This window comes from Lottia gigantea, assembly GCF_000327385.1.
Source record: "Lottia gigantea unplaced genomic scaffold LOTGIsca_11, whole genome shotgun sequence".
Classification (NCBI taxonomy): domain Eukaryota; kingdom Metazoa; phylum Mollusca; class Gastropoda; family Lottiidae; genus Lottia; species Lottia gigantea.
This window is the reverse complement of record NW_008707001.1, coordinates 1,890,265-2,015,412: the sequence shown is the minus strand read 5'-3', so window position 1 is coordinate 2,015,412 and position 125,148 is coordinate 1,890,265. Positions and strand designations below refer to the sequence as shown.

The following is a 125,148-nucleotide window of genomic DNA, read 5'->3' as shown; positions in this document are numbered from 1 at the left end:
CTGGTTCGCTACCCTGAGGGTCCAGTGATCAAATCTTTTGAGAATTTTCTTTTGCTTGGGGATGGCAGCGGCTCAATAAGTGAGACACTTGCTCGCTATCCGAAGAGTCCAGAGTCCAGGGTTTAATTCCAGCATTAGATATGTTTCTTCAGGTTATTCAACCCAGTTTCCTCCTGTCAGTGATGCATGTAGGAAGGGTTAACATGGAAACAAACGTCTTTTAGTTCAGATTGGACAATAAACTGAGGCTCTGTGTGCTACAGACTGTACATATTATTTTAAAGATTCCGTGCACAGTTGAAAATTGAAAGATGAATTGTATTCATAAATTTATATATTAATTTGACATTAATCAAATATTCTCACAGTTAAAATAGTGCTCATTACATCAATTGTAGAGTAATATAAAAATACCACTGTTAAAATAGTGCTCGATACATCAATTGTAGAGTGATATAAAAATACCACTGTTAAAATAGTGCTCGATACATCAATTGTAGAGTGATATATAAATACCATTGTTAAAATAGTGTTCAATACATCAATTGTAGAGTGATATAGAAATATCACTGTTAAAATAGTACTCAATACATCAATTGTAGAGTGATATAAAAATACCACTGTTAAAATAGTGCTCGATACATCAATTGTAGAGTGATATATAAATACCATTGTTAAAATAGTGTTCAATACATCAATTGTAGAGCGATATAGAAATACCACTGTTAAAATAGTGCTCAATACATCAATTGTAGAGTGATATAGAAATACCACTGTTAAAATAGTACTCAATACATCAATTGTAGAGTGATATAGAAATACTACTGTTAAAATAGTGTTCAATACATCAATTGTAGAGTGATATAGAAATACCACTGTTAAAATAGTGTTCAATACATCAATTGTAGAGCGATATAGAAATACCACTGTTAAAATAGTACTCAATACATCAATTGTAGAGTGATATAGAAATACCACTGTTAAAATAGTGCTCATTACATCAATTGTAGAACGATATAGAAATACCACTGTTAAAATAGTACTCAATACATCAATTGTAGAGTGATATAGAAATACCACTGTTAAAATAGTACTCAGTATATCAATTATAGAGTGATATAGAAATACCACTGTTAAAATAGTGTTCAATACATCAATTGTAGAACGATATAGAAATACCATTGTTAAAATAGTGTTCAATACATCAATTGTAGAGCTATATAGAAATACCATTGTTAAAATAGTGTTCAATACATCAATTGTAGAGCTATATAGAAATACCACTGTTAAAATAGTGTTCAATACATCAATTTTAGAGAGATATAGAAATATCACTGTTAAAATAGTGCTCAATACATCAGTTGTAGAATGATATAGAAATACCACTGTTAAAATAGTACTCAATACATCAATTGTAGAGTGATATAGAAATACCACTGTTAAAATAGTACTCAATATATCAATTATAGAGTGATATAGAAATACCACTGTTAAAATAGTGTTCAATACATCAATTTTAGAGAGATATAGAAATATCACTGTTAAAATAGTGCTCAATACATCAGTTGTAGAATGATATAGAAATACCATTGTTAAAATAGTGTTCAATACATCAATTGTAGAACGATATATGCGATCTTCAGACAACTGATCTATATAAGTCAGTCTGTGTCCCTACTGAAGTTAGACAAGTAGAACTTATTCCCATGTTACATCCTCCTTACTCTCATTCACACTTCGAGACAAGTTCGGAATGCCTGTTTAAATTTTGATAATTTTTATTTAAAGGTGTCTGGGACCAAGTCAACATTTAAAAGATAAATTTGGAAGTGGTTACCTATTAGAAGTTAAAATACATTCACAAGTAAACGACATAGAAAGCAAGATGGAGGAATTCGAAGCTCATATCAAAACTTGTTTTCCGAACGCTGAATCTGCTGAAAAGTTTGGTGATCGTGGAGTGTTTAAAGTACCGAAGGCTGACGTGAAATCTCTCGCTGAAGCATTTTCATTTCTTGAAAAAGGTAACGTTTTTTTTCATTAACTAGGAAAAATGAAAAATATATTAAATGACAAGTATTAATGCCCCCGTTCCCAACCTGGGATGTTTTCACTCCCTGGGGGTGTGGGACTACGGTGTCAGGGGTGTGGCCAGCTGGTGTAGGAGAGGAATTTATTTTGAATTGAGAGAACACCTCACATCATCACATGCTGAAAATGTGGATGAAACAAACTTTTGGGGGTGTGAAAGCTGATTGCTCAAGGGGTGTGAAGGCTGAAATAGATTGGGTTTTATGTGTATCAGGGACACTGCTGGCATCAATTTGCACCATTCCAATTTTCAGTCAGATGTCAGTGGTTCCTGCAATTCCACTTAAACTAAGTGTTTGATGACATCAATAATTGAAAAATATGCTTTATCACATAAGGCCCTTTGCTTGGATTGTGCCATGGCTTTGATCAAGTTTTACGTTAATTTTCAGCCAAACAAACACGAGATGTAGAAGAGTATAGTTTTAGCCAGTCATCTCTAGAACAAGTATTTTTAGAATTCGCTAAGAAACAAAAAGACGAGGAAGAAGAAAAGAAAGACAAAAAGAAATTAGAACGACAGAAGAGTGGAAAATTAAGCGTGCATTTGTAAAACTTATTGCCTTATAGCACCCAGTGATTGATTTTGTCAACTCAGCATTCCTTTTGAAGAGCTTACACAGTTAATATTGAATTGAAAGGCATAATAGTAGAATATTACAGGCCTTTTCAACTAAGAATTCTTTTTGGAGTTGAAATAGTTCATAATGAAACGATAGATCGAAGAGTTTGTTTTTTGTTGTAGATTTGTAAAAAAAAAAATCCCTTTTGCCTTATTGCCCTTTCCTCTCATACCTCATCAAACCTCTCCCCATCATTCTTGTGTTCTTTTGCTCCAGTCTCTTCCGATTTATTTTGTATTTATTTGACTTTGATGACTCTGGATCTCCTTTGAAGAGTCCAAATAGCTTATAACGAAAGAAGAGGTAGGAAAGCAATACTTTATAGTTGGCCATGTAAAAATGGTCCTATTTTATGTTCTTTTGCCCAATTTTCTTGCACCTGATGCCACTCTGATTTTTATCCTTTTTAGAAAGCCTAGTGACTGGGTCCACATAGCCAATAGTGATATTTTTGTTCTTACCAACCTAAATGCATTTATTTAGAACAAAGCTATGTTGTATTTCAATTGTTTTATAAGATGTGTCGCTTTCTTATCTTTTCCTTTCAATACCATGATGTTAATCCACCTAAAGAACTAGGGGGCCACTCAATTGGTGAGTTATGCACGTTTGGTCTTCATGAAATAACCAGACATTCGATAAAACAAGTTGGAACAGGGTTCCAGAAAAATAGTAGGTGCAGAAAGAACTTTAAATAGTGGAGAAAGATATAGATAGGACAATTTTAAATGGTGACTTATCCACTTCTGTACCGTTCGATTGAGGCTAGAATTGGAAGAGATGGAACATGTTCAAAACTCTTCAATAGAGCGCCACCTAGGTTTTACAGTTTTTTTATTTCTTTTATATTAGTTATTGATATATTCATTGTTATATTTTCTACCAAACTAACCTGTGTTCTATTACTTTCACGTGTCATTATGTATTTCGTTATGTTTTTGTTTTCTGATGTTAAATATGGGTTGCCATTGTTTATCAATTGTATATTTTGGTGAATCACTGTCTCATTCAACCCAGCTGTAGGGAATGATCAATGCCAACCCTACAGATATTGGCAAGCTGGTAGAAATGATCCTCGTGAACCTGAGTTGTTATATCCTCAGTAGAATTGAATGTATGACTTGTATCATGTTCTTGTATAATAAAAGATGTAAGAAGACACTTTTTAAGAGTGATTTCCCCTGATGAAGTCGTTTGAACTACGACAAAAGCTTGTAGAATAAAATAGTCACTATTAAAGATGGGTTTCCTTATTTGTTAGTGTCAAATTAAGCAAACTATTTGATTAATTGGCGTTTCTAATGAATTATCATGTATTCTTAATCATATCATTATGTTCTTATTGCATATAATAAAGAGTTTTAACCAATCATAAATGTCCATGTATGTACAGTCTGGATAAACAAAACAACTTTTTGACCTATGCTTCATCTGTCACTCATTGGAATTCTGATGGTAATTCACGTCTAATTTAGCTAATTATGAATTAATTAAGGACATGTAAGACAAACTGGTATTTTTCCAAGTCATAAGAACACCTCTACTTTCTATTCATATAAGTATTAGCATTTTCATAAGTGAAAAAAAAATAAGGGAACCAATCTTTAAAAGGTGTCTTCTTACTTCTTATATCTTACTTCTTATATTACTTGTTATATCCTTGTAAAATATAATCCTTTCTTTCTTTCTTTTTATTCTTTAAGTCATGAATTGCATTTTGTTATTGTTTGTATAAAGGGCATTATCTAATCCTGTTTTAGCCTCCACGGTACCTGCTGAATCTTAAAGTATCAGGGGAATGTTTGGTTAGTAGATGTTACAATATAATACACAAGGACCTATATTTGTCTCTCGTTTTAACATTCCAATTTTTTTTTTTAATTTTATTATATCAATTGTGTATACATGTAATCAATCTAAGATATTTTATTCACATCTAGCCATGACTTATTCAAAACATAAACACAAGAAATTTACTTAATATTTTAGATAGCTTCAAGAGACAGGTTTGCCATTCGCAGTGGTTGATTCGGGTCTTGAATATATGTAAAAAGTTTTCAGAAGTACTAGAAATGTCTATGAAAGTACACAATTCCTTCAAAAATATCTCAAACTGGGAATTTCTATTTCTATTTCTGCATATTACTTAGTCCCCAGAAAAGACGAGTCAAAGGCAGATAATTCTGGACACACATGGATTTGAAGGCTCAAATTTCGAGAGTGAGCTGTAAACACTATTACTGATTAGCTCAGCTAAGAAATTAAATTTTTGAGACTAAAGTACAATTGGTCAAAAGAATGGCGCGCCTGTCTGTTTAAGTATAAATGAACACAATATAAATCTTGCCTGTATAACTTTGATTTCTATTTATTCTACCTCAAAATACAATTTTTTCTATTCTACTGTTAATTATTGAATTATTAAATGAACATATTAAGACTAGATCAATTTATTTTCTTGTTTTACCGATCCTACTTTAATTTTCCCGTAATCAGAAAAAATCAAAATCAGATTTTTCAAGAAAAAGAATATCAAGTCAGAATATAAATTGATCTGGTCTAAGCACTTTTTATATACCTATATATTTTAAGATTTTTACATAGTTTTTAAAACCATGACAAATTTCATACATATGTTTATATTTACAAAACAAATCATGAGACTTTTTATGTTAATTTGCTAATTTAAAAGTTATTTAAATGATGAATATTTATAACCGTAGTCCCTTATACAAGGTTTACTTGCTACAGTGAAACATGGTAGAAATATGTAATATTCTCAGAGGTGTTGAATAGACTATGCAGGAGTTGTACCATCTTCGCATTGTCAAGCTATTACGAACTGCTCTGATTGGCTGTATTTGCTGGCATATTTACATCAATAATTGAATATTTTTAAATTTTTGCTATTTTAATATGGATTTTATATGTTAGTCTTCGTTGATTTATCTATTGTACAGCGCCCCTGAACACTGTCATGGTGAAAGGAGCACTTTATAAATGTTGTTAATAATAATAATAATAATAATATCCAATCATATCTCTACATTCTATTATACAAGAATAATGACTATTGCAGTCAAGGTATATATATAGTATGTAATAGCTTGTCATTGTGAAGATGTAGTTTGTAATATCTTGATATTGTGAAGATGAAGTTCTAATTGGAGTTGTTACTGTAATAACCAGATATATCTCATCAGTCTCCTGGGTTTTATTTTTATATTTTATATCACATACTATCGCATTATTATTCTATTATTATTATGGATAAAGCCATTGTCTGTGACAGTTGGTTTCTGTTCTATTTCCTTCTGTTGACATTTTAACTACCAGAGAATTCTGATTGGTTAAAAAATCAATTAAAAAATTAAAATCAGTTTTAACTTGACCAATCAAATTATAGAAATGTTCATTATTTATGTACAGATTATTACTTAAGAGGCCCTCATACCATAGCGAGTGACCAACTACTAACTTCTACGACTTACCTAGTTTGCGCTGTCAGCATCCGCTGGAAGCGAATATTAACTTGTCATCTACCAACCAACCATAGCGAGTGACTAATAGTTGAGAGCGGTTGTGAATGAAAATAGCAGTCATAAGTTTCAAATGCAAATCTCATGTAACTGAGTTGTTAGTTGCATTCAGAACTCGTGTCCACTTTCATTATTCACAACCAACTGGTAATCACCATGGTGTGAGGGCATCTTTAATCCCTATTTATCACATGATTGTCCTCGTTGATTTTAATTTTATTTATGAATGATATTTTTAATAAACCAAATTAAAACTGATATTATAACTCTAAGCAAAGTATTGTCTTTTAGTCTCTTTTAATTCATGTCCGATGGGACAATAAACCAAGGCCTTGTGTGTTTCGTTAAAGATCCCTGGACAGTTGGAAATCATAAAATAGTAGGCTTATGCTGCTGTCCTGGCAAAATGTCCCTCATTGCACACTGCATGGTGTTTGCCGTCCTCATTAGCCCAAACAGGTGCAGAAAAAAAGATATTTCATTTCTTTTAATTCCTTACAAGGAAAATGGTGACTCAGCTGGTATTAGGGGGTGAGAGCCGACACCGGACTGACTCTCGAAAGCACTGACACAGGCATCAGAATTTTCGTTACCAAGCTGGTAAAATACTTGTTCTTAAAGTATTCTCTCTAGTATCTAAAAACCTTCCAGTCAGTCGTATGGAACAATAAACCCGTGGGAAACATATTGAGTAGATCTACTCTCTAATAGATAAAAATAAAAGTAAAAAGCAAAATGTCTTGCGTGGTAAGAGTAATTGAACTTGTGTTTGGTGGTCTATTGACTGGACTCTATTATTTACTGTATATAGTTGGGTAATTTCATGATTATTTTTTAGACCTTTAATTGATGCCTGAAAGAGGCTATTTTCAATCGGAAATTTTAATCCGACAAATAGATATTTCCCGCAAATCAAGAGCCCTGATATGTAGCCATGGTATCCTGAGTGAAGATGAAAGGGGCAGGTTCGTCATCTGTTTGTTTGAGGTATTTTTGAAGGAAATATGGGACATTTCTAGTTCTTCTGAAGACTAATTACATATATTCAAGACCCATATCAACCATTGAAAATGTTGAACCATGGTCTTTAGTAAATGGGCGTAACACTCCATGAAATAAACTATCAAAAAAAAATAATTAAAATTAATTTAATAACAATTAAAAACATTAGTACATGATAAACAACTTTACACCTTTTACAATATTTTACCCTCTGTTAGTCAAATTTCAACAAAACAAAACTAGACTAGAGATTAATATCATTATTATGTTGTTAATTAGATTTTAGGGTTAATAATTTGATATATTAGCCCCAGTGGCATTTCTAGAGGCGGGGCTGGCCAGGTGGGGGGACATGATTCATGTTAGTTGATAAAGCTTATTAGTATATTTATAATATCACTTTCACAATATCTACAATTATCATTTCATAATATCATCTTCAAACAGGTCCGTAGCTAAAGGGAGGAGGGGGGCGGAGGGAGGCACAGGGCAAAACTTTGACTGATGACATAAAAAATACTTCCTGTTAATCCAGTTATATAATAAGCTCATATTTTTCTTTAATTTTTGAAAGCAGACATTTTTAATGTCTTTTTCTTTCTTTGATCTTAGAAATACAAAAGAAGATTGGATGTCTGGATGGATGTCTGGATTAAACTGTTGAGTTCAGCCTGCACCCCTATGAAATATTTCAGAAGCCCTCTCCTGAAACCTTGGCTAGCTTAAGACCTATCTTCTTAATATCAGTAATAAAACACTTTGACTGTGTTAACCCTTTGATCCTTGAGTGTAAATGAAATATAACGTCATATAGCCTTACTCCAAAAGCATATGATGTTAACATTGTATCACGTCACTTAGTAACAGTGCTCACTTAGTAACAGTGCTCGGGTATATATTGCGTTAGTATGTGGCCGGTAAACACGCTGCTAGGGTTAAATAAAAGATAAATCACAGGTCTGTAAGGTATTAATAACAACATGAGGGTAGGCCTGTAGACCTTTACAGACCAAAGTGATGATTAAGTGGCCAAAAAATCATATTCAAATTTACTTATATACTGAAATTTTTGGAAATAATTCAGAATTTTTTGGCCAACTTGATGGAAATTTCAGGGTTATTGCACCGATATGTTTATCAACCTGAAATTCCTGCAGCTTCAATATGATATGCCATACAGTCTAATTTAAATTAGACCTTACTTTCTTTCCCTTTTCATTATTATCTTTCATTTTTAATATGGCCGTGGATATTCGCCCTTTTAATATAGCCACTTCAGTTAGGGTCTAACAACAGCCCTCTTGAACATTAAAGTAACCTTTTGACCTAACCTGATAAAGACCACTCAAAAAATACCAGCGCTGGAGAGGGTACAAATATGTAGACGTCATCGAGTTAAGTCAAAGGTTAATTAGACTAACTTTCAAGAGGGCTGTCATTAGACCCTAACTGAAGTTGCTATATCAAAAATAAAAGCCAATACAAAATGAAATGGTACACAAGTTTGGTCTAATTTCAATAATAACTGATACACCATGATATAAAATGCCATTTGATAACCAATAATCAAAATAAATAATTTAAAATAATTAACATGAATTAAAACCATTCATTAATTCTTTTGATTTAAAAATTTAAAATTCTTTAAAAAATTCAAAATAACGACTAAAAATTAAGAACAACAAACAATCTGTAAACTTTCAATAGAGTCAAAAACTTGGCGCTTTCTCCCACTTTAAAATGTTTTATTTAATTCACTTTAACACTACTATCACAGCCATACAAGGGTGGCACTCGATCTGAGAGTTCTGAACACGTTCTCTCTGTTCCAATTCTGGCTTTGATAGAACGTTACGAAAATGGATATGTCACATGCAAAATTTACCCTTTCTCTGCCGTTCTGAATTCTGTCTACTGGTACAGGCGGAACGCATTCTGAACTTATACCGAACTTTTAATTGATTCCATGAATCCTGAATCGAGCACCCCCCATTATATATATTAATACATGTTTATTACCGAAGACATTATTGTTACGATGTCCAATTTGTTTGATTCCATGAAACCCAAACGTGCAGAACTCACTAATCGAGCACCTACCCATTATATATATTAACAAAATTTAAATATTCCTAATAATCACGGTTGTGATGAGGTAGATCCTGATCGTGAATCACCTTGAGATCCAAGTCGTGATGTTGATCGTGATCCAGCTAAAACTCTCTTGTTCGTTTCTTCGTGCATACTCTTTTCATACCTTCGTACATCTTCTTCAGACATTTCTGTTTAAAATCAAATTTGTCATCACTATAGACCTTATTCATGTCTCGTTTTGAGACACTGAAAGCGAGGTTCATAACACAAATTAATTACGTCATCCAATGATAAGATGGCGATGAATGAATAGCCTATTTGACGTCATAAGACACTCTCTCAACAGCAAGATATACTATAAACTGGCCTTTCTCGGAAATGTTTGAAGGTAAAATTCATGTACAAGTATCATTAAATAGCTTAATCAATTTAAATTTAATAATGTAAAATATGATAAGTTTCAAGTTAGTTGGACTGGAGAAGGAGGCTTTAAAGACATCAACGTGGCGATTACATTCAGTGACATAACGTTACCTTTTCATAGTTTGCGTTATGAGCCTTGTTCTGGATTCAATATGGCCGATGCGTGAATAAGGTCTATGGTGTGCATAAGATAACATCAATATCACTAATAAATACCCTAGATTTCCTTACATGCAGTATGAAAGTCTAAACAGGGCATTTGATTGGATGAATATTAAATGACCCAGAACAGGACATAAATCACAAGTCCTTCAGATCATGTATGGCAAGTGGAGTCACTTCAACGTTCATCAAAATTAGTAAAATAACAATCGTACTCACCAATCCATTCATCTATCCAGGCGAACGCTTGTTTATGTCCTAATAATAATATATCTCGTATAGACTGTAAAATAAATAGCATTGATAGAAATATATAAACGTTTGTTGGCAAATCTCTTTGAGGTTGCACATGGATTCAAATTCAGTTAGAGAAATTCGAAAGAGAAAGGCCAGGTAAATTATTCGCAGGCGTTGCCTATGGACATTCCACTGTCTGCCTTACTCTTTCTCAGGCTTGCTTAAAACATGTTCTTGGTCATTATTATTTTATACATAAACAAAGACTCAAATCATATAATTTTGAATTTCATATTCACTGAAGCAAATCCTTAGTCAAACTCTAGGGCATTTTCATTAATTGTTTCTAGCATTATGTTATACAAGTTTACAGTTCCAGCTACACAAAGATAAAATGGATGAAAAAATCACTTTTAATGGTACCGGTACTTACTTTGTGAGTAAAACCTTCAACTTTAGTTTGTAAACCCCAAACTTCAAATTTCACTTTTACCAGTTTATACGAGCACATTATAGGATTAGATGTTTTCTACAAAAAAAATAACAACAATAAATAAAAGTTAAAAGAGGTCCTTATTGGGCATGCTCCTAATGAAAGTAAGCCCCGTCATACAGTTAGCAATGTGGAGAATTTTGTCAGGGCAGCAGCATGGCCATGTTTCCATGACTACTCATTTTACTTATCTTGATGGTAAAGAGGCTTTCTAAAAATTTAATGTGTATCAGGGACACTGATAGCATCGATTCGAATTTTCAACCAGACATCCCTACAATCCAATCAAATTGCTGCATTCCGTGATGTCAATAAACATGCAGAGAAAGATGGTCACTATTTTCTGTTACCAATAAAAACGCAGTACACTTAAACATCAACTCAGTTATACCGTCTACTAGATAGATCAAGATGGTGAGAAAATGGTTTCAGCGAGATGAATGTGTAAAGCAATCATACTTACATCCCAACCATTTTGTAGAGGTCCTCTGTTGGTTTTCCTCGATCCAAACTTACTCAGATCCTGTTAACAACAAAATAAAATAAGGATTAGTCAGGTTTGGCCAGTGTTAATATATGTCTGCCTGCTTTAAAGCATCCCCCTGTCAAAGTTTTTTAAAAATGTTGAAAAAATTAAATTGAAAATGGCACACCTGTTCCTTTAATATCAAAATATCAGAATTAAAGGCACATTCCATTTCTTTTGTATAATTTACGACATTGTTGATAATGAAAATTTTGCATACTGCCCTTTTAAGTATAGGTAGGATGAGAGTCTGGGGGTGGGGGTCCAGCAATGCTCAGTCAGTCCCTGGGAGATGTGTTTAAAAATATTAAACTAAACTCAGCTTACCTCCTCCTCTTTATAATACTTATCAGGTACTTGATCATGTAAAATATCTATAAAATCTACCGTGCGTAAACTTAACTGATCAGCTCCTATACCTAAACACTGCAATAATCATGAGAAGGGTTATTCAATATTCAATAGAAACATGGGCAATAACTCTACTCTTAATCATCAGGAGGTGCTAAATTTCAAACTTAATTTTCATTTTGAGATTAAATAAAAAAGAATTCCCTATTCCAAAACTAGCTGTCCTTATATGAATTGTGTATCTACAAGATATGTCGGTAGGTTGAGATGAGCTCTGTGCAAAATCGGAACACAATTTTATAGGAAACTACTTATGAGGTGAGGTGAAATGAAGAAATATTGGTAGTGAAAGTGAGCTATACATACATTGTTAGATGAGCCATTATTGTTTTCATATCTAGTTTCTATATATACATTAAACTTGGGAATAAACGAACACTGAAAACAGATCATAGGAAAATATCTTGACATTTAGCAGATCATTATACATTAAAATATGGGCTACATCATGAAGTGTGCAATGGGGACAATTTTCCAGGACAGCAGCATCAGCTGCATCACAAGTGTTTAACTCGTTGAGCCACCCAGATTCCTTTTAACATTTTCATATATCATGCAATAATCACTGTTATATTGCTATATATCATGCCAGCAGTACTTAAACTTAAATATATTCTCCAATACTGTCATACCAATAACAAGTAATCTTACAGTATATAGATAGTTTGGGTCATTTGATTACAGACAGTTCTACTTAAAATATAGAATTACCTGATAGTGGCATGCCAAGGGATCTTAAAGAAGCAAATTAGATTTTTCTCTGATAATCTCATACCAATAATCAATTAATTAATTCTTACTGTATATTCTGTTATTGTATAGGGATAATAATTCCATGCTTTCTCTGTCACGTAAAATATTCTAGGAATAAACGACTGCAACCAGGCTGGCAATCGACTGAAATGAAGGGGAAATTCGTACATTTTTTGCAGTTACCAAATTTGCAGCAAAAGGCTAGACCTTTTTTTTAATTTTTTAGCTTGCAAGATTTTTTTCGAAGGAGGGAAAATATATATCAAGCTCTAAGTACAAGTTAAAACATATTAAAAGCATTTTCAGGGATTGATTGAGGACTCAAATTTTGAAAGTGAGCTGTGAACACTGTAACTGATTAGCTAGCTTAGCTAAAATAATACCGGTACCCATTTCTGAGACTAAACTACAATTAGCGCAAAAGCGAACCCATCTCTTTAAATAAAATTTTAGTGGTTAAGAAGTTAAGGGGAATGCTTGTGTTAAGTTTCAAATAACATCAGGAAGTGCATAAATGTCTTTACACGATATATTATATTATATTATATATTATATTGATGTAATCTTAATTAACAAGGTGTGGTCATATCTAATATAATGAGTTAACAACGTCAATAATCATTACAGATTAATTATCATTCTTCTCTCATGACAGACATTAAAGGCAGACTACATTGTTTTAAGCTAATGAAGACAGACAATCACATGCAAAGTGCCATATCATGAGAATCCTGCAAATATAGGCACTAAAATGCCATTTCTTGTATATAAGACAGACATACCTTGATAAATAAACCCGTTTCTCTGTGAATTGACCCTCACCATATTCAGGATGGGAACACGACTCATTTTTAACGACCTCTACTCCTTCCCCTTTCTCGCTCTGTTCACTGGAATGTTTGGCTACCATATACAACTGACCTATTTTATACTGAAATATAATCAAGCAGAAGAGATGAAAGTCTTGTGGTGTATAGACCCCTATTCAAGCATTGGCCACAAACAAACAAAGGTAACATTGTGTCACTGCAGTCAAATCGTTTCCTTCTCCAGTCCTAGTGACTCAAAACTATTCATATTTTACATCATTATTTCATGATACTTTCAAATGAAGTTTACCATCACACATTTCTGAGAATGGACCGTTTTAAACCTATTTTCTTGCTGTTGATCAGGTGTTGGCTATTTATTCATATTACGTCACCTTCTTTACAATGGATGACATAATTTGTGTTATGAAACTAGCTTCAGTTTCAGCGCCAAAAACAAGGCATGAATAAGATCTATTGAGATGAGTTTTAATTTGTGTTCTGGGAATATGAGGAAGGATAAGAGAAGAAACAAACAAACAATTATTTTCAGTAAGATAACACCTTCAAATATCGGGGATCCTTTCTACCAGCAGGTCCTTCACCATACCTCACGAAATTGATCTTTTGTGTCCTCTACCCTCATCCGCCAACATATCGTGGGTGACCAATTGAAACCTCATATATGCCATATTTGGTCATTTTGACGCTTGGGTACCCTTCGAAAGCTCGTAAAAGCGCGGATCTTGTAATCAAAACCTCGTATTCTAAGCTTTATTGTAAATAACAAAAAAAGCACTAAGAACAATTTGATGGTGTGAAATGTCATTTATCTTGTATTTACACAAGAATATGAGAAATATAAAAGTATTGGTGTAAACTTACACTACATAAAACAACTCAAATATCTAATAATGCTCATATTCCTGTTGGGAAGACGTGAAAGTTTCCCCTTAACTAGTGAATGTCATGTAAATCAATGGAAAATTATCAGGTTTTTATAATAATTAGCCAATTAGGAATATCTAGAAATATTAAACAGTAATAACAATTACACATTATATAAAATTAGAGGGTAATTTATGTTGCTAGTAAAACTAGGTGTGTCAATACTAAAAGACCTTCAGGCTAATTATCATTAATTACTGATAACTAATCAATCATTCTGATCAATAACACAATAAAATATATACATCTGTCAATCAATATTATACTTCTTAAAAGGGTTAATTAAAAATAGACAGTACTAATTGTTAATAAAGCAGTTTGATGTTTGGCTGGAAAGCAGTTCTATATTATTAGTTGAAACATTTAGAATACATAGGAGACCTATTTCTCTACAATTTATTTTACTTAAATCCATACAGTAGTAATCTAACAGCTAACAAAAAACATAGCAAACTTAAAAACGTTATGTAACTTACATAATTTATCAAATAGTTTTGGTGTTACAAAAAATAACTAGTTTTAACATTAGATTTTGGTGTACTATTCCTGGTCCCCCTGTTAACTTTTGTTAACAATTGTTTTTTAAGAAAAGAATTCATTTGATCAAACAAAATATTATAATGGTGCACAATCCCTTTAATATTTCAAAAGGTCTAATAGGTCAAAGACTTTGACATGGTCGAAATATTATCAAGATAACATAAATATTGACTTGAAAATATTTTGATATGGGTTGATATGGAAAACTGAATATTTGAAATTGGTGAAATAGATGGGTTACCAGCTTAATTGTATTTAGTTAGCTTAGACATAGACAAGGACTGCTGATTGCCAGACATGACCGGTAGGGCAGCTCAAATGACCAACAGTCAATATCTTCTGCCAGACTTCTGGCATAGGTTTGTGATGTTCCAAAAAAATAGAAATGAAATCATACAGTAAAAAAGTCCAATTTGTTATGTTCTCTATTTTTTTTTTTAAATATTTCAATTGCTAGGAACGTTGTTTTTCACTATTTTTTGCTTTCATTTTTTTCACTTTTCCAATCAAAAACTTGTCTCATAATGTAGACATGAGAATAAGTTCTACTTGTCCAACTTCAGTAGGAATGCAGGCTGAAATAGGTCAGTTGTCTGAAGATCACATAGCGTGAAACTCTGAGTAACAACATTTTTTGAAGGCTGTTTTAATATTTGTAAGTATAAATTACATATTAGATTCTTAGTTCAAATCAATCAAGTTCACACGACTATGTTTGTAACAGTTTGTATATTATATATATTATTGATTATTCCCCCTGAATAATTAACTGATTTATCTCGTATAAAAACTCTTAATGACCTCCAAGATCAATAATAACACACTTCACTTTACTCACTCTTATATATCGTAAAGAAATTGGAAACCTATACTCTTAACTCTTATATCAAGTGCATTAAAAAATTTATTGTATTATTGATCATTTCCACTTATACTCTGAGCAAAGTAAAATGTTTTTTGAATTTTTCCCATCATATTTATGAGAATTAGAATAGCAGCCTCAAAATAGTACTGTTAGTCTTAGAATGTCTTTGCGTTGATAAAAATTTAAGCAAAAGCACACATTAAGTACCGGTATTCAAAATTTGTTTTTACAGAAGACAATAAGTTGATAATCCATATTCCTAGTATAAGTTATACATGACAAAGTAAAATATAAGAACACAAGTTATATGGATATATACTACTTCTAGTTTTATTACATACTATGTATGTTATTTCACTTGATAACGTTACCTGTATGTGTTTGGAAACGTAGTATGTAATAAAACTAGAAGTAGTATATCCATATAATCTGTGTATTTATATAACTATGAATATGGTATTATCTAACCAATGTTATGTAATGTCATAGATTATGATACAAGCTGTGATGATAAGGCTCTGTGTAATGAATTTCCCTAGAGACCAACTACTGCCTATACAAGATAATTTGCATTTTTGTAAAAAATAAATGGTAAAGATTTAAATTGCATCTGCAAATATTCTTTTTTGATAAATCATATTTCATTCCACTAATGACATTTGCATCTTTGCAAAAACATAAAGAAGGAATGAAGATTTCGAGTCAATAAATTTAGCGAAATGATCAATGCAATAAAACTGTCAAAACTCTACTTTCAATTTGTTTACAAAAAATACTGCACCTCTTCAACTGACAGCGGCATACATATTCGGTATTCTTTCATAAGCATACTAAGATATTAAAAATCCACACTATCACAATGACCACGCTGTAAGCAAGTCGTTTAATCCTTCAAGTAAACATGAAATGTCGAGGATTGAGTAAGGTCTTCAATCATTTCATTAATCAGAAAATAATTGATCTTTCGATCATTGTGTCACAAGGTGGCGCTACGGACTGAATTTTCATTATGCCAAATCGGACACAACAATTAAAAATGAAATTATACTGATAGACTATCTAGACAAATTAGATTATGATTCTATCAGATGGTCAACATTCCAAAATACAAATTTCATTTTCGCAAAATCGTCACTTATTTGTCCACTTTTGTATTTGAGGATTGTGTCCGATTTGACAATTAGGTATTCACGTCTCGTCCATAACGAGAAAGATTGAGACTAAAAAAGCAACATGTCGGACGGCGGAGATGGAAAGCTTCAAAAAATGGATGTGGACTATAGTTCCACTGTGGATGAGAAGTTACCAAAATGTGAAAAGCTGGCCAAGGTACCTTATTTATATTCCAATTGAATTCTGTCGAGTTTTATTGACCGGGTCAATTATAAAGTCGAAATTAATTGGATATGATCATTCAAATAAGCATTGTCATGTTTTTACAGTTAAACCTGTCTTTACTGGACATCCAGTAATTATTTATATTTAATAAAATTCACGGTCTTCTTTGTGTCTATCCTTTGACTTCTTATGGCCAAATGCTCCTTTTTGTACTTGTGGCTTGATAATGGTCTCCTTTTTTATTGCCTCTCAATCCCATTATATGATTATGAACATCGTTATCTTAGAAAAGCCGAAACCTCTCCACAACTTTAAATGAGTAGAGAATTTCAGATTGTCCTATTAACTTTAATATGAAATTGTGATTTTTCTTTTTAGCAAGGAAAACTATCAGAAGCTTTAGATACCTTATTATCACTTGAAAAACAGGCCAGAACAGTGAGTAGATATTTATATTCAATTCTTCCTTTACAGCAATCTCACATAGGCTACATAGTATTAAATCATAGTATAGTCTAAGTTGAAAGCAATTATGTTCAGAAAAAGTAACTCATTAAGCAGATGTGCACAACCTCTATTATTGTTTTTATTTTAATGATTGCAGGAGCCATGGTGGTTTACTGAGTTAAGACACTTGGTCTCTATCCTGAACATCAAGGGTCAATCCCTGCATGAGTTGAGATGATACCTTCAGAATTTTCAACCAGGTTTAGAATGAAAACTAAATAGAAATTGAAATAACTATGATTCTATGTTTTAGGCATCCGACACCCACTCAACTGGCAGAATCTTAGTTGCAGCCATCAAATTATGTTTCGAGGCGAAGAACTGGGATGCCTTGAATGAGAATATTGTTATATTGACCAAGAAAAGAGGCCAAATCAAACAGGTAGGAGTTGGTTTGTAAGCTTATAGATATGGTCTTTAAGTGTATATTTACCTGATTTGCCTTATCTTCGATCTGTAATAGTAGGTGTGACTTTGGCCAAATTTGCCAATCGTTTTGATTTTGAAATAGTTTTTATCAGGGGGAATTATGCTAATCATGTTTGCCATTCAAGTCTAATCAAAACTCTATTAATATCATGTTTTCATCAGGAAAATTTGATCTAATTAATTTTTGAAAACTTACCTAATGCACGCTGAAGTGGGGGTATCTTTATCTCCTTGTAAACACTCTACAATTTATCTTTGGTTTTTATTTGAGTTCACGAGCAACAAATAAACATTAAGCAAGAAATTTCTTGTTATACAAACTATATTTGGAAGTGACTTACTATTGTTGAAATATTCACTAAAAGAAAATTTGAATAGCTATTCTGATCTCAGGAAAATAATCCGTCCAAAGGATTAGTGAAGGTTTAGAAATTATTCAAGAAGATGACCGTTTTAAAGTATGATTTCAATTTTCTTCTCTTCTCTTTAGGCGGTGACAAAAATGATCCAAGAGGCTTGTACATATGTCGAAAAAACTCCCAATCTAGATGTTAAACTGAAATTAATAGATACTTTACGTACAGTTACAGACGGCAAGGTAGGATTTGAATTTTCTTTTTCCAAACTTATAAGTCAGAAAAATGGCATCTCTACAATGTCAAGCTATTACGGCAGGCTTCGGCTTATATCTCGACTCCAATAGCTGCCTTGCTTGTATCATGGAATGTCTCAATTTGATTGGATTGTATGAGCAGCGAATACAGCCAATCAAAGCCCTCAACAGAAAGACTGTTAACATTAGGGCTAAAAGTTTACAGACTTTTTGTCCAGGCCACAGCTTGGCTGTATTTGCTAACGTACAATTCAAACACTGTTTCATATGTACAAGCCATTGACTATTGTTAATTATGATTTAGATCTATGTTGAAATTGAAAGAGCAAGACTTACAAGGACTCTAGCCAAGATTAGAGAAGATGCAGGAAAGATTGCTGAGGCTGCTAATGTTCTACAGGAACTCCAGGTAAATATCACAAATTCTTCAAGTGTTTATTTTATGATTTGAATTAAATAAGAGAATAGAATACTATATTACATGCTTCCAATGTTTCGCGTTTTGTTTTGCGGATCGTTGGTACTTGGTTTATTTATGTTATACCTCTCCAAGGCTTTATTGTACACAACTTTTACCCCAAAAATAGCGTTCCATTATTTAATGTCATCTCTACGATGTGTTAATTTACACTAGATATGCAAACAAATATTCTTCGTAAGAAAACTTAAGACACATGTGCAAATAATTTCTGAATATTTGCAAGAAAAGGTATAGAATCAAAAGGTACATGTTCAAAAGGCAGATGAGATATTTTGCAAGAAAGAGAACAGAGTCTTTGAGCTTATCAATTTCACAAACTTGCTTCCTAGTTTTTGAAATAATATTTCAACAATAATTTAGGTTGAAACATTTGGTTCAATGGAGAAGAAGGAAAAAGTAGACTTTATTCTCGAGCAGATGAGATTATGTTTGGCCAAGAAAGATTTTATACGTACTCAGATTATTAGTAAGAAGATCAATACCAAATATTTCGAAGACAAAGATAGCACAGTGAGTAGTTATTTTTTGCTTTTGTTCGGTGATTTCTGTTAATTTGTTTTAAAGACAGTTTGATTTGTTGATAGCAGAACAAACTATTCCCTCCGGTGGCATGCCTTCAGACCTGTTGGTTATAAATTAGGGCATACTATGCTAAGGTTGTTGCCTGTTGTGTGAGTGTCTTCTGCTGGGAAATTAGGTGCTGTGCATTTGAATCCTCCACAAAGTGAGAAAATGTCTTATGCCATAATCAATATCAAGCCAAATGTCCTGATTTATGTTGGAAACATTCGCTTATGTACTTGAAACCAATCTGAAGTCCATCTCTAAGTTAGCCTCAATACATATTTTGTATACTAGCTGAGCTCAGTTTCCCCCCTGTCAGTGATGCAAGGACATGGACATGGAAAAAGCATCTAGTCGTTTGGATGAGACAAAAAACCGAGGCCCTTGTGCTACAGGCTGTGCACGTTAAAGATCCCTCAACAATTGGAAATCGAAAAAGAGCAGGTTAATGCGGCTGTCCTGGTAAAATTTTTCCTCATCGCACCCTGCATGGCGTTGCCTGTCTTCATTAGACCACATGGTGCAGAAAAGTAAGATGTAAAATTCCATTCATTTCCTTTCATTTTTGTTCCTATGAGAATTTTGTAACATGTGTTGGCAGCTCTTCTCAGAATTCTCTCGAGAATATTATTTATGAAACAATTCTAATGAAGTCTTGTCTGATGGATCTATGTAGAGTCGTAGTTTGAAACGAAGTATTTTATCTTGACAATATATTTGTAGGATTTGAAATTGAAGTTTTATAAATTAATGATTGAGTTAGATGAACACGAAGGCTCGTATCTGTCTATATCTAAACATTATAGAGCTATTTATGATACTACAGAGGTGAAAGAAAACAAAGATAAACTTAAAGAGGTAAATATATTTAGTATTGTTTTAATAGTTACTTTGCCGTTACAGTTTGTGCCGTAAATGAAATTTAATCCCCATTTGTACAACTGACTTTGAACATACAGGCAACAATTATTGAAAATCTTTGTTAAGTTTTGAACAAGATGTTTGTGAAAAAAGATGACACCTGCGTTCAGTTTTGTGCTTTTTCAGAACGGTTTTCATGAAACATTTGGTGACGCCAAAGGTTGCTTATTGAGGTTGTGAAGCTGTTTTGAAACATTACATGAAGGCAATTTGTTCAAAAACCATTATAATGTTCTGTAACATTTCCGTAACTGGATGCATGGCTGTTTTCTACTGTCAGATATGTCTATCTTTATTAGTCAAATTAAGAGAAGGATGTAAAAATTTCATTTTTAAAGTGTACGTGTATTATTTTTCTAGGCATTAAAATGTGTAGTGTTATATTTGATATTATCACCCTATGATAATGAACAATCAGATTTAATGCATAGAATTAAAGAAGATAAGAATTTAGAAGAAATATCCAAATATAGGTATGTCACATTCCCTTCCGGATCACCATAGCAATTACCAGTTGCGTATTGTTACAAATAATGAAAGTGATCACAACTCAGTTGCAGCCAGACGCAACTGGTGATCGTTTAGGAAAATTTGCAGACAGTCTCTGAGTTAGTGAAAAAACTTTTCAATATTTGATCTATTGAATTGTTTTACAACAACAGAAATAATCCAGCTATTCAGCTTTGATATCATAACTTTTAATTGACAATATTCAACAAAGAGAAAATTGGGTCTTATTTTTCCCCTTTCCTCTAAGTTAGTAACTTCTATTTCAGTGATCTATTAAAATGTTTTACAACACCAGAAATTATCCAATGGAAACAGTTGTGTAGTATTTATGAAAATGATTTAAAACTGGGTTCCACCATGTCTCCTGCTACCCACGTATTTAATCCTAAAACAGAGGGTGGTGTCAAACGCTGGGAAGATCTGAAAATCAGAGTGGTGGAACATGTGAGTATTTTTATTTCGCTATGTGAGCAAAATTGCAAAATTAGGATAGCCTTGAAGGATGACGTCATTCAATACTTGCCTTACCAGCTTAGTCTCTATCCTTATGAAAAAATTTGTCAAGATGTTGAAGTTGATTTGAGTCCTTTCAGTAGTGAATGATCCAGGGTGGCTATCAGATATATTTCATGCCTATTTCACTGATTTTGTCAGCTTGTGAGATTGTGAGCTTATGGCTTGTAATTTGGATAGCTGTATGATAGCTTCATTCTTCTGACATTCTTGATTTCTCGATTTCTATTAGTGTATCTACATGTGAGTTTTCTCTTTGTGATTTTGCCATTATTGATATTTACCTGTCAGTTTCCTTCTGTTCTAAATATAATTGTCAAATGGTTTATTTTTATATATTGTAGAATATAAGAGTGATGTCTAATTATTATACTAGAGTTAGAATGAGTAGAATGGCTGAACTCTTAGATCAAACTGAGGCTGTAAGTAGCTTGCTCTTCTCAATATTACACTCATATAACTGTCTACTCAGATTGAGCTGTGTGTGTCACTTTTTAAAATGGCAAATTAAAGTTACAGTAGATCTACAATTAATGCAAATATCACTGATGTTTGTTTAAATTTATCTGAAGACTCCTTTTACGAAATATTTTTGTACCAATTAAGGGAACAGCTGTCTGTATCACTTTTAAGAATTAAAATCCAGGAGTGAGTTTGTCTGCAATTCTCCCATGTAGATCTCACTGATGTGATGGAATCGGTAATTAAAGATCTGGTTCTTATTTTTCATTTTTTTGTTATTTTCAATGTGGACAGAGATATATTAGATAATTTTCTCAATTTAGGAAACAGAAGAATTTCTGTCTAGTTTAGTAGTTAAGAAGACAGTACAAGCCAAGATAGATAGATTAGAGGGAATAGTACGTTTCTCTCAACACAAAGATCCAAATGAAGTTCTGAATGACTGGGCTCATAATTTGAACCAGTTGATGTTACTGGTAAACAAGACAGATCATCTGATCAACAAGGAAGAGATGGTTCATAGAATATTATAATTTATTCTTCTCATATCATTGTATTGTATTGTTTCTCGAACATTTTCATGTACATAAAATATTTCAATTACGTTTTGTTTACTGAGATATGCAAAGACAGAAAATTCACTTTTAATTTCCAACTGTCAAGGGATTTTTTAGCACGCAGGGTTTTCGTGTCTGTGAAAATTGACTTTTCCCAGGACATTTCCTCTGACCTGCAGTGTCTAAAGAGGGAAATTGCCTGGACAATGGCATTAGCCTGCTTTTTCAACACCATCTGCACAGCCAGTATCACAGTGGCTCGATGTTATTTCATGCGAGACCAAAAGTTAAATGTTACTCACAACTGCGCAAATAACAGTCTGTGGCATTTGGAATCTTAAACCAGACAGATGTCAGTCATTCCCTTATTGGTACCTCCAGTGAGTCAAAAAATAAACATAGGGTTTCAGTGTATTGTCTTCCCTACACAATAGCAGTCTGTGGCATTTAGAATCTCATAGAGACAGATGTCAGTCATTCCCCTATATATACCTCGAGTTCCAGGAGGCTGATGCTGCCGCTAACTGTTTGTGTCAAAGAATAAACATCAGATGATAAAGTGAGTGATTTATTTCCCCATGTTAATTTGTTACCACAATTAATACACAAACACAATTATTACATTTTACACCAATTAAAAACAAAAATATATAATTTAATAATAAAATATATTATAGTATTCAATAATCTTTATATTAGTTATAATATGACGTGGGCGGATGGTTTCAGGATTCGGAATCGTACATATATATATTCATTATAGGGAAACAACGTTAATTCTCTATTTTTACAGCTGTCAGGATTTGTTTTAAGCTTTCAAAAAGTATAAAATTTTCTTACAAGGTGATATTAGTTTGATTTTGTTAATATATTTAACTCTTTTAAATCTAGCTGCCTCTCTTCTGGTAATATAATTACGCGATTTAGGCTAACTGAACGGCTGGTGAAGCTACCATTATAAAGTGATGTCATACTCTTAAAGTTATATTACTTAAAGTTCAGGGTATATGATGGATTATTTCATTTACACTCAGTGTTCAAAGGGTGAAGAATTTCAAAACACACCCAAGTTTTTGTTGGCTCTTTTGGAAAGTATAAAACAATCCCCATCAACTATAATGATATAGAACTAACAATAGAATTCCCTTAATTTAACAAATCAAAATAGTATAGAATCAAAAAAAAAAATCACTTCAAAAATCATTTGCATAATGATTGCAAGGTTTTATATAGGCACAAAGTGTCAAATTTTATATTCACAACAAAGTTATTTTACAATTTCTATCTTTGATGCTAATTTTCAATGTGAAAAAAATTACTCATGCTAAGTTAAATTAAATATCAAAATAAGTTGGACATTTTAAGGCTGAAGCTGGACATCTATGGCAAATTTAGTAGAATCGACAATCCTGACTCATAGTAAATGATATTGATATGTTATACAAAGACTCAAATAAAATATTTGAAGTAAATAAGCAACCTTGTGCACCAAATAAGAGTTCTTAAAAAAACATTGACATTTTGAGCTCAGACTTGAGAAAATTCACATGGTTTTGTGAAGAATGGTCACAAAACAATAAAAAAAAACGAATCATTTGAGCCCATTCTTATTTGGTGCCCAAAGGTCAAATTGCTTAAAATTAAAAGTGAAGCTAAAATATTTTGGCAAGGTTCAAAATTAATGAACACATCTACTGAATAACTTTGAACTTATAAAATTAGCAAATGAAAGGTATGCAGTCACCAGAATGTCTACTGAATTAAACTAAAATCACATACAAAGCAAATTAAAAGATGATAATGAAGATAGAACAATGGTGATAATAATTCATTAGGACATGAATTCTCAAGAGTTTTATTAATATGGAATGTTTTAACAATCAAAATTTTTATTCTTCATCAAATTTAGGTTCGTTATAGAGTTTTCTGTAACCACTAATCATTTTAACACATTTCAATATCAAAACAAATATTATAAAATCAATATTACTGGAGGGGTTTGAGATTTATAATAACAAAATATTAAAATTGAGTTACCAAAATTTCAGAAATAACAATAGTTAGAGAAACAACTGCTTAAAATTGGGATCATGCAAGGCACAATAATCTGACTTATAATCCCTGAAACTGCTAAAGCAACCCTAACTATATTCATGCATTAAAACTCGGATTCTAAATTAAAATTTTTACTCTCTTTAAGGCAGGATGACTAAATCCACTCAAGATTTTCAGGCGGCTGCGGAGGCCAGCAAAAATTTGGAGGCACACTTCAATGAACTGTCAACGACTGCAAACGGTGATTGTCAGGAATTATAAACAGAAAAAATTGGCTAGATATTTTATATCTTAGGGTTCTTACACCTAGGCCACGATAAATACATTGACTGCCTCTCATTGAGATCTTTAATCATTGAGAATCATAGTTTAAAATGGAGTGAATTTAAAATTTATGAGCAAAACATGTAATTATGCTGCTTTTTAACAGAATAACAATAGACATATTCATCAACCATCAACCTTACAATATATATTGCATATGTCTTGTTGAAAGGTGTTTGAGATTTTCCAGGCTGCGTGTGTGTATTGGAGACACTTACCGCTCCAATTTGCATCATTCTGATTTTTCTCTTACATCTGACAGTGAAAGGGGATTATCAAAGGTGTGCTTGACCTAATACGTCCATGGGAAACTTTTAGCTTATATTTAAAATCCAACATGATTATGGTGTTTCTATTCTAATATTCTAAAATTCCAGCTTTATGAAACCTATTGTATCACGAATATTGGTTTTGACATGGTCTTATTAACCTGTATTAAACTAAGCCCGTTTTGTGGACGTGTAAATGAGATTTGTGCTGTTTGAATCACAATCAGATCAGTAGACTGACACATCGTCATAACAAATGATTTGTTTTGATTGGCTGAAATTTTCTACCAATACAGTAGGGCTGATTTTGATTGAACAATATTAATGTATGAATACGTAATTTCTCTCACATGTATTACCACTGCCTCGAGGAAGTATGACGAATAAGGGCGTGGTTTGGACACGATGTATAAAACCATACATGTCTTCAATACACACAGATAACAAGTAAGAAAACCTCTTTTCATAACTCTTTCTAAAATAATGTCCACCAAAGAAAAGAAATGTGCCATATAATGGGGTGAAAGTTGATGAATACGCCTATTGTGGCTGGAATGACCATATAAGGCAAAGTGTAGGACATCTTCAAATAATCCAAAATATTAATAATCTAAACAATAAACAAATTACACAATTCAATATATATATATATATTTATAATATAAGGGATACAGTCGTCTAATCATTCAGTTTTTTTAGCTGATAGAGCCTAATTGACCAAATTGTAAATTGGTACAGATAGTCCGTGAAAAATCAATGCCAAAAGGATGCTCAATGGCCAGCTGGCAGACAGGATCCTCTTAGGTCTTTAGAACAACTTAATTTCACATGGACCCTGTCTACCAGCTGGTCTTCAGCCAAACCAATTGACATTGATCTTTCCTAGATTTCTCATACCCATTTACAGCTGGGTTGACTGGAATAATGAGCAAAGCTGACTTATTGAGTACCAAATCACAGCTAGGTTGACTGGAATAATGAGGAAAGATGACTCAACCAGATTTACTCACTAAAGCCAGCCCTCAAAAGCAAAAGAAAAGTTGTAATGAAAATGTAATGTAATGACTGGATCCCTTTACTGAACACAATCAATATGATAGATAAAATGTAAGTATGTAAATAAATACAGAAGAAAAAGAACAAGAGACAGACTGAAGGCTAATACTTGAAAGAGGATGGAATAGATTTTAAAAGAATTCATAAAAAATATTGAACATTTGCAAAGAAAGTAATAGTGCATTTCCGTGGGGTGGTATGGTATGGGTGACCCGCTGAGTATTCCTTAGCTCCACCCCAACAGTTGTAAATTGTCAAAAATATCAATACAAAATCAAAAATCAAAAACTCTTGTTTTAAGTAAACTTGTTGCTAGTCTAATGAATATAAGATAAAAAGGGTGATTTTGAAAGGCCTAAAGTAATATTGCAATAAAAATAATATCAACTGACTAAACATTGTTCAAATATTGCTGATAAGACAAATCTCTAATAAAGGCAAGTTAATTTGAAGGACATTTTTTATTTTTTTTTAATATCAGACTCTAGTATCAATCTTATTAAAGGGATGATTTGGGTCTGTATGTAAATAGCCTTCAGAAGTAATAAAAATTTACAAAAATCACATAATTCCTTCAAAAAATACTTCAGTGTAGGAACAGATTAGCTTAGCTAAAAAAAATCAGGTTAGTGAGGCTAAAGTACAATTGTTCAAACAGATGGTGAATCTTCTAAAGATGAAAATAATGAAATTAAAATAATATTTACAAAGTTAATTAATTTACAATATGCATAATAATTTACATCTCTTAATTAAAATATATCTTAATGAATTTATTAATTACATCTATTATGATGGAATTCAGTTGATACTTAAAGAGAGGCAGTCGTCTAAATAATTTAGAATACTGCATCCCTTTAAACTGAATTCCGAAAGATATCGGGTGATTACAGGTCATGATAAATCAAATCAAAGGCTTTAAGCTAATCATAACATAACATTACTCAGAACTCTGATTGGTTGATGTTATAACAATGATATTATTTATTGACCAATCAGACTTTTAGCATGAAATCTGATTGGTTGATGATATTACAGGGAGAATATTGACCAATCAGATTTCTAGCGTATTGAATTGACAGAAATATAGTTACTTTAAGATAATTGTAAACCTTCAAAATGAACACTGATTGATTGATGTGATGTACATACATGAACACAATAAAAATGAAAGAAGGTTAGAACTAGAATGTATATTTATTAAAACTATTCTAGACCTATATTGTGTTGATTATTACTTTAACTACCTGTTCCTTCAAATAATATGGAGTACTTGTTGTTGTGTCCATTTCATCATTTTAATCCAAAGATTATTTTTAGTTTTTAAGTTAAAATTGTTATAGGAAGACCAAGTTTAAAATACTGTCTAACAACAAACACATTTATAGAAGCTCCTATTCAAAATAACTGATCGCAATCAGCCAACTTCTGACGTAAGCTCACATAATTCTGCATTCGACATTTTTGCAAGAAAACGTGAAAGTTTGTGAATAGGAAATTAACCATGGCATGTTTTATAATTTACAAATTGGAATGTTTGATAATTATTAACATATACAAGTAGTTAAGTAGGTCACAGATGATTATGCACATGCAGGGACAAATCAAAACATAAACAGGACAGTCCACTTTATTTTGAGGTAGTGTAAGTAGTAATGAACACAATATAAGTCTACAGTAAACATTACTACTTATTCTACCCCCATAAAAAATAGACTGCTCTTGTTTATGTATAAAAATGTTTCTCTGGATGTGCACTAATGTCTTTGACCTACTTTTCAATCCATTTTGCACATGCATTTTAATTAATAAATGAGTCTATAATATTGCACGATCTTACACCATTACTGTATACAATATAATATTCACATATCACCTTTACCCTTTTAGAAAAATTTGAACAAATTCTGATCATTGTTTTTTAGAATTCTTAAATTTCTTATTTTTAACTTTTGTTTGAAAAGTCTTTTTGATTTCTAGGCAAATCTTTTAAAATTCTTTCATATAAACATGGTGAATATTATAAGATAATATCAAAGTGATAAAGATACTGGAATGATTTTCTCCCAAATAAAACATAAAAATTGGTTAATTTAAATTCGAATTTTTTTAAATCTTTTTTTAATTTGGCTGGCAAATCAAAAAGTCACATTAGTAAAGATAATATGATATAATACATCAGTTTCATTAATCAGTAAATTATGATGATTATAAGAGATGATTCGTAGGATTTCCGATTGGTTGAATTAATAACGAGTAGGAATTCCCCCTCCGTGTCTATGACCATGGTCTGCTGAAAGAAAACAAAACAATTCTTACAATATACAATCATATTTCACCTCACTGGTAAGTCTCGATTAATTTCTAAAATTGATACTTAATTTTTCAATAACTGGACACAAGAATATGGATAATAACAGAAGACGTTTCGTTGATGGTTCTCTTGTCTTTATTGAGCTTTGGTTATCCTGAGAGTTAGACGTCACATGATAAGCTGTCGTGTACTCTGGTTATACTCAAGTTAACTCAAGTACACCTACAGAACATTCATGCATTTTGAATTCAAGCTATATACACTCTCAGTAAGTCGATGGACCGTTGGTATCAAGCCCCATGAAAGACTAGGAACATTGTGTAAGCATTGGATATTATTTATTGAAGTAATTGTTATCCATATAATGCCATCCAGTTTAACAACTAAATAACACTTCAAATAGAAACATTTCTTTATGATTTTACTTCAATTTAACCAATCATTTCCTTCATTTTTGAGCAAAAATTTGTAAAAAACATTATTTAAAAATATAGAATTAATAATGAATGAATGAATACAGGAAATATGATAAAATATGGATGATGAAAATACGAAGATAAAAATATAAAATGTGAAGATGGTTGTTAGGGCGTGTGAAAATGGTTGTTAGGGCGTGTGAAGATGGTTGTTAGGGCGTGTGCTGATGAAACTACAATAATTAATGTAATTAGATAAAATTGTTTATACTATAAAAATACAACTCTAGATTTTGTTTCATTTCTTTTCTGTGGGGTACTTCAAATATTCTAGATCTGATAACAGTCTTCTCAATAAGAACGATCAGAGAAGCCATAATTTGTTTAAAATTGAACGCATGCATGGCTTGATGTTAGCTTTTATCATCCAGTCAAACTTAGTCTGCGCACAGCAATGAAAAAAGGAGAAGTCTGGGTATCGGAAACTAATTTGATTAGTTGAATCGATGAGTATCATTGATGAAAAGAGATTTAGAATCAGTGAAGTGACCCAAAGAAAATAATGAAACAAAATATCTAGAGCAATAATTTAGCTAGAAGGTATTAAGACATAATCAAAGGTGAAATCTACAGATCAGAAAAATGCATCTTGAAAAAGGCAGACAGAAACACTATGCAAGAATTATATAGATGCTTAGACGTCTGGTTAGACTAAAGTGTTTTAACTACAATACACACTCTCACGCTGTATGTTTGTGTGTGTGTGTCTTTTCAACTAAAATCATACTAATGACTAACTAATTTTCACATAATCAATAGACTTATCTATTGTTCTGTTACCTAGGCCAGTGCTTTTATTCAGACTGGTCTCAATACACCCTAACACTCAAAATTATTTTAGAAATTTTTCAGGACTGGTTTCAATGATCATACAACATTTTTGAGTGTGTTCGTTTCTTTTTAACTTGCTAAAACTTTGTTTCCAAATGATCAATCATCTATTGCTCTGTAAACTTGGCCAGTGCTTTCATTGAATCTCGTTTCAATACAGCCCTATACTAAAAATTCAGAGATTTATTCAATTGCACTTAGCAAATCCATTGACAGCTTATTTGGAATATTATTATTATTATTATTATTAAGTTCATCTATCAGATTTGGAATTGAATTTAATGTTCTGTTCTTAACTTCAACAAGAATTACGAAAAAAAAATTTGTTCAGATTTCTTTTCTCGACAACGGCTTTTAATCACTTCTTTATGATTATTATCATTTTTTTTTTTGCAAATACTCTTATTTTAAAAAAACTTCTGTTACCATGGTTTCATTAAAACTTACCAATCCTGTTTAGCTGTCTTAAAAAAAAAAGTAAAAATTTTCAAAATATCTAAAATATTCCTATGTTTGACATCAAATTGAAGTCACAATTAAAGAAAAAAACCTCATCTAATGAAAGATAAACAAAATTTTTAAAAAATCGAGAAGATTAAGTTTAGAAAATATTCTGAAAGAGGCTCTAAGCAAAAAATCTTTTAAGGGATTGTAAAAAGGTTTTCTAAATTTCTTATTTGTATCTGGCATCAGTTTGGACCATTCCAATGTTTAATCAGACGTCTGTGGTTCCTACAATTCCATTAACACTAAGTGTTTGATGGCTTTATCACATCAGGACCTTCGCAATTAGTGATGTCATTTAATACTTCGTTTCAGTGGAATTGCAGAAATCACAGACATCTGATTGAAAATCGGAATGAACCAAATTGATGCTATAAGTGTCTCTGATACACGTATAAATTTAGAAATCCTCTTTTCAATCCCTTTAATTGGTTTGTGAACTCTTCTAAATATGATGAACTGATTAAAATGTTCTACTAGAATTCTTTTTTAAAAAAGGCTACCTTAATCTTCAGGAATTAATAATGAGGTTTCCTCTCTAAAATGACATTCAATAAAGAAATTAAAATAATATTGAGGTACTAGACGAGGTACGAGGTACGATATGTGGTGCTGTGAACAGTGTAGGATTATGGATACAGCAGAAACAAGGAGAAGTGAATACGAGAGGAACTAGTATGGATCTGGACACAGCGATTCACTTCTACTATTTCTACTGTATTGATAATTCCACACCAGACGCCGTACCTAGTCTATTCATGGCTTCAGCCTACAAACATTTCATACTAGCTTACTTACACAGATATTAGATTTTTTTTTATTTCCTGACTACTAGCCATTAGGTAAGAAAAATCAATGGTTTTTGAGTCAAAAATTTTGACTGTATCTGAATAAACTTGACACCTGACAGAGGCTTTTTGATGTCCAAACATTTGAACTGCCTTGTCAGACATGTCTGGTAAATAGAACCATTAGTCTTATTAGCTAGTATATAACAACATGCAGTGGGTAAGTAAATATAAAGCATTGTATAGCAAGCATTAGTTAAAATCATTAGAACTTGACAGTCCAAATCATCTCCCTTTTTGTGGATTATTTAGAGACTCAATCTAACATATTGCCTGTTTTCTGTTTTCAAACATATTTAAGCCTGTTTTCAACTTTCCATGTCGAATGATCCAAATCAAGTTTTGGGGAAATCAATACAAAATTATCAAAAAAAGGAAAAACATAATATATTTCATTTTCTTACAATAAATCATGACTTGAAGACAATTTCATTGATTTTATGAAACAGAAACTTCATCATAATATGTTAATTACACAAAAAACAAAGAATATTTGAACTGTCAATGTCAGTATTAATAAGTAATTAACTTGATGTGACCATATTCCTTGTTATTTGAACCGCGTTCTCCAAGCTTTGTATGCCTTTATTATCTTCACAATGTCAAGCTATTACGAATTGTGTCTTATACCTTGACATCATTAGGCATTTTTCTTGTATCATGGAATATAGCAATGTTATTGGATTGTACGTTATCGGATACAGCCAATCAGAGCCCTCGACACACAGGCTGTAAACATTATGGGTGATTGTTCACAGACTTTCTGTTGAGGACATTGATTGGCTGTATTAGTTAGCATACAATCCAATCAACTCGCTGCATTTACAAATTTCTCTGATTCAAGAAAAGTGGTAATTGCAGTCAAGGTATTAGACATAGTTCGTAATAGTTTGACATTGTGAAGAGGGTCTTAATCATTCGAACCTATTTGTATTTGCAATCGTTATCAAAATATGGTCATGTTTTTTGGAACAACGTGAACCATATTTTTGTTTAATCTTCTTACTGGGTTTCAGATTCAGCTAATCTCAATAATCTCTGGTATTCTCTATTGGAAACATTCAAGTCATTCCACCAATGAACAAAGCCCATATAACTACAATGTATATAATAAATATCTACACGTTCAGCCGATAATCTGGCTTCAAAACAGTTTCATATTTCAATGAAAGCAACCTCATTAAAATTAGACCAAACTTTCGTTCTGTTTTTTTTATTAGCTTTTGTTTTAATATAGCCACTTCAATTAGGGTCTAAAGATGGCTCTCTTGAATGTTTGTCTGTTTGATGACACCAACAGTCAATCAAATTCCTGCCTTCTCTAACGCTGGGATTTTGTGACGAACAAAAGGTGTATTTTGAGAAGCCTTAGACACTGAATACACATTTTGTTCGTATCAAAAAATACAAGCTTTGGAGAGAGCAGTGATGTGATTGGTTGGCGGTATCATCAAACAGATGAATATTCAAGAAGGCTTAGACTCTAACCGAAGTGGCTATATTAAAATTAAAAGCTTATTAAGAATGGAACGAATGTTTAATTTTAATTGGGCTGCAATTTACGAAACTTTTAATGAAAGCCAGATATACCTCGTCCTTCCTTTTTACAAAATGAAAGCCAGATATACCTCGTCCTTCCTTTTTACAAAATGAAAGCCAGATATACCTCGTCCTTCCTTTTTACAAAATGAAAGCCAGATATACCTCGTCCTTCCTTTTTACAAAATGAAAGCCAGATATACCTCGTCCTTCCTTTTTACAAAATGAAAGCCAGATATACCTCGTCCTTCCTTTTTACAAAATGAAAGCCAGATATACCTCGTCCTTCCTTTTTACAAAATGAAAGCCAGATATACCTCGTCCTTCCTTTTTACAAAATGAAAGCCAGATATACCTCGTCCTTCCTTTTTACAAAATGAAAGCCAGATATACCTCGTCCTTCCTTTTTACAAAATGAAAGCCAGATGTGTTAAAAATGAGAGAATATGGTCACATGAAGTTAGTTAACTACTGAGATGTTACTTACAGCTGTATGGGTTAGAATTTTTGAGGACTATAAGCCGGCAGTGGGGTTTCGTTAGGGGGTGGATAGTAATAATAAGGGACCCCATCACCTATACTAGTGTCATTCGCCTCCAAACGGGGCGCTGGTCTACCTCTATAGCCGTCATTGTAGCCGGGAGGGCCTTCAGCATGCGTTGGATATCCATTAGATTTTCCCCTATAGCCATCGTCACGGTAACCAGTATTATGAGCTCCATAACCGTTACCATGCTGCGGACCTGTACTGCTTTAAAGCAAATATGAAAGCCATATTAATATTATTTCAGACAATATTGGATTAGTCTAGGGTGTAGATTGGTTGGGATTTTCCCTGTTTTTTTATGAAGCCAAATTTGAAGAGGGGTGGTTATTGTCCAATTTTTTTTTCAAACACTAAACACCTCCTAGCCCAAATTTTAGTAATGCAACAATTCAAGTTTGAACTAGTTTTGTACCTTCCCCCCTGATTTCAAGCTTACAAACTTATAACACCTCTAATATGGTCCAAACCCACCAAATCCCCATACTACACCCCCTTGACTTCAAATATGAATATTGTAAGATCCCCCTTCAAAACTTGAGTCTTTGGAACAACCCCCCAAACCCCTCTCCCCAAATCCTGAGTCTGCCCCCTTGTAAATCAGTGTGGAACGAGTTAGTTTTATAAACCCAATGTAGCAATCTAATTCAACAGGGAAAAAAACATTAGTGAGTGAAAATCAACAAGGGAATATCCAAATTTACCATGATGCAAGACATGTATCAGCTGTTAAAAGGATTGTAGAGCGATTTTCTTAACCTTTTTAGTGTATCAGGGACACTGTTAGCATCAATTTGCACCCTTCCAAATTTTAGTCTGTGGTTCTCATGATTCCACAAAGCTAAGTGTCTGATGATGTTGCAATAGTCCTAGCAGTTTTTTCGATAGTGATGTCATAAAATGTTACTTTTAGTAGAATTGTAGGAACCACAGACATCTGATTGAAAATTGGAATGAGGCAATCAGAAGCCTCAAATGACCCGATACACATAAAAAGTTAAAGAAACCTGTTTAAATAGTGATTATCATAATGCAAGGGGTCAACCATCGTGATCATTAAAGGATGTGTGAATCATTCAACACCTAGCCCTCGATACAGTATCAGGATTTTTCTGTCAATGTAGATCTTGTCTTTAATAAAGCAACATTTGCCTTAGACACAGTAAAGTTACTTCCAACCACTTAACTGATTGGTTAAGGCTTTAGCTGTATCAAGGGCTGGACAATGACTGACTCATACCGCCTTACTGAATCAAGATGGAGGCCTTATGAAAACAGAAAATGAAAATATTAGACAATTAAAAACAGTTTGTAACCAATTATTTCATTTTTATATAAAATATTCAGAAAATTCTCACCAGAAACATTTTTTTTTATAAATCTCTTCATTATTAGGTATATATGAGTTCAATTTTTGTGCATTTTTCCTGTTCGGTCAATTAACAAAATTTGAGAGCCATATCATTCGTTGGAAATCAATTTTTGCGGATTTTATGGGTGGATCAATCCACAAATTACCAGAAAATATATGTTAAGCAAGGTGAAATAAATATACACCATAAACAGTTAACAGCTATGCATACTAGCAATATTTTAATCTTCCTTCTTTTTATCAAAGGATAAGATTGTGTTGGACTCTTGTATCTTTGAAAGTAGTGAAGAGAATTATAGAACGTTTCTGACAACAACCCCCTGACAATTCAAAAAGACAGATATACAATGACAGAAAAATAATTATAAATCAAAATTAGATATCTACTCTAATCTACTAAGATCCAGAAAGGGTCCAGAAAGTTTTAGAAATGAAGTTATAAAGGTCTAGAGATTATAAAGGTCTAGAAACTAAATTCTAAAGGTCTAGAGATTATATTATACAGGTCTAGAAACTAAATTCTAAAGGTCTAGAGATTATATTATACAGGTCTAGAAACTAAATTCTAAAGGTCTAGAGATTATATCATACAGGTCTAGAAAGTAAATTCTAAAGGTTTAGAAATGAAGTTATAATGGTCTAGAGATTTTAAAGGTCTAGAAACTAGATTATAAAGGTCTAGAGATGAAATTATAAAGGTCTAGAAATGTCTAGATATTCCCTTATAAAGGTTTACAAATCCAGTTGTTAAGGTTTAGAAATGAATCTATAAAGGTCTAGAAAGGCTTAGAAATGGTCTAGAATGAAATTCTACAGAGACAAGATTTAACTGAGAAAAACTACTCAAAGTTTAACGGATAAGTTTAATAGGCAAAGGCCCCCGAATAGAACCCTCCCTTCCTAAGCACTCCCACCACCCCTCAAATTCCCATCATAAATTGAAGTAATGGAGCCTAGAGTCTAGAGATAACTGACAAAACCTCTTAGAGTTTAATCGTTTAGAATCATAAACATAAGGAGAGCCCTAAACCCCTAACTGCCTCTCTTACCCACCCCTTATGATGTAATAACTGGAAATAACCAAGCAAAGAGTCGAGAGACAACCTCTAAGTTAAAGAGTTGAGAATCATAGACATAGGTATCTGGGGCAAAATATGATAATCGAAAGTAGGATTAAACCCTCCCTCCGTGGCCTTACCCATTATGCCCCTTAGAATTGACAGTACACAGTTTTAACTAATGAGATAGGGGATGAACAGAACCAGATATCATGCATAGAATAACCCAACAGAATTATCAACCTAATACAATACATGTAGTGAACGGTAACCATCAAGGTCAAGAATAGTGTGTCAGGCTTTAAAAGTAGGTCAAAGACAGGTATGCACATCCAGGCAGTTTCTTATCATAAATAAGGCCAGTCCATTGTTTCTGGGTAGAATATAAGAGAAGTCCATTAACTTTGGGATTGAATAATTAGTGTTTAAAACTGAACAAGTCAGATCTATATTGTGCCCATTGTCATTTAATCAACCAAAAAAAAAACTTAAAGCGTTTACGACTGAAAACGACCTAGATGTGCATGTATGACTTTGATCAATCATACTTGTAACCCCTTGGATTATTAATGAACTCTTCTACACAATCATTATTATACAGTGTTATGCATGTTCAAAAGAGTTCAATAACAAAATAAAGGGGGTTTAGGTGCCTGACAAACTATTTCCAGCCTTGAAAAACAATTACTGATACAACAGTAAGAATGAATGAGAAATCAGGGATGATTTAGACCACAGTTTGATACCCATATGGCCAGTTGTCTGAAATATCATAACCTTCAATGATCATAATTTTCACAAATTTGATCGGTCAATATAATAATTATGCGAGTATTAGCCAATCAAATTTCCTTAAATCTAACTGAGTCTTACGAAACCTGATTGGTTAATGATATCAGCTAATCGGATTTTTAAAACTTAAATGAAATTTCAAGGAATCTGATTGGTTAATAATAATGATAGCATTTATATATCCACCAATCAAGTTCTATATTTTGAAGAATATCGTAAAGTTATGATTCTTCTGACAACAGGTCCATATCCATTTCTTTATACTATGCACAGGTCAATGATATGTCCTTGATAACCCCCACTAATATACTAATAAGGAAATATGTCTTATTTAGGGACAAAGTTCAATGAAATTGCCCACAACGGCAAGGAGTAGAACCCATAACGGCAATGAATCATGACTAAAGATATTGTGCACATCCTGAGACAATGCACAACAAAAATATGAACAGTGTATATTCTTTCGATGCAGATCTCAAATAGGTCTAATATAAACTTTACAAAGCAGATCTTTATTTTACTCATTGCTATTTAAACAAGATGGCTTGATGTGTATATATGTTTTGATTGGACCCCTGCCCTTCATTCAGTTCTATTCTTTTATAAACAGTTTTCAAAACAATGGTTTCTCTTGGTTTCAGTCATCTCATGATATGAAACAATTTGTTGGGTAGAAAAATACGAATGGCTTTGATAATTTGAAAACATGGCCGACAAGTACCAATATCTTTGATGGACTAAGTTTAAATTTCGTGTGTTATAGTATAAAGAAATGGATGTAATTAACCCTGAAGACAACACGACAACACGATAGTTAGTAAAAGTCTGATCATTACCTGGTGAGGGGAATCGTGTCTGGATTAGGACCAGCATACATTGAAAAATTTCTGTAAAGAAAGTTACGCCACCAATAAATTTTAAAATAGGGAACTGTCCAGATATGCCACTGATACATTTTAATAAAGGGACTTGTAAAGATACGCCCTTCAGTATGCAATTGGTAAATAATAATAATCCGTACAAGCAAAAAGATTCCGTTAATCAAAATCTCGTCCAAAATATTTCAAAATCAAGAGTAAAAAAACAAGAACTTTTCATAAATTGTTTGAATATAAAACCAGTATAAAATTTTCAACAAAGCTAATTTCGATAACTATATTTTTTTACACCTTATTCCAAGTTCTCACAAAATCATTCGAAAACTTAAAAATGTAGTAATTTCATTATTTGGGAACAAGGGCAATAACTCTGTTTCTAAGTATCAGAAAGCGCTCAAATTCTAATTACATTTTCATTTTAAGAATATAAATATAGTTTCATCAAAATAAGTAGATTTTACAGGAAGTGTGTCGGACCTACAGACAAACGAGAGGCTGATAGACCCATTGGTGCTGACAATATACGTTGTCATAGAGAGATGTGGGTGTTAAAAATTTTAACATTCGGACAAAAGGTAGTAGGTTATTAACCCAAAAAAACCCCTTATCTAGTAAAATGGAAGAAAATTTAAAGAAAATCCTAATATAAATCCCAGTTTATAGAAAAAAAATTAACTAATTAAAATACAACATTTAAACCAAATTTTCAAAGAGAAAACACCAAATTGTGAAAGAAAAAATATTTTGCTCAAGTTAAGAGGCTGAAAAATCATTCTACACTCTAGAAGCATCAAAATGTTATTGTGCAAATCAAAAGCCAATACCAAATCTTAAAAAAAAATCAAAAGGTCAAAATCCCAAAACTTACGGATCATCGAAGCCCTTCTCTTCTACGTATTCTTCTTCCCTATGGTACAACGTACTCAATTTAACGGCAAATATTATACTTGGGATGAAGAAAAATAAACACCAACCCATACTGAACCAAAAACCATTCTATAAGATATAAAGATAATTTGTTATTCATTATCCATGCTTATAAGGAGCAGTTCATGTTATTTATGGGTAGAGTAAGTAATCTGATGTTACTACCTATACTACCTCAAAACAAAGTGGATTGCTCTGGTTTATATTTTGAAATTCAGTAATTTTAAAACGAGAATGACTGTAGAAACATCAAGAGATGTAGCATCAAAACTTACTTCAATGATTAATTCTTTTTCATAAAGCTGTATCAAGACACTACAGTTTACAATTCAATCCAAGAAGATATCATCAATATAACAGCATGATCAAAATTACAGTCAACATATTGTCAGTGAACCCCAAGTCTGATTTTAATTATAAAAAGTGATAAGGGTAGGAATTATGTTGTTTCAGCTGTACATCTTGATTCACATTATCACATAAGAGCTTATTCCATAATATTGTCTAGTGTTTGTGATAAATGTTGTTCCAATCTTACATGTTTTCTATACATTCTTTACAAACTTAATTTGAAAAACGATGGGAACTGGTCTCTAAGTGAAGACAGGATAACAAGTACAAATACTTTTCAAACTTCAGTAGTGACACGGTGTAACAGTTAAAAATATTTTATTATTGACCCGACATAATCAATTTCTTACCATTGGATATAAGACGACAACACAAAATGCGTCAGTCATTAAATAAATAGAGTCGTAAACAGGACGGCATTTACCAGCGTCTTTCTTGATCTGAAAAAAAAAAAACGTAAGTGAATAGCAACGTGAAGCAACGATTTACCCAAATTTGAAACTGGACATTATCTGTACCCATTTCCAGTTGGGTCCACAAGAAAAAACATCTTGAGCACGATCAAACTACCTCTTAGAATGAACATAAAATTTAAATGTTCAAACCAGACCTATATAAGAGTATATATTCATCAGTCGGACTTACTAGGTGTCATAATTATACAAACAGAATCCTATATAGGACAATAAATTAATAAAACTAGGTAATTATTGAAAAATACTTAAAATTCTAAAATCATATTAAATATTCTTACCATGGTTTTAATATCTGTTGTTTTGTTGCCTAAAGTATTTTTGATGTTGTTGACCACTTCACTCAGCATCTACAAAATAAAAAATGTCTTTCAAAATTTAACATTTTTGTGGTCATTGATAATCATCCATCATCAAAATTCAAACTAAATAATTTCGGCCAAATATATATTAACAGGACAGCTGCGTCATTTTTTTTTACCAATCATACTTCAGTCTCAGAAACAGGAATTTTTTAGTTTTAACTAAGCCTGGCCAATCATTAATAGTGTTCACATCTCATCGTCGAAATTTGAGTTTTCAAATCTAAGTGTGTCCAGATTTATTATCTGCCTTTGAATGCTAAAATGACAACTGGTCATTTTAAGATACTCTGTGATATATAGAAATAGCTAGTAACCCCACCACTTAAACAGAACACCCAACCCCTACCCATCTCCTGTTTCCTGTCCCTGGATTCTCTTTGCCCCTCATGAAAACATGCCATTAAATACTCACAGTGTTGACTTCTGTTACACCCTCAGAATTAAATTTCTTCTCTGCTGATTCTAAACCTTTGACAAGAGCTTCAGTTTCTGGCTGCAAATGAAATAAAATGTAATCATGTCACCATAAACAACTCTTGTTTTATCAAAATGTCACCACAGTGACACTTTACCTTTGTTTGTTTGTGTTATGAGCCTCATTCTGGATTCAATATGGCCGCCCCGTGAATGTGAGAAGAGTCAACTCAGACTAGATTCCATGAATTGTTGCTCACTAATAAAAGATTCTGCATGTAACTTCTCAGGATCACAGCCACTTTAATATTATAAAACTTGCCAACTGGCAAAAGAAAAGGCCAAGTTCTTACCTTGACGTTTGAATTCTCCTTCAAATGTGTTAAATTACCCTTCAAGTTGGTCTGAAAAACATGAAAAAGAGTTTTATATTCTACTATTCTGTATCTTATTGGTCTAAGGAAATGAAATGAAGTTTTATATCCTAATCTTCTGTACCTTCTTTGACTAATGAAATGAAATGAAGTTTTATATCCTACTGTTCTGTACCTTATTGGACTAAGGAAATGAAATGGAGTTTTATATCCTACTGTTCTGAACCTTATTCGACTAATGAAATGAAATGAAGTTTTATATCCTACTGTTTTGTACCTTATTGGGCTAATGATATGAAATGAAGTTTTATATCCTACTGTTCTGTACCTTATTGGACTAAGGAAATGAAATGAAGTTTTATATCCTACTGTTCTGAACCTTATTAGACTAATGAAATGAAATGAAGTTTTATATCCTACTCTTCTGTACCTTCTTGGGCTAATGAAATGAAATAGAGTTTTATATCCTACTGTTCTGTACCTTATTTGACTAATGAAATGAAATGAAGTTTTAAATCCTACTGTTCTGTATCTTATTGGACTAATGAAATGAAATAGAGTTTTATATCCTACTGTTCTGTACCTTATTTGACTAATGAAATGAAATGAAGTTTTAAATCCTACGGTTCTGTACCTTATTGGGCTAATGAAATGAAATGAAGTTTTATATCCTACGGTTCTGTACCTTATTTGACTAATGAAATGAAATGAAGTTTTATATCCTACTGTTCTGTACCTTATTGGACTAATGAAATGAAATAGAGTTTTATATCCTACTGTTCTGAACCTTATTTGACTAATGAAATAAAATGAAGTTTTATATCCTACGGTTCTGTACCTTATTGGACTAATGAAATGAAATGAAGTTTTATATACTACTGTTCTGTACCTTATTGGACTAATGAAATGAAATGAAGTTTTATATACTACTGTTCTGTATCTTATTGTACTAACGAAATGAAATGAAGTTTTATATCCTACTGTTCTGAACCTTATTGGGCTAATGAAATGAAATGAAGTTTTATATCCTACTGTTCTGAACCTTATTAGACTAATGAAATGAAATGAAGTTTTATATCCTACTGTTCCCTACCTTATTAGACTAATGAAATGAAATGAAGTTTTATATCCTACTGTTCCCTACCTTATTGGACTAATGAAATGAAATAGAGTTAACAGTATACTATAACAAAAAAATTTGTGATCTAGAATTATTGTGAGTTGACTTGTGGAGAATTATTATGTATTTAAAATAATACAAGCTCAAGAAGCAATATATCCTAGTGAAATACTTGTCACTTTCCATCAAGTGGGTCTATTATGATCTGGATTCAAATTCCAAAATGTATAATTACACATAACCTACCACATCCTTTTTCATGGGAGTAACAAGTTCCTTGTCCATTCTACGTAACTTAGCAGCAAATTCTTCTAACTGTTGTTTAAATTGCTGCAACGAAGAATAATCCAAATAAAATTAAATTTCTTTGTCCCGTATTTTCAATCCTTTTGCTCAACAACAGATTTTGCCAGAACAGCGGCATTAGCCTGAGTTAACTAATTTCAGAATGCTATGCCGTCTATTCCACATCCCTTTCAGATCTTACATTTCATAGTCAATTATGGCAATCATCAGGAAACCATAAAATGTATGAAAGGCAAAACTTCCTGTCAATATCAGTATATATATATAATAATGACCTTCTCCCAAATCGAAATTAAGATCAGATATGAAAAAAAAATGTCTGGTTGCCATCAAAATAAATAAACAGCCCTGGTTCACATAGCTTATAATGTTTATTTGGTACCGCTTGTCAACTCGGCATCCATTTCAGAGAGTCCACATAGCTTATAATGTTCATTTGGTACCGCTTGTCAACTCGGCATCCATTTCAGAGAGTCCACATAGCTTATAATGTTCATTTGGTATGAAACAAACACTGTGATAAAAATATAAAAAACATGATTTGCTTACACCAGTCTCACTAGCTGCTTTATTTTCTAACTTTTTTGCTAATTCTATTAGATCTATGGCTGTTAAATTTTTATTGATCTACAAGAAAAACACAGAAAAAGTTAAAAATTTCAACAATGTGAGACATTTGGATATTAGGTAGATTGTCGTTTTAGCAATAAGTAAGTAATGCCATTTGGCGTCTGCAAGGCAAATAATATAAACATGGGAATAAACAAGGCCTGGAGCAGTGTAGGATAGAGTAGAAAATAGAAGTGAATCAAATTTGGACCCACACTTTGTGTATTTGCTTCTTCCAGTTTCTCCTGTATCAATAATTCTGATTGCAATGTACCTTAACTATTCTCATCCTAACTGATTGATTAGCGAGTTTTTGGCATAGCTTGTGCGTTGTGTTGGCTGTCAAACCTCCCCCTCCTTTTTGAACCTAATCTCTGTATGTGACTTAGTGCCCCATTTACCAAAACTTAAAAAGATTCTCTTCATTTGATTGGACGATTACTTAATTTTATTCTAAATTTATTTTTATAAACCAATCAGAGTACTGTATTTCTTAAAATCTATTTTTAAACTACCTAAAAAATAACATGGACGGATGAAGTTTATATATTTTGAACCTCGCCCGCACAAGCATATTTAATTGAAAGGTATTGTAAAGAGGTTTTTTGTGCATCTGGAACACTGATAGTTCCTGCAATTCCACAAAAAATATGTGTCACCAATGGCAAAATATGCTTTATCACATAAAGCCCTTCGCGATTAGTGACATCATCAAACACCTAGTTTTAAGCGGAATTGCAGGAACCACAGACATCTGATTGAAATTGAAGTGGTACAAATTAATGTTATCAGTGTCCTGATACACATACAAATTTTAGAAAACCTCTTTATAATCCCTTTCAATAATTATAATAGCAAGATTTCTGCTAACATTTCACTTTCAACCACCATGCATTACTATATTTAAGCTATCCCTTTCCCAAAATCTTCCTTGCTCCATGGCGCTCACTAGTCTATGATTCGAAGCCGTCAATTCCTGTTACCTTTACAGAGGCAAAGTCAAACTTAAATTATCTGGCCGCATATTCTCAAAATGATCTAAGCGCTAGGATATTCTACAAACAGCGATATAAGTTAAGATACTAGGACATCCTAGCGCTAAGATTGTTTCGAGAATACGCATCCTAATGATGAGCTGCTGATCATATTAAAACCCAGACTAGATATTTGGTTTCATTTATTTTCTATGGGTCAATTCACTTTTCTAGATCTATTGACTCTAGATCTAACAATGTTTATAAGAAAGGTGAGTTCAATTATTCATATAATTTCAGATCTAGAAAGACTGAAATAACCCACAGAAAATATAAGAAATATAGTATCTGGAGCTGTATTTATCAAAATGTTTTCCCCGTATATATCGTGGGTGACCACTTGAAACCGTATATGCCATATTTGGTCATTTTGACTTTTCACTTGTAAAAGCGCGGATCTTGTGATCAAAACGTCGTATTCTTAGCTTGATTGTCAATAAACCAAAAACCGCTTCATGTCTTAAAATTCAAAATAGCACATAACATCATTTACACTAATATTCAAATATAGGTCATAGTCATGCAAGGTGGGTGAATTTAAAGAGATTTAGGGCTTAATAGCATGCTCTACAGAGACAGGCTGGGATGGCTAAATTTTATCTGCAAATAGATAATTACAGCCCTAATAGCCTATCAATGAATCATGAGGTGAGGGGTCAAGTTGGGGTCACAGAATTGTTAAGATGGGCTCACCGGCAATACTCATGTACATTGATAAAAAAAATTTCCTAGCGGGTGAGGGGAGGGTAAAGGGGGCATGCCCCCTCTTGGTCTCCCCGTGGCAACGCCCTTTAAATGTTAGAATTTCTGAGGAAACTAAAACAATGCAAAGTATTTAATAATGTGTTACTGTCAGATATTCTTTGAATCATGCATTTTAAATTTCAATAAATTATTGTTTGTACTCAATAACAAGACTATTTCAGATAGTACAAACATATTTTCAAAATACTCTCAACCAATCAAACTTCAAGACACATTTATAATTACGGTTATAAAAAAAGGGGGAAAGTGGAATTTTGCATTCAGAGGGGAAAAATCCTGTAAAGCTCAAAATACTACATACTCTTAAATTCACAGGCATAAGAGAAATGATCAAACTTATTTTTAAAAAAGAGGCAGGTTGGTCAAAAATATAGACAATGAATGAATGAATGAATGAATAAAAAATGGATGGAAGAATGAATGAATAAAAGAATGAAGAAAAGATGAATGAATGAATGAATGAATATTTTTTCAATAGAACAAACAATCAGTCAAAAGGGTCAGAATTAATTCCATTCCACATGATACAATAACATCATAGGCATTGGCTCTAGATTTATAAAGATATTTCTAATAGCGCAGGCTGCAACTATTTTACAATCATTTTAACCTAGACATACAATAAGAACATGCTTTAACTAATATAATACCCACTCTTTTCATCTAAAATACAAAGTTCATTAAACATTAGAAACACAGAATGGACACGACAAATTTCGTGATTCAGAATTTGTGTTATCGGCAAGTATAGCAGTACAGGGCCAGTCTCCTGAGACTGGGGGTACAATTAAGGGAGAGACTAACTTAGTAAGAGGACAACTTACTGTCAAGGTTAAATTCCAAATGTAATGAAAACTTTCGAAAAATGAAATTGATTTGGTGAAGTACGACACAAATATTCATACATATTTAACCTACTGATGTTGTCGGGTTTCTAACGCTTCTGCATGTTGTATGATATTTTTGGGCGAAAACGGATAACACAAATCAATATTTTTTTTATTTGTTGGAAATGAAGTGGGGTTTCAATTGAGGGTACAAAATATTTTTCTAGGGGGGTAAATGCTGCCACTGAGTAGAGACCTTCAGACAACATCTTGAGATTCAGTTGACAGTTTTCTACTGATTTAGCCAATAAAGTAGAGATCTTCAGACAACTGGACTATTTTGAAAACCAGGGGTCTTATTATGTAAAATTTAACTTTAATGATTTTAAAATTTGTTTTATTATCCAATCAGATGACTATATTTCTTAAAATCTGGATTAAATCTTATTTAAGTTTTCCAGAATAAAGCCTAGGCTACATATATCTGTATATTCATACAATAAGGACAGTAGGACAGACAGACAGATATGGGGTTTTATATGTGGACAAAAATTTACAAAAATTAAATAGGCCAATATCAAATAAGTATGTGATACCAATGAAGGACATTTTTCAAAAAAATTAAACTAACAATCATTGTATTAAAGAAACACATTTTAGGTCCAAAGGATTTTACTGATCCTTGGCCTTTTTGGCAATGACCTTTCCCAGATTCTCTATACTCATTCACCTCTCGTAAACTTGAGGACCGAACAAAGATGATTTTAAAATCACCATACTTTCTAATCACTCCTAATAACAATTTTGTTCACTCAACACAGAAAATGATGTCATGACTTTAAACACTAGATTTGATTCAGCTACAACCCTTCCCCCTTTATATAAATTATCTTACCTCAGCTTCAAAAGAATCATAATCAATTTTGTCCAGGCCAGCATTGCCGAATTCCTCTATTTGTTGTCTAAGTTCAGGTATTAGGATGGTAATGTTATTAAAGTCAACGTTAGATTTAGCTATATTATCAATCTGTTTATATAGTGACTAAAAAATAGAATATAGAATATAGAAATATAGAAAACTTTAAGGGATTGTAAGGTAATATTCTAAACTTTTTATGTGTATCAAGGACATTCTGAGATATTGAGATAATGAGATAAGTTTGTTTTTTTCATTTTAAAAAGTAGTGCAAAAAGGCTTAACATATCCAATAAACTTTGCACATGAAATCTAAATTATACGCATAAATTAAAAGAATAGAACACATACTGAGATATTTAGATAATGAGATATGTTTGTTTTTTTTTCATTTTAAAAAGGAGTGCAAAAAGGCTTAACATAATCTAAATTATGCGCATAAATTAAAAGAATAGAATACATACTGAGATATTGAGATAGTTGTTTATGTTTAAGAAACTATCTAACTGTAGAGCTGTATATATAGCTTGATTTTCTTCACAATTCCTGGGAGAAAAAATATGGTTCATTCTATTAAAGGAATACTGTTGTATAATTATATATCATATACCTTGTTAATTAAGATCTCATTATCACTTTTAAAATGAGATTCGTCACCCAATTGATCACAATTAAATGAAAATATTGGTTGACATGATGACAGTTTCGCCCAGCTTTAGGTACTAGTACCCCCTGGTAACATCAACAAACACCACCAGAGTAACTGAGAGGCTCTTGTACAAGTTTAACAAGATTCAGACCTCTGTGAATAATTAACGAGTTTTGGTACCTTTCAGTTCACTTATAGCGCATATTTATGTAGTTAAGGGGTAAGAGGAGTCCAAAAGGTTGAGAACCCTGGGTTGAATGAGTGAATGATATGAAATGTATGACAAATGAACAAATGAATAAATGAATTAAATAAACAAATGAATGAATGAAATAAACAAATGAATATAAAATGAACAGATGAATGAATGAATCAACCAATGACTTACTTTAATGTTTGAACTATACTAAATTTAGCGTTAGAATCGTTGAATAAGTTCTTGGTGAAGTCCAGGTTTTGAAATACCAGATTTTCAAATGGCTGAAAAAACAAAAGGATCCTCTATAATGCATAAGTAAATTCAATCAATATAATCATGGATCTCAGAGGCACACAGAAAATATATGCAAATTATTGGAGGAAGAAGACTGTTTATCTTGGCCTACACCATCTTAACAATGTCAAGCTATTACAAAATTCTTATACCTAGACTGCAATAGCCACATTTCTTGTATCATGGAATGCAGCAATTTGATTGGTTTGTACATGAGAATGTAGCCAATCAGAGCCCTAGACAGAAAGACTGTAAACATTATGGCTTACTGATTAACTGTATTCACTAACATACAATCCAACCAAATTGTAGTCAATTAGCAAGGGTTTACCACAGGGTTCTCTTTCGCAAAAAAATCTTTACATCCATATGACCATATGTATGGTATTTCACCATAAAATTCCAGGCTGATAACAAATTATTATCATAGGATATTTCGTGAAACTGGGACAAGGTGCCTATTGTAGTTTCTGTTTTAAAAAAAGGCAAGTATATTCACCTGTAAATCAGCTGGTTCATGTGTGACAAAATATCGGCAAGCCTCCGTATAAGCAAAACCTCCAGCCAGAAACAATATTAAACATATAATCATCAGAATCCAGGAAAACACGAACGAGAAGGCTACACCACTGAAATATACCAAAAGTAGATACATTTTAAGTTTCATTAAGAATCCCTGTATAACCTGATAAATCAATTTAAACAGTGGATTATTGAAAAACACTTTATCTTAATATGTTTATTTTAGTTTATGGACAGTTATAGAGTTTTATCGATTAACAGTAATTCATTGTGTTGTATAATTATGACCCAGGTAAGTTCACTGATGAACAAAGACTCATTTTAACCAAGTTTAAACCTAAGTACATTACGCTGTTTTATGGAGTATACTGTATACTGCTGTTGTATAATTATGACACCAGGTAAGTCCACTGATGAATATATACTCTTTTAGCCAAATTTGATAATGTAAATTTTATGTTCATTCTAAGAGGTAGTATCCTTTAAACTTAACAGGTAAAAGAAAGGTAATTGGAATAAACTTACGCCATTAAGAAGTTTCCTCCTACACCTGTATTACAGCAGGCAGCGCCGCGACCTGGCCTTTCTCCACACATACCAAACAGTACGCCCAGATAGTAGAATAAAACTATTAATAGTAACAAACAGCTTATACCCAGACCTGCATACCATCTACAAAAATAACAACAGTTCTTAATAAAGAAGAAATGAAATGAATGGAGTTTTACATCCTACTTCTCTGCACCATGTGGGCTAATGAAGAAGGGCATTGTCATGCAGGGTGGAATGAGGGAAATTTTGCCAGGACAGCGGCATTAGCCTTCTCTTTTTCGATTTCCAACTGTCAAGGGATCTTCAACTCGGTTTATAGTCCCATCCAAACAACTAGATGCTCTTTCGATGTCAGTCCCTCTTACCTACATCACTGACAGGGGGAAACCGGGTTGAAAAATCTGAAGGTATTATCTCGACCTATGCTTGGATTCGGCACTGAACCTTCAGGTTTGCGGGCCTCTAACTCACTGAGCCACCGGGGCTCCCAGTACTTATTTAAGGGGTAAAATATCTACGTGTCTTTTGCAATAGTGACACATATAAAATGCCTAATTTGAAAACTCATCTGATTTAAAATTGAAATGGTGAAAATCCATGCTATCAGTGTCTGCGATACACATAAAAAGTTTATGAAGCTTCTTAACAATTTCATTAAAAGGCAAATTCATTCAGAGCTTCAAATTAGCCCCCTATGACAGAACAGAAAAGAAACCAGGTGGAGATGAAAATGATTTCTGTCAACTCCAAAATTAGTAAATGAAATTTTATGAAAGTTGAACACATCCACAATCTCCACAGTATACATAAGCATAACAAAATGCATCAATATACAATCAAAGCTGAAGCTTTGTTTATAGGACGAAACGTTGAAATTTGATGAATCGTCAAAATCTTGAACTTACACATAATTTCCATATTTGGAGATTTCACTTTGTTCACTTTCTAGAGAACCTTGGAAATCAAAAACTGGTTTTGTCTGAAAAAAAAAGGTGGAAAAAATTGGGATGGAAATTGACACAAATACATGTACGTTTCAATATAACCAGAAAAAAAAACCTGACATATACCCATACATGAGTAATCTACCGATGATGTCAGGTTTCTACCCCTTTTGCATGCTGTCCACCGCTCTACCGATGGGATACCCAATATGATATACCATCCAAATTTCTGTCATTTTAGTCAAAAGTTAAATAGCCGACAAAATGAAGGAGATATTGCCTTCTGTCCTCAAATTTGAAATATCAACTTCACTATCAACCGAAAGGTTAACTGTAACTACCAGTGTCAAGAGGGGTAAGGGTGAGACATCAAAATGTGTACTATAACAGTGTCAAGAGGGGTAAGGGTGAGACATCAAAATGTGTACTATAACAGTGTCAAGAGGGGTAAGGGTGAGACATCAAAATGTCTACTATACCAGTGTCAAGAGTGTGCACTATCTATTGATGGGAACTATAGTCAGAAATATATATTTATTTATATCCAACTTACTGCGTCCTGTATTTTTCCCTTACACAAATCAATACCATTTGTAACATCCTTTCTTACATCTCTCATGGTGTTTGTAGCCTCTAAAATAACAGATTAATATTCAATTAGTTAAAACAAGGTCACATATTCTTGTAACCATCTTACTTCAATTAGTTAAAACAAGGCCATGTAACTTCGTTTGTCAATGAAGCCAATCAGAGGCCTCAACAGAAAGTAAGTAAACCATAAGCCATAATGTTTAAAGTCTTTATATCGAGTGCTCTCATTGGCTGTATCTGCTAGTGTACATTCCAATCAAATTGCTTCATTCCATGATACAAGAATAGTGGGTATTGAAGTAAAGTTACTTTGTTTCTAATCTGCCATCGAAGAATCTTTCCTTAAAATTTTGGCATTTTAAATAATTCAAATGTTAAAAACTTACTGATTATACTGTCACTTATCTTATCAGTAACATTTGACTTCACTTGGTCTATTTTACCCTCCACCTAAAATATACAATAAATATGGGGGTAAAGACATATTTTGAAATGGCCCAAAAAATTCCACACTGCTTATGACAAATTCTTATTATATTTTGAAAAAGAAGGCAATGCGCCAGTTTAATTTAAGCATATTTTATTGAAATCATTGGATAGGATTGGATACAAGTTTCAACAACTTAGGAAAAATCCTCTCCTGGTACCAGTCTGGAGCACAATACCATTGAAGCACAAATACTGGTGAAGATTGGTTTTAATAAACAGTTCATTAAAACAAAAATCACAATTACATAAAACGATTAAGTGAACAGGGAGTTGCTACTCGCTTACTTCCCCTTGATGGACCTAGACCACTAATATTGCAGTAATACACATCTGGACCTTTCACACCCCCAAAGATTTGTTTCATCTACATTTCCAGCATGTGATGATGTGAGGTGCTCTCTCAATTCAAAATAAATTCTTCTCCTACACCAGTTGGTCATAACCCAAACACCCCAAGTTGGAAACTGGGGTCCTGGAATGTTTACGAGCAATTGTGGAAGGACGGAATGATGGACGGATATGAGTGACGCTAATATTTGTCTTACCTGATTAATATACTGAGTTATATTCAAACTATCCTTCACATTATCAATTTCTGTGGACAATTCACTCAACTGAAATATACAATGAGAGGTTGACAGCCCAATTTTCAGATTTTGTTCACTCTATATTTATACATTTTGCACCCATAAATTGTTTTACATTGTTTGTAAAAGGACTAATTGTAAACAGCCCTGGTCTAATTTAGGCCCCTAAAAAGATCATTATTATTATTATTATTATTAACTCAGGTAATTTTCATGTTTAATCATGTTTATAAAACCAATCTATGTAGAACCATGTTGATTGGCCAGTTTTAAAGTCACATGATATTTATCATCTTGGTGCTCAAAGAAGACCTGCTAAAGTAAAACAGGGTAGAAATGTGTAATATAACAGAAGATTTAATGACTAGTCAATGTAATTGTGAAAAGCACTAAAAGTGTAAAACTTGTTTTTAGAAACTGAACATGGACCTAGACCACAAATATTGCAATATCTGTTATGTTATTTATGACACCAGTCCACTGAATAATATAAAATCTTTTTGGCCAAGTTTAAAAATTTGTGTTTATCCAAAGAGATAGTGCCCGGTACTCCTTTTATAACAATACCCACTTTCTTACCTTGCTAAAATCTGCCTCTGTTTTATACTTATCCGTATCCAAACCTGTACACTTCCCATTATTTGGTGGCTGACAAAATTGGTCTATTTCATTTTTAAGTTGTGTTAGATTGGTAGACAGGGTATCTCCATTTGTTTTTAATTCTTTTAATGTATCTCTGATATTCACTAAATCATCAAGCACAATGTCGGTTTCTGAAATTATAAATTAATGATATGAAACAGACAGATGTGCCATTTTCGGGGGTTGATTTGGGTCTTGAATATTTGTAAATAGTCTTTAGGAGTACTAGAAATACTCAAACTTCTTATCATTCCTTTAAATATACCTCAAACTAGGAATTTCACTTTCTATTTCTATATATGTCTTCTCTATATATCACAAGAATCTCAAGAAAACACGAGTTATCATTTTAACACTCAAAACAAACATTCTGGACACATAAAAATTATGAAGGCTAAATTGCGACGATTGGCTGTGAACACTATTACTAATTAGCTTAGCTACAAAATTTCTGTTTCTGAGACTATGGTATGATTGGTCACAGGGAGGGAAATACTGCCCCTTTAAAGTGATTACTTTACATTTAATATTTGTTTTATCAAATGCTAGAGCACAATCTCAACTATGTGGATCACTTTTCAGAATCAAATCTAACACTGTGTTCTTCTACGATTCAAAAATATAAAGAAGACGGTAAAGCAAATGCTTTTTACCAGATTGTCCCTTTTAAGTGATGTGATCGCCTAATATTTGTTTTATCAAATGCTAGAGCACAATCTCAACTATGTGGATCACTTTTCAGAATCAAATCTGACAGTGTTCTTCTACGATTCAAAAATATATAGAAGATTTTCCCTTTAATATGAAATTTAAAATTTGATTAAAGTCACAAATGAAAATCGGCGTCGCGGCTGATCATGAAATAAACTCAGTGTACCTGAAACAGGATGAAATGAAACGGGCCTCTATCATCCAGTCCCTCTTTGTCTACATACAGCTTAAATGGAGCTGTATTGTACGTCATAAAGCCATGCAGTGTGCAAAGAGGGAGATTTTGCCACGACCAATTATTATGAAATGTAGGAAAAAAACGGGGTACATACTTTTAGCAAGATCTTTAGTTTGATCAATAAACACACTAGCATTCACTATATCTAGTACCTTCTTTACTGCAGTAATGGCTGACTCTACAAAATACAATTATACTTGTAGCCAGGGGCCTGTTTTACAAAATGATAAGAATCTGTTCAAGAGTGGAATTTTACATTGAGCAATGCAATACTTATGACAAAACAAAATTATTTTTTTGAAAAAGATAGCAGGGAATACTTAATAGAAAATCACGAAATAGTAAGGATTATTAGGTGGGAGGGGGGTAATGCTGCAATCTATCAAATATCAAGGATCGTGCAGGGTAATATAAGGAAAAAGATTAAAAACCCCTGCTATAGTCAGACTGAGAATATCATCCAATAGCTGGTATACTTCTAATCATGGAACGATACGATATAAAGACCACATGTCGATACATATCATACAATCAACAGGGGTGTTTCCACTTTCAAATCATTTTACATAGTGAGAGAACGGCATGTGGCTCCCCTGGAAAATTGTGTCATCCCTACTCAGCCCCCAGTGGCAGAGCCAGGTTTGCATCCGAGGAGGGGTGAAATATCTGAGATTGCTCAAATTTCTAACCTAGTTATGAGATTTTTGCCGAAAAAACTTGCTTTCGGGGCCGCGAGGGGGGAGTCCCCTCTGCCCCCCCTTTGGCTCCATCACTGTCAGTCCCCTCACCTAATGTTTCCTACAAACGCCACTGACAGGGCTACGATACGATACAGTTATAGTCAAGAAATATGAATTTTAAGATGATTATTGTTATTTTGAATCTTACCATTAATAGAAATTGTGATCTCTTCTGTAGCAGCCTCATATGTTTTTAATATATTCTTTTCTAAAAACTAAAAAAACAGAAAAAACCATACAAAAATATCATTTACAGGTAACTGGACTCTCTGAAAGCAGTCTAATTTAAATAAGATCTTTTTAATAAAATTTCAGTCTCTAATATCAGTAAGTTTTTAGCTAGATTGACAACCTGAAACCAATTTAACAAAAAATACTACTTTAATATAATTTCTATCTTCATTGTAATCTATCAAGTTTTCTACCACAGTACTGTCCTAATGACATTATATTTAACCAATCAAAGTGTGTCATATACAACCTGTTATCAGTGACCACAGTAAAATCCAAATAATCTGACATATTCTCTACTATGGGTTTCGCTATTCCATGATTTGTCATGGTTATCAGGAGAGGTCCTACATTGGTTCATATTCTGAATGACTAGTCACTTGAAAATGCCTGATGTTCTTGAGTCCTGGATTATTGCCCCCTGAAACATACCCCCAAGCCTCAAACTTACCTTGACCGTATTATTAACATAATTATCTAACGAGGCCACGGCTTTATCAACGTTTCCCAGAGGCCCCATTTTATCCTTGTTATCCAGTTTCTGGTGTAAAATATCATTGGTTACGAAGGCACATATTACACCAGCTCTAGAAAATACAAGACATATACATTTACTATACAAACAATATTATCTATGTGGACTCTCTGAAAGAGATGTCTTAACCATTATTAACTCTATAAAATACCAAATTAATACATTTACCATACAAACAATATTATGTATGTGGACTCTCTGAAAGAGGTGTTGTGAACATAATTATATTAATAAAATACCAAATTAAAACCTAACAATATAGCTATATGGACTATCTGAAACAGACGATAAATTCTAACTATGTGAACTCTCTGAGAAAGGTGACGAATTGAAGTGTACAGAGATATCTCTATTGCTGTAAATGATTTGTGCTGTAAGATTTTAGGGGTACAAGAGTAATAAGTAGGATAAGGTTATTGGAGAGGTAAGGAACTTTGGATTTACTTGTTTGTTCTCTACAATATACTATATACATTTCTCTTGTTCTAGGTATTCCTTATTTTTGCCTCAAGAGGTAACGGGCAGCTTGTAAAAAAAGGGCATTACTACTCGAAAAGATAAGAAACCTTGGCTTTGTTTGTTTTTTTGGTGTAAGATACTTACAGGCACACAGTGTTAATAATGAGTAAAACTGTACAATACGACGTGCGTTTACATTTGGCTCGTTTTGGGTCATGTAATTTCCTCTTTCCCCCACAACGACCGCAACATCGGCAACAACAAAAACAGCAACCAACAATTGGCATAATTATAGCAAATAATACTCCTACTGCTAAACATAATGTATATCCTAGAAAATAACTTGAAACCTGGAAAGATACAGACAAAATTAATATTTGAATAAATTAATTACGAGGAATGAAAAGGTTTTTTTTTAATTTCAAATTTATTGTTAACCAATCAGAAGGCTTTATTTCTTCAAACTGGATTTCGAAAAACAGGCCCCAACAACCCAAAAATCAAATGGAGATGTCTTATAACTGTACTTTGCATAATGACAGTTGTTTGTGGTCAGAGTGGTGAAACTGTCATATCATTTTCTACTTAGACTACTCTTTGACTTCAATAGACGTTTTCCTTTCAACTGATGTTTTCCATATCGAAAAGAATTCTTTTTCCTAATCTATAAATTGTACATAGAAATATGGTCTTACCTCCTGCCATCTTGAATTAAACTCAGCAAAATCAAAGTGACCTTGAGCAATGGCTGTTAAATCTGAAACAGATAAAAATCAGGAATATTATATCAGAGGTCTCAGAAGGGGTGATATTGGGGGTAGGACAAACAGACACCACCCTCAAAGGGTTCCACCTCAACCTCTCCATTTCTATGCCCTTTACCATCTAAATATACCCAAAAAATCATGGAAAAGGAACATCATGGAGAGACATCCTTTCAAGACCTAAAATTTCGGCAGAAACACAGGCTTGGGCTAGCTTTATATAAAAAAGTGACTTTGAATTTTAACGAGTGGTTTGAAAGATAGAAGAAAAAAATTGTATTGATATATTTTAAAAAGGCACAAGGAGTCAATTTCAAATTGGGCGTAAAGTGTTTACCTAATATATACAATTATATATATATCAACACAGAAGGTCCAGTCAATTTCAAATTGAGCCCAAAGTGTTTACCAAAAATCATACATTGTATTGATAAAATTTCCAAAAGGAACAAGTCAATTTCAAATTGGGTGCAAAGTGTTTACCAAATCACACATTGTATTGATATATTTTCACATGTAACGCCCAGTCAAAATGAAAGTAAAGTGTCAGTCTGTAAAAGGTCAAGTTAAAAGGTCAATAATAACAATAAAACAATGGTCCCCACGGTGTTTTTAATATTCTAGCTATAATTCTACACATATTGATATCATTCTCTTATATTATGGTTTCCATTAGTTCTATAAATATTAAATATCTACATCAGAACAAAACATATCACATGAATATTATTAACTATGTAGACTCTCTTAAACAAACCCAAATACCAAATAAGCATCATGTGGACTCTCTAAAAGGGCTGCTGGGCCAACAAACCTAAACACCAAATAAACATCACTAGCCATATGGACTCTCTGAAAGCTCAGTTGACAAACCTAAATACCAAATAAAAATTATTAGCTGTGTGGACTCTCTGAAAGGAATGCTGAGTGGCAAGTTGACACATCAAAACTTCAAAAAAAAAATTGGTCATTCTCAGAGAATAATTCCAGTTTGACGAGACCTTTTTAAGATAATAAAAAATGCACTTTAATTGCAAATACAAATCTGGAAAAGCTAATAAGTTAATATAATCTTTGTAAGACATATAGAAGTAGGAAATTACAATAAAACACTAAGATATATGGATATACTACTTCTAGTTTTATTACATACTACATTTCCAAACACATACAGGTAACGTTATCAGGTAAAATTTTATTTGATAACGTTACCTGTATGTGTTTCTAAACGTAGTATGTAATAAAACTAGAAGAAATATATCCATATAATTTGTGTTCCTAACATATAATATTTATGAAACTGTAGCTTCATTATTTATAAAGATTTAAATTACTGGATTATAATATAAATCATGGGGCTCTGTAACTAAGTATCTGTAGAAATAAATTAGATATATTATACATGAATTGAAAACAATACATTGTTACAACAGGGCTGGTGATTTTGTTTACTCTCTGAGCCAATCTTGTCTGACAATTAAATGACACTATTGTACAACAAGATGTGTGCAGGGAGTGCTGTCCCTACTAAAATTGATTTTAAAAGGGTTGTAAAGAGGTTTTCTATTGGGACAATGATAGCATCAATTTAACAAATAAAAAAAGCTCCAGTCAGACATGACTGGTAAATACAGTCTTATCAACAGCCCTGATTTACCGTAACTAGATTGGAATGTCAATATTAGAAAATTGAACTGTCCGTAGAAGACGATGTTGACTTTAGAGACATTAACAATAAACTGAAGGTGTAAATAAATGAAGGGTCAAACCTAAAGGTCGTTACCCACTACAGCATTTTCAGTCGCGTGACAACGCCTTGTATATCACTTCGAAATATTGCTCTGAAATCTTGTATGGGATTCGTAGATATTCCACAGCAGCAGTCTCTCAAGACTGGGGGTACAAATAGGGGCCAGATTAACATAATAAGGGAGACGACTGTCAAGGTTGAATTTAAAATGAGACGGCTCTGTGGAAGCGTCATAAACACCTGGTTCTTTTCCAAGAAAATTTTTGAAAAATAAAATTCATATGTTGAGGCAAAAAGATAAAAAATATTCATTTTTTTAATTTGTTAGAAATGAAGTGGGGCTATTATTGGGGGCACAAAACAATGTACTACACCCCCCCCCCCCCCCTTTCGCAGCAACTGACCCCTGAGCTGTCAACAACATTTCAAACCCCAATAACCCCTGAGAAAGTTTTCTGTAGTGGGTCAAGACCTTTACTCAGTTATTTGTGGAGTGAAAAATTTCATCAATATTCTTCAGTTTACTGAGCAAATACACTCTCTTTCCTCATTGACCATTCTTCATGTATACCTTACATTTTAACAAGTCTGAACTTAAAATTAGATTAAAGAACTGACAGTCCTCTTGTATCAGTGTCCAAAAGTAGGTCAATATAAGTATATAAGTAAGTGGCCAGGGGGAGGGGATGTCAACAGAAAAGAGGCTTTCTGAGCTTTGCCCCCCTCCCCCGCTTTAAAATTTCTGTACATGACTTTTTCAGTAGCCATTTGTAGCTTCATCAACTAAAATAATTTGGAAAGATTACTTTTTCAGAAGCCCTCCCCACTTTCAAATTTGTTATAAATATCTGAGGTTGCCCTAACTTCTAACCTAGTTATTAGAGTTTTGCCCAAAAAACCTGAGGGCAACAAGAGCGGGTGGCTGCTCCCACTGCCACCCCTTTGGCTTTGCCACAGGTAAGGTATGTGTTTTTCTTTGAAGATAACAAATCCACATTCAGATGACATATTATAATGAAGTGTCATTGTCATCTATAAGGAAAGAGTATGACATAATTATACCTAGAAACGTGATAATATTACCACATGAATCATAAACCAGTTATAATAATCATTGTATCTAGGATAGGCTGGTGATAAAATTTTCTACACAAAGGGAGTTTACAGGATACTGAATAAAAATGTTTATAATTCGAAGAAAATCTAAGATAGATCAAACCAAATAGATCACGACCAAATACGCCCACTTGGGCATGCAGTTGGTGAAATAAGAAACTTTCTCCTTCATCTTTTTATAAAAAACCAGCAAAAAACTGTAGATTTTATAAAGATTTATAAAGAAATGAGATTGACAGACATGAGGACCAATGATTCACCATTCTGTCAATAAAAATACAAACTGAAACTGTTGCGTCAATGAAATGTTAAAGATCCCTCGACAGTTGGACAGCTGAAAGAGCAGGCTAAAGCCGCTGTCCTGGCAAAATTTCCCTCATGGCACCCTGCATGGCGTTGCCCATTAGCCCACAAGGTGCAGAAGAGTAGGACGTAAAATTCCATTCATTTCATTTTAGTTTCATTTTATATAGGATTGAGAAATGATATTGAAGTAAAATTGCTATACAAGATTTTTAAGGACATCTGAGATGACACGAAGCAAATGTATTGGATTACTGCTTCAGTCTTCATCTTATTATCCTTTCTAGAGACCTCCACTGAAGTGTATCTTGGCCTTTCCCTGCTTCTCTTTCAATAGATAGCTGAAAGAGTCCCGAGTTAATACACTTAAATTTACCTGACTCACTATATGGACATGATAGGCTGATTCAATGGTTGCTTTCTGCTGTCTTGTCACAATCTGCTAGCTAGGCTGATTCAATTGTTGCTTTCTGCTGTCTTGTCACAATCTGCTAGCTAGTTGGACACGATAGTTCTGTATGCAGTGCTATCTTGTCACAATCTGCTAGCTAGTTGGACGTAATAGTTTTGTTCAATGGTTGCTCTCTGCTGTCTAGTTGGACACGATAGTTCTGTATGCACTGCTATCATGTCACAATCTGCTAGCTAGTTGGACACGATAGTTCTGTATGCACTGCTATCTTGTCACAATCTGCTAGCTAGTTTGGACATAATAGTTTTGTTCAATGGTTGCTCTCTGCTGTCTAGTTGTGGACACAATAGTTCTGTATGCACTGCTATCTTGTCACAATCTACTAGCTAGTTGGACATGATAGTTTAGATCAATGGTGGCTCACTGCTATGATGTCACAATCTGCTAGCTAGTTTGACACGAAAATATCATTATCATATATTGTTCAAAGATCACAAGATAGATAAAGATATCTTATCTTTCTTCCTGTTTTCAAATGAATTATTTGTTTAAAGATTAACAGTTTATCTCTAATCAAACTGATAATTCATGTCATCAAATTGAGTAGATAGCGTGGACAAACTATAACGGTGACAAAGCACGAGAATAATAATATCTATAAATAACGTTTTGGATGTGACGCTAGTCTAAAAGCTTTTTTTTTTGTTGAAGTTTAGGAGTGCTGAATGTTAAATTTTGATTCTGAAAAAGTGATACAAATTGCTACAAAGTAGGCTTAGACATTTAAGTAAATTGTTACATTGTTGCCTATTTTTATTTGTTAAAGCCAATATCTAAACAACTAGAGCCTTATGAGGGTTTACAGCTTTCCCTATTTAACCAACTGATAAAGCAAATATTCAGACAGGGGTAATTTCTCTCGAGAGGGAGGGATGGGGGGTGGAGTTGAGGATTATGGTCCTAGTCCTGGTTTGCACCAAAATTACACCCCCACTTTATTTGAAAAATATGATTTTGTTACGTTTTTGAACCAAATTATGCAACAGAATGCATCACTCCATGATGCCCTTTGAGCCAGTCTGCCCCTTATTTGTACCCCAAATCTTGGAGGGTTGGCTGTATCCCTATAAATAGCGTAACAATGTTTACTATTTCTTAATTATTATTTAACTATTGTTGTTTCCAGGTTATAAACATGTTATTACAGTAAATAATGAATATTTAATTAGTTGAATTGGATGAAAGATATTGATGAGATGTTAATTACCTGGTTCAGGTGACTAGACTATAAATAATATAACAAGACAAGGTAGAAATAATCAATCTCAAGTTATAGTTAACACACACCCACCCAAACCCAAAATCTTAACGATAGTGCGGGGAAAAATAAACCAAACAGAGGCCTAACTACTAATATTGCAATAAAAATGTTTCTGTCATATTATTTGTGCCTTATTGGCCTGAGGATGGGAAATGCCATGAAGTGGGAAATGAGAAAAAAGTTTTCTCCGAGTTCAAGAAGAAAACATTGTAATATATGTCAAGGGGGAATTATCTGATAACAATAATAAGTAGGTATATTGAATATTGTATATTGATATTTAGCAGATAGATACACAGAACTTGATGAGGTCATACTATTGTGTTACATCTACAAAGTCTGTGGAACTTGATTAAGTCATCTGTCTTCATTAATCTAATCAATCCAGCTGTAAATGGGTATGGAAATTGCATGAATGATCAATGACGTGGTTTGGCCAAGGATCAGCTAGTGGACAGGATCCTCATGAACCTAAGATGTTATTCTCATAAAATATAGTTGTTGGTTTCTGTGTATTTCATTTGTTATATTATAGAAATTATTGTACAACATAAGTCATCCTGATTGGTTCAAATTCACTACCCTACCAAACTATGTTTTCAAGGTCGTGATGATACCTTCATAATTTTCAACTCAATTTACCCCTGTCAGTGATGTAGGTAAGAGGAGCTGACATGGAAAAAGCTTTTAGTCGCTTGGATGGGACAAAAATTTATGGCAAAATTTCCCTCATTGCACCCTGCATGGCGTTGCCCGTCTTAATTAGCCCACATGGTGCAGAAAAGTAGGACGTAAAACTCCATTCATTTCATTTCACGCAACTATATTGATAAAGTAGGCCACAGTTTTATCTATTTTTTAAAAATGGGTTCCCTGATTTTCATTTATGAAAATCAAAATGGTAATACTTATATGAATAGAAAGAAGAGGTGTTCTAATGACTTTGAAAAATACCAGTTTGTCTCACATGTCCATAATTAATTCATAATCAGCTAAATTAGAAGAGAATTACCAGCCGAATTCCAATGAATGACTGATCAAGAAAGGTCAAAAAATCTTTCTTGTTCATCCAGACTTTACATACATGGATATTTATGATTGGTTAAAACTTAAATTATATGCAATAAGAACATAATGATATGATTAAGAATATATGATAATTTATTAGAAACACCAATTAATCAAATAGTTTGCTTAATTTGACACTAAAAAATAACGAAACCCAACTTTAACAAAAATGAAAATGAGTTTCACATACTATTTTTCTGCATCTGTTATCGCTAATGAAGTCAGGCAACACCATGCAGTGTAAAATAAGTGAAGTTTTGCCATGCAGGACAGCTGCAGCATTAGCCTACTCTATTCAAATTTCCAACTGTCAAGGGATCTTTAACGTGAAACATTATTATAGTTAAACCAAAACAAGAATACAATGTGATGAATTTAAAGAATGCAATCTATATCATCAGGTGAAAATTACCTTGGTTATTTCAACTTAATATAATAACAATTGTTTATAATATAGACTTCACAACTCTTTTAACAAGTCATACTTTAAATTCTTCATCTCTTACACATCGTCTCTAGGAATTACCAGATTTCTTAAATCATGCATGCGAAAGACTGTTGACCTACTGTAATGAGTACAGAATAAGTCATCATCCTCATTATTTTGGAAGATCCAGCTGAACGTGGGTACGTAATTCTGGAACATACATAGCATAACTTGTCAAGCAAGTAACATACACCAACAGTATAATAGCAGGCAAAAATACTTAGTCACTAGGACATCAAAATTTCACCACAATTATTGACGACTCGTCTTTTTAAGGTACTCTGTGATATATAGAAAAGACATGTATTAATATTGAAATAGTGAGTAAAATTCCTAGTTTGAGATATTTTTGAAGGAATTTGAACGTGCATAGCCTGCAGCAGACCCTTGGATAGCATACTAAAGATATAAAGATGAAGATCTATTGAACACCAAATGACTTGAAGTTATTTAACAGTCATAAAGACATGTAGTATAAATATATATTATATAAGTCTATTAATCATTACTCAACATCATATATATTATTGACAATTCAATACAAATTACATCATAGAAAGGACAGAGGTAAACCAGTACATACTTAAAGGGACATTCCGCCTTTTTTGTAGGTCGAAATTTTGCTCAAATTTGTGGAAACTATAATCCAGAATCTATGAAAAGGTATCCCATAATGTATCTGAAAGTTTTAACTACAAAAAGCCGTTAATTTTTTTACGCCAAAAACTTTACGTTAACCTTTTACAGATTGTGATGCTTTTTGCAAACTGTTAGAAAACTACTGTAAGGATTTGAGCAAAATAAACGCCCAATTGTAGAGAAATATGTCTCCTACATTTTCGAAAGATTTCAAGCCATCATAGAGTGTAAGGTCCGATACTCTGGAGCATAGCCTATTTTCATATACCATCAAACAATTAATAAGTAACATAATCAATTCATCCTTAAAGGAGCATAGTCAGCAATCAACTGACCTCATTTTACAATCCTTTAAGCAGGTCTAATATGGACGAACTCCTTGGAAAATTGTTTCATCATTCGGATGGGATGCAGATAAACCAAGGCCATAGACACTTCAATTCAAGATCTATCGTCACTGACCTAACCAAAATTTTCCTCATTGCAAACTGCATGGTGTTACCAGTCCTTGGTGTAAACATGAGCAGAAAGGATAGACGTACACTCTATTTGAATCAATAGTTTTAGAAATACTTTATTCATACCTATCAATTGATAACAGGTAAATAGGTATGTATTTAACTGTATTTGATTATAGACATAGTAATCAAGTTATAAATAAATGGAAAGTGCCCGAAGGGTAACTAAATTTTAAAATGTATTAATGGCTTCCTAGAAGATACATATCTGAAATGAAATGAAATGAAATGAAATGCACAGCCTGTAGCACATGGGGTCTAGGTTTAAAAAAAAATCCGAAGATATTATCTCAACCTATGCCGGGATTAAACCCTGGACCTTCAGGTTAGCGAACAAGTGTCTAACTCACAGAGCCACTGCAGCTCCCAATACATATCTGAAGGAAATTAACACGTTCTATTGCATGTTTAATTAATATTAGGATTTTTATGGTTTATATGCAGACCAAACACAAAACCATTCTCCGCTATCAAACAAAAGTATGCACAGTGGTTCACTTTATCTAAATAGCTTTGTGTGAGGTAGTAATAAAGTAAAACAAACTTTTGAATAAGAGATGGCTGGGCCACAATTTCAAAATTTTTTAACAATTTACATAGTGAAAGAATAGCCTGTGACCCCCCTGGAAATTTGTTGGCCCCTTCTCGGCCCCCTCAACTACTGTTTACTGGAAACACCACTGGATCATTAAATACAAATAAGAAATAGTTTCAGCTGTTTTGAAGAGAGGAGAGCTAAAATAAATGGAAACCACAGTAATTAATGAAGTGATTGAAGTGTATTAAAGTAAAAACAAAGAAACCTCAAGGTACATAGAGAGTTCACAAGTATTTATAAACAAGTATCATTCTAACATGTCAACTTGTCAAAGTTAACATGATGTTGGTAATGTAGTTGACACGAAATTGGTCATTCAACTAGCCCATTCATCAACTTGGTGTAAATATCATAAAAACAATGATATATGTCCGTCACAGGTCACATGTCAGATCTTTTCTTTTTTCACCTTCGTTGTCTGGTCGTGGTATAGTCCAGCCAAAGAGATATTTTTGAGCCATTATTAATGGTTGTTAACTGTACAAGTTGGGTAAATTCTTTTTATTTTGGTAAAGTCACAGACCTATGCTTGATGTTTGACAGAGGATATTGACCGTCGGTCATTTGACCTACCCTGTCGGTCATGTCCGGCATATAGAGCCGGCTAACAGCCCTGCCCATTAAGGTCCAATTGAAAATATAAACATGAGCAGTTCATTACAATCGTAGGTAGTAGATTGGGTATTTGGTATTTGTAAGTAATAATGGACAGCCCCTGCCACCCCTTCCTTTCCAATCACTTCATGTAGGCTATAGCATGTGACTAACAATCAATATATCTCTATTAAAATATGCAGGGAATTTCCTGATTTGAAGTATGTTGTTGAGAATCATAACAAATTGTTCAAGTATGTAAATAATTGAAACTACTATAACCCGAGACAGGAAGGGTAGAACATGTTGTCTAAAATTAAATTCTTTTCAGAAGCCTGTTCCCCAATTCTTTTCATAATGTATAGTTATATAATTGTGAATAAAATATTGTTTACAGAAAAAAAAAGTGAAAATTTCCACAGATTTTGAATGATCTAAAAATCAAAGAATATTTGAATGAATAACTTTAAAAAACTTAGTCAAATAGTGGCAGCAGGTGCCCTTCAGAGAGGCCACAATAGCTTATGATATCATAATTTATCATTGGAGAGTCCACATTAATTTGTTATTCAATACATTTCATCCTTTTGAGTCCAGATTACTAATAATACTTTTTTGATATTTATGTTTGTCATCCCTTTGAGCCTTTTATAGAGTAATTTGGCCTAGACATCCTTTCCAGAGAGTCCACATAGCTAATCAAGTTTAACAGAATATAATATAATATAGGTTATGTATGTATAATATGTCACCAGGGAGAGAGTAGAATGTCATGAAATAACATAGATCAATAAAATATTACTGATAAAATACTACAAAAACATAAAACATAACAACTAAACATTTGATATATGTCAACTATTCAATAAAATAGAAAACTCTCAAAGGATTTTATTAAGTTTTTTACTTGTCCTAATTTCATTGATCCAGTGGTAGGTACAGACTTCTGAGATTGGGGGTATAAATGGAGGCAAACTGATTTAAACTGCCCTGTCATTCGACCCAACCAGATCTAACAAAGTTTCAACAACCAAACCAACAACACAGAATCATCCAATTTGAACCAATCGAACTCTAGATTGCGATATCAGCATACGCTGGAAGCGAACGTTAACTTGTCATCTACCAACCAACCCTTAATGGGAAGACAACTGTTTAGGTATTATGGGGCTAAAACGTATAAAAATCATACTTTTGATTTTTCAGAAATGAAGTTGGGGTACAATTGGAGTACAAATCATTACTCTAGGGGGACAAATGCCCACTGCATTGATCTCCTATAGTTAAACAGTCAAAAATATAATCTGACAAAAACTACTTTAATTATAACAAAACCTGTCATAAAATGCATATTTTAAGTGGAATTGCAAGAACCATTGTTAACTGTTGGAAAATTGAAATGGTTCAACCTCTTTCCAATCCCTTTTAAATGATGAATCTAGAAGTTACCGGGTACAAATTAGAAACTGGTCCAGCTTGATTCAACATGACAATATCTAAGCTTATGACATATGTTTTAACAACTTCAAATCTTGTAGTTTGTCTACTTTGTATGTCTCATCTATTAAAGAGCCACCTAACCCATTTTTTAATTTTATATTATCAGGAAAATACCCCTTTGGTGGACACTTTTCAACCACTTTTATATTTGTCCACCCTATAGCTTTTCTTTTATTTAAAAGTTGGTTGTCTTGTAGATGACAAGTAAACATTCATTACCAGCTAACTGATATCACAGACTAGGTAGTTGTTGGTAGATGACAAGTAAACATTCCCTTCCAGCTAACTGATATCATAGACTAGGTAGTTGTTGGTAGATGACAAGTAAACATTCCCTTCCAGCTAACTGATATCACAGACTAGGTAGTTGTTGGTAGATGACAAGTAAACATTCCCTTCCAGCTAACTGATATCACAGACTAGGTAGTTGTTGGTAGATGACAAGTAAACATTCCCTTCCAGCTAACTGATATCACAGACTAGGTAGTTGTTGGTATATGACAAGTTAATGTTCGCTTCCAGCTAACTGATATCATAGACTAGGTAGTTGTTGGTAGATGACAAGTTAATGTCCGCTTCCAGCTAACTGATATCACAGAATAGGTAGTTGTTGGTAGATTACAAGTTAACGTTCGCTACCAGCTAACTGATATCACAGACTAGGTTGTTGTTGGTAGATAACAAGTTAACGTTCGCTACCAGCTAACTGATATCACAGAATAGGTAGTTGTTGGTAGATAACCAGTTAACATCTACTTAAGTCTTGTAATTCATATTTTGTAAATGTATTTGTCTGTTCTATTATAAAATCTCTAATTTTTGGATCTGTGAACTGTCTGAAAGTCATATCAAGCAGGCCCGTAATGAAAGTCATATCAAGCAGGCCCGTAATGAAAGTCATATCAAGCAGGCCCGTAACCAGCCCAATGTACCAAGGGTGACGGCAGCATTTGCATGGGGGGCGAAATAGCTGATAGAGACTGATTTCAGGTTCAATTGAGAATTTGTTCTATTTTTGCAAGAGCCCCCCCTCCCTTCACCCCCTTAGTTATGGGCCTGGAAGTAAGTAGACATGGCTGTCAACTTAAAGCAAAACAACAGTCTAGACCCTCTTCCTGTTGCACTTGCAATTAATCAAAAATATGAATGGGATGTCAGAAAGAGAATAAAAAAATAGAAACAGGAAGAAAACAAGATTATGACAATTAATAAACATAACACAAATATGTCAACCAACACAAAACAAAAAAAGATGTGTTGATTATTTTGTCAAGAATTTCATTCTGAAAAATATTACCATACTTGACTTTGAGAGACTATAAATGTTTGTCATTAAATGGTTTAAAAGACACGCCAGTTAAAAAGGTGATGAGAATTGAAAAAAAAAGCTAATAGATAATTTTCTGCTCTACTAATCATGATGAACGGTTGAAGTGTCAACTCACAAAGATATTCACCAACATGAGCAATGGCTTATTTAGGGGGTGGGCCATTGGGCCATTACATTACTATATGTAATAACTATGAAAGTATTTTGTCTGAATACACTTCTACTATTGATTATCATGAAATTGTTTTATTTGAATATAATATTATTATATTTTATCATGCAATTACTATAATCAGCTATGAGACGTAAGGGATTGTAAAGAGGTTTTCTAACAAATTTGTATGTGTATTGGTGACACTGATAGCATCAATTTGTTCATATTGTGAAGACAATTTTAGTTTTTCCATTATTGTTTACGAGGTCAATTCCTTAGGTAATTTATGAACTTGATTTGCCTATACTTTTTTCAAAAAATCAGTCCCATCTTCACATTTTTTTCAGCATTAGCTTTATTTTCAACTCTTCAATACTACTATGATATAAGTACTAAAACTATACCCTGATTGTTGGCACATACCACTACTTTAATACTCAACCCCATTAGTTACTTCTCATCTCATATTGCCTAATTAACATATTAAATGAAGCCAGAAGACATTAGACTGATATTTGGTCTACGAATACATGATAGTGTTAATAGGTGAACCTGACTTTGACTGACAGTAATGAGGCCTAATTACCAAAAATAACAGCTAACTTTTTGGCCGTGAAATTTTAGTTTCTAAGTTGAAAAAATGATAATGAGTATTGTTTTCATTACAAAGGTAGTTAAGGATTAGGTATTAGGGGGTGAAAGCCGACACTGGGCCAACTCTCGAAAGCACTGGCACAACCAGGTTACAGAAAGTATCAAGTTATTCTTCAAAAAAAAGCACTGACACAGGGTTTAAGTCTTGTTGATATTATTGTGGAAATTACCATTAAGGCAATCAAAATTTTTCAGCAGAAAAAAATTGGACTTTAATTTTATTCAATTAATTATGCCCTGGAAGTGACCATAGAAGCTACCATGTTACATTTAGTTTAATTGTATGGGAACACAGTGCTGGATATTAATTCCGAAAAATAATACAGTCAGCTGAAACTGATCTTTTTCAGCTGGTAAAGCAATATAAAAAGTCATATTTTTCAAACAAAAGATTTTTACTTTACCATTTGATTGCACAAATTCAAAATATTGATTCGTATTTAGTCAAATATATCTACTGATAATAAAAATGAAAGTAGAGTTAACTGATATATTTTATATATTAATTTTAACAGTTTTTGATAAGAAATGCTGTCATGTATTACAAGCCATAAAACAACATTTTCTGCCAAACTTGTGAAATAACACTGCACTGGTATATAATACATACTTTATGTCTTCAACATTAAAGTAACACTACCTCTTAGAATGAACATTTAAATTCCCAAACTCAATGGTGGTCATCACTGGACTTACCTGGTGTCGTAACTATACAACAGAATCCCTGTATATGACAAAAATTTATTAATTAAACTTTAAAATTATAAAGCATTTAATAATTACCTGAAGTTTTATAGATTTATTGGATTACAGAAGTAATCTGTTGTATATTATGACACCAGGTCCATTTTTTAATATAAAAGCTTGAGAATTTAAATTTGATGTTTATTTTAAGAGGTAGTGTTCCTTTAATGTTGGCTCTTATCTGTATTATATCAGAAAGTTTTATTTATTACAGATATACAGAGGTTGTAATATTCATATTGATCTTCCAACCTTACGGTCTGTAGGATATACCATCTGTTACAGAATGTAACTTTGTTTAATTGTAAAGGAATGCAGTGCTAACAGCTCATTCTGAAAAGTGGTTGGGGTTGATTGTGTGCCATGGCCAGTAGTTTTGAGAGTCAATCCTTGAGAGTTTAATCCTTCTAACATATACCTAGATTGTAATTTTTATATTGATCTTTTAACGATCTGTAGAATTAACCTTCTGTTTCAAGCTTGACAATTATCAGTCTGTTCAGAGCTTAATACCAATTGAGAGGATGATCCCCTACCCCCTCAAACTCCATCATAAATACTGCAAAAGCAGGCTGAATACAAATGTTTTCATTCAAACTTGAGCCCTAAATCTCTTGGTAAACAAGCTTTTATCTCTAGATATAACAAAAGACCATCACCAGACCATACTTGGTATATCACGTCTGAAGAGCTAAATTGGGCACAAATTTTTTGGCTATGGCAGATCAAATGAACTGCAATAAAATTGAGTTTGCACCTGTTTTGGGAGGATGGACAAACCCTGTGTAGTGTGCAATGAGAAAAATTTGCCAGGACAGGGGAGGGGCATAAACGCATTCCTACTCAATATCAAGCTGTCCAGGGATTCATAACAAATGGCCAAGGTACTAACTTTGGCAGATCAGACCAACTGTTCAAAGATCATTAAAAATGGAAGATAAATGGAATCTATCCATGATACTAATTACTAGAGATAGTGTGGTATAAATATTTATATTACTGATAAACCTGTAAATAAACATCTTGTCTTACTGACAGGCTGGTAGAGAAAGTTATTACACAGATAATGAAGTACACCTTGATTATTTCAGTACTAATTTCAGGTGACTACAAGTTATCCAACTCAAAATTTCTGCCACTTTTCATCAACCCCACTGGTTTATTTCAATTGTCAAAAATGTTATGAATTCAAATTGCCATTTTAATGATGGTATTTTAATACTTTTCTCTTATAACTAATTAAATGGAATGATGTCCTACTGTTATTTATTAGGTAAATTTTTCTAAATTTAAACTCCTTTTTGCCGCATGAAATAAAATCTGGGTTTGTGAGAATCCTTTCTGACTGTTGCTCCTTGGCCAAAACTTTTGGTAATAATCTGTACCAATTTACAGCAGGGTTTATGAAGGACCAAGCCAAATCCAATCCATTGACAGTGATCTCAGCTCTGTCGTTAGGGTGGGGTCAATGGGGGCTGGGCCCCAGCAAAACCTACTTCAGTTCAGTTTTGCCCTTCAAACAATCGTCATCATTAGGATGGGGTCTGTGCAGCCCCAACAAGTGAGAATTAAGCCCCAGCAAAACCTACTTCAGTTCAGCAGAGATTGATTTATTTACAGTGTCTTTGTACAAAATCAAAAAGATATAGATTTTGATAAGTTTTTGGCAGCTCAAAATTGTCAGAAATGAGTTCTGTAGGCCTTTAATTCTTTAAATTTTTTTTGGTACAAAATCTTAGCCCCAGCACCAATTCATTCCTGGCGGACGGGTTGATTGATTTGATACACGTCTGATTTGAAGGAAGATGACATACCAGTGTCAAGTTAAGTTCACAAAGATTGGAAATTCATATATCATCCACATCAGTTGACCTGGTTAAGGATTATACATTTGAAACATGTGTTATACGACAGGCCTTGGAGACGGAAACAAATAGGAATCTCGGTAGACATAGACAAGGTACAGGTACAGTTTACAAGACTGACAAGGTACAGGTACAGTTTACAACACAAACAAGGTACAGGTACAGTTTACAAGACAAACATCAAAAAGAGCAAATCTTCAAAACTTCTTAAAAATTAATTACTACTCTTCGTTAAACAACTTACGGTACTACATTTGTCTGATGTCTGATCACAAAAACCTTAGATACCTAACACTTAAATACTGTCAATTCCACGGTCATCTTCACAATGTCGAGCTATTACGCACTTCATCTCATAACTTAACTTCAATAGCCACCTTTCTTATATCATAGAACGCAGCGATTTGATTGGATTGTACGTTATAAAATACAGCCAATCATAGTCTTTTTTCAAATTCATCATTGCTCTTTTTTCAAAGTCTCTTTACGATAATATCACAAACATTTCACAACATACTGTCTAAATTAAGCAACATTCCATGTTAAATTCAGATGAAATATGGATATTATGATAAATTAAGGATATGATAGATCAGGGATATAACGAATTAACGTCAACATCAACAATCACCATCCTACCATTATGATATAGAAATTGACAAATATATTAGAATATGACGAAGTAGAAATTAGAAAGAAAACATCAATGGTGAAGCCATCATTATGTTTCAAGTGATAAGGAAATCCTGCTCTTCATTTATCAACATTCTTTATTTACTATTTCACTCTTGATTGGACCAATGTAATGAAGTTTTACATCCTAGTTTTAGCTTCTGTGAGCAGCCCCGTCACCAGGAATGAATTGGTGCTGGGGATCAGATTTTGTACTCAGAAAATAATAAGATTTAAAGGCCCAGAGAACTTATTTCTGACAATTTTGAGGTGCCAAAAAACATATCAAAATCTAAATCTTTTTGATTTGTTCAAAGATACTGTAAATGAATCAATCTCTGCTGAACTGAAGAAGGTTTTGCTAGGGCTTAATTCTGACTTGCTGGGACCCAGCCTCCACGGACCCCACCCTAACAACGGGGCGGTCTAAAGGGCTAATAAAATGAAATCCTATTTTACTGCTTTTCATTGGATGAAAAAAATGAAATAGAGTATTGTGTCCAATGATTCTCCACTCAAACTATAATTGACATGTCATCAATTCACAAAGTAAGAAATGTAAAAGTAAATAATTCAGACAATTTCTCAGTCAAAATGTGTACTTTATTTCCTGTGGCAAACAGTTCAGCTTGTATTCTTCAGTCAACAACCAATTGCTACTTTTTATTACAAGTTAACAGTTCAAATAGACATTACAATACAATAAAAAACAACACCCCCACTCCCAACATGTTCAACAAATGTATTCAGGTAGAACAATACAATAGACAATACTAGTAACCAGCTCTCAGAAAAATTAACCCAATTTTCTACTCAATTCAAAGGGACAGGTGCGGTGCGCCAGTTTTGGAGGTTGATTTTAGTCTTGAATATATGTAAATAGTCTTCAGTAGTACACAAAATGTACGAAAATCACATAATTCATTTAAAAATACTTCAAACTAGGAATTTTACGCCCTATCTCTATATATGTCTTTTCTATATCACAGAGTATCTTAAATTGACAAATCGTCATTTGAACATTCAAACACAGATAATTTTGGACACACATGGATTTGAAGGCTCAAATTTCGACGGTAATAACCACCAAATAAACAATATTTTACTTAGTAAAAACTCTGAAATGTATGCAGAATTTTCACCTTAAAAATATTATGTAAATATATATCTCTTAGTCAGCCCCGACCTACACAAATCTCAAATAAAAAGAGGAAAAATTTCTTTTTAATAATAAACAAAAACTTCCAACAAAAATTGTGCCCTTTTTCCTATCGTCAACAAAATAAACTGAACCATTGACATCCTGATAGAAACATATACTGGTATGTGAGGTTTGTTTAACTTGAAGCACATATTTTGAATGACAATAAATGTGACATTTGTTAACATAAAAAACTACATAAACCTCAGTCCAAAGAAAAAAAATCAAATTTATGTGATGACAGGCAGATGTTATGATGAACTTTTTATTTATTATAAAATTGTTGCTTATCACTGAATATTGGTGAAAATCCTATGATAAGAAGTTTAAGGAAACCATGAGGGGTGGAGAAGGAGGGGTGGAGAGGGAGGGGTGGGGAAAATCTTTGGCCATTGAATCCCATATTGACCTGTGTTTGCTCTATCAAGCTAAGGAGCAGCAATATGCTGATTAGGGATTGACAGAGTGGGGTGGAGAAGGTGTGTCAGCCCTAATCTGCCCCCCCCCCCCCCTAATCTGGCCCCCCTTTCCCCCTCTTGCAGAAACTCCAGAAAGTGAGCAGTATAACTATGCCTATCAGTGCAGTTATAGATCTATTGGGTAGTTGAAAAAGTAGGGAAAAATTCTTGTACCAAACTCAGTGCAGGAGGCTCTGCTGGTCTCAATTCTTAGCACCCTGCAGAAACCCCAGTAAGAGAAGGATATAAATGTGTATTGAAGTAGTAGCAGAATTAAGAGTAAGATAATAGTAGAATCGGTTTTATTCCAGGCAGATGTCATATTCAATGTATAGTAGATTCTGCACTTCGGTGCCAAATATCGTAAGAATTTTTATTCAGTTGTATGTCTAACTATTCTCATCTTCTTTATCTTGTATTCAGACATGATGGGAAATGGGTTAATGGCGTAGAAATTCTAGAATTAGAATTGCCCTTTAACAAGTAGACAATTGGACCATTGAAGATGTTCTGTGGCAGAGTATATACACACATAAATATCTTTTGAAAAGTTATGGTGCAAATGCCCTTTAGTTCACTCCCATGACTTACTAGCCAACTGAATAGCTGATATGGTATTTACATCATTAAGTTAGTTAACACTCTCAAATCTCTATTACCAAACTAACTGACTGTTAACAAAATGGATAACCCCCCTAAACCTCCTTCCCCCACCCCCACAATACAATCTCTTCCACTGAAGTATATGAGGTATATGGCTGAAATTTGATTACATAATTAGGTAATTACTAAAGTAAATTAATCAATACTTACTTAACCAAGTTTGATCAAAAAGTTTTTCAGATTGAACTACATCTAGAAATCCATTTGCCATATCATACAATACATCCATTCCTTTTTCTATGGAACTTTTCTTAACTATTAAATCTGACTGTTCATCCGTCACTGTTTGACTGCTTGTATTTGAAGGGTTGGCAGCCCTTAATACCTCAGTCTCCATTAAAAAGATCACACACAGGCTGACAAAAAACATAGTAGCACTGACTCTACAAGCCATGATGGCTGTTTTAATAAGGCAGCTATTCAAGCTAAACTAAACTGAACACGTTATATTACAAAATAAGTAAAATCTAAGGACACTTAATAAACTATCAGTTACATTACTTGATGTCGGTCTACACTCCCCGTTATCTACAAACACAACTCTCTTTTCATATAACTCTTCTCACTTCGTTTTCCGGTTAAAATAGAGCATGACGTCACAAGTGCCACGCCCCACTATCACGATATACCTTGACTGGGGCTTCACATGACTTAAATAAATAATGTTTTATCAAACTATCTAGCTATCGCCAGCGTCTCATAAATTATGCAAGGACAATATGTGAATGACTCACTATAATTAAACAGTGATTTGAGTTTAGTGGCCCCTATTACTTTATGTAAACCTTGTCTCATATCTAGGTCACATTAAACTGATATTACCTGTAAAGGTGAGCTTCAATAGAATGAGTAGACTTTTAACGACTGTAATTAAAGAACAATTACATTGTAATCAAATACCATTCTGATCTGTTATTATTATACATGAATAACAAGGCTTTGATTATAAAAGTGTGGTATATTAACTGCATGAATAACAAGGCTTTGATTATAAAAGTGTGGTATATTAACTTCATAACGCCCGGTATTAAATGTTACATGGATGATATTGAGTGTATGCATTCAATGAGTATAGATTATAAAATTAAAAGAGTGGTATATCAACTTAATAACGCCCGGTATTAAATGTTATAATTATCACAGGGATGATATTGAATGTTTGCATTCAATGAGTATAGATAATAAAATCAAAAGTGTGGTATATCAATTTCATAATGCCCTGTAAAATATAACATTGTGATACACTGTTGGTATTATCAGATTCTATTGTCTAGTGGTATAATATTATATTATGATTTGTCATGCACGAAGCAGACTATGCTTACTCTTTTCAAATCACCTGATGTTACTTCTCGTTTGAGGAGTCCACTTCTACACAATTATTGCTCCCAATTTTTTCATGCCTTGGGAGAGTTTTTTGGTTGGAATTGTTCTGCTTGTACGGATTTTTATAGTAGTATAAAAGGGATTCTACAAAAGTTTAGTAGGTGTATTGGAGAAACACTTGCTTCAGTTGCAATTCCAACAAAAAAAGGGACCATGACGTTTCTATCCTTAACACCATTTAAGCCGAATTATTCATTTATCCGGAATTATTAGAATTTGAATGGGGGCTCGAAATAAAAATTATAAAAAACATGAAAGTGGGAATATATTTCAAAATATCAAAACGGAAAGGATTGGAAAATGAAAGCAAATTTAAACTGTAGAAACGACATGGATATTGAAACAAACACGGTAAAAAGACCGGATGATCCGAAATTTTCTGTCCATCCAGAATTAGTGACGGAGCCTAAAAAAAATTGATTTAAGATACAGCTCCGATTTCAAAATTATGCGACATCTTGAATGACTATTACCTCAGTCCCTCATACGAGAATTGCCCACACCTGTCGTTAGGGTGGGGTCCATGGGGGCCCCAGCAAAACCTACTTAAGTTCAGCAGAGACTGATTCATTTACAGTGTCTTTGTACAAAATCAAAAAGATATAGATATTGGTATGTTTTTGTCACCTCAAAATCGTCAGAGATGAGTTCTCTTTCTGAGTACAAAATCAGAGTATGTTTGAGAAAGGATGGCATTGACTAGGAGAAGGGACTATAGGGGAAGAGAGGCTCAGTGGCGGAGCCAGGTTTACGTCCGAGGGGGGGTGGGGGGGGGGGGGCTAAATATCTGAAATCGCCCGAATTCCCCACCCAGTTGTGAGATTTTTGACCCAAGACCTGCTTTTGGGGCTGCGAAGGGGGGCGGCTGCCCCCTCTGCCCCCCCCCCCCTTTAGCTCCGCCACTGAAGAGGCTACACCTTCTGTCTGAACTTTGATTTTATGCAGCTTCCTCCCTTTTAATTCATTGATCGTGTCCCTCAAAAATATGTTGCCCCTTAAATCCAATTGGTCTAGTCTTTATTTCTTTCCCACCCGTCTGTACCATATTTGGTGATTTTCTAACAGCAGAAAAGCCCGATTTATGACTTATGAAAGAGGCATATTGTTAAAATAACAATCTTTAGAATCTTTAATCTAGGATCCTAGAGGGGAGCCTGACGTTATGCCTACAATTTTCACTTGTCTCAAGATCAGTTCAAGGGAAATAACCAGTTTTAAGGTGGTGATGACGACGACAAAGACGCCATCTACCGGCTATTTACCAGCAGGTGCTTGTGACGTCAATGGGATATTCCCTGGTAGTTTCATTGATGAGTCATCTTGAAGAAATGAAATTACTGTATATTCTATGGCCTTAGTGTGCATGCTACCTGTATCTTCTTAACTCAGGGAGCAAGTAGAAGCAACACTGTTGTTTCTAGGGGACAACTGCCCGTCCATCGGGCGTTGTTCCGACGCAATTTACAAACGATTTTTCAAGATGGCGGCCCCGAATAATTCTAAGGGCGAACCTGATGATCAAGGTAGAGGCTTTTTCCTAGAGAATCCATCTGATGACTGTCTATTTTTGGCCTGAATGATTCATAAAATGTTGTCATCGCCGTTTGATCACATGGATCACTGTATATCGGAATCCTATTTTCTATGACAAGTCATGTTATATTTGAATAAGCTGTCAATCTCAATTGTTTACTTGGTTGGAATTTTTTCTGACCACTGATAGTTTTGTTTGTTGACTGATGAAGACTATAAGACTGTCAACCACAGTTTGATGTGAAACTAAGCCTATAACCTTGATGTGTCACCAATTTGAAATGACAATCATTGAATCAATGATAAAAATGAATCATATATTATTTAAAGCTTGAAAAAGGAAATTATTTAACATGACGAGATGTGTTATCTAGGATTCTAGGCTAGGGCTATTTCAGCAACTTGTTGACTTTTGTAGTTTATTTGTTTTTTCATGTCGAATGTGTGAATGAATTCATCATCACAGTATTAAAAATAAATTATCAATGGACATGTTACAAAGTTTATATTTATTTTAAACTGTTGTTTTTAGTTTTAAAAATTAAAAAGATATAGGGCATAGGTTTCAAAACTCAGGAATTTTTGTCAAAATGGCTTCAAATGGCAATGCAAAAAAGAAACAAGGTAAATTTTATTAGTAATTTCTATGCAGAATTTGGCTATTAATTATAATTTACTTAACCAATTTTTTTTAAGAAACATTAATGTTGCCTGTGTTGATTGAAATGGATTTTTTATTTAAATTTTCAGCTGAAAAAAGAGCCAATCTACGTTTGGCTTTCAATTCAAATGGACCAAACTCATTCAGTATTGATAAAGAGGACCCCCCTCGTACGCTAGCAGATATGGGTCATATCACTCAAATGTAAGTAAAGCTTGTGTTTTGTCAATTTTGCTATCAAATGTAATGCCAAGTTTGATTTTGGAATTTTACTTTCGTCAATCTAATAAGATGCAAATGTAGATGTTTTGTGTTCGTTAGTTTTGTTTTTTCTGCTGGTAAGTACTCAGCCATCCGTGATCTGACAAGATTTTTCTGTATATTGTGTTCAGTGGAATTTTGACCGAATAGCATCAAAAGTTGTCAAAACTTATACTAACAAATCACAAGCACTTTTAAAGGAGATAAGCATATTGAAATGAAACCTTTGATTGAACGGAGGATTTGATTGGTTGACTTTTAATTGACCAAGAACAGGAGAGGAATAACAATTTGGTCAGATGGTGGATGACAATTGAACAAAGTAACCTGCAATAAAAACATGAAATGAAACATCCAAATTTGAATTCTAATCAGATTTTGCCTCTTTCCAATTTTCCATTGAATTCCTCTTAACTTATAACTTCAATTTTTTACCAACTGGTCTGTAGTTTAACCTTAGTAACTGAGCAATGCTTTTTTTCTGGTTGGTTGATTGGTAGATGACAAGTTAACATTCGCTTCCGGATGCTGATATCGCAAACTCTGTAGTCATAGTAGTAGGTAGTTGGATTGATTCAAATTGAATGATTCTGTGTTATTGGTTGCTTTTTTCTGGATTGTTATGCTAATTTATAGCTCTGATGACGATTTTAATTTAATCTTTTATTTTTTTTTATATAGAGAACGAAATTTACGGTCTAGACATGGTATGGATGCTCATGGAAGATTAAAGTTAGAAGACGAGGAGGTAGGGACATAGTTTTGGTCTTTAGAGTGCTCAGTCTACAGATGTTAACTTGTAGTCAACTATCATAGACTAGCCAAGATATCGTGACCTTTCCAGAAGAATAGATGTTAGGGCAGCAATGATTCTTGAAGTTGCGATTCGATACACTATACGATACTCATCCAACGATACGATTTGAGAGAGCCTCTTGAACTTCAGCTGATATTCTCCATTTCCATGTTTTTATTCCCTGATTCAGGGTTTTGTTTCAATACACATTAGGTCAGCATAGGTTAAATACTATGGTAGCTATGTATTTTTTCAAGCCTGTTTCTCCCCTGTAATACATGTATCACTACACAATTCAATAAATGAAATATTTTTCTAGATGATAGATTTTACGTCTGATGATTTAGAAGATCTGTGTGAAATAGGACGAGGAAATTACGGTACCGTCGATAAAATGAGACACAAACGAACAGGCAAAATTATGGCTGTGAAGGTAAATACTCCTTGTGTTAAAAAACTAGGTGTCCTGATGAGGATTGCTGATCTGAAACATATATTGGCAGCAAAAGATTAGCTTCCATTCTGTAATTATAACAAGAGTCATTAGCATAAGATGAGGTAGCAAAGTAGGAGATAAAACTTCAATTCAATGGCTTCATTGGCTTGCTCGCTTGCATGGAGATTTAGGGTGCTATCCCTGCATGGGTCACATCATTCTGTCAGATTTTTCAACCAGGTTTCCCCATGTCAGTGATGCAGGCCAAAGGGGCTGGAACAACTTTTCATTTCCTGCGACAAGTTAGAATCCGATGCTGCTCTCCTGGCAAATTTCTTTCATTGTACACAGCATGTTGTTGCCTGTCGTCATGAAAGTAGAATGAAAATGTCATCTGTATTTTTCAGAGAGTGAGGTCCACTGTGGTAGAAAAAGAACAAAAACAATTATTAATGGATTTAGAAGTTGTTATGCAAAGTAATGATTGCCCTTATATAGTCCAGTTTTATGGAGCTTTATTTAAGGAGGTACGTTGATAACTTACAAATGATTGGGATCTAGGATTGGGATCTAGGTGATGGAAATAGAAGTCCCATTCTTTGTTTTTTCATTTATTTATCATTCATTATATTTGACAGTGATATTTAATTTTATTCATTAGTTCATCTTTTTATTTTATATTCATTCATTCATTCATTCATTCATTCATTCATTCATTCATTCATTCATTCATTCATTCATTCATTCATTCATTCCAATTGACCGTGATTTTCCAATGGAAAATAGTTCATCTTTCTATCTATCTGACAGGGTGATTGCTGGATCTGTATGGAGTTAATGGAAATCTCATTAGATAAATTTTATAAATTTATTTATGATGAACAAAATAGTACGATACCAGAAGAAATAATAGGCAAAATAACAGTGGCTGTAAGTACTATTTTTTTACAAGAAAAATGGAATAGTTGAATTGTCATCGATATTGTTTCGTATCACAGGCTGAGAGAACTGAATTTTGGGAACAGAGACCTGATTACAGATGAGAAATCTTTATTTTGATAAGAATATTCTTCAATGTATTGTCTTGTGTTGGACAGTTTTCATTGGCTTAATCTGATGCAGACTGAATGAACTGATGAATTCATATCGTTTTTTTTTTTTCAGACTGTTAAAGCCCTGAATTATTTAAAAGAAAAATTAAAAATTATACATAGGGGTAGGTATCAAAGTTAAATTGTACATATTTGGCATAAGTGGGGTTTCCCAATGGCTGTGATTCAGGTCGGAGGGACTGACATGGAAAAAAGCGTCTCTTGGCTTGGCTGGGTTTAAATATTCTGGAATTAGAAATGGGTTCTACATGTACCGCTTTGATTGGTTAAAAATTACGAGATTGGGACTGCAGTAGAAAACTTTTTAGATTACAATACAATGGAGACAACAAATAGAAAACAAAAAAGAACGAAATTTAAATTCTAATTTTTGATAGATTGGGTATTTTCTTAATAGCATGGTGTAACATACCATTAAATTTTTCTTCTTGCTTTCTGTTATGTGTGTTCTCTGTAATGTCGTTCAAATCGTTGTTATCAGATATTTGTTAACAGGTATAGATGTAAAATTAAAACGATCTATGTGTATTTTGTAGATGTGAAACCCTCCAATATTCTGCTGGACAGAAACGGTAATATAAAGCTCTGTGATTTTGGTATTAGCGGCCAACTTGTAGATAGTATAGCAAAAAGTCGTGATGCTGGTTGTCGACCTTATATGGCGGTAGGTTTCTTAATGTCTTGTTTATCTGGTTGTGGGCGTGACTGTGCAGCCTTAGAAATCTTTGACAATGTACCTGAAATATCGGGTTGTTTAGATTGAATCTATGGTACTTACAGTGTGAGTATTATCTTCACAATGTCAAGCTATTACAAATTTCATCTTATACCTTGCAGCTATTTGATTGGATTGTATGCCAGATAATGAAAAGCCAATCAGAGCCTTCTACAGAAATTCTGTTAATATAATGACTTACAGAATTTATAATGACCACCCTGATTCTTCGTATTCACTAGCGTACAATCCAATCAAATCACTGCATTTACATACATGATGCAGGAAAGGTGGTTTTTGCAGTCAAGGTATTAGAAGTAGTTGGTACAGTTCGACCATTGTAAAGATGGCGGGATATGTTCCTGATTGTCTCCAACTTTGAATTGATATTATTTCTCAGGCCTTAATATGAGGTTAACTTTCTAAAGTGAAACATGGTAGAAAAAGTAATACTATTAATATCGGACGTGCTCTATAAATGATGATTTAATTTAGCAGCAATTTATAATACTGAGCAAGAGAATGTTAGCTGTTTGATGTTCAAGTTTGACATAGGGTATAAATTTAATAATGTAGAAGTAGAATGATTTTGATATGATAATTTGTAGCCTGAGAGAATAGATCCTAAAGCTTCTAGTAGAGGATATGATATAAGATCTGATGTATGGAGTTTAGGTATCACTTTAGTAAGTATAATATATATTATTTAATAAAACAATAACAAAAATATTTTCATTATTAAATTAGTGCTCAATACTTCGATTGTAGATCAATGTAGAACTTTTAAAACAGAACCTGAAACATGTATGCTAAATTATGCGATCTTCAGATGACTGACCTGCATCTTCACTGAAGTCGGACTCTTTATGTATATCATGCCATTTTGAGCCCTTAGTGTTTGATAGCATCGAGTCTTATGTTGCAAAAAGTCAAAGAATATCAGTCCCTTATTCCCTGTCCTTGTCTGTGTCAGGTCATATGAATATTTCTTTGAAGGGGTTAACAACTTTCGAACCGTGTAAACGTCAATGCTTCCCTGTAACGCTGGGATGGAACACTGTAACACTGTCAATTTAGGCAATGGGATAGCTCGGGTCTTGATGAGTTGAATTGTCGTCTGCTAGACCAGTCATGAACAGAAAAGACCTGCATCTTTACTGAAGTTGGACTCTTTTATTTATATCATGCCATTTTGAGCCCTTAGTATTTGTCGCAAAAAGTCAAAGAACAGCCCCTTATTCCCTGTCCTTGCCTGTGTCAGGCTATATGAATATCTCCTTGAAGACCAATCATGAACAGAAAAGAACAACATAAGTTCATTACATTAGAATTTAGCATAATCAAATCTGCATTTAGTTTTCCCCCTTTTTATTGCAGACGGAAACAGCTACGGGACGTTTTCCATTTAAAAAATGGAACAGTGTATTTGACCAATTAACTCAAGTTGTACAGGGGCCACCACCTCGGTTACAGAGTAACTCTCAATTCTCAGAGGAATTTAAAAACTTTATTTCTTTATGGTAAGTTGAAGATATTTTTGGAGCATCGAAAGCCACATTGCAACTTTGTCAATTTGGCATCCGACTCGGGAACAAACTTCTTGATATTTGGCTTCACATCAGCATCCTTTCTCAAAGCCTAAATACTTATATGGATAATTTGGCATTACTAGGCATCTCTTTCATTGAGTCCACATAGCTAATAATGGTTATGTGGTATTTTAAGTTTGGCCACTCGACATCCCTTTCGGAGAGTCTACATAGCTAATAATGGTTATGTGGTATCTTTAGTTTGGCATCTAGACATCCCTTTCAGAGAGTCCACATAGCTAATGATGGTTATGTGGTATTTTAAGTTTGGCCACTCGACTTCCCTTTCAGAGAGTCCACATAGATGATTTGTCGACTGGGCATCTCTTGAATCCGAGATTTTACATAGCTTATAAAGATGATTTGGTATTAATGTTTTGGGATCCCTTTCAGAGAGTCTACATATTTAATAATGTTTGTTTGGTGTTTGAATTTGTCAACTAAGCATCCCTTCCTGAGTCTACATAATTTATAATGTTTATGTGGTATTTTGAATTTGCAGTTTTTTTTGTTTATTTTCTTGCAGTTTAACGAAAGAAGAAAGACAAAGACCAAAATATACTAAACTTTTGGTAAGTACACAAATCATTCAATCAGCCAATCAGTCTTCAATATGTCAGTAAGGATCAGCCAGACAACCAATTTGATTGGTCAAAAGACCAGTAAACATTGGTGTATTTAGGGTGTAGGCCATTGGGCCTCACTCAGGCCTGTGACAGGTCTTATTTTGAAGTGAAAATCAGCCCTCCTATAGCTTTAAGTTCATCAAAGGCCATCTTAAATCTTTTGGCTTTTGGAGACCTGGCAACCCCCAGCCTCAAGGGCCCCGAACTGAAGAAAACCCTCGCTTTTTTGTCTCTCTCCCCTAAAACCTGATCAAAAGTAAATAAACAAAAACTTGAAGCTCATTTCATAAATTTTAAATAATATTTCTTTCTTGTTTTAGGAACATCCATTTATCAAAAGATATGAAGAAATGGATGTGAACGTTAGCGCTTACGTTAGTTCAGTTTTAGATCAGATAAACTTGACCACTCCCTCTCCAGAATATAGTGCTAGTTCTTCAGAACACTTGTCTTAGTGTTCGGCCGTAAGGGGTGACTTTGATTGGAATTTGGGTTTGACTTGAGGTTTTAGAGTCTGTAACTGTAATATTTTTTACAGTTTAGACCCCTGTGACGTAATATTTGACCCTCGCTCTTTTGAGAGTCGAACAAGAGTTAATATGGTCTCAAGGAATGTTTATATATGGTTAAAAGTGCCACTATATTGCCTTAATGTCAATTCAATTTCGACTCTCACTCGACAAGCGTACTGATGATGATTACGTCATTTCTCTATCACCTCTAGTTCGACCACAGAGTTTCAATCGAAGTCACCCAAGCTGTATATTAATCGCCGCATAAAATGTGATGTCAGGTGTCTTTCACTTTGAACGACACGAATTTAAAACTTTTAACAAAGAATAATTACATGAATAGTGATCATTCTAAGATGCAGCTTCTGTATGGAATAATTTATTTTGACCAGTGATGATGATAATTAAATTAACGAAATGAAATGGGTTTTATGATGATCTGTTCTCCTGATTTTATTCATATAACATCCCAAATTTCTACTCATCATTTGACTGATGGAATTAGATGAAGTTTTACATCTTACTTTTCTGTTACTGATTGGGCTAATGAAATGACATAGAGTTTTACACCCTACTTCAATGAAATTTAAGTTGTTTTTTTTCTGCTCCTATTCGACCAATAGAAAATGAACTTAATTTGGGTATCTCGTGAAATTTTTACCGCTTTATCGAAGAAATTCTAACGACCTTATCAAGTTTATCATTCGCTTAATCTGATTGGTCAATAACTTTGAATTTAGTTTTATCAACCAATCAGATTATTGTATTTTGTTAAAGTTTTGGGAATGATGCCCTGTATGGAATCAATGTAATTGAAATAAGATAACAATTTCCTGATCAAATTAGAATTAGATTGGTATATAAGAGAAATATTTTGTTGTCAATTTGCTGAAAGGTAGCCATATTGTGTGGATTTTGTGGAATTTCAGATTGTAGTTATTGGGATTAGAAGGGGTGGGTAAGGCTCTTGGTGAAAAGGCAATTCTTTGTTTGTCATGTAGGATGTGTAATTGACAAACTCAGTTGCAGAGTGCCCACATGTGTTCTGGAAGGATTAGCATTCATGTTAAATTTTTAAGAAATATATTTTGATCATAAGATTATTTAAGATTTTGGTCTGTATTTGAATCAGATTAAGTAAATGTATGTCTATATATTTAATAGTGTAATAATAATAATAATAATTATAATAATGATAATAATAATGAAACAGCAGGGGAATTGGAAGAGAAACTTTGTTTCTTTTGAAAATTTACAATCTGAATAAAATGCAAATTTTGATGTTTTGTTTTGTTAATAACGAAATTTTTCATTGATCTGAACATTTGATTGAGGTAAACATATTTTATAAAACATAAAACAAAAGGATGAGGCATAAGTTAAAAAACTTAGATGAAGTCCTATGTTTTGTAACTTGTGCCTTTGATTGGCTGAATATTATTTGACCTAGAACATGAGATGTGTAACTATCTCGTCAGATCATGGTTATAGAGTGGAGTCACCTATAGAAAAAACACGAAACGAAACATCCAGATTTGCATTTTATTCAGATTGGAGAATTTATATTGAGAATTTTAATCTATGCACAATAATTTAGTCTCTATTATCCAGTACTGTATTATATGCAATGTATTTTTCAAGTTGAAATACCTGTTAACTGAGTCTACACAAGCTACGCAATTTCTTAGATTTCAGGGTCTTGATCCACAAAAATCTTACAATCAATTTTGTCGTAAATATGGTATTTCTCAAGGTTAAATGAGAGAGTAAGATTTTGTGTGGATCGGTGCCCTAATCTGTCTTGGTGTTAAGAAGTCAAGTGGCCCTATATGAGTTGTCTTTCCTTATTATTTCAGTCAACCCAGCTATATAGCTTATTGATTATGTCTTCTTTTCTTCATAATTCCAGTAGACCTGGCTGTAGGGGGTTATCTAGAAAAGATCAATGTCTAGGGTTATGAACCAGTTAGTAGAAAGGATTCTTGAAAACCCAAGTTATTATGCTTGTAAGACATAGCTATTAATTTCTTTCAAAATTATTGTTAAAATAAAGTTTAACAAGTTAAGTTAGATCATAAAACGAAATTAGATATTTCTTATTCTGTAGATTTTATTGTGAAATAATTCAGTGATATCTCCTACTTCTTTAGATATTTATAGTAAGAGCTAGAGTTAGGTTGAGATAAAAAGATTTGATTCAACTTGCATGCAATTTGCAATTTAGAATAAAAAAATTGAATTATGATCATTCCTTATGATTGCATAAGGATCTTACTGCAGAAATGACTCTCCTCTAAAAGTGTAAGCAATATTTGATGTTTTCTGAGAGCTGATGTTTTTCTAGGTTAAGGTTCTTGAATTTGTAACTATGATATATTATTAAGATGTAATCAGTAATTTATTAGGTCTGTTTGTGTACAGAAAGTACAGGGTGCCTTAATGTACATTTATTGCAAAGAACATTTATATAACAGAGATGTTATTGTTGAAATTTCATGGTCGGCTCAAAAGTTTTTACTTTTGAGATAACGCTTTGTTTTGACTTTTATTTCAAGATCTGGTAATAATGCAATCAATTTGGACTAATTCACTAAGATTAGTGTTTCACAAATTTTGACAAGGAAGAGAAATAGATTTCCTTGGCTTACTTTAGAATAAAGCCATGCGTATTATAATCATAATAATAATGTATCAAGTTATCTTTATTAATATGTATATAGAAATAGAAAAAAAGCAAATTTTAATATTTTGAAAGGTATAGAACACCCCTGATTCTGTAAAATGAACTCTTCCAAACATGCATTACATTGTATAATATTGCTAGACATTATGCATGTGTGGAAGAGTTCATTAAAGATGTAAGGGATATAAAGAATATAACTGGCTGCTTTGCTTAATACACAGGTGTTGCTCACTCAGCAAAATAACTAAGAGAACCCAATTGGTATGTAGATAACTATTGTAACAAGGGTCTGCCATTATGAAGACAGACTCGAATACATTTGATGAAACCACATGAACTCCTGTGAGATTTGAACAACTATTTGACTCTTGTGTTAAAATTTAGACCAGGCAGCGTATTCTCGAAACAATCTTAGCGCTAGGAAGTCCTAAAAACAGTGTATAATGTGTAACAGAAGTTAAGACCCAAGGACGTCCAGGCCATGTATTCTCGAAACGATCTTAGCGCTAGGATGTCCTTGGGTCTATCTTCTAACATTGATTCTATTTAATCCTAGCACAAAGATCGTTTCAAGAATATGTGGCCTGGTCTGGTGTTTTGTTCAACAATTTTTTTGGTTAACCTAAGATAGTATTGCTATTTAAAGCCTGGTGTAATGATTACATCAGTTGTATAAAACTATATACGCTTGTAATATAAGAAGCATAAATTATGCATAATTATTAGGACTATTTTCTAGGGCCTTCTTCTTCAAAACTTAACTTGAATAATTTTAAAAAATACAGTAATCTGATTGGATAACAAAAATCCATTTAATGATTGACCAATCAGATGACTGAAACCTTTTAAAATCGATTTTAATGATTGACCAATCAGATGACTGAAACCTTTTCAAATCGATTTTAATGATTGACCAATCAGATGACTGAAACCATTTAAAATCGATTTTAATGATTGTCCAATCAGATGACTGAAACCTATTAAAATCGATTTTAATGATTGACCAATCAGATGACTGGAACTTTAAAATCATTTTAAGTTAAGTTTTCAAGAATAATCACCCTTGGTCTAATAATATATTGAGATGATATCTGTCACTGTGCTAAATTGGACATCCTCGCAATTTGATATTTTGACAAACTGTATGACAATTTGAGCTATGTACAGATGTAGCCCTATCTTGTTAGTCATTTCTAAGGTTTATGCGGTTTTCCACGCAGGGTTGAAGCAGTGTTTAAGTCTCTCTGATTTATATCCAAATATACTTTATATTCAAACTATAAATTGTAGATATAAATTTTATGTAATTTGTTGGTAACAGCTAGACTCTAGCCTATCCTAGTATAACACTTCGATTTGTCTAAAACTTGCTGACTCTTACCTAGCCACTGATAGCTATTTCACTAGTCTGAAACTTACTGACACTTAATTTTATTCCCTGAGTGCTAGGGTCAGCAAGTTTTGGATTTAATGACAGTTAGTCTAAAACACCAAGACAGTTATTGACTAGCGTAGGTTAGAGTCTGGAAGTTAGGGACTAAATGACAGCCAACGAGAAGACGAATGTTAAATATTTTTAATAAGATTTGTGAATGGTGTAAATAATTTATCAAGATTGTTGCTTTTTATTTCAAAATAACAAAAAAATAAATATTTAAATCTTTCAGTTATCTTTTTTTCTGGTTGGGTGTGTTGAGGCCTGAAATTATGAGTAGAAATGAAATAAAATGGCTACTACTAATTTTTTGCCATTATGTTGTTTGGATTACGTTTTGCGGCTGGATAGTTAATACTTGTTTTATGCCTGGAGTTAAGGAGCCGCGGTGGCTCAGTGAGTTAGACGCATGCTCGCTAACCTGAAAGTCCAGGGTTCAATCCCGGAATAGGTCGAGATAATACCTTCGGATTTTTCAACCCGGTTTTCCCCTGTCAGTGATGCAGGTAAAGAGGGGCTGACATGGAAAAAGCGTTTAGTCGTTCGGATGGGACAATAAACCGAGACCCTGTGTGCTACAGGCTGTGAGCGTATCGTTAAAGATCCCTCGACAGTTGGAAATCGAAAAAGAGCAGGCTAATGCCGCTGTCCTGGCAAAATTTCCCTCATTGTACCCTGCATGGCATCTCCCGTCTTCATTAGTCCACAAGGTGCAGAAAAGTAGGACGTAAAACTCCATTCATTTCATTACTTGGTGTATAGATTGAAGTATAAAGGTGGGCATAGACCGTGGTGTTTGGTGCAGGATTATCGATACAGTCGAAAATAGAAGAAACCAATCGTGTCCAGACCTGTACCTTGTGTGTCCACTTCTATTTCATTTGTATCGTCTATTCCTCTAATGAAATGAAATTGAATTTTACATCCTACTTTGTGATCTTGATTGTTCTAATGAAATGAAACAAATGAGTTGTAGATCCTGTTCATCTGAACCTGGCAGAGTTAACGAAGATAGACAATGCCTTAAGCCGTGTTTACACTGCCAATATTATCCGAGCTGGGTCTGGATAGAGTACAGTTTACTTCAAGTAAGCCAAGTTTTTAAAGCAGTGTAAAAGCAGCTATTGGCAATTTCATTAATAAGCTCATCAGAAAACAAAAAACCACCTTTAGTTCTGCTCTATTAAATAGGAAAAAGGGTATAAGTAGATATTATGTAAATATAAGTAGATATTATGTAAATATAAGTAGATATTATGTAAATATAAGTAGATATTATGTAAATATAATAGAAGTTTATTTTAATGACAACACAGTTATATAGAAAAATAAATAGCACTCGATAAGCTGTATAGTTAAACACAGATATTCATGTACATCCAGGAAGATTCAAAAGATAAACACGCACAGTCCATTTATTTTAGGTAGTTTGAGTAGTAAGAATACAATACAAGATAAGCTGTATAGTTTAAATAACTATTTAATCTACCCCCAAAAAAGTGGACTGATCGTGTTTATATTTTTAATTTCTCCTGGATGCACACAATATATTTGATATAGACTAAAAATAACATCTCACTAATAATTTAAACTTGATTCTTGAGAGAATAAATTCATCAGGAACCACAGACATCTGATAGAAAATTGAAATGATATAAACAGAAGCAATGAATGGACCTGCTACACATGAAAAACTTATGCCACAATACAATCTCTATAAAAAATATGATCATGATTTTTGGCAGGAGAATTTGATGTTTAATTCGATGTTTTATCTAATATATATATATATATTCATGTATATGGGGAAACCTTTTATAGCAAAACACGAAAATGATGTACATAATTATCTATGACCAACATTTTCCGACTATAGTACAATAATTTAGTCTTTAAAGATGGGTTCCCTTTTTTTTCATTAATGATACTTATGTGAATAGAAAGTAGAGGTGTTCTAATGACTTGGAAAAATACCAGTTTATCTCACATGTCCATAATTAATTCATAATTAGCTGACTTAGAAGAGAATTACCAGCAGAATTCCAATGAGTGACAGATCACAAAAGGTCAAAAGTTTTTTTTTTTTTACTTTACATACATGGATATTTATGATTGGTTTAACTCTTAATTATATGCAATAAGAACATAATGATATGATTAAGAATACATTATTCATTAAAAACACCAATTAATCAAATAGTTTGCATAATTTGATACTAAAAAATATGGAAACCTATCTTTAATAAAAAACAATTTTATTCACAACTGCACAAAAAAGACCAATTGGAGTATTTGGTGTACATATTAACATTTCGTTTAGCTTGTAAATTTAAAAAGAGTATTCGAGTATTCAAGAGTATTATATTTTTGAATTGTAATATCTTCAGGCATTTTAGAGTATTATATAGGGGAAAATATAATATATCTCAATTAATGTATATATCAATTATTTTTGATTAAATATAATAAAAAAAACAAAAACCACAACCAACATGGAAACCATGTGTTGAAACCACATCCCCTTAACGAACTTTGAGACACATTGATGATACCATAAATCACAATCTGATGTTTTCGGACTCTTGAGAATATTATAATGAGTCAGCAACCCTTTTTTCGTGAAAATCGTCATTTTGATTAATTAAAATTCACAATAATTTATAAAGATATTACAGTCTAATCTATACTATATATATAAGGGGGCTTGGTTTAATAACAATTTGGTTATAGGCTACCTAAGCAAACAACCAGTATATTTCGGTTTTGAGAATTACCATGGTTCAATCAATTCATTGAAAAGGGGATTTGGTTAAAATAACAATTTGTTATACCCAAGCAAACAACCAGAATATTATTCAGAAATTTACCCAATTTCTTTACATGATTTAGGACAGACAACTCCGCCATTCCTCCAAACACTAACCTTAACATCACAATAAACATGATAAATTAATTTCAAAAAAACAAATAAAATAGATGAATAAAATTAGTATATATATATATATTTTGATAAACTTGAAAGACAAGCTTGATTTAGACAAATATTTCTATAGACAGCGATGAAGCGACATGTGTTTAAAGCCAAGAGGTTAGGAAGGTCACCACGATATTATATTAAAAAGCTGTCCATGTCATATCCAGAGTTGACAACGCATGTGTTTTACAACAATTTTATCAGATCATTGGTCTAAGACAATACAACAGAAACACACTGTACATTTTCACAATGTCAAGCTATTATAATCTCGTGTTATACCTTGACTGCAATAGCCACCTTTCTTCTATCATGGGATGCAGTGACTTGGTTGGATTTTATGCAAGGGAATACAGCCAATCAGAAGACTGTAAAAATTATGGCTTAATCAAAGCGCTGCAGTGACTATTGCAGTCAAGGCAGGCCTGTAGCTAGAGGCCCCTCTCCCATTCGATCCTGAGTCGAGGTATAAGTGTGAAGTTCCTAATAGCTTGACATTGTGAAGATGAGATCAGTCTTGTAGTTAGATTGGACACTGTCATTTTTGCCTCAAGAAATAGATCTATATAAATCAAACTTGTCTTTTATAGAATAGAAGATATAATGATATGTATCTTTCTGCTTCACCAGTCCAATCGGTGATGTCTGGCGTCTACTTAACGGGCAGCTGTTCATTCTTCTTTTAATATCAGACGCTTACTAGCACTTCCTAAACCCAACCTGTAAATAAAATCAAATATTGTAGACTTCATTGAAAAGACCCCTCAAGATTATTTGCAAATGAAATGGATTGTCGGCACATGACTTGCCCAACAAGACAGACAACACCAATGGCCAACAAGACAGAAAACACCAATGGCCAACAAGACAGACAACACCAATGGCCAACAAGACAGACAACACCAATGGCCAACAAGACAGACAACACCAATGGCCAACGAGACAGACAACACCAATGGCCAACAAGACAGAAAACACCAATGGCCAACAAGACAGAAAACACCAATGGTCAACAAGACAGACAGCACCAATGGCCAACAAGACAGACAAAATTTAGCCTACTTATTTATATCTGTCAATGGATCCCAATGGAGAACATAATTTAGGTTATAAAATTTGATTAGCTATAGGTTGCTAGGTTGCACCAATTTTATTATTTAGAAAACATAAGAGATAAAATTATTTGTTCAAATAATACTACAGAATTATTGATAACATAGAATAACTTGACAAAAACTGACTTTATTACTAATTAAACTAAACAACTGTTGCTATATTAAAAACTTGAAAGAGAATAATATTAACATAATTTAATATTTAATTATCAATCCATTTTAATTAATTATTCAATAATTATAAATCATTATTAATTCACTTTATGTCACGTTTTATATAAAAATAAAATATAAAATATTTAAAAGGACAGTTGCGCTATTTTGGGGGTTTGATATGAGTCTAGAATAGATGTAACTAGTCTTCAGAAAACGAAATGAAATGAAATGAATTGGGTTTTATATCCTACTTTTCAGCAGTACTAGAAGTGGAATTTGAATCTATATATGCCTTCTTATATATCACAGAGTCGTCATTTTAACATTCAAAAGCAGATAATTCTGGACACACATGGATTCTGTGAACACTATTACTGATTGGCTTAGATAAAAAAAATTCACGTTACTGAGATTAAGGTACGATTGGTCAAAAAATTGCACCATTGTCCCTTTAAGCATATGTTATTTTAAGAATTTTTTTTACCTTTTTTTAAGAACAGAAAAACTTTTTGAGCAGAATTTGAACCGGGTATATAATGAAAAATGGACACAATTCTACTTACTTGTAAATCAGAGCTGCTAATATGGAACCCAGTGCAGGCCCAATCCAATATACATAGTGATGCTTCCAAATGGCATTCTTGAAAACTGTCATGGCAATAGCCGGTCCAAAACTTCTCGCAGGATTCATGGAAGCACCGGTAACAAATATCCTAAAAGAAAGTTTCTGGAGTTTTTAAGCAACATCCCAATTTGTCTCATAGACTAGGGTCAACCTTTTATTTGCACCAAAATTGTTGAATGGCTCACGATACTGATTTAATAGGTACAAAAAAATATACTGACTCTTTATTAAGAAAAGGGACCACACATAGCTAACTCTGTGGAGAAAACTAAGGGCTGTATGCAGCACTCGTACTTAACCTATACTTTGACTAAAGTTGGACTTAAGTTGAACTTTTAGTACGAACTGGTCAAACTTTACGAAAGTCATGTTTTACGTATTTACTGTTAAACGTTTAAAAAGAAAGCTGTGGTAAAGTTACTTCAGTAGGTGACTTAAGCTAAACTTTACTGGATTTATTCACAAATATCCAACAAACAGTTATTCACAGAATTGTTAAATATTGCTCCAATTCATTGGAATGTTCAGATGATACAAAATTTATTATGCATAGGTATTGATTTTTAAAGGCACAATTCCTTCAAAAAAACCTCAAACTTGAGACTACAGTACGATTGGTTAAAAGGAAGACGAATCTGCTCCTTAAAGGCCATTTATCTATTTGGACAAGTCCTTTAAGTTTAACTTACCCAGCAAATATATCAACAGTAACCGCCATACCAATAGCAAGGGGAGCTAACTCTGTTTTAGTACGAGGATCAACAGCTACCAATAAAATTACTAAGACCAAAACGGTAGTCAAAAGCATTTCGCACAATATGGCCTCACCAACATGTTCAGTAGTAGCTAAATCATGAGCTCCACCTCCAAACTGTGTGTACATAGAATCTGGTAACACAGCCTGTTCAAAATATATTTAAATATTGAAAAATTTCAAAGAAAAAAAAAAATAAAACACATTTTTGCTGGTGCATTTAATCCAAACCAGAGGCCTTATTCTCGAAACAATCTTAGTGCTAGGATATCCTAGAAACAGTGTTAGGATTAAGACCCTAGGATATCCTAGAGACAGTGTTAGGATATCCTAGAATCAGTGTTAGGATATCCTAGAGACAGTGTTAGGATATCCAAGAAACAGTGTTAGGATATCCTAGAAACAGTGTTAGGATATCCTAGAAACAGTGTCAGGATATCTTAGAAACAAAAAACAGTGTTAGGATATCCAAGAAACAGTGTTAGGATGTCCTAGAAACAGTGTTAGGATGTCCTAGAAACAGTGTTAGGATATCCTAGAAACAGCTAATAAATTATCTATACCCATTTTTAACTGGAGTAATGAGTAAAGATGATTTATTTATTTCACACAATGACTCAACATTAGATTTCACGACCACCATTATTCATATTTCTATTTGCCACATCATGTAAAGATTCTAACACTCTAACCAATTACGCTACAGCTACATCCCTTTTCTAAATTTTATGTGGGGGTATACCTTACCCTAGTAAAAGCAGCTCCTACCATACCACCCACAATCTGACTGAAGAAATAACAAACAGCCAATAATGGCTTGATTTCACCACAAATAGCTATGGCCAGGGTCACTGCCGGATTAACATGGGCACCACTGAAATTAAATGAGAAAATATTTGAATTTGGATGAAATGGGATACTCATTTTTATGCAAATGTTAGCCCCTCCAACCTGCATCACTGTGTTTGAGTCGAGGTATGCTAGCATTGAAGCCTGGACCTTAAAGGGATTTTAAAGAGGTTTTCTTAAATTTTCATGTGTATTGGGGACATTGATAGCATCGATTTGCACCAATACCAATTTTCTTTCAGACATTGGTTCCTGAAATCTGCAATTCCATTACAACTAAGTATTTAATGACATCACTAATCGCGAAGGGCCGTATGTGATCAACCAAATTTCACGATTATTGACGTCATAAAACGCTAATCTTAAGTGGAATTACAGGAACTATGTCTAATTGTAAATTGGAATGATGCAAATTGATGCTAACACATAAATTGTTTAGAAAAGCTCTTTACAATCCCTTTAAGGCTAGTGAGCAACAAGGGTGTTTTTGAATAACATCAAGAGGGGAGAGGGGGGGTAACAGGCAATGTCTAATAATAAGAAATTTGAAAAAGGGGGATGGGGAGGAGGCCCTGTCAGCCTAATCACTAATCACCTCTCTGTCTCAACCCCTACCACATTAATGTGGGTGTCTGACTAACTATTTAAATCACAGTTGCTTACTGCATATTTTTATTATTAATATCTAATCTTTGTCATATGGTTTTACTTACAATAGATTTCATTGTTTTAATAACAAGGAAACAAAAATAATACAAATATAGATATCATAATATTAGAGAATATATCACAAAACGTTGAATGTATTATTCATATGGTCATTATAGAAGAAATTAATTCATATCAGGGCTGTTGATTAGATATTTAAATTTGACTGTATTTACCAGTTATGTCTGACTAGAGCTCTTAACTGTTGATTTGGTTGTATTTACCAGTCATGTCTGACTATAGCTCTTGACAGTTGATTTAGTTGTATTTACCAGTCATGTCTGACTAGAGCTCTCGACTGTTGATTTGATTGCATTTACCAGTCATGTCTGACTATAGCTCTTGACTGTTGATTTAGTTGTATTTACTAGTCATGTCTGACTTCTGACTGAAGTTCTAGACTGTTGATGTGGTTGTATTTACCAGTCATGTCTGACTAGAGCTCTTAACTGTTGATTTGGTTGTATTTACCAGTCATGTCTGACTAGAGCTCTCGACTGTTGATTTGGTTGCATTTACCAGTCATGTCTGACTATAGCTCTTGACTGTTGATTTAGTTGTATTTACTAGTCATGTCTGACTTCTGACTGAAGTTCTAGACTGTTGATTTGGTTGTATTTACCAGTCATGTCTGACTAGAGCTCTCGACTGTTGATTTGGTTGTATTTACCAGTCATGTCTGACTAGAGTTCTAGACTGTTTATTTGGCTGTATATACCAGTCTTGTCTGACTACAGCTCTAGACAGTTGAAAAAAATGTTTTCTATGATATCAATTAGGTCATGTACTTTTGTTGATATACAAGACTGTGCTATCAGTTTAAATATTTGCAAGTCATATCTAATGCTCTAGACTGTTGATTTACTGTATTTATCAGTTATGCTCCACAAGAGCTCAACTAGACTGTTGATCAACTTTAGTTATCAGTCATGCATGGGCTTACAAATATAAAATGAAGCCTTGCAGTGTGCAATAAGGAAATTTTTTCCATGACAGCAGCAATAACTTTTTTTTAATTTAAGAATAGGCTTTAGAATAGGTTGATGCTGATGTCCTACCTGATAGATCCCAAAGCTATAACTAATACAGCTATTGTCATTCCATGGCATAAAGCTATAGCTACTGCATTGGCACGGAAGTCTTTATCTGGTAAACCAGAGCTGTCTTGTACGACCATTGTCCCAATAAATACAAAGAAACTCACACCCACAAATTCAGCTATACATGGTCGAACATAAGTTTCAAAAATAGATACGAGAGGAATATTGCTTTCCCCTTTAGGCACATTTATTGGCAATCTTTCTGAATCAGACTCCATTTTCAATCCTAGGGTCATATATTGTTTTCAGAATATTAATCGGTAAGAAAAGTCAAGTACGCGACGATTAATGTGCTAGTAGCTAATTGAAACTGTGTTTCAACGAGGCACGATTAAAAAAGTTTTAATTAACCGGTATCACGTGATAAGAGTTGTGTTATGCCATGTGACAGGTCACGTGTCAGTTTAACAAAACGTCCACGTCAAATCGGACAATAATCAATTCACCCCAATGACTCGTCGTTCGCCAGGGTCACCCGGAATTTTGAGAAGAGGGTTATTCTATAACATATTATGCATGTATGATATCGTGTTGTGGACATCAAACAGTCTAAAAATCCAAGAAATTAAGAGTGGTCTCAAATCAGGATTACTTCCCTTTTGTCATTTCTGGTGACTTACGAAAATTTTCATTGGCTGATCAAAAACGTCAATATTAGGAGAAAAATTTAAAGAAAATTGTTGAAAGAGATTAACTGGATATAAATTTGCAAAAATTTAACAACAAAAATCTTTTTATGGCTCTGAAAGAGATCTTTTTAATTATTTTTGGATAAAATATTGAAAATTCTGAAATATTCTGGAAATACGTGGTTTACGTATACATTGGGTTCGGCCAATGAAAAGTCGTTTTACAAGTTGTCACGAAGCTAAAAATAGTAAAATTAAAGATGGAGGGCAACAAGGATGAAAGCGAACGGTGTATAAAAATTGCACTAAGATGTATCGAAGCTGGCGATAAAGATAAGGCCTTAAAATTTCTGAAAAAGGCTGATAAACTCTACCCATCAGATAGATCCAAAAGTAAGGAGAATTTTTCGATATTCAGCCTAAAACACACTTGTACATTTATGTCATTTTCGTGCTTTGCCAAAAACTGAAAGCAAAAAGCATAAATGAAGTCAATAGATTCAGTTTTCTCTCAGCAGGACTATCAAATTCAAAGTGAAAAAGGTCACATTTCTGAATTTTTGTACCTCCTTATTTTACTATGTGAGTTAAAGGGACAGGTTTTCCATCCGTTTTACCAATTATAACTTAGTCTCAGAAACAGGACTTTGACTTGGTCTAACCTGCATTAATCTAATAGACCTAGTGTTCATATCTCAGCATCGAAATTTGAGTCATCAAATCCATGTGTGTCCAGAAGTATACACTTTTGAAAGTTAAATGTGTCTTATCTTCAGACTTCCTTAAAAAAAATATGCCTCTACTCCAGCTTCTGATAGATATTTTTACAGTTATAGGCTGAAGTAGAGTCAGAAAAATGAGGCCCTGTTTTATGGGGATTTTCCATGCCTCCGAAGATGTGCTTAGATGGATAGACTGAAAATAATCTTTCTGAATACATTTGAGTTTGGCTGATCCGATTTAAATAAATTTTAATGGGTTTAAAACCCTGGCATCTTCGAAGGTGCGGAAACCCCCAAAACAGGGCCTTAATTTCTGTCTATACACCAGCAGACAGCTTTCAAAATAGCTGAAATAGAGGCAGATACTTTGATCTGAGGGAAACTCTGATGTACGAAGGGATTATACAATTTTTGTGCAGTTTTAGTTCTTCTGAAGGTTATTTACATGTATGCAAGACCAAATCAATCCCTTAAAATGTTATGATATTTGGGGCCATTTTGGTTAAGTGCCAAGTTATCTATAATAACCCCTTTGTGTTAGCTTTCATTGAATAGAATACTCTTCCCTCCATGAAACTTCAACCGAAATATGCCCAAATTTTACAAAAAAATTGTCACCTATGAAGAAAAATTCCAATAATGATATTGTGTGAAGGTGAAACATACCTCTACAAAATGCACCTCACAAATCAAAGGCAATGAGCCTACAATCTTATTTCTCGGTTTATTTTTGTAGAATTGATGGACACAATTACAGAAATGAACGGAAATGCCAACTCAGAAAAAGCACAGAGGGAAGAATCAGAGAGTGTCAGACGAAGAAAGAACAGTCAGAGTAAAACTAAGGAGGAAAATAAAGAAAATCATACTAGCGATTACACGGAGGAACAACTGGTAGCTGTCAAAAGGTAGATTATTGACGGACTTAGTTTATTTGAAGAAAAGAAGGGGGAAGGTTTTTGGGCAGTGTCAGCACACTTTCTGGACATGATATTATTCTATCTGACAAATAAGCTTATTTTATTCTGTAAATATTTCAAACTTAAAGGGTCAGGTAGGCCATTTTTTTGACCAATCATAATTAAGTTTCAGAAACAGGAATTTTTTATCTAAGCCAATCAGTAATAGTGTTCACAGCTCACTGTCCAATCCACTGTCTCACTTAAAATACATGTGTGTCCAGAATTATCTGTATTTGAATGTTAAAACAAAGACTCATCAGGTGGAAAAACATGGAAAAGGGTCTAGTTGTTACAGACATGAAAGAATCCTCAACAGTTGAAACTGAGTAGGCTTATGTGGGTGGCTAATTACACACTGTCCTCTTTAGCCCAAACAGGTCCACAAAGAAGGACTTAAAACGCCATTAATTTCATTTCTGTCTTGATTTCCCTTACTTGTGTAAGTTACTTAAAGAATATGGTAAGTAAGTGGAATTGTTTCTGTCATTGTTAGATGTTTTTTATTGTGTAATTCTAGAATTAGTAAGTGTAAAGACTATTATGAGATATTATGTGTAACTAAAGAAGCAGATGATGGTGAATTAAAGAAAGCTTACAGAAAGTTAGCTCTTCAGATGCATCCTGATAAAAACAAGGCACCGGGAGCAACAGAGGCTTTTAAAGGTGGGTTTTTACTGCCTACACTCATATGAAGTATATTAGAAGCTTTGGCCGTGGAAATTTATGAAAAAATTTTGAAGGCTGGAATTAGTGTGCTATCTTTATGACACCCCTCAACCTCTAATGGACTCCCTAAACATTATTTTGTTATAAATATGATTCAACAATTAAAGAGATCAGACGAGTTCATTTGCTAAATCAAGGTGGGTTTTTGAGGCGTATCAAATTATTTAATCCTTGTTATATATTTTCAGCAATTGGAAATGCGTTTGCTGTATTAAGTGATAGTGATAAGAGAAAGAAATATGATTTATACGGACCAGAAACAGAAATATCAAGTAGAGGACACAGCCATCGTGAATACGACTATTCACATGGATTTGAAGGTAAATATAAATTCTACTTTTCAAATGAGAAACAAGTCGTGCGTCTAAACACAAAAAAAAAAAAAACTTTTTGAAGCACTATGTAGTGATTTGTTGTTTTCATTGACTCAAGAGCTCAAGAAGTAGGCAACTAAAAGAAAAAACCGGACGTTTGGTGAAAAGCCTCCTATTGAAATAGACAAATGTATTTGTAACAGATATTCTTATAAGGTAACAATATCTAAGATATACATATTGTTAATTTATTAAGAATAACCCTGTACATTGTTTTGTATATTGATTGATACCATCTTCTGTATATATCTGTCATTATTTTGGCAATTAGTTTCTGGTTGTATTTTTTCCAAAAGATATTGAAAACAATAATATGTAAAGTGTAAATACAATATGTTAACTATAGACGTATAGAGTGCATGCCTCCATACTGAATTTCTATTAAACTGATATGACATGCTTTCTGAGATAACTTCAAGGTTATATATTATATTTTGTGTATCGTGGCAAATTTCTCTTGAGATTCGCTCAATTTTTTAGCTGATCAACGATAGCCGAAGGTGCTAAAGTTAAGTCCTAATGTAGTATATGATCTATCTATCTATTTAGGTGATATATCCCCGGAAGAATTATTTAATATGTTTTTTGGAGGTGGTTTCCCAAATTCAGGTAAGAACAGATTATTTTAAGTGTTCATTGAGTCATCATATTGACAATTTAAAGGTTCTAAGTTCATTTCTGACATGGGTGGTGGTGGTCATAATTTAGGATTTTGGGGCTGGAAACAGTGGTGTTTCTAGCAAACATTAGCCATGCTTTCACTACGTACATTGATAAAAAAATTTGAAAGTGGGGAGAGCAAATCCTGGTCAGCCTCTTTTCACCCCCCTTTTCAAAAGTGAATCAATGACTCTTTTGTGAAGGACACTAGTTGTGGTCTGAATCTATTATTGTTTGAGTTGTTTTAGTTTTTTAATATGTACACTTCCTGAAAAGAATGGCTGTCATGCCTGAATAGAAAACAAAGTGGTTTTTGTATGTTTTTAAGTTCCCAATCAAGTATACTGTTTACTATTAAGGGTTAACAGTTAAAGAACTATACATACAGTCCTCAATAATTTCAATCTATTAAGAACACCCCCTACCTCCCTTAGAAACACCACTGTCTGGCAAACAGACTAGATTTGCTTCAAACTGGGAATGTTACTGATCCCTTCAGAGCTAATACCAAAACAGAGTAATGTCTTGAAAGGCATTGCTTGTGTTTATCAACTCAATTTGAAGTAGAAAAATAAGAACTAAAACTCAATCTTCATCAAAAATTTCCTTCATTGCAAACTGAATAGCATTGCCCATCTCATCTTCATCAAAGATTATTTCTGTGTTTTTTTTTTACAGCTGCAGCTCGATCTAGACATCGTCACTCTAATCACCGAACCTATTATTATCAACAAAATCATAACAACCAATCAGAGGTCAGTTTATATTTCGATACTATAGTTAGTTTAATACAGCAGCTGTGGTCTGATCTAAACTCTGTAGTATTTAGTGGCCTGAAGTGAAGAAGGAGTGTATCAGTAGTTTTGAATGAGACAAAATCATTTCTTTATTTGGCCACAATTTTATCAACAAGTGTGCATGGTTTTGCTTTGGAGGTTAATGAAGGGAGTTCTTGTTTTATGTACTTTATTTGCTTTTAACTTGCAAAAACTAGTCCGATTTCCTTGATCATTTTACCATAATCTTCAGTTTTAATTTCCAAGGGTTTTGATATGGATATTTGAGGGATTTATTAATCAAATTATAAAATTATTAGAATATATTGAAAATTAGGATATTTTTTACAGTCAAAACGCCAGAAACGATCCAAGAAAGTTCCGCCACAGCCTCCATCAATTTTCTACGTTTTATTTCGACATATTCACAGGGTATGATGAAAGTTTGGAGTTCTGTGGCTTGAACTAACTTTAAAATGCATGTGCTGTTGTGCGTGCATCCCCTTTCTTAGATTCCTGAGATGTATTTATAATCAGTAATACAGGGTTCAAACTGATTTCGGGTAGAGATATTTGCACTTCTGTGCACGATTCAAAACATAAACATAACCAGCTCAGTTTATGCTTAGGTAGTTAAAGTAGGAATGATCTTAATATAAGTTTGGCTTGTATATTTTCAATAAATATTATATTCTACCTACAAAAATACGTAATGTCTACTGTGCGTGTTTATGTTAAGAATTGTCCTAAATATCTGTGCCAGACTATATTCTGTGAAGGATTATATTTTCATGTTCTAAACTTCTACATAATCCCAAAAAAAGATCTCCACTGTTAGACAATTCTGATTAATTACTCCATAAATTTAGGGGGAGAGAGCGCATTAAACAAACTTGTATTCCGTTTTGATACGACACAAATCGTTCAGTAGAAAATATCAAAACACTTTAAAACTTTTTGTGTAATTGATCAGGGCAGAGGTCCAACATTCAATAATTATAATTTGTACATTGTAATTATAAATCCCATGTAATTTTTTTGTTTATTTTTTATATTTCAGAGTGGATATACACTATTTTTACAGTTAGCCCCAATATTACTCTTAATCTTATTATCTTTATTAAGTAGTATCTTTGTCAGTGATCCTGTCTTTAGCATGCACAGAACCAGGTAAGATTCATTTATTCATTTATTCATACATTTACTCATTTCTTCATTTATTCATTCATTTATTTATTTATTCATTCATTTATTTATTTATTCATTTATTCATTTATTCATTAATTTATTCATTTATTCATTTATTCATTAATTTATTTATTCATTCATTCATTTATTCATTTCTTCATTCTTTTATTCATCCGTTTGTTTGTCCATTCGTCTATTCATTCATTTATTTGTTCATTCATTTCTCCATTCAATCATTCATTGAGTCCTTTATTGATTCTTTTATTCATTCAATTATTTAGTTATTTATTCATTCATATCTTGATTTCCAATGACATATTGGTGTGATTTTGGTTGGATTTGGAATGAAATTCTGCTATCTTAGGGCGACGATGGGAGAGCTCTATTTTTCCTGCTTCCTGCAAGAGGTGTCAGAAAAGTTACCACAGGGATAACTGGCTTGTGGCAGCCAAGCGTTCTTAGCGACGTTTCTTTTTGATTCTTCGATCTCGGCTCTTCCTATCATTGCGAAGCAGAATTCGTCAAGAGTTGGATTGTTCACCCACCAACAGGGAACGTGAGCTGGGTTGAGACTGTTGTTGGAAATGTAACTTATGATATCATATACACGACAGACATTTGCATACTTCTTCAACTACTTGACTTAGACAAAATACTGTTCCCATTCAAGGCTTTAGAGAATTTGGAAAAGACTAGTTGTTATATTTCTGTGTCTTGTTAAATATTTAATTAACCAAATTGATCTTTTATAATTTCAGTAAATTTTCATCAGAAAGAAAAACGTATAATTTAAAAGTACCATATTATGTTAAAGAAGATTTTCGACCTGAATATAAGGGTGATTTAAGGCGAATAGAAAGACAAGTAGAAGAAGAATATATAAGTCAGTTACGCTCTAATTGTTGGAGAGAAAGAAGCTATAGTAAGTCAATTTCTTAACATTTTATCATACATGCTGCTGTATATATAATTTCCCATTTCACCATGAGTGAAGTTTAACAATTTTTTAAAAATGAAATTTTCTGCTGTAGATTGCGTTATTGAAACTCTTGTCTCCATCCAAAACCCTCATCTATCTTCATTAGCCCAATAAGGTGTAGAAAATTAGGACTTAAATTCTCAATTTCAATTCTTGTCCAGATCTGACATGGAAATCAATTAAGAAAAATCATGAAAGGATTCTCCTTAATTCTCCTTAATTTTGAGCCGTGTTTCTTGAACACAAATGTGGTTAATTTTATCAAACGTCTCAAAAGACTACAGTCTTGAAGTTTAGTAAGGATTAAATTGAGTGTATTTTTCATTACAGAAGAGAATATGTTATGGTCTGCGAGAAGTTCTGGAGATGCCAGGTTATATCAGAGGGCACAGGAACTAAAAACTCCTAACTGTGATCAACTCCAAAACATGTATTCCTGATTTCAGGGGACTCTGTAATTATAGTGTACATAATATTACTAATTCTCCATCATTTTCATATTGAAAAAATTATTAGAAACTTCTTTCACATGCAAATCGAAAGAGCTTTACAGGAACAGGGTTGTTGATCCATCCGTATTTACCGGTCATGTGTGACTAGAGTCTAAGATTGATTGTTTGAAGTTATTTACCAGTCATGTCTGACTAGGGGTTCTTGATTGAAGCTTTGGCTTATTTGCCAGACATGTCTGACTTGAGTTCTAAACTGTTCATATGGCTTTAAATGCAAGTCATGTCTGATTGGATATGTAAAATGGCTGATTGTGAATTTTTATTTAGGACACTTGTTTCATCATCTGCATTTCTTACATGTCTACATAGAAAATATTCATGTTAGAACTCTACGGAGAAAGCCATAATTGCTTGTTGACGTTTAAAAAAAAACTAGTTGTATTTAGCATTTAAACGATTCCAGATGAATGGATTTTCTTTAAATCCAAGATATGAAATGAAATAATTGTGTATAATAAAAATATAAGCTGAATAACTGAACACAATATTGTGATTTATGTATTGATATAGTTTTTGTCAAACAGTAATAATTGCTTCGATCAAGACAAGATGGGATATGTTTCCGTTTATTTATATGGCCAAGATTTCGCTCCGTTATCTGAGGTGATACAACAATTTAGGGGGGTAGAATGTTGAAATGAAAATTCAAATATCAAGTTAAGATCTCTCATGAAAAATTTCAAACAAGTTGCAAGTTTTGTGATATCAATTACATTATTATCTTAAACATTGTGTTCAGTTATTCTCTATCAAATTAATATATATCTTTAAAATTTGAATATCTATGTAAATTATAAATAATGTACATACTTTTAACGTGATTAGCAGCACTTGAATTTGTCTATTTGCATAATACGAAAGGGGTGAAAAATTCTAATAGCTCAAGAACTGATGGTTTTGAAAAAAAAAGAATTTCTTCTTTTGGATTTACAGTGGACTCTTATTGTCTTACATTTTGTAAGTATTGCAGCGAATCCATTACAGATGATTTAAGCGAAATGTTCATATGGACAAAAAGACCGATGACAAGCAACTGCTATGGTCACAGGTCTTAGGCCGATTCCTCAAAAAAAAATCTTCAATATTTTATGTAAAACAGGACTCTGAAATGTTCATGCTGATGGCAAGATCCTAGTTGTCCCCAAAAGTGCAGCCAGTGGCGAGTAGTCATGAAACGAGTCAATGAAAACACCTGTAACTATTATGGGTAATTTCAGTATATCACTATTTTGAATGGCATTTTTCTTATATCTTTAAAGAATGTGGTATAATTTGGCAAATTTTGACATATTAATGTGATTTGTAAATATCTTGTATAGATTTATTCAACATGCAACTCAAAGCACATCTTTTATTTACAGTTATTGAATAGATTTCAAATTCACTAGTTCTGGCCACATATTCTCAAAACAATCTAAGCCCTAGGATATCTTAAGTTCTTAAGTTCTTCTGTTTCTAGGTTGTCCTATCGCTAAGATCGTTTAGAGAATCCAAGACCTGGTTTTAAGACTGTTTTGATGGGTTACTTTAGTATTTCTGCCAGTTTCAAATTCTGATTGGTTTAGCCTTTGATTTCTTCATTTCTCTACAGCCAATCAGGTGTAGCTTTTTTTGTCTTACTGTTGATTGTGTTTTCCTAATTCATTTCTGATTGGTCAATCTGATTTGTCAATTTGCTTTCTGTATATTTGATTGGTGACATTGTTTTTGTAGAAATGAATTAACCATTTAGTAAATTCTGGCCATTATTTATTAGATTAATTTATATTAATGATCCCTTACCTCGGCAGAAAAGCAATTTGATGGTTTAATTATAGTGTTTTTGCAAGCAACCCCAGATTATTTATTCATTCAATAATTTTAAAATAATTGTTATTTTGTATATATTATATGACTTTTAAGGATTTAGTCATCTACTTGTGTTTAAATTTACCAGCTAGAGAGCTTGAGAGTTTCAATATCATTTTTCATCAAGAAAATTTGACATCAGCCATACTTAGAAATAAGGGAAAATGAGCTCTATTAGCTGGAAAAGCGAACATTTGAGAAGACTATATCCATGACAACCCTCAAATTGTTAATGAACTCTACCACACATGCATTGTTTCAATAATGATGTATGTCTAGAAGAGTTCATTAGAAATAGTAGGGGTGTTTTTGTTGCCTGTCAACTTATTTTTATCAGTGGTGATGTAAATGTTGTAGAATTTTTTGTGATGTATGTTAGTATGTTATAAATGAAGTAGATTGTGATTTGAATGCGTGGAAGTGAGTATGAGCAGTTGAATTGATATTATTTCTTAGGTTAACTGTGAATTTTGTGTGCGTGAGATTTTGAATCAAAATAAATTCCTTAAACTATTCTTAGAATAAATGTCTAAAGTCATTCTTCTGATATTCTTTATAGGCACTAAGAGATTCTTCCTTTAAAACCCTGACTCCTAGCTTTTGGAACGAGCACCCAAATCGGGTAAATTAACAAACAATTCTGTTATTTTGAGACTGGTAGATTCTCTTTGTTATCACTTCTTAAGTATATTTTTCATTAAATTGTAAATAAAGCTGAAAAGTTATACATGTACATACATGTTGAACTTATAATGTATAACTATGGTATGTAGGTTTGTCATCTCGACATCCCTTTAAGGGAGTCCACGCAACTGATAATATTAATTGTGAAACCTAATACAATGTTTTGTGATATCTAGAAGAATGGCTGATTATCTCTCTATTTTTGTGTCTGATTCAATCTCATCAAATTCAGCTCTAGATATTTTGTTTCATTAATTTTCTATGGGTAACTCCACTCTTCACAGATCCAGCAACATTCTTCTAAAAATCAAATTGGCACCTAACCTTTAAACCTATTGAAAGTCATATTTAAAATGGAGTAAAAGTCATTTTAATTAAAAAAAATTTCAGAATTTTTACCTTGAATCGCCTAGCAGATGACAATCCAAGTCACTACCGACTGACCATACTGTTACAAATCTTGAGAAAAGATATTGACAGTTATATCAGTTTTTTTGTAGGTGGAAGTAATTTGCATATCATTGATGAATTGTTGGCTCAACTCTTACTGAACAAAGTCTATGATTGGATGAGTAGGTGAACACACCTTTGTTGTAAATGCTGTCAGATTTATAATCAGTGAAGTAACCCAGATAAAAATAAAGAAACAAAAAAATTTAAAGCTGTATTGTTATTAGCACAGGCATCTGTTTCTATCAATAGTGGACTAACTTTATAATAGTATGGGTGACCGCTTGAAACCTGTTGCCATATTTGGTCATTATGACTTTTTGGTACCGCTCGAAAGCTCGTAAAAGAGCGGATCTTGTGATCAAAACCTCGTATTCTTAGCTTAATTTTAAATAACTCAATAAACAGTCAGATATTATTATACGAGGTTCAATGTTCTTTTTCTGCGGATGAAAACGCAAAACCTCGTTTACTGTATTATTATAAGAGGTTTTGGTTCAATAGGTCGAAGATATCAAGTTGTTATACGAGGTTTATATTTTCAAAGAATGAAAACCACATATAGCCGTAAAAAAAATAATAAAGGTTTTAACAAAATACGTGTACAAATAGTTTTTCTCGAAAAAGTAATTCCGTGTCATATATCGTTATACGAGGTTTCAAGTGGTCACCCACGATATTATAGAGAGAGTTGACTATTGATAAAAACAGATGCCTGTGGTTATTAGATTGTATTTAAAAAACTTTGTAATATAAAATGATAATAAGGGTCCCTTCATAACAAATTTTATGATCAATTTTTAAGAAGGGTATTTCTATGTGTAAATTCCACATTTATGATAAATCATAAGATTTTTTGAAGAATGGTGTCCTGTTTCACTTAAAATCTTAGGATCAATTTTGTCGTAAGTATTGTATTTCTCAATGTAAATTCCACACTTATGACAAATTCATATTGTAAGATTTTTGAAGGAACGTTGGCCGCTTTTCTCAAAAGATCTTGCAATAAAAAATTGTCGTAACTCCGTCATTTAACACAGAGAAATACAATACTTTCGAGAAAATTGATCAGAAGATTTTTTTTAGAAACGGGGCTGAGGTCTCTATGAAGGAATGTTAGTATATATATACAATATTTATAATGTACAATAATTTTTATTAATTAAAACAACATACAAGTGCAATCACAAGAATTTTACTTATTTAGATACACAGGTTAAAACAGATCACACAGACAAAAAAAGTCTAAATTACAACTCTTTCAGGTTCAGTTTAATATTTCTATACATCCCTCTGCTGTTAATGCATTGAGCACTATTTTAACAGTGAAAATCTTTATGATTATTGCAAAAACTTCGTCCATATCAGAACACCTGGAACTTCTCTAGTGCTAGGTTTGTCAACTTGGTATCCTTTTAAAAGAAACCACATACACATAGCTAATAATGTCATTTTGGTTTGCCTACTAGGCATCTCTTTTACAGAGTCCACAAAACGTATATGGCAGTTTAGGATTGTCATCGTGCCATACTCTTCAAATGTTCACGTCACTTTAAATTTAAATGTCAATTTGGTCTGTAAACTCAACATGACTTACTGAACGAGTCCACATAAATAATAATGTTTATTGGGCATGTAAAATTATAAAATTTCTATCACAAATGTAACAAGTCTACCCAACAAATTATCCAGTTTAAGATATAATGATTTGATTTAAATACATATCAGTCTATGTCCCCCATATCTAAATAAACATCATAAGCCTCTCTGTTACAATTACCATCTGTGTTAAATACATATTTATGAAATGTTCCATCCACACATACAGCTAAAATACAACGAAACAAAGTTGGTAACTTATGGATTCCCCAGTTAGATAGATAATTTAATAATAAATAACACCATGGGTGACCAAATGCACATCAAAAATCGCTAAGAGGGGCACCTGCAGTTGAAGAGGTTGGGAACAATACAGACACTTCTTTTCATGCCAGTAGGCCTTAACAGAATTTAAAAAACTTGCATAACAAGCCATCATTTTAGCTTTCAGATAGCAGGACTGAAAGCAGAGCCAAGTTTTTGATGAACTTACCTATGACTGATTGGTTAGAACTGAAGGCACAAACACATGCTCTCTCAGCTGGAACAGTAAAACTTGCTAGACCCCATAATGATTCAACGTACGGTCCTAAAAATCCCATTTTCTGAAACCTGAAAAGAACAATATTTTGAGATATTGATGGTGTAGAATGGACATCCCCTATAAAGATAATTTGCACCCAATATTTGCTTATTTCCCATTGTGTTATTAGTTGGAACCACACATGATGATTACGGAAGTTCCAAGTTGAGAATTTGTGAAAACTCCAGAACATCTAGCATAGAAAATGTCCAAAAGATCAATATTAGTCAGTCAATTTGGAGCTCCAATTAGACATGACTGGTAAATACAGGTAAATCAACAGCGCTAATTGAAAAGAAAGTATAGAATCTTACTTTGATTTTTTGTTTAAACTGGTGTCTTTTACAGCAAATATATGAACAGTTCCTTTATCACTTGATGCACAGAGAAATGACGAATCTGGACTAAATGATAAGCTGAAAGAAGAAATTATATAGTATGATACAAAATGATAATAAGATACAATAATGATATGATACAATGTGATAAAATACTGTTTGGTACGTTACAAAAATGATGAAAATGATAGTATACAAAATGATGAAAATCATCTACAAAAATGATGAAAATGATGATATACAAAAATGATGAAAATGATGATACAAAAATGATGAAAATGATGATATACAAAAAAAGGTACAATACAAAAATGATATACAAAATGATACAATACAAAAAAAGATACAATACAAAAATGATATACAAAATGATACAATACTAAAAAGGTATACAAAATGATACAATACAAAAATGATGATATACAAAAAAGATACCAAAGAAAAAATTTTTATACAAAAAAGATATACAATACAAAAATGATGATATACAAAAATGATACAATACAAAAATGATGACATACAAAAATGATGATATACAAAAATGATACAATACAAAAATGATACAATACAATAATGAGACAATACAATAATGATACAATACAATACTGTAAAAAGTGGTTAGACATGTATGTATGTCCATGTATGTACAGTCTGGATAAACAAACAATACTTTTTGACCTTTCTTGATCAATCACTCATTAGAATTCTGCTGGTAATTCTCTTCTAATTTAGCTAATTATGAATTAATTATGGACATGTGAGACAAACCAGTATTTTTCCAAGTCATTAGAACACCTAGCATTTTCATAAATGAAAACAAGGGAACCCATTTTTAAAACCGATTGTGAGATACTATGTAATAATAAAATTGTGTATTTATAAACTTACCAATATAACATGGCTGGATCTGCACCTCGTCTTAGTTCTACTGCTAACTTCTTAGACAATAGATCAAACACCCTTATCAATGTACCCTAAAAAAATCAATTATTAAAATTTTAAAACATTACTTTGAATGGGTCTTCAAAAGTGTTTGAATGGGTCTTCAAAAGTGTTTGAATGTTTGTGTAATAATTTTTTTTTTTGAGGACAGTAAGTGTGTTAAGAGTGTTTGAATTAATGATGGTCACATGTTCTAATCTAGGTGTGGTTTCCTCATTATTCCAGCCAACCCAGCTACGAACTGTACTGAATTAGTTATCTTTCCTTTCCTAATGCCACTGTCCTGGCAAAATTTCCCTCATTGTACCCTGCATGGTGTTGCTTGTCTTCAATACCCACATGGTCTAGAAAAGTAGGACATAAAACTAATTTCATTTCATTTTTTCAAAATTCTAGCTGTAGCTGGGATAGATCAATGCCAGGAAGTTTGATCCAGCTGGCAGACTTGACTCTCCAGGAACAAGTTGTTGTTGATGTTTTTTCTTCTTTCAACTGTGGATTCTTTCAATGTTACAATCAGAAAACATGGATCAAACCTTTCTGGATGCTGTTGCTATTAAGGTTCCCTTCTGATCCACTGTTAAACAGGCCAATGCATTTTGATGAGCATTAATAGTGACTGGTGATACTGTTTGACTAGGCTGGGTTGTTTCCAGATCCTATGAATAAAAGGAACTGTCTTAGCTAAAAACTCTAAAGCGGACACTTAGTTAACATACCAAAAAAAACAGTATTAGATATGTGAACTCTCTGAAAGGGATACTAAGTGGACAGACTAAACACCAAATAAACAGTATTAGATATGTGGACTCTCTGAAAGAGATGTTGAGTTGACAAACCTAAATATCAAATAAACATTATTAGCTATGTGGACTCTCTGAAAGGGATGTTGAGTTGACAAACCTATATACCAAATTAACATTATTAACTATGTGAACTCTCTGAGTGAACAAACCTAAATACTGAATAAACTTATTAACTATGTGGACTCTCTGAAAGGGATACTGAGTAGACAACTTAAATACCAAATAAACATTATTAACTATGTGAACTCTCTGAAAGGGATACGGAGTGAACAAACCTAAAATTCAACATGAACTTTATCAAGGTCTGTGAAAGAGATGATGAGTTGACAATTGTCCATACCAAATTAACATTAAAAGCTCTGTAGCATTTTTAGATGAATTTAACATATCTTACCACAATTTGAACGCTACCACATTTTATTCCTGGAAAAACTAAAATTTTACCATAGCAACTGACACTACATAAACCTATCAAAAAAATTACAAAATATTTCTTTTACATTATACAACAATGTTTATTTTTACAAATGTTTTTCTATGGAATAATATCTTGAAAATATTCAAATCTGACAACAACAGAATCTAAAATCATTTGTCACAGTCGGATTAAAATAATAAAATAAATCTTAATGTTTCGTTTCATTTTTTTTTGCAGGTGACTCCACTTGCCATCCATGATCTGACAAGATTGGTATGCCTCTGCTGTTGTGGGTTAACCAATCAAAATGCTCATCCTCACCTTTAGGATTGTCTCCAGTAGAAAATGTGTAAAGTTTCTGTGGTTCGTTAGGAAAAGAGAAAACATGGACTTGATTTCTTAGAATCACAATCAGTCTGAAATTATTAGAAAAATAGAAAAATAGAATTTAACAGCTCACGATTATCATGCGGTGTACAAGGAGGAGACTTATATGATGGTACAAATAGCCCAGTAAATTGACTAATTCTCAGTTTCTCACCGTCGCAGTATGATTACCCCAAAGATTTACTAATCCAGGGTAAAATAAATCGTGGTTCCTTCAACTATCCTTAAATAATAAACGCTCGCTATCTGTACCGCCAAAAGCCATGGCCAACAAATATACCATGTGAAAGATCAGTTACATGGTACTCATTACAAATGTGAACCCAATCAGCAGGAAGAATCAGTATAAACAGGTAAAAACAGTACCTACCTGTCTCTTAAGACTTTAACACCAACAACTGGTTGAGAGAATGTAATATCCATTAAAATACTTTCTTTTTCATCTTTACCTTTCATATCCCACACTAATACTGTTCAAATATAAAACATTTTATCAATATCCCACACTAATACTGTTCAAATATAAAACATTTTATCAATATCCCACACTAATACTGTTCAAATATACAACATTTAATCAATATCCCACACTAATACTGTTCAAATATACAACATTTAATCAATATCCCACACTAATACTGTTCAAATATACAACATTTTATCAATATCCCACACTAATACTGTTCAAATATAAAACATTTTATCAATATCCCACACTAATACTGTTCAAATATAAAACATTTTATCAATATCCCACACTAATACTGTTCAAATATACAACATTTAATCAATATCCCACACTAATACTGTTCAAATATACAACATTTAATCAATATCCCACACTAATACTGTTCAAATATACAACATTTTATCAATATCCCACAATAATACTGTTCAAATATAAAACATTTTATCAATATCCCACACTAATACTGTTCAAATATACAACATTTAATCAATATCCCACACTAATACTGTTCAAATATACAACATTTAATCAATATCTGTACAATCATCACACATTTAAATAGAGAACAGTACAAAAGCCAAAGTTGGGAGAAAACCTTGTACATGACCATTATTGTCTTATACTGGCTTTATCAGTCAATTGAACATTGAATGCAAGGCAAATTCATCATCTATTGAAAAGATGGCGATGTCATATGAATGAAGAGTCTATATCAGGTGATTAAACATCTGATCAGCAAGAAAATCGGCTTAAAACTGTCCTTGTTCAAAAATGTGTGAGGGTAAAATTCATCTAAAAATATCATTAAATTGCTGAAATAAATTCTGATTTTAATGATGTAAAATTTGATAAGTATTGACGTTAATGAGAATGGAAAAGGGGGGAATTCACGAAGTTAAGTTGGTGATTTTATGTCGTGACAGAACCTTTTTAAGGTTTTGCGTTGTGAGCCTCCTTCTGGATCCATTATGGCTGAAATATGCATAAGGTGTATAGAACTCAATTTCAGGTTGTCCTTAGCAGATTCAAAGCCAATGTTCAATATTCAAAAGGAATATTTATCAAAATATTTACACAACCAAATCAGTTCAGTGTTTCAAATCCTACCTGCTTTTTCATCAAATTTAGGAATTTTTCCGCCTCCAACAATAACAAGTAAATTAGTTCTAAACAACATCTCAGCGTACCCTATACTTCCCACATTTTCAGCACCTGAAATAAAGAAAAGAAAGAAACAACTATATTTTACAAGGTTAACAACTTAGGTTCACAGTTAAGGATCCTTTCTACCAGCTGGTCCTTGGCCAAACCTTTTGGCATTAATCTTTTCTGGATTATCCGTACCCATTTACAGCTGGGTCGACTGGAATTATGAGTGATATGAAGATATGGAATTTCAAAAATATTTTGGATTAAAGAGAGCGCTCAAATAGAAGATGACTTCCTTCTTCACAATTTAAACAGAGTTCTATTTATGGCAGAGTCTCAAGAAAAGACAAGTCTCAATTTATTTCAAACATGAGTAATTCTGGACACACATGGATTTGAAGACTCAAATTTTACCAGTAAGCTGTGAACACTATTATTGATTAGTTAGCTAAAAAAAATTGTCAACTTGTCCCTTTAAAATTATATATTTATGAATAAAACATGAACCTACCTATTCTTAATTTATGTGTCAGGGGGTCTGTGTTATATATCCTGATCCCTGATTCTGTAGAACATACAAAACAACCTACAACACAAGATAAATAGCAGGACATTTTCATTTGATTAAAAACGATTTTAAATATGTTTTCTTAAGAGATAAAAACCCACAACCGCCATTTGTTCAATGTAGCCAAACAAAATGACATAATTTAAAGATCCATACTCTAACTGACTGTGTTATCGAACCTCTACTATACTCTATTTTGTATATGTAGAGACTTTTAGTTTGACCTAGATAGTAGTGGTGGATGTCGCACAAAGCAAACCATGTTTACTCTTTTCGATTCACCTGATGGTACTTCTCTTTGGAGGAGTCCACTACTTTAATATTTTTACTCCTCATTTTGCCATGCTTTGGACGAGATTTTCATGAGTTTTCTTAGATTTAAGTCTCAAATAATCCTTTTCACAATAATTTAGGCGTTTTTGTGGGCCGATTCGATTAGGTAGTACGATTTGGTGCAATTTGGTTTAGATTAGCAGTGGTCCACAAATGCGAAATTCAAATCGGCGATTTGGCAATATGGCTGCCTCTGCTGACAACCAATGAAAGACCGCTATTTTGATTATATTAGCAACTTCCACATGCCGCCATCTTGGAAAAGCCTAATCGAATCGCCTAACCACCTCCTGGGACGGTTAGCCAAATCAGTTAAGGTAAACTGGCTAACAAATGTACCGATTAACCTAATCGAATCGGCCCACAAAAATGCCTATTGTCTATGTCAGTCATCTGTTTGACACCCCTCAATGTTTAAATGATCTCTTTCTTACATGCATATTTATCTAACAATATGTTACATATGTATATAATTGGAATAACTTATTTGTAAAATTAGGGGTGATTTTTGTTGCCTGTCAAATTATATGTCTTGTTTTTAAGGTAAAGTTGCAGTTTCAGAACATTTTACTTACTATAATCTTGGTTGAAACAAATATTTATGACACCGCGGTCCTCCGCCATGTTTGTTGACTTTTGTCACCTGTCAGCTGGAAATTCTATGGAAGATCTAAATCCAACTAACACCGGAAACCTGCAAATATTTGCAAATCAAATGAATGTTCGGAGGTTATTCTTTTCTACTTTTCTGCACCGGGCAATGTCATGCAGTGTGCAATGAGGGAAATTTGCCAGTACAGCTGTATTAGCTTACTCTCTAGTGATTTCCAACTGCTGAGGATCTAGACATGGACGGCTTGTAGCTCACAGGGCCTTGGTTTATTGTCCCTATCAAACTTTTTCCATACCAGGACCATCTGACCCCCATCACTGACATCAACGCTTGCTTCCCGCGTATGCTGATATCGCAAACTAGGTAGTCTTAGTAGTTGGTAGGAACTCTAACAAGGCAACAAGCTTGGGCCCTAGTCTTAAAATAGCCTCTCCCACCAATTGAGTTTGAGCATGAACCCAATCTCTTTCTGTCCTCAGTAACTTAAACTTTTAACAGCGGTTTTTTAATCTTTTAATTAAAGTGATACTACGTCTTAGAATTAACATAAAATTTATGAATTTTAAACTTGGCGAATAAGAGCCAGTAGATATGCCTGGTGTCATAAATAACATAACAGGATCCCAATATAATCCGATAAATCCAAAAAACTTCCATTATTATCCGTAAAATATGCAATTAACTATTGAAAAACGCTTAATATCAAGATTAAGTGTTTTTCATTAATAACTTTGTTTTATGAATTTTCCAATTTTCCAGATTTTACGGGGATTCTGTTGTAACTTTATGACACCAGGTAAGTTCACTGATGAATATAGACTCATGTTGACCATTCTTGAGAACTTAAATTTTATGTTCATTCTAAGATGTAGTATCACTTTAATCAATCTCAATGACTCACATCAACCTTATTAATTGTAAAATTGTCATTATCAGTGATTGTCATCAATCAAACCCTTTCATTTTTGTTGTTTTAGGTGTTTTGTGAGTATATTTACTCATTTCTTTTAGCATTGGAATAATGTATGATTAGATAGCTACCTCCTAATCATCCTGTGGAACCTGTTTTCAATGTTTAATTTCCATCCATCACAAAGCCATTGATAAAAGATTAACAGGTTTTTTATTAGTAATCTAGAAGTTAATTTGGTGGAAACCACCTAGAACAGGCGTGGAAACCACTAGGATTATTATAAAAAAAAGAGGTGGAAACCACTGGGCCTACATGCCCCATCATAAGATGGTAGAGCAGCTACTTTCAATTTGCATTGCTAAACTTTTGACCTTTTTACTTCTAAGTAGCCTTAGACGGTAAGGCAAAAATTTCAACTTTTCAAGAATACAGTAGGCCTATATATTCCTTACAATAAATCCTTCAAAGGAGCTTAATCATTCTTCGTTCTACTCCTCGCTTGACAATTTCTCAATTTCTACCATTGTTTATTGTTTACGTTTTGGGCATGTTTGATCGCTTCATTCTCGATTTTTACACATCTTTTTTAAATTTTGATTGGACGATAAATTTAGAACATTGATTTTCCAAGCGTATTCTAATTTACATCCGGTTAACCATTCGAGAGTTTTCTGAAACAAACACGCACATATGATAGCTGTCGTCATTGGACCTATCGAATGCGATTTCTGCGCATCGCATTCCCAGACCCACTTACCTCAATTTCCCAATTTCCGGAATAAAAATGGCAACAAGTAAAGGTGCTAACACATATAATCGACAAAATTGGGAAGAATCAGTTAGTATTCTACTTTCCTTACAGTAATATCTACTATCCATGTACATTTGTGATTACAAATAAAACCTATTTGGATTCTCTTGTCGACGTTTTACCAACGTTTTGCTTGATCATTGGTGTTGACGTGATTTTCATCAAAGTCTAAAAGGCCTATTACATATGTATATTTGTACTTCATCATGTGATTTTCACCCTGTTTATGAAACATGTAGTAAGATTAGGAAATGATACTGACGTTTGTTTTATGTATTAGTTTCACAATAAAACATATCCTACAGGATGAAATATTTTGAATAGGCCTAGTGACGTAGTGGAGTGATCTTGTTATAACAAAATGAACATATTATGGGTTGGTATTTCATCCATCCCTTTATATCTTTTATTTACTATAGTTTTCTCATTTTTGACCATTTTTTTCCAGATTAGATTTGACCTGATTAGATTTGACCTAAATTCCTAAATAGGCTAGAATAAAATATTATAGATTCAGGGAAAGATCTGATGAACTTTGTATAGTTCCCATGGCAATGGTACTATAAAATGAAATGAATGGAGTTTTACGTCCAACTTTTCAGCACCATGGTACCATAGGGGGCCTACGGCTACACGAATCCTTATGTTCCTTGTAATTCCAATATTTTTTTTAGATTTTATCTTGTTATTGCCACACAAAATGAAGAACTTTATTTCTGCTTTTCTTTAGGAATTTCCGTTACTATGTCAAACATGTCTTGGAGACAATCCATATGTTCGAATGGTGAGTATTCTTGGTGCAGTTTACCTATTGTTATAATTATTTTGATACCTTTCAATATGGTTCTCACATCATTATCAGGAATAGAATGATACTTCTAGAATATTTATTACTTTCAATATGGTTCTCATATCATTATCAGGAATAGAATGATACTTCTAGAATATTTATTACTTTCAATGTGGTTCTCATATCATTATCAGGAATATAATAATACTTCTAGAATATTTATTACTTTCAATGTGGTTCTCATATCATTATCAGGAATATAATGATACTTCTACTTCTGATTTTTTGATCCTTTTAGTGGTAACACTGTGTTTGATTGGTTACTATTTAGATGAGTATTTGTTGGTTTTGACCTTATGACTGATTATTTTTGTCATTTATAGATGAAAGAGAAACATGGAAAAGAATGTAAAACCTGTAACAGACCATTCACAGTATTTAGATGGTGTCCGGGGGCCAGGATGAGATTCAAGAAAACTGAAGTCTGTCAAACTTGCAGTCAAATGAAAAATATTTGTCAAACATGTCTCCTAGATTTAGAATATGGTATGTAATGTCTACTGTCTGACTAAATTGAGATCTGAATCAAAATTTTTCTCTCATTTCATAAATATTCAAATAAAATTTTTCAGTTGTATGCCATTTGTCTTGGAATGTCTTCGGGTCCATGGAAATATAAGGTTCAGTGATTTTATATTTAAAATAGACACTCTCAGTAGTATTTTGTAATTGATATTTCAATTCATATGAAAATGGTTAGCAAATTTCAATTCAGAAAACATTGTAGTCAGAGAGTGGTTAGGTATTTTAGGATTGCAGTTTTAGATGATTATCTACAAAGTGTTTCTTTTTTTTTACTTAAATCACGCATTTAGACTAATTTGAAGCCTACTAGATAAAATTCACGTTTTAACGAAAGGGGTGGTTGATTTTAGTCTTGAATAGATGTAAATATCTTCAGAAGTAGTAGAAATGTACGAAAATGGCATAATTTCTTTAAAGATACTCTGAACTAGGAATTTTACTCATTATTCTATATATGCCTTTTTAATATATCACAGATGTGTCCTTTTAGCATTCAAACCCTGATAATTCTGGACACACATGGATTTGAAGGTTCAAATTTAGATGATGTCTGAACACTATTACTGATTGGCTTAGCTAAAAAATTCCCGTTTCCGAGACTAACTAAAGTATGATGGGTCCAAAAAAATGGCGCATCTGTCCCTTCAAAATGGAATGCTACGATTGTGAGAATCATTTGAATCTTTAACAGTGTTTCAATGAGATTATATGAAAATGAAGTCCGCCAGTTTGAAGAAATTACCATAATTATGCTGTGTTTTTTTTTGTGTGTGTCCTTGTTTTAACTTGAGTTTTTGTTTCATAATAGGCTTACCTGTCCAAGTTAGAGATGCTGCTTTAAGAGTACAAGATTCTTTACCTAAATCAGATGTAAATAAGGAATTCTACATGCAGAATGTGGAAAGAGAAGTAAAAAATATTTTTTTTATAAAAGCACCCCTAGTAATCCTAGTATATTTACTCAATTATAATTGATATACTTCCTCATGTGAAAAGTTCATTAGCTGCTATCAATGTATTGCCAAGATGTTGTTTTGGATTTTGTTTTGTGCTTCATATCGGAATTTTTATTCGATTCTAATAAATTTGTTTTTATTATAGATAGAAAACAGTGATGGAACTAACCCAGTTGGTGCTATAGCCAACAAAGTACCCAGCGACATGTTACTAAAATTAGCCCGAACCTCGCCCTACTACAAAAGAAATAGACCCCACATTTGTTCTTTCTGGGTGAAAGGGGAATGTAAAAGAGGAGAAGAATGCCCATACAGGTATAGTCTAGTTTTTGTATTCAATATGAGTTGCATTTGCATTTGCCATTAAACTTAAATCTGATGTAGTAAAGGCTATGAATTTTTCCCTCATTGCCCACTGCAAGATGTCTCGTGTATTCTAGAAACCATCTGGCCCTGGGAGCACAAACCTTTTTTCATAGCTGAGATTTTACTGAAATTTGAAGCAGATATTACAATGTATAACTTATTGTATCAACAAAAAATATATATCAGTCTTTTCCTTAGGGCACAATATTTCTGGCTTTATCACATTCATCTTCACATTTTGCTTTTCTGGAGTGACCCTGGGGACTGCCCCATTGGCATATCATGTCTGAAAGAAATCTTGAAATGTTAGTCTCTATTCAGGAAATTGAGCCAGTTGGATTAAAATCAGTCACTTTTCATTAAAAAAAACTAAAAAAAAAAACTGATTTAAAAAATATTGAAACATATGTATCCAATTTTGTCTGATAATACTCAAGCAGATGAGATGATTATATTTAAAGGGACAGATTTGCTATTCGTTTGACCAATTTTACTTTAGTTTCAGAAACAGAAAGATTTTAGCTAAGCTAATCAGTAGTAGAGTTTTCAGCTCACGGTCGAAATTTTAGCCTTCAAATCCACGTGTGTCCAGAATTATCCATGTTTGACTGTTGAACTGACGGCACGGCTCGTCATAATTTACTTTAGACTCTGCAATATATAGAGAAGAGTAGAAGACATAATATGTAGAAAGTGAAATTCCTAGTTTGAGATAATTTTACAGGAAATGTGTAATTTTTGTACATTTCTAATACTTCTGAATAAGACTAAGTTAAATTTTTATTGCAGACACGATAAGCCTACAGACCCAGATGATCCATTAGCAAACCAGAATATTAAAGACAGATTTTACGGCACTAATGATCCTGTTGCTGATAAGTTACTACGTCGTTATCAAGACATGCCCAAACTAGAACCCCCAGAGGATGAAACTGTTACCACACTTTATGTTGGAGGTCTATCTGAAGCAATAGAAGTAGATGATTTGAAGTGAGTTATATTTCATTTAACTTTGTTTTTGACTGATTATTATTTGTATTTGTCCTCATATAAGGAATCTGGTTCTGTAACGTTTTTGTGGAGCCACGGTGGCTCAGTGAAACGCTTGTTTGCTAACCTGAAGATCCAGGGTTCAATCCTGGCATAGGTAGAGATAATACCTTTGGATTTTTTAACCCAGTTTCCTCTGTCAGTGATGTAGGTAATAGGGGCTGACATGGAAAACACGCTTTGTTGTGAAAAACAATGGAGGGAAAAATATTGATGAAACATATGTCCATTGTTTGGGCAAAGTAATATTGATTTTTTTCCATAATTTTAATGAAACTTTGAATAGAAGCCTCTAAATAGTACTGTTAGGTTTAGAATGTCTTTGCGTTGAACAAAATATAAACATAGGCACACATTATGTCTTCGAAATTTGTTTTAACAGAGGACAATTTTCAGTCATAATTTAAACTTTTTCGGATTGAAATTTTAAGGGGAGGCAAGTACTTCTTTTAAATGTATAAGCTTACTTGCATATTAACGATAATGATATTTTTATCAACGCAAAAACATTCTAAGAATAACAGTTCTGTTTTGAGTCTGATTCAATTCTCTTAAAAAAAAATATAGAATAAATTCAAAAAACATTTTACTTTGCTCAGACTTTCGTTGTAATACTACAGTAATTGAGAAATAGCTAGTGCACACGACACAGTTTTGATAAAAACTTGATATGCCAACGATAATGATTATTTCAATTTTTGCTTTCACATGGATTATCTTTAGGTGTTATAGAGACGACCTTTGGAGGAGTCTGCATGCTGTGGCGGGCGTATATGGCTGTGGTCAACTGTCTTTACTTACTTTGGACGAGAGTTTGTTTCAAGGATTTGTCTTGCTTATACGGATTTTTTATTCAGTAGATTTGGATGCATATACAAATTTGTATCTCAGAATAAGTACGAGATGTTTGTTGTAATATTTGGGTGACCGTATATTTGGTTACTTCGTGATAATGATTTTCATTTATTTTTATTTGCTTTTTTAAGGAACCACTTTTATCAATTTGGAGAAATTCGATCAGTTAATGTTGTACAGAAACAGCAGTGTGCTTTTGTTCAGTTCACATCAAGGACGAGCGCAGAGGCTGCAGCTGAAAAATCGTTCAATAAGCTGATACTTAAAGGTCAGAGGTTAAGTATTAAATGGGGTCGTTCCCAAGGACAACAACAATCAACGAAGAAAGATGACGAGGAAGAGATGTCAGAACATCAACGTGGGCAATGCAGAGGTAAGTTTTTTATTTCTATACACAGAGAAAGGGGAAAGGGTCCAAGGGTCTCTGTACATGACTCATCAGATCTCTGTACATGACCACTCAGATGTCTGTACATCAATATTGCCTGTTCATTAATTAATACTGCCATTCAGCAATCCTATCTGGAAATTCCTCACAAGGCACGATTTTATTAGGAAATGTAAATCTGCAGATAAACTGTATACTTTAAATTGTTGTTCAGCTCTACAAATGCCAACTGGGGAAATTGGAAAGAATTATTTCAATCTTCCACCACCACCAATGATGTCACAATTAATGCAGAGAGGTGGCGCGATGCCTATGGGAGGTACTTTCTCAATGCCACCACCATTTGGAATGGATATGAACGTTAAACCATCTGGACCCCCTCCCTATCAGCATGGTATGTATAATTTTGGATTATGTTTAGAGTTAATTGTTTAGACAGAGGAAAAGGCGGATTTCAAACAGATTGAAACTGAAAATGCATAGAAAACATTTTTTTACAAATTGTAAAATCAACATATTGGGTGAATGTCAGACCAAGAAATCTCAAGTTTATCTTACTAAGACCTTATTCTTTTCGTTTGTGACTTTATCATCCGCACATGAACTTGTACTATAGCTGTACCTGTACCTGTACTATACCTGTACTTGTAATAGTGACGAATATGTTACTAGAGGATTTAGTCTTTGAGGAAATTTTGACATAAAATTCACTCCTTTGTGAAAAAGGAAATCACTACCAGCAAAAACTTGGGTGAACACTTAGTAACTAGTTGATTTATTGCATCAAATTTCTTATTATTTTTTCACGAGGTTCAATTTTGTTTCAGGTATGAAAATACAAGCCCCTCTACCACCCCAAGGATTTCATCAATCCGTGAAGCCATCAAGAGGATCATCCAGTCATTCCTATGAATCAGGGGGAGTGAAGAAACCTTTCGGTGCTAATTTGAAATTTGATTACCCTTCTCAAAATCCAAACAGAATGGGATCACAATCGAAACGCTAATCTTAGGCCTACAGTAATTTGTTTAGGACATGCTTTATTTCTAAAATTATTGATAATTCAATAAACAAAAAGATGTAAAATAAATAAAATTAAATCATGATAAAATATGTCCTAAATGAACCACTGTAAAGGCCACACCAATTAATAGCAGGTTTCTTTCACAATAATAGAGAAATACTGATGCTTAAAAGGTTAATGGAATTATAAAGAGGTTTTCTAAATTTTTTATGTTAAACATCAATTTCCACCATTCCAATTTTCAATCAAACATATGTTCCTGCAATTCCACCAAAAGTAAGCGTTTTATGATATCAGTAATTGTAAAGTCCTTTTTTGGCATATTTTGTGATTGGTGACATCATCAAACGTTTAGTTTTTAGTGTAATTGTAAAAACCACAGACATCTGATTGAAAAGGTACAAATTGATGCTATCAGTGTCCCTGATTCAGTGTCCTAATTTTTAGAAAACCTCAAATCAATTCCTTTACAAGTTTCTGAGATACAAAATATTATTAGAATTAGTGTGTGTAACCTAAAAATATTTTTGTTGTTTTTATACGCCCACATGAATATGTGGTCGTATATTGTCGTCGCCCCTGTTCGTCGGTCCGTCACGACCGTCAACATTTCTTGTGAGCACTATAGAGACTACAGTTTTCATCTGATTTTGATAAGACTTGGTGTGATGCTTTAGATTGATAAGATCTCGGCCAAGTTCGAATTTGAGATATTTTCGATGAACGTTTTTTGAGTTATTGCCCTTGACTTTGTTAAAACGCGTCGAAATTTGTTAAAAATAGTTCGTGAGCAGGATTGAAGCTACATTTTTCAACCGATTCTGATGAAACTTGGTGTGATCATTGGAATTGATAAGATCTCGGACAAGTTCTAACTTGACGCATTCTTGATGAACGTTTTTTGAGTTATTGCCCTTAACATTGTAACAACGCGTCAAAATTTGTTCGTGAGCGCAATAGAAGCTAGTTTTCAACGGATTCTGATGAAACTTGGTGTGATCATTGAAATTGATAAGATCTCGGACAAGTTCTAACTTGACGCATTTTCGATGAAATGTTTTTGAGTTATTGCCATTAACTTACGAAAAACGCGTCAAAATTTGTTTGTGAGCACAATAGAAGCTACAGTTTTCAACCAATGTTGATGAAACTTGGTGTGATCATTGGAATTGATAAGATCTCGGACAAGTTCTAACAAGAGATATTTTTTATGAACACTTTTTGAGTTATTGCCCTTGACTTTGTAAACAAGCGTCAAAACCTTGTTTTGACATGACGTAATTAGTAATAGAAACTTTCTATCTACCAAATTGTAAGAAGTGTATTTAGATTTAGATTGCTTATTTTATCTTTATCAAGCTTATTATAAATATATCAAGTCTAAATGAAGAGTTAAAACTGAATTTGAATTTTATGGTGAATTAAGTTTGAAATCAGCAAACAAGCTCATAAACATTAATATTTATCTATATTTAGAGTTGTGCACTTAAGGATTGTTTACCAGTATATCTTTTTGCAGTCATCATTAATTCGAATGAATGTAATATAAAGGTAAAATACCTTTTTTCGACATGTTTCATTACATAATTATCATGATTAATAGTGTATATTTGTTTGATATGTTTTGAATATATTTTTAGATGTTTTTATACGCCCACATAAATTGGGAGCGTATATTGGCATCACCCATGTCCGTCCATCCGTTAACAACTGCTCGTAAACACTCTAAGAGACACAATTCTTGAGGGAATTTGACGAAACTTGGTGGATGAAACCTATTAAAAATCAGAACAATCAAAAAATATTTATGAGTTATTGCCATTCTTCTGGAAAACGTGTTTGAAGCCCATAAGCACTCTAGAGCATCATTTAGCAGTTGAATCATTTTGGGTACAATGAACTGATATATTTTCTCAAAGAGAGTTTTTTTTACAAGATAACAAGTTGAAAGAGCAGTTATAAAGAGTGGCGTATGTTACCTTGCCTGCCTGGCAAGCTAATTTAATTGAATTGATCAGACTCGTAACAACAAACTTACAGGGGCAGTACGCAAAATTTTCATAATCTGAAATGTCGTATTATACCTGTTAATATTTTTAAAATATGCTTTTTACATCTATTTATCTACTTACAGTGATACTACGTCTTAGAATGAAGATAAATTTTAAGTTTTCAAGAATAGTCAATATGAGTCTATATTCATCAGTCCACTTACTTAAGAATAATAATTATTAAGAGTTTTTCAATAGTTAATTACATATTAATGGATAATTACTAAGTTTTTTGGATTTATCGGATTATAGAAGGATCCTGTTATGTTTTTTAGGACACTAGGTATATCTACAGATGAATATATTATGCTCTTGTTGGCCAAGTTTAAAATCTTTCAATTTTATGTTCATTATTAGACGTAGTATTACTTTAATCAAACTAAATTTGTTTTATAAGGGTTAATTAAAAGCATACTAATTGTTAGATCTAGTTTTGGTGTTTGGCCTTATAATGACTCAATATAAAAAGTTAAAACCTTTAGAATACTTAAGGGACATCTCTACAATTAGCGTTCCCACATGATGCAGAAAAATAGGACATAACACTCATTTCATTTCATTTACAGTTCGCGTTTATTTTGCTTAGAGCTTAGATTCGTACAGAAGTTTTTTAACAGCTTCTAAAAAGCCTAACAAACTTGAAAATTTAGGTAAATGTTTTCAATTGTTTTAGCATTAAAAAAACTAATGTTTGGATTTTTTTAGTTAAAACTGTCAGATACCTTTAGAGACTTTTTTAAAATATTTTTGTGCTCAAATTTGTGAAAACTAAACTATACATTAAAATAGTAGAGTTTAGTTTTCACAAATTTGAGCACAAAAATATTTCCACCTACAAAAAAACACTTAATTTTAACAATTTTTTATGCTCTTTTTCCAGTCATTGTGCCCTAACAAGTGGTTCCTGTAGGGTTTAAATCACAAAATTATTTGATATAAAATTAAATGTTGACATCTCTAAATTTATATACATACATAAGCTCATTGCAATTTCAAGCTAGTCAAAACTTTCTGCAGTAGGGGCCTATTATTATCAAAGCCCTTGTTATATTCTTAATGTGTTGAGACTCTCTATGGCTGTATTCGCTAGTCATACGAAGCTACGAAGTTACGTATAGTTCATACATAGAAATAACACACAAAGACATAGGTCACAACCATTTTGAATCTCTTCCTCAACCTGATAAATCAAATTTTGAAAGGCTTCAATATTTCAATATTTGTTGAAATACTATACCCTTTTTCAAAATTTGACCTTTTAAGTCGAGGAAGAGATTCAAAATGGTTGTGATTTATGTCTGTCTGCGTTATTTCTGTTCGTAATTTTGTATGTTCGATACAGCCAATGACAAGAAGTCTGTAAACCATTGGTCATTCATTATTGGCTGTATTCATTAGCAAACAATCCAATCAATCCATTTTGTGATACAAGAAAGGTGGCAATAGGGGAAAGAAAAATTTTATTATAATTCATTTAACTTATATTATTTTGTAAATATATTGTACATTTTAAAACTCTTTGTTCCTTTAATCTTGATCTTGTAAGGCTTACTTCATTTCTTGAATAAAATGGTGCAAATTGATGCTATCAGTGTCTCTTTACAATCCCTTTAAGGTATTATCAGTTAAATCATCTCAGCTGTTACAGCCGCGAATCCCATACCAAGATTTG

At 33.0% G+C, this 125,148-nt stretch overlaps 10 protein-coding genes across 10 annotated transcripts; 5 read left to right on the top strand and 5 right to left on the bottom strand.

Annotated features, from left to right (window-relative positions):
• Positions 1-1,786: 1,786 nt before the first annotated feature.
• On the top strand, positions 1,787-2,569 carry LOTGIDRAFT_97892 (hypothetical protein; the record flags this gene model as incomplete). The annotated part of the gene is made up of 2 exons (XM_009047119.1): positions 1,787-2,024; positions 2,484-2,569. Coding segments are annotated over 2 exons (324 nt in total), but the record flags the coding sequence as incomplete, so codon positions are not given.
• Positions 2,570-9,394: 6,825 nt separating this feature from the next.
• LOTGIDRAFT_212050 (hypothetical protein) lies at positions 9,395-16,409 on the bottom strand (the record flags this gene model as incomplete). Its single annotated transcript, XM_009047118.1, has 9 exons — positions 16,298-16,409; positions 13,137-13,285; positions 12,402-12,498; positions 11,908-11,979; positions 11,518-11,616; positions 11,128-11,187; positions 10,605-10,700; positions 10,154-10,217; positions 9,395-9,537 (listed from the first exon to the last, which is right to left on the bottom strand). Exons 1-9 carry the CDS (start codon positions 16,343-16,345, stop codon positions 9,395-9,397), a joined length of 828 nt encoding a protein of 275 aa, XP_009045366.1. The 5' UTR covers positions 16,346-16,409.
• Positions 16,410-16,737: 328 nt separating this feature from the next.
• Positions 16,738-22,459, top strand: LOTGIDRAFT_212047 (hypothetical protein). Its single transcript, XM_009047117.1, has 11 exons — positions 16,738-16,845; positions 17,233-17,292; positions 17,615-17,743; positions 18,281-18,388; positions 18,708-18,812; positions 19,245-19,394; positions 20,172-20,306; positions 20,730-20,842; positions 21,146-21,323; positions 21,737-21,814; positions 22,178-22,459. Exons 1-11 carry the CDS (start codon positions 16,750-16,752, stop codon positions 22,385-22,387), a joined length of 1,362 nt encoding a protein of 453 aa, XP_009045365.1. The 5' UTR covers positions 16,738-16,749; the 3' UTR covers positions 22,388-22,459.
• Positions 22,460-33,125: 10,666 nt separating this feature from the next.
• Positions 33,126-63,572, bottom strand: LOTGIDRAFT_156479 (hypothetical protein; the record flags this gene model as incomplete). The annotated part of the gene is made up of 25 exons (XM_009047116.1): positions 33,126-33,378; positions 37,230-37,280; positions 38,140-38,267; positions 38,900-38,989; positions 39,304-39,372; positions 39,800-39,880; positions 40,155-40,205; positions 41,542-41,625; positions 42,151-42,228; positions 45,732-45,878; positions 46,217-46,298; positions 46,790-46,881; positions 47,394-47,523; positions 47,942-48,088; positions 48,874-48,947; positions 49,466-49,545; positions 49,890-49,953; positions 50,538-50,606; positions 51,159-51,352; positions 52,265-52,348; positions 53,059-53,125; positions 53,593-53,728; positions 54,280-54,485; positions 54,831-54,892; positions 63,521-63,572. The coding sequence occupies 25 exons, from the start codon at positions 63,570-63,572 to the stop codon at positions 33,126-33,128; spliced, it is 2,571 nt and encodes an 856-aa protein (XP_009045364.1).
• Positions 63,573-72,946: 9,374 nt separating this feature from the next.
• Positions 72,947-73,340, bottom strand: LOTGIDRAFT_156478 (hypothetical protein; the record flags this gene model as incomplete). The annotated part of the gene is made up of 2 exons (XM_009047115.1): positions 72,947-73,041; positions 73,097-73,340. The coding sequence occupies 2 exons, from the start codon at positions 73,338-73,340 to the stop codon at positions 72,947-72,949; spliced, it is 339 nt and encodes a 112-aa protein (XP_009045363.1).
• A 4,637-nt stretch (positions 73,341-77,977) lies between these two features.
• LOTGIDRAFT_177777 (hypothetical protein) lies at positions 77,978-82,516 on the top strand (the record flags this gene model as incomplete). Its single annotated transcript, XM_009047114.1, has 9 exons — positions 77,978-78,016; positions 78,427-78,546; positions 78,830-78,949; positions 79,184-79,235; positions 79,668-79,795; positions 80,455-80,532; positions 81,224-81,366; positions 81,962-82,007; positions 82,382-82,516. The coding sequence occupies 9 exons, from the start codon at positions 77,978-77,980 to the stop codon at positions 82,514-82,516; spliced, it is 861 nt and encodes a 286-aa protein (XP_009045362.1).
• Positions 82,517-90,336: 7,820 nt separating this feature from the next.
• On the bottom strand, positions 90,337-95,190 carry LOTGIDRAFT_156476 (hypothetical protein; the record flags this gene model as incomplete). The annotated part of the gene is made up of 5 exons (XM_009047113.1): positions 90,337-90,385; positions 91,500-91,649; positions 92,251-92,462; positions 93,063-93,189; positions 94,931-95,190. The coding sequence occupies 5 exons, from the start codon at positions 95,188-95,190 to the stop codon at positions 90,337-90,339; spliced, it is 798 nt and encodes a 265-aa protein (XP_009045361.1).
• A 671-nt stretch (positions 95,191-95,861) lies between these two features.
• On the top strand, positions 95,862-102,419 carry LOTGIDRAFT_185246 (hypothetical protein; the record flags this gene model as incomplete). The annotated part of the gene is made up of 9 exons (XM_009047112.1): positions 95,862-95,994; positions 97,060-97,231; positions 97,803-97,948; positions 98,200-98,331; positions 98,935-98,994; positions 99,724-99,800; positions 100,882-100,991; positions 101,768-101,931; positions 102,319-102,419. Coding segments are annotated over 9 exons (1,095 nt in total), but the record flags the coding sequence as incomplete, so codon positions are not given.
• A 4,198-nt stretch (positions 102,420-106,617) lies between these two features.
• Positions 106,618-115,132, bottom strand: LOTGIDRAFT_185244 (hypothetical protein). Its single transcript, XM_009047111.1, has 12 exons — positions 115,053-115,132; positions 113,650-113,768; positions 112,685-112,759; positions 112,132-112,236; positions 110,926-111,025; positions 110,490-110,584; positions 110,145-110,218; positions 109,481-109,603; positions 108,891-108,976; positions 107,979-108,080; positions 107,575-107,693; positions 106,618-107,310 (listed from the first exon to the last, which is right to left on the bottom strand). Exons 2-12 carry the CDS (start codon positions 113,696-113,698, stop codon positions 107,207-107,209), a joined length of 1,032 nt encoding a protein of 343 aa, XP_009045359.1. The 5' UTR covers positions 113,699-113,768; positions 115,053-115,132; the 3' UTR covers positions 106,618-107,206.
• A 252-nt stretch (positions 115,133-115,384) lies between these two features.
• Positions 115,385-120,469, top strand: LOTGIDRAFT_110063 (hypothetical protein; the record flags this gene model as incomplete). Its single annotated transcript, XM_009047110.1, has 7 exons — positions 115,385-115,438; positions 116,142-116,195; positions 116,585-116,747; positions 117,595-117,695; positions 117,888-118,057; positions 118,898-119,098; positions 120,145-120,469. The coding sequence occupies 7 exons, from the start codon at positions 115,385-115,387 to the stop codon at positions 120,467-120,469; spliced, it is 1,068 nt and encodes a 355-aa protein (XP_009045358.1).
• Between the last annotated feature and the right edge of the window lie 4,679 nt (positions 120,470-125,148).

Coding starts and splice junctions, on each gene's coding strand:
- LOTGIDRAFT_212047 (XM_009047117.1), top strand. CDS start 16,750: ATGTCGGACGGCGGAGATGGAAAGCTTCAAAAAATGGATGTGGACTAT. Junction 18,813..19,244: donor ATGTTCTACAGGAACTCCAG/GTAAATATCACA, acceptor ACAATAATTTAG/GTTGAAACATTTGGTTCAAT. Junction 21,815..22,177: donor TCTTAGATCAAACTGAGGCT/GTAAGTAGCTTG, acceptor TTCTCAATTTAG/GAAACAGAAGAATTTCTGTC.
- LOTGIDRAFT_185244 (XM_009047111.1), bottom strand. CDS start 113,698: ATGGCGGAGGACCGCGGTGTCATAAATATTTGTTTCAACCAAGATTAT. Junction 109,604..110,144: donor GTGGTAGCGTTCAAATTGTG/GTAAGATATGTT, acceptor TTTTATTCATAG/GATCTGGAAACAACCCAGCC. Junction 108,977..109,480: donor TAGCAACAGCATCCAGAAAG/GTTTGATCCATG, acceptor TGATTTTTTTAG/GGTACATTGATAAGGGTGTT.